The sequence below is a fragment of the Nipponia nippon genome, unplaced genomic scaffold, assembly GCF_047370975.1.
Source record: "Nipponia nippon isolate SJK-2023a ecotype South Korea unplaced genomic scaffold, ASM4737097v1 scaffold_11, whole genome shotgun sequence".
Taxonomy (NCBI): domain Eukaryota; kingdom Metazoa; phylum Chordata; class Aves; order Pelecaniformes; family Threskiornithidae; genus Nipponia; species Nipponia nippon.
In genome coordinates this window covers 5,563,482-5,664,674 of record NW_028262302.1, presented here as the reverse complement: position 1 = coordinate 5,664,674, position 101,193 = coordinate 5,563,482, and the positions used below count along the sequence as shown (strand labels likewise).

Sequence of the window (101,193 nt, the reverse complement as noted above, 5' to 3'; positions counted from 1 at the left end):
TGGGCTGGGGGAGCTGCTGGCAGGGGTACTCGGGGAGGTTAGGGGCAAGCGGGGAGACAGTGCGGGGCTCGGGGAGCTGCTGGAGCACGGGGGAGCTGCATGGGCTCCCCGGGGCATTGCCTGCGTCAGAGGGGGGTGTGGGAAGGCTGGGCTGTGGGGCCTGCGGTGTTGACTCCCACTATGCTGGTGCAAACCTGGATTAACTCCACTAACCAGAGTGATGCCCAGGTGTGTGTGAAGCAAATAAATATCCCATCAGGGTCCTTATGGAGCAGGGCAGAAAAATAGCTGGCTAAGCCAGCATAGGAGCTGCCTGTCCCTGGGGTGCAGCCTCTGGGATGGGCTGCCTGACCCCTCAGCAACAGCTCTGGCAGCGAGAAATCCCATTTATCCTTTTCCTTTCAACTCTGCTTGCTGGCACTGGGTCTTTCCCTTGCTGGGGGAGTGGGAAGGGCTGTGCACTGGGAAGTGCAGCGAGCAGAAGAGAAAAGAGAGAGTTTCTGCCCTGTTATCTAAACCAGCAGGAGAAGAAATCACGTCGGGAGGACGTGATAGAAGAGGAGCGGTGGCGATGCACAGCTCTCATTAGCGAGCCTTAGTAGCTGGTGATACCACAGCCAGCGCGTGAGAGCAAGCGAGCAAGTGAGCGCGGGGTCTCTGGACACGAACGTGAAGTACGGTTTTGCTGCAGCTAGAGGGCTTTGCTGCTGCTGCTGCACAGCCCCGTGCGGTGCCTGGTGCGCTGCCGCACACCCCAGCACGGCTGGGGCTCCGCCGTGCCGCTCCCCTCCGCTCCCCACTGCTCCCCGCCAGCCCACGGCCAGGCCCGCCGCAGGGCCGCCGGACGCCCACCCGGGTACCAGGCCGCCGCGGCGTCCTCGCAGTGGAGCCGCTGCCGGCCGCTGTCATGCCTGCCGCCGCTGCTCCACTTCTGCCGCCGACGCTTCAACTTGGTGGGTGAGCCCTTCCTCGACACGCAGGTAAGGACCCGCGCACCACTCTCGGACGGGTGCATCCCCGCTCGCAGGCGGGTGGGTGGCTTTCCTGGGGGGGTCTGGGCGCTCGTCCCCAGCATACCCAGGTTGTTCCCGTGGGGTGGCAGTGAGTCCCTGGGTAAAGCCAGCCTGGCGCCAAGCTCGGGTCGGCCCCAGAGGGGTCAGAAAATGTATCAGCGGCTGTAAAGCTGAAAGGCTGCAACCTGGAGAAACCAAGACAAAATTACCTGATCAGAGGCTCTGGGGTGAGCAAAACGTAAGGATTTCAGCAAAAGTTTTGGAGGCCAGATATGTCAGAGCAACTGCAATGGCTCCTTGGACCCAGGCAGGCATCGGGGCTCCCTCCCCGGGAGGCGGCTCAGCCACCGGCTGAAGTTTGGGTGTTGTTTTCCTTCTGCTGAGGAGCTTCAGCAGCTGGCGGGAGCCACCCTGCCACCAGCCACCCCGGGACGCACCCGGGCAGGGGAACAGCCCAGGGACCTTGGCTGAGACAGCTACTGCCAGTGCAATTAGTTGTGCCATGGAAATGACTCTCCAGAACAGCACTGTCTCCCTATAGCCCTGCAGATGCCCTCCCAGCTTGTGTCTGGGAGAAAAGCCGCACGTTCAGGAGTTTCGAAGGGAAGCGCTTTCCATCTCTCCCCAGCTCCTGCTTATAATTCCTTCTCCAAAGCTGCTGCGGGTTTCACAAAAGCCATGCTGCTCTCCCTAAACCCACCTTTACCAGGCTGCCTGCTTTGCTTCTGAAAAAGATAAATTCCCTTTTCATGAGCTTGGGATCTGCCACCAGTAGAAACCTTTTTCCCAGGAGGAAGGTAGCGCTATGTAAATACCGGGGATAACCAGAGGAGCGGGGTCTGAGCCTGCCTGCAACGCACAAGGAAAAAAAACCCTTGGTCTCTGGGGGATAATAGCTGGTTACTTTGTAGGTTGTCAGGAGAAGGAATTACCCAAGCCAAAATGTAGTGACTGCATTTCTCCAGCAAAAGTTTCTTGTGTCATGAAAATGGCTGGCAGAGCTAAAGCTTTGGGGAGCTGAATCCGCTTCACTTCAGCTCCCTGAACCACCATCAGAGGCAGGTAATAAACACCATTATTAAAGAATGAGTAATTTGCTGCAGCTCCGGCACGATGAATTTGTACAGCAGATCCCCGCTTTTGCGTGGTACCCAACCCCTGCCTGCCCTCAGCCCAGCCTGCAGACGTCACCATCGCTTGCGGAGAGGTGACCAAATGTTTGGCAAAAACTTGCCCATTAAGATCGCCTTCTGCCACCTGCAATCTCAGCATTGCAAGCCTCAAAGGGGCCAGTCCTGCCCAGCCCAGCAGCCTGCGGCAGAGCAGCCTGCGGGCTGTAGGGAACGGCCCCCTGGGGATGGCATGGGCACTTCAGGCCCTTGTGGTTTGGCTGCCCCCTTCACGGCCCCTCTGCGTGGGGTGGGATGGGATGTGCTTGCAGCTTCCCAGGAGCATCCTCGACCTCGACAGGTGGCCCAAAGCTCTGCCCTTCCTGCCCCCCTCTCTCCTCGCTGGGTGCCCCTGGTGCCACCCCGTCCCCATCAGCGTTAGACTCAAGACACTGATACACCGTGCCCCTTCCCCAGGTCTCTCCTACCCCTTCATTGCTTTCCCTCCCATTTAATATGGGTGCTTGGAATTGTTTTCCAGCTTCCTTGCAAGCATGGTCTCTGAATCAGGCAGATTTGAGCTCTTTTCTGCCTGTTTTCTAAAGCCCTGTACCCGAGCCTGGGACTGCCAGGCACCGCTTGCAGGACGCAGCTCTACTGCTGCTTTCAGGGGGTAATTTCAGGCAAGGTCTTCAGCCAGTATTTCTCTATCTATCTGTAAAATTAGAGATGGGCAAATGATTGACTTCTCTGGCTGAAGGGCCAAGCCACAGCATTAGAGAGGAAAAAAAAATCCATTATGGATTGCCTCCAAATTGTCTTTCTGTTGCTGCTTCTCTGTTAAGTGAAAAAGGCAGCAAACCAGCCCAAATGCTTTGCTCAGCCTGGAAGGGAAGGCTCCGCTGATCCCCAGCGTTTTTCAGGTGCTTCACTTAAAGCAGCTTTCTTTTGGAGTGAAACACTTCAGGTATCTTTTGAAAACCAGGGTCAGTCGCAGGATTTGTCCCCAGGCTCTATGTCTGGAAAATCAAATGTTGGTGTGAAAAATTGGCCCAGGGCATGCGTGCACCAGCTTGCAGATGCAATGCCACGTGCAGCAGCCACGCTGGTGCTGCTCCTGAGCGGGGCGGAGGTTTCTCTGCGAATCCTCCTGGCTCCCCAGGGCCTCCAAGGTGGCAGGGCAAGACAGAGGGTGCTGGGGCTCGTCCCCACGCAGCAGGGACACGCTGGGAGGGAAGCACCGTGAGCGGGATGTCCTCACTCAGCCCACGTGGGACCATCGGTGCTGCACCCAGAGCAGAGCCACCTCCTGCGACAAGCTGCAACTCCAGACGGGCGCAAGCAGCAGCCTGAGCCCTGTCCCGGGAAGGGCTGATCTAAGTCCAGCTGTGACATGGGCAGGGAAGAGAAATGGGCCAGGAGGAGAGGGATAGCATCCATGCAGCAAAGGCAGGAGCAGCCCAGAGGGCCCCTCAGCAAGGCATGGTTGGGACTTGACAAGGCCATGGAAAAGAAAATGTGACATCGTTTTGTAGCATCTCTTTCCATACCAGATGGAAGATAATCTAGCATCATCCTCTGCATGCTCCTGGCCCCCCGGGACTGTGGGATGGACAAGAGCCATGGGATGGCTGGGGGCAGCTGTTGCCTTTCCTCTCACCTTATTCCTGAAGACAGAATAAACCTCTCCTATAGCTCCTGCCACTGTAAACTGCCCTTCCTTAAACACAGAGGGCACATCTCCACTTGAGGATTCAATTTCTTTGGCAATAACAAATATGAAAGAGAGGCTCAACATTTGGTTTGGATTGCACCTATTGACCCAGGTAACAATTTAACACCTTGAAGTTTGCCTGAGTCTGCAGATGTTGGCCAGAGTGGGAAGAGAGCTATCCACTTATTTGCTGGACCAGGATATCAGCTTACTGCTGATAAATACAGGCTGTGTTTGGAGAGTTAGGGTTTGGAAAAGTAAGCCAGAACGGTGTCATCTCCACAGCGTAAGTTCATTTTTAAAGAGAGAGCAGATCATTGGCAAATGAATTAAACATCTGAACTGTAGAGGAGCCCTGTGAATCCCCAGGAGAATCAGGCCACAGTAAGCAAAGTGGAAATAGCCCTGAGCTGAAGGCAGGCAGATGATGGATAAAATAAACAGGACGGTGGGGAAAGGAGGGTGCCGGCATGTGCTAGCCTTCAGGGTGGTTATGAATCATTTGAGTAGGGATATGTTTTAAACAGAGACAAATGAGCAGTCCTTAACAGCCGCTTTACGTTGCCAGCTTCAATTGATAGGAGGGGGATTTGCAGAGAGATGCGAGGACGGAGTTAGGTGCTGTGGCTAAGCTGCTCTATCAGCAAGCCCCAGCCGTGAAGGGGAGGACAGCTCTCTGTCCCCCCCGACGCCTGTTGCCAGCCACATGCTACGTCCCCATTCCTGTCTTGGTCTCGGCCGGTGTGAGTCTCTCACCTGGAAGAAAGCCAGGTCCTATCTGCCAGATCAGTTCCGTGCTGGGTGACAGGCCGTGGCAGGGAGAGCATCCCCGGGGTGCGGACCCCGGGAACGGCCCTGGGGCAGGCTGGGCTGGGGGGCTGAGGGGCACAGGTCTGCTTCTGCAGGGGAGCACGAGGCACGGGTCTGCTCCAGCACAGGGTATCGCTGCTCCCTGAGGGCGATGCTCACCCTGTGCCACAGGACCAGGCAGCCCAGAGTGGTCTGTGGGGAGGGAGCAGTGGGGAGGATGGGATGCAGGATCCTGGGGCAGTAGCAGCCATGAAGGGGCAATGGCCCATGGGACTTCATGGGCAGGAGAAGAGCCTTGAAGTGGAGATGATGGGACTGGAGCAAAGGGTATGGGTGAAAAAAGGCAAGCTGGGAGAAGAGCGTGGAGCCATCTCGGATACCCACTGTGTTCAGTTCAATACTGGGTATAAATAGTGACAGAGAAAACCTGATATGAAATTGAGGACTGGAACCATTAGCATAGGAAAATCAGCCATGAGCAAAATTACAATCTGCAAGCACGAGCTTCTGTGCATCTTCCAGCAGCAGCGAGAACATCATGGTAATAAACACATCTTGGGGGACCTCTGTGAGCTCTCCTGTGGGATGCTTGGTGTCCCTTTGGACACCCCAGGAAGGGAGCCTGGTCTCGGTGAGGGATGGGGCTGTCTCTGTGCTGGAAGCATTCGTGCTTCCCAGAGCCCAGGGGTCAGTGAGTTTGGCTCCCAGTAGCTCTACAGGCATGGATGTTTCTAAGTAGGCTTTCTACATTGAGGGTAGGGTGCCAGTGCCCCTCTCTCCAGACAGCAGCCTTAGGGTATTTCCTTAGGGTGCTGAGGAAGAGGAGGTTGAAGTCTGGACCCCTGCCTCCAGTGAGAGCTATCAGTCAGGTTTGGTTGGCATCATGTGCCCCTTTAAAGCCCTTCACTGGGGCTTGTTGTTGAGGGCTGAAGGTTGGTTGGGTGCAAATCCAGCAGGAGTGTCCCGGGGCTGAGAGGACTGTCCCAGCGTGGCTGTTGGCACCTCCAGAACTTGTCCATCCCTGATCCCGTCCTGGCCCACTTCCCTGGCACCACGCTGCCCGCCAGGTCACCTGCTCTGTCCCCCTCAGCTGGCCACCCCGTGGCCACCCTGCTGCCCTCCAGCACCAGGGCAGCCCCCAGGAGCAGCCCCCCTGCGTTGCCCCCCTCCTCCCTGATCCCATGCACCCCGGAGACCCACACCCAGGACAGCCTGCAGAAACTTCTGACAGCCGCCTTATTTACTTGTTTGCATCTCCAGCTAAAAAAAGAATGCTGAGAGAGTCCAAACCTGCTAATTATACACCTAGCCACCCACACAACCATGTGTTTTATTACCATCACCCTCCATGCTTCCTCCTTCCCCCCTTGCCAGCTCGGTGAGCCCTTTCCCGCTCTCCCTTGCATGAGGGGCACGGAGGGGTGCATCCCAGCGGGCCACCTCCCATGGCCGCATCCGTGCCGGTGAGCTCCGACTCGGAGCAGGCGCTGGGCTCGCACCAGCAAGGCCAAGGCCAGCCCTGGGGTCCTGAGGCGGCGTAGCCGTCCCCAACGATTTGGAGAGACAGGCGCTGGGCCCAGGCTTCGCATGCAGGCGCCGTGCCGGCGCCGCGGTGCTGTGGGCTGCCCGGCCGGGAGAGGCGGGCGGCGGCCGGGGGCCGCGGCCGGGTCCCCCGGGGCGGTGCGGCGGCCCGAGCGGCAGCCTGCGCTGCGTGGAGTGCCTGGGACATCTAGCGGCCACCTCTCCAAGTGCCGGGCTCTGCAGGGTGGGGGTGCCAGGCCGGGGTGCCCGGCCGGGGATGGGGAACAGGGTGGCAGCGGGCCACAAGCGCCCTGCCAGCCCCGCAGCCCCGGGTGCCACAGCGGCAGGGCGCAGCCTGTTCGCAGGCGCTCCCGGTGTGAGGTTGAGTGTTAGCAGCGTGTCTTCCCAGTGTTTGGAGGCGATGGAGCTCATGCTGCTCCCCTGCTGATGCTCACGGGCAGCGTGTCCGGCTTGCTGGCACCGGGGCTGGGGACGGGGCGGTGAGGGAGCCCACAGCCCTGCAGAGCCCCTGGCACGGCTCCTCCAGAAGCAGCCCGGCTCTCCCCTGCCAGCCCCGGGGATGGACTTGCTGTTTCTTACCATTAGGAGCGATGCCTTAGCTCTGAGCACAGCTGGGTCGAAACACTGCTGCAGAGAAACATTTTTATCAGGGAGAATAAAGACTCGATTTCCACCTGGAAATTGCCCAATTTGACTTGCGAACCTTGAAAAGCAGCCCATCGCATCCCAATTCTCAGAGCAATTTAGTCTCTGTTGGAGCCAGGAGCCCATTGCTGAGGCACTGGCTCTCTACCTGTCAGGAGATCAGAACAAGCGCTTTATTCACTCCTTTCCAGCTCTATCAAACCGGCTGCATCAAAGTTGTGAATTAGATGCTCTACATCACAGACACCTCAGCTATTCTCCCTCTAATCCATGTCCAAGGGCTCTCTGTCACCTTATTCCTTCCCTCCTGTTCCTCAGCAACACTTTCCCCTCCAGCAGCTCCACAGTCTCTTTCTTCTCCATCTCGGTGGCCAGGGCCCAGCTCTCTGCCTGGCTCAGATGTCACTTTGCTTCCCTTGCCCCATGCCTCTTGCCCACCATTTCCCTTCCCACTGCTGCCCCTACTGTGCCCCTTTGCTTCTCTGGGTACCACCTCTGCCAGCCCCATTGGGGCTGTCATGCCCCACCACCCTCCTCTCCTGCCCCACACCAAGGGCTGCCTCCCCCACACCACCCCCCTGCCCCTTCCACCTCCTCACCTGATGCTCCTGCCACAGCAACCTTTCCCAGGACTGGTGAAGGCTTCGTTACACCCCAGGGATGAACAGCCCCTCGCTCTGCACACTGATGCTGTGCCTGAGGCAGGAGCAGCGGTGTGGAGATAAGCACCTGCAGGAGGGCTTGCGTGTTGGCCGGAGCACGACCGCTTTCCACAGCCATATCTGCAGGGCTGATGAAAGACCTTCCTTCTCCCCTTCAGCTGTGCTTCGCCCTGCAGGGCTCAGGACTGGGACACGGCAGGTATCCACATTGCTGTGCCGGCTCCTAGGACTGAGAGAGGGCTTGGGCCGCCCCTGCCAGACATATTGTCCACTAGCCCTCACAGCCCTTCCTTCATCCCCATATTCCGTCTCCAAAACGCCAGTTTCCCTCCCTGCAATGCTCTGCCTTTGCTTCTCAGCAGCCTTTGTGAGCTGGTTTTTCTCTTGGACAGAATCACAAGCTTGGGTGCCCAGAGGCAGAGGTACTGTGCTCTGGCAGGACTTGGGCCTCTGCCTAGAAGCCCCAAAGCACCTCCTGAGAGCTTCCAGGAGGGCCTGGGCTCTGGGAAAGGTGCTAGCCACATCTTCCGCGCTTTTCTGCTCCACCAGGAGCCCCCCTGTCCTGGGGCTATGGTAGCTGTACCTGGCCATGATGCTGCTTCCCATCAGCTGGGTCAGGAACAGGCGTTCGCGCTGTCCGCTGCCCTCGGACCATCCAGGGCACAGCAGCGCAGTGGGGCACCGCTCCCCCAGGGCAGCAGCCTCCCTGGGCGCTGTCCTGAAGGGGAAAGCCTTTGGCCAGGGTGGGCTAGCCTTAACGCGCGGGAGTCTGGGGACATGCAACGCAGTCGCAACCTGCTAATGAGCCCGGGAAGCAAGGCAGAGTGTTTGCTTGACAGGGCAATTAAATGATGATTGATTCCTGGAACAGCTACTTAATTCATCATTAACTGGGCTTATCATAGCCGGCATCTGTGCCAAGGGTCCCTCTGAGGGCTGCGCCGCTGCCGGTGAAGGGGAGCCAGCAACCTGAGCACCCCTCATGTTGGGGGGAAAACACTCAAGATGGTCCCAAGGGGACCTGGACTGGCCCAGGGAATGTGGTGTGGAGGTGTGATCCATGAAGCGCAAAGCTAAATTTGCTACCTCTTTATTTTCATGCCTTATTTTGGCTCCTTTTATCCAGTACTCGCCTTGAGAAGCTGAGCGTATGCAACGCAGTTGTGCATTTCCCACTCTGCTGGGGACTGCTGCAACCGGCCTGGGGAGCGTGGGGGGCCCTGCCCCGCTGGGTGGTTACGGGGGCAGCTGTGCAGCGGCGGAGGCAGTTTGTTGTGGAGGCAGTTTGTTAGGGAGCCAGCAGCCATTAGCCTCGGCGATAGGGCTGCAGGAAAATAGTCCAGCTCAATCAGGACACTGGAGTCTGCCTCCTCCCAGGTGTGCCCTCCCCCTGTGCTCACGTTGTGTGTGTATGCTTGTATGTGTGCATCCTCCCTGCACACCTAAGAGCATCTCGCTGCCATTACCTGCTGCCAGTGCTTCCCAGACTGGCCCCGTGGGGCTGATGGACATGCACACTGTCCAGTCATGCTGGTAATGAGGACGGAGAGTGGCCGCTCTTCGCTAATGTTATCTTTTACAGCTTCCTTGCTTTCATCCACTGGCTTCATTCCTCTTCCCCCAAGCCTGGTTGTTACCAAGCTTACTTTATTACCAGGCTTACTTTATTACTAGGCTTACTGTATTACCAGGCTTACTTTATTAAGTCCCTGTGTGGCTAAATTCACTGTAGGATCCAGATAATGGGGTTTGGGGATGACAGCAGGGCTGGTTTGGCTCTGTCCTTCCCTGCACACGTGCACGCGGGGCTGGTGCTCACCCTCCCTGCTATTGCCTCTCTAATACCATCTCCAGTGGTTTGATGGCCCTCGTCTCCACCTGCAAACCCAGACCGTTCGGTGCACGCAAGCACGCGTGCTTGCACGCACAGGCGCGGTCTCTATGCGATGCGGTGATCTTGGTGACTAAGGAGTGGGAAGCATCTCTAACCCCTCTGGCACTGGGACTCTTCACATCAGCTATCAGAGAGGGAGGTTTCAGCCTGCCTGCTTTCCAGCAGAGCTGAGCACGCTGCCACAGGCATGCTGTGATGCTGGCCCTCGGCGTCCCCTCCCCACTGCCAACAAATGCCAGGACTGGGTGCTAGGGCTGCACTTTGTGGTCCCTTTGCCTATTTATGAGAAGCACAGTGAGATCTCCTGCACTTTTCCCCTCGCCCCTGCAGCCCTGTTATTGCCCCATCCTGCTCCTAGGGAGAGCATCTTCCCCAACTCCCAAGAGTGGAAGGCAGCAAGGAAAAGGGAGTTTAGTACAGGTAAATCTTTTATAATCCCAGAGGGTACAAGACTAGCATGGACTAAAATCTTCTAGCTGTAGCCCTGCCCTATTCATGCTATGTGCAGTGCAACAGCCTCCGAGGTCCTGGCCCTACTCTAGGGACAGGTCCAGGGCAGTTTGAGGGACCAGAGAGGTTTGAGCTCTCCCTGCTCCCTCAGGGCGAAGCCTTCAGCCCTGCCCAGCCCACATTCGCAGAGGCTTCCCCATGCTTCAGCAGTATTTTCCTGCTCTTTCTTTTGCTACCCACACTCTTACTCTTCCAAGGTGTGTTCACCCTGAGACATTTGCTGCCTGCAAGCCCTCCCTGCCTCCCCAGCCCAGGTCAGCCAGCCATCTCCCACCAGCTGGCCCCTTTAGCATCCTTCGGGATGCCCAAAGTCAACAGAGTCCGTGACCAGCAGCAGTCCAGCTGCATAGACACACTCTTCCCACCCTCGTCTGTGATACCTGCTGCCTCCCAAGCTGCCTTTTAGGTTTCCAATTCCTCCCGACTCCTTCCCCTTCTTTCCCCGCCCATGCTGTGAGTGTTTCCCAGCGCTTGCTGCTGTGAACATATGGCTTTGCTGCACAGCTCTCCCCCTCCTCTAACCTGCTGCTGAAGACCTGAAGGGAGCAGAGCAGCAACCTCCACACAGGCAGCACTCGCTGCCCAGTGGCCGGCAGCCTGCCCGCAGCTCGTCTGCCGGCATTTCTCAGCGCATTTGGAGCCAGCTCCCTCCGGCAGCTCCCAGCAAGATCCCATCCCTCCCTATCCTAGCTTGCTGCCAAAAACATTTCTTGAGATGAGGCGTGGATGCCCTACTGAAACTGTCAACTTTCCCTTGCTAGAGCTGGGCTTCTGCTCCTGCTTGGGTTGCTGCTCTCAAATGACAGTCAGTGACTGGTCTCTCCTTACTGTTTCAATAGAAAGCAAGATATTTTATTGGAAATCTAATTTGCATGTTGAGGTAGGCAAAGAAGAGGTTCGTGCTTTCCTTGCCTGAAAACCAGGATGAAGCTTTGTGCTTCTCTGGGTCTGTGTGGGAAATAAAACCGTCTGTGCTACAAATATGCATCTCCCTTAAATATTTTGAAAATACTTAACGGCCATCTGCCGCACGAGCCATTACAGGCTTTATTAGTAAGGTGGGAGACTGCAGAAAGCAGAGAATGGTTTTGGGGAGGGAGAAGCGGAGGGCATTCACCAAAACGTGAAGAGTTTTAGCAGCGCGGGAGTGCTTTTGAATGGCTCCCTTTTCCTGAGCAGCTTTCCAAAATGTGATGACTGCTGCCAGAACAAAGCCCATCCTCAGGGCCATTTAAAACTGGGTATGGCACTCAAACCTGTGAGCTATGCCAGAGTTTGGCCAAGGGGACGGGACAACTCTGGAGTCTTCAACTCTAACTTCTTTATTTATATTTTCTTCTTGAGGACAGATTTAAACCCAAGGTGATGTGCTTTCTATCAGAAAGCCTAGTGCACCTCGGGGAACCCTATAGCAGGTGGAAGCGTGTCTCTGTTACACAGCATCCTGCAGAGGAGGCAGTGACAGAGGTCTCTGAGGAGGACAGGAACATTTGGGCTTGCAAGGCAATAAGGTGGCACAGTCTTGGAGCTGGGAACGTGCTAGAGAGCAGCTGTAAAACACGGGGCTCGGGTACTGAAGAGTGCAAAGTAATTGTTTCTCTCTCCTGGGGAACGCTGATATTTCACTACACGTTTTCTTTGTGCCAAGGTGGGTTGGGAAGCCAAAATAGCAAATGCTCCTCCGAAGAAAAGGGGTTGGAATATTTCATCTAGGAAATTTTCATGCAAAAAAAAAGCGCCGCACAAGGTTTCAGCACTCTGAAATGGAGGAAGGGGGAGATGGGTGGATTTTCCTGAGGAAGAAACCCATGCTGACATTTGTAGATGAGGATCCCGTTTGGACTCGGCATTTTCTGAAGCCGGTGGCCCCGAGCCAGGGCTGTGCGGCTGCCAGCTGTGCCCAGGGGTGGAGCTGGTTTAAACAGAGGTCTGATGTGATGGGTCGTTTACTTAAATTATCATAATTTAAACGCAGACCAAGGCCCACGGTGTCTCCCCTATAACCTCCACATCCTCTGTTCCTCTGCACAGCCGGCTGAGCATCTGACGCTCCCCACCCCAGCCTAAATGCCACCTCCGTGTCCTCACATCAGCCTCCTGGTTTCCCTCGATGCCTAGCTACTCTCAGCCTTGAAAGAGCCCTAGAAAACCTCCTGGCTACCTGAAAGCCAGTTAGGTGCATGTGTAACACCTGGAGGGCTGTAATTCACCGTGCGACCCTCTGCTTTGGGAAGACAGGGAGGCTTCTCAAGTGGCTGTCAGTATCTTATCTACTTCTGTGCTGTCTGTTAGGCTTTGTCACAGCACACATTATGAACCAGCAGAAAAGATGCAGTTGGTCCTTTCCTGTCAGGCTGCACGTGGCCATCTCAAGATGCATTATAGATACAGCAAATCCTCATCTTAATCCAGCTTGAATCAGATCATCTTGTTGCAGGGCTGCATCCTTATCTTACTACCAGCTGGGGAGAGACGAAGAGATGCTCAGTTTGCCGAGATAGGATTCAAGCTGTGGAGAGGCGGGGAGGGCTCTTGTTTTCTCCAGCATTGCCAAATCTTTCTGTTCCTACTAGCCTTGTCTTGACATCGGCTCTGCATGGGCGAGAGGCTTTTCTGCTCCCTTGCCTTGCTGAAATAACAGCTTCTTCCCTCCCACTCTCTCCGCTCCTGCAGGATTGCTTCCCCCCTGCCGCTGGCAGCATGGAGAGTGTGCGTGAGCTCCAAAACCCGCTCTTGGCCAAGGCCAATGGGCACCTTCGCAGCAGCTATTCTTACCACCAGCATCACAGCCAGGACTACCCCAGTCATCACTGCCAAGGGAAACTGTATTCCTACATCTTCCAAAACACTGGCGGTGCCAGGACTCACCAGCTGCTGGATGCCAGTTCCCTGCAGCTGGCTGTTGAAGCCTTGTACGGCCCCAATTTCATCCTCGTGAAGGATGAGACCACTCTCAAGGCCAAGGACAGCAAGATGGAAAGCTGCGAGACCACTTTTACGGAAAGTAAAGAGGCTCCATCTGAAGGTCCCGATGGGCACGAGGCACAAGGGTCCTGCCTGGTAGAGAGCGACATCCGCATTCAAACTGTGTCCTACGAGGTGGAGGAAGAGGAGCTCCAGGAGTACGAGGTGAGCTTTGCCAGGTGGGATGGCACCAAACTCCTCCTCTGATAACTGGCCATTGGCCCAAATTCTTGGTCATTTATTCTCCCTTCTTTCCCTGGAGCTTCCCCCCAGACCCTACCATCCCCTGCCTCACCAGCCTCTTCCTGTGCACCCAGTATTTCTCCTTCCTCCTTATCATTTCTGCTCCCTTTCCCTCACCGAAGACCTCAGAGAAAGGTCAGCTTCCCTGAGGGCAGCCTGGGTGCGTGCCTGCTGGCAGCGAAGGGGAGGTGGGGCCGTCTCTGCAGGAGTCTTGGGATATGGGGACCCTTTGACAAGGGCAGCCTGCTGCCGCTGTGGCACTTGAGCTAACAGGAAACAGCAATCCTTGCATAACAGCAAAATTCACATGCCTGATGGTGGCAGCAGCCGAGAGAAAGCTTAATATATAAAGACAGGATGAATCTTGCAAAGGAAGAATGAGAGCTGGCAAGGCAGCCTCATGCTGCGCTCTGTGCCCCACCACAGCTCGAGAGGTGGTGCAGAGGTTGGGAACATCATCCAGCACCTTGAGAGGGGGGAGCAGGTCCCTGGAACCTGCTGGAACCTGCATGTCTGATGTCCCAGCACAGCTCTGCTGCTTTCAGTGCCGGTGCTGGGGCCTTTTCAGAGGGCAGCAGGGGTGTCCCCACATCTGTACGCCTTCCCCACCAAGACACATCACTGCCAGGTCAGCCTGAGGCTGGCTGAGCAGTGCCCAAAGGCAGGAGGGCCGACCGCAGCCACTCTGAGCAATGCGCTCGCTAAGGGGACAGGACGTGTCGCCCCTGTGATGGAGGCTCCAATTCAACCACTTTCCCTCACTTGCTAAATTAGTTTAGCGGGGTATCGATCTCCTGGTCCCTAATGGGGATAAGGCACTTTGTTTAAGTTTGTTTAAGCTGACAAACAGCCGGTTCTGCCAAAGCTCAGGATATTTCAGTTTAAGACTATCTATCTCCCAGGGAAATCCCAGACCCCCAGCAAGCGAGCTCAGCATTTGCTCTGGCAGGGAGCCAAGAATCCACTCCGCTCCTGAATTTGCTGAGCTACATTTTTTTCTCTTCAAACTGGGCTGAGGAGGCTAAAATATTTTTGAAACGCACTCCTTAAATTTGCAGGTGGGAAATGCATGAGAATATGTGATGGGGCCAGGAGAGAGCAGGAGGTGGGAGGAGAGGGGCTGAGACGCAGCCTGCAGGGCGGCACGGGGAGGTGGGCATGTGCTGAATCCATCTGGTTTTGCAGAGCGACTCCTCCAGCGACAGCGAAAGTGAGGATCATTTCCTTATGCTTCCCCCCCGGGACCACCTGGGCTTGGCCCTTTTCTCCATGCTGTGCTGCTTCTGGCCCCTGGGGATTGCTGCCTTCTACTTCTCCCAAGGGGTAAGAGATCCCTTTGCTTGCCTGCATGCACTGAGCGCTGGAGCAAGGGCCCTGCAAGCCACAGCAGCCCTCGCAGGAGACCGGGCACCTTTCTGGCTCTAAGGCTCATCTCTGTGCCATGCCCAGACCCCTGAGGGCTCAGGCAAAGGGTGCTCCTGGCTCCTGGATGTCTCCACAACTGCTGTGGGGTTGCAAGCCCTCCAGCTTTTGTGTGGGTTACTGGAGGTCAGGCTTTTCCTTTGGGTCTTTCAGGTCTTATTTAGAGAACTGGGGCTCCCCTTGGCCCCTTGCCCAAGTTCTCACCCTCCACCCAGGCTCAGGAAAATGGCATTTTCCCACCTGCCCTCCCATTCTCCGATAGTGCGGAGGTCCTACACCATGACCCAGTCCGAGGCGGCTCATGTCCCAGGAGTTAGGCTGCTCTGGAAACTCAAAAGGGAGCCTGGTCTCCATATCACACTACAGCTCTGCCATTGCACTCGTTTCTGACACGCATTGGCTTTGCTGTGTGAGCCAACACCAGGCTGGCAGAGGCTGGAGAGGGTGGTGGCCCTCGGGCTGCACCAGCTCAGAGGAGCTGCTGCCTTCTTGAGGGCTTAGCCCAGAGCCTGGGCTCACTTACTTCGCTGTTGACCCAGAATAATTCATGCAGAGCCAGGGGATTTACTCTACATTTGCATAGATGCTGCTGTACCAAGAATAGATGGGGGGGAGGCATTACGAAGTTAAATCAAGATGACAGAAACAGAAATGGAAAAATATATAACATGAGTACCTGGCACAGAGGCGGTGAGAGGCAGGGGAAGCTTTAACTGATTAGGACCTCGAGAAGTGGCTGATTTCACATTTTTCCACGTGGTGCAGGATAGCAGAGTGCACTCTCCACGTGATGATGTACTTGGCGCAATTTAAATTTAGCTCCATTTGCTATAACTACCACTTTCGTTCACTCGCTGAGGCAAGGACCATCTCTTTCTTTGGTGTCTGTGCACAGCAGGTGCCCTGATCTCCACATGGCAATTCGAACACAAATAGTAGGTAATACGGAGAGTAGCTCTGAACGTGCCCTGAGCACTCAGGGAAGCTGGAAGTTGCCCGCCCAGAGAGCCAGCACCCATATTTGCCTCCATCGCTGGCTCCATCAGCCCTTCTGTGGCAAATAGGCTTCAACTGAAAACCCCATGCAGGCAAAATCAAGTGGCAGCACAGCCAAACCAAGGGGCTGTGTTGTCTGGAGTCAGCTCCCTGAGACTAGTCAGTACTCATTATATATATGTATAGGGTATATTCGTACCTAGTTGGCACCACGCAGCCATCACCCCTGTGCACCGACAGTTTGCCCGGGCTTACGAGGGTCCAGGCACCCACTCGCAGCTCTGGCTGAGCACCCGGGTGGCTGGGGCTTTCAGACAAACAGCCAAAGCCCATGCTTCCCTTGGAGGCAAAATCCATGGGGAAACGTGTGTAGGTGGCACTGCTGTGCTGAGTCCTCTCGGACTGACGGACGCCTTGCTGTCCCCAACCTTCATGGGATGCAGTGGCTGGGGAAGGGGGGCTGACTCAGTAGTGAAACAACTGCATGTAGGCTAAAAGGCCAGGTTGGTACAGCTGTGAGCAATGAGTGTTTCTTCTCCTTCCAGACCAGCAAGGCTGTCTCCAAAGGAGATTTCCATCTGGCCAGTTCAGCTTCCCGCCGAGCTCTCTTCCTCGCCGCACTCTCCATAACCATCGGCACAGGAGTGTATGTCGGGGTGGTGGTAGCACTGATCGCTTATCTCTCCAAAGCGGGCCACGTATAGCTGCCACCTGCATGTCAGCGTTGTCCCCGGCTGCCGGCCCTCCAGGGACCGAGCTCTCCTGCGGAGCACAGGGCGCCAGTGCCTGCAAGGGCTGCTTGCACGGCAGGACCCTGGGTTGGATGCCCTGTGCAGGCTCTGCCCCCTTTCAGATGAACAGTAGACCCCTGTTCTCCCCGAGGCTGTGGGGTGCCACCATCCAACAGCAGGGAATCAGGCACCGGCCTGGCTGCTGGCACCAGGAGGAGCACGTTTGTCTGGTGGAAGACGTGCAGGAGAGACGCTGTGTGCTGCTGCTGGGCTGGTGCCACCACCCCTGCTCCGGGGCCACGGCTTCCCCTCCCAGCCCCGCAGCTGTGAGATCCACCACTGGTGCCCAGGCTTGGCCCATGAAGGGGGCACGCAGGATGGAGAGGGGATATGGTGCTGGAGAATGACCGCTTTTTCTTCTGGGAGGCCAGGGTCCTGGTGGGGTGTCTAGACTCCCATGATGGGGACAACATTCTCATTTCAGTGCCACAGGGCGGCACCAGGCCCCTCAGCTGCAGTGAAGTAGGAGGACACAGCATGGACACGACCAAAGGGCATGCTCTCCACATCCCTCTGCAGACAGACCCCTGATCCACAGGAGATCATCCCAGTTGCTGGCCCGTCCCAGACCAGAAACACGGAGGAAGGCAGGCTGGTGGTTGCACACCATCACTCCCATCGTTGGAGCAAGCTGGCAAAGACAGCAAGGTTTTCTCTGTGTTAATAATGACTGTCATTATTGCAAGTCAGAGCCACTGTAAGGTTGGCGTCCCACAGTGCTGGGCCCTGAAAAGACTTATAATGGCAATTTCTACCCAAGAAGTGACCTGGGAGGGGTGGGGGCCTGAAGGACTCCACTCTCAGCACTATGTCAGGGCCCTGCACACAAAGAGGGATGGAAAGAAAAGGCTGGCATGACACACAGAGCCTGCGGTGGGAGTGCTGTTTGTGAGTGGATGAGATCCAGAGAAGGGGAAGAGTTGGAGGGAGCCCGAGACACAGAGGGTGACCCCAACACACTTCTTCCCGTGCTTCGGAGCGGGGTATCTCCGTCCATCCAAAAGCCTCTGCTGACAAGGAAATCCCACACATCCCTGCTTACATCTTCCTTTTGCTAATTCGTATATTGTCAGTGACACGTCAAGTGCTTCAGAGGTGGGTGTGAAGCCAATGACTGCCTCAAAGGGCTGGCACTAAAAGGGCCTCCCTCACCCCCACTCCCCAGCATCCACCTTGACCCTCCCTTGCCCCGGCCGTGGCTGCCCTGCCACCTCCTTCACCTGTGTGCAGGGGGCTGCAGGCAGACTCTGGGCACCCATCACCCCCTTCCTGGGGTTTCTGGGCAGGCTGCAGCTGGCTCTGCAAGAGGCGCAGCATGTTCCTCCAACTGGGTGCCATTCAAATGTACATTTCATCCTGAAGAAGCATGTTAATGTCTGCGATTGCTGTTGTACTCGAGCCATAAAAGAGAGAAGCACATCAGAGACCTGTTCGGAAGCTGGTCTGAAAGTTCCCATTACGTTTTATAATATGGAAGAGCTAATAAAAAAAGCAGGAAAAAAGACTCTGTTTATAAGGACATGGAGCTGGCTAGCGAAGAGGTGGGCTTTGCAGGAGTGCTGAGCTCACTTAAACCTGGAGGTGTTTATGCAGTTCCCGAACAAGTTATAATCCAGCTGGTGTCTGGGCAACTCGGAGGGAGATGTACTGCAATGTAGATCACAGCAAGCAGCTAGCGCTGGGAGCGGGATGGTGATGTAGGCTTTTTGCCATGTGTGGATGGACAAGAATTAGGGAGAGAGAGAGAAACTGGAGCATCGTGTATGTTCAGGCTGCTCTGTGTGTAGTAGAAGCATAAAATAAAATGTGCTCGAAGTGGAGCAGAAGAATACAAATATCAGAAGGGAATAAGCAGGTCTTGCTTCTGATGGTGGACAGAGATGGAATTGGCAGGGAAGGACTGGGGTGTCCAGAAGAGATGAGGAGGCTTGGAGAGGAGAGACGAGGGGCACCCTCACCCAGGAGCCGAGGGATGGTTTCCATTCCCCTCTCCTGCACGTCCTCAGCCTTCCTGGGCATCCGTCTCTCCAAATAACCAAGCAGGAGAGGAGCGCTATTTCAGGAGAGGGGAAGTCCGTGGGTGCCCATGCAGCAGGGGCAACCAGACCCACAGCACCCCAGATCAGTGCCGTCCCAGCTAAAGCCCTCCCCACCTCTCCCCCTCGAGGACCCCCAGATGGGGGGTGGCTGGCTGCCAGGGAGCAGGGACAGGGGAGTCCCTGCCAATTCGGCTCCAGACAAGACTGTCAGGGCTGCTGCACCAGAACCGGCAATGAGAAACTGCGTTTGCTTCTGAATTTATAATTCTGCCGGCTGGCTCCCTCCAGAGGCTGCCATGGGTGGGGGGCCAGCAGCCCCCAGCCCACTCCCCATGAGAACCCCATCCCCCTGCACCCCAACCCACCTCTTAGTCTTTTTTTAATTGGAGACACACGGGGAAGGATTGAGCTAAGGGGCCAACAGAATTAAAGTGTTTTCCGCTAACAGCCTGAATCTCTGATGATCTTGTCAAAGGGGGGGGAAGGGGCTGTGCCAGAGCATCCCTACGGGGGGCATTATGCAAATGGGGAAATTAGTTGGAAAGAGCCTGAAGGGAAACATGTGGAAATTGAAATCTGAGGACCAGCATGGAGACTGCTGCTGAATAACTTATTATAGACTCACAGCGTCTGCTGCAGCTGCCCGAGCAGAAGGGAAGGAAGCAAAAAGGCAACAAGACACAGTAGTCGGGGAAGACGCAAGCTCCAGAAATTTGATTGAGCTTAAAAAAAAAAAAATTAAACTAAACCCTACCAGTGGGTGTGGAAGAAGTGACTCTTCACCCCCTCCATCCTGTCCTCCCAGAGGAGGGGTCCCTCTCCCACCCAGGACCCCCAGTCCCACAGCAGAGCTCTGTAATGGTCCTGATCCCACAGGGGATACTCAGAAATTTGGGGCGAAGGAAGAATAGCTTCAAGTTCTGGCCTGGCAACATGTCTAGCCCAGAAAGGAGAAGGGATTGCAGGGGGCCCAGCAGGTCGCAGCTGTGGGAGGTGATGGGAAGGGCAGGCAGTGCAGAGACGGTCTGTGCCCGTGCAGAGCGGTGGTGGTGGGGCGGGATTCCTGGTGGCTGGCGAGGGAGGATTTGGGGTTCTCTGAGCCAGGGATGGAGGGGGTTGGTTAAATAGTGATGTCCTACAAGGGTGTACACTGCAACCAGCTGTCCTTCCCTGCTTCCCAGAGCTTTCTAAAAAATAATCACAAGAGGTGCTGAAGAGTCCCATGATATATCAGAGCAAGCCCCCCCCTTCTCCATTCATGACTAATTCATTATCCCTAATTAGGACATCTAGTTGCAAGTGAGTTCCTCGCCAGTGGGCTGCAGGTGCCTGTCCCTACAAATGCAGGTGCTGTCTGGCACCCCCAGCACGGACACGCCAACCCCCTGGCCCCAGAAACACCATCCCATCACCCTCCTGCCCACTGCTCCCCAAATGCCCGTACTCTGGCCCCGTGGCCCCACCAGCACCCCTAGCCCTCATCCTAAGCTGGTGACACCAAGAGACACAGAAAGTCCATCCCCTGCCCCTCTCCCTGCATCCATGCCCAAACACCCCTCTCTCATCTCACATGCTGGGCAGCTTTTGGGTTGCAAAAAGTGCCATCACCAGGTGCCCCAGGTGCCCCAGATGCCCTCCCTGCTGTGAGGAGAAGACCCCAGGGGCCAAGCCAGCCCCACTCCCCACAGCTGGCTGAACATCCCCTCCATCCCTCCCCTGCCTTGGAAATGCTCCTCACTCAGCCAGGATCACAGGGCAGCACTGTCTGAGGCGTGCTGGGCTTTGGTTTCTTTTCCCAGTGGTGGAACACATGTCGTCTTCCAGCTTGGCCTCCTTTTATAACCTCCACAATGTCAAGGTGAGCACTTCCCAGCAGGCATTTCTCTTTGGAAGCAGCTAAGAATGGGGCAGATGGAGCCCATGATAAGGGCAAGGCTGGCCTTTGAATCCTGCCTCCTTCTGGGATGCAGTCAGGAAGAAAGCTGCTGAGGAAAAAAGCACCAGCGCCTTGGCTGCAGATCTGAGCAACCAACGCATCTGAGCCACCGCCTGCTTCCCCCAGCTCTGCTTGTGCCACTCGCCCTCGGCAAGCACTGTAGTGTGCCAAAATGGGGCCGCCGGCTGCAGACCAGGGCTGGGAAGCGGTGACAAGGGATACAGGGATGGGGCTGCGCTGGGTCTCGCTCCTTTTCCCACAGGGATGAAGCAAGAGGATGGAGGAGAAGGGAAAAGAAGCTGGTGCAGTTTGTGGGGGACACAAGACCCCTGTGGGACCCTGTCCCTGGCTGAAGGGATCCACTGGAACACTGGTCCTCCCACATTCTCCCAGCCAGCCTGCCTCTCCTCGGGGTCATCCCCAAGGCAGGCGATGTGGAAACCACCAGGGCAGGACGCAGGGTGTCCTTCCTGGCTGCACTCCCGGCACCTTCGTCTACCTGGGAGGATGCAGCCCCTTGCAGAGGCAAAGCCATCACCTGCTCTCCGAGCAGTGCCTGTCAGTGGGGTGGGATTGCAACCCATGCTGGTGGGGCAGAAATGCCTCGATTCTCCCCCCATCTGTCCTCTGGAGGCTGGCAAGAAAAGAGACACAGGGAAATAAAAGCAGAGTAAGTCCTTCGCCTCACTTAATGGCACAGTCGGTGTTTTCCCTTCACAGCAATCCAGTAAGGAAGTAGCTAATTATCTGAGACAGGGGAAATTTTCTTTTCCTGTCCAAAAAAAATGTTAAGAAGCATTTAGCAGTGCATCTCTGCCTAGCTTATCCTCTCCCCTTTGCTCCCCAAAAACAGCCTGCAGCAGAGAGACTGTGGGGAGACACAGCCTGTGGCAATGCCATCTCTCCTGGGGCTGGTGGGAGAGGATTTTTGCAGAGAGAAGCCAATTAAGAGCCATCACTAAGGCATCAGCTGCTGTGAAATCAGGAGGCTCATTACCTCTCCTCTCCCCGCAGATGCAGACACCAACTCCCTCTTCCACAGCCTCCGGTAGCCACACGTGCAGGAACGCACTGGTGGGGCTGAGCTGTCCCCACGGGGCAGGAGGACAAGCGGTGCTAAGAGGGGACAGAGCACTAGGTGGGGACACCTTGCTGGGGACAAGGCAGATGCTGTCCCCATGGCCGGCAGTGATCTTTGGGCCTTGCTGCGATGCCACGGGAGGGGTTGGTTAGTGAAGGTGACACACTGGAGGGTGTTAGCATCACTCTGCACTGCTCATCTGTCCCCCCTGCGGCACAGAGGGGCTGTCCCCCTCCACATCCCCACAGTGCCCAGGCACAGGGATGTTTGGGGACCATGTCTGCAGATGTACTGCTCCTCTCAGATGACCTCAGTTTTGCTGTAGTTGGTGCCCGGGCTGTATCTCAGAGAAGAGGGCTTTGCAAGGGAACTGCAGCTGCCCTTTAGAAGATGTATCTTAAAAATGCAATTTAAATATCCTCACAAGTCATACTTTGGGGGCTTTGGAGACTCAAGACTAATAAGTGCCAGAAGTGCCTGACTTGTGAGCTCCTAGCCCAGACAGGGCCTGTGTCCCCTCACCCCAAATGGGCAAGAGCTCCCCTCGGGCCAAGCTCCCTTGAGCAGAGGAGCTGGTGTTGCCTCTCCAGCTGTGCCAGAGAGTGGGACAGGACTGGGATGTGGGCTCGTGTGTGGCTGGTGGAAAAGCCTTTCTTCTCCCCCCCACCCCGCCACACTCCGCATGGCCAGGATTTTTCTACCTCCTTTTCTCAGCAAGCAAAAGAAGCAGCCACCCGGGCCTTCGGGAAGCGGTTCACACGGCTCATTTCTGCTGATGTTTAAAACGTGCTGCTTAGGTCCCACATGTGCGGGGTTCCTTTCTGCTGCCAGCCCTCAGCCCTGGTGCCACCAAGGTCTGCCCCGCTCCCTTTCCCCGCGCTGTCATCTCTGCTGCCTTGAAGAGGCTGCGCTGCTGGGCTCTCTCCCCATAAGGCACATCTTGCCCACCGCTGCTCCTCTGTGAAGCTCCCCGGTTCATCTGGGCTTTTCCAGATTATTCACTTCCAAAAATGCCGCGATGTCCTGCAACTGCTCTAGTGCTAGACACAGACAACACAACTCTCCTGCCCCCCACATTTCTGCTCAGGAGCTTTTCTGGCTGGAGGGCTGCGCTCAGCTCGCTCCCATCCTTGGGAGCCTTTCGGAGGCTTCCCAGCAGAAATCCCCCAGCTCCGCAGGGGCTCCCTCTTTACTTCTGGAGACATGGCACTTAACTGGTTTTTAATTCATTCAGTGTTTGCCAGCTTCATTTTTAAATAAATCCTGTTACTTAAACAAAATGTCAGGCAGGACCAAACCCAGTGTCTCGCAGAAGTCAGAGTGCAGTCGGAGTGCTGCCTTCTCCTGGCACGGAGAGCTGAGGGACAGCCCCATGGGCAAGGGGTCCTTCCCGCTGCACAGGCAGGCTCTGCGCCTGCCCCCAGCCCAAACTTACGCAGCTGCAGAAGTGCTAGGAAGATACAACTTTATTCTCAAACATCTGAGTTTGGCAGGGGGTGTCCATCCCTCCACAGCTCTTCTACCTTCCCACAGTGCTGTGGTTACTGAAGCGATAGAGGAGAGGTGGGGAGAGAGGCAAAGGAAGAAGCCAGTGAAGGAAAAATGAAATGCAAATAAATGCAATATCTGCCAAAATGCCATCCTCAAAGTAATATATCAAAGTCTAGGTGCAGGCAGTAAACTCTTGACAGTATTAGGCTAGAAAGATGGAAGATTTTTGTTCCTGAAGTGCTTTCATATTTGAGTATTTTCTCCAAAACTCCAGTGTTTTCCAGATGTTGACTGTGCTAAATTAGCATTACACATCAGCTCAGTTGTTTTCCAGAAGAGGAAAGGCAGGGAACGCTGCATCTGGACCTTGGCCAAACCTCTGGGATGGAGCCACACCAACAGTCGTCAAGTGGGGGCTGGTTCAAGAAAGCTAAGATGGGTATTAAGAGGTTATTAGTATTTTAGAGGATCTGTTGGACTGGAGGGCAAAATCCTTGAGGATCCATATGAGTATTGATCTTCCATATTTTCACATGCAAGTCAGCATAGGAAGGAGGGGTGCCTTGGTGCCATTTGCTAATGAGACAAAATCAGGAGGGTTTGGAAATACGGAAGAAGAGTAAAGAAACTGGGCTACCTTGAAGGAAGAAGGGGTGGAGACGAGATGAAATGCAGGGAGATGCGACGAGGGGTTGCCAGCAGGAATTGCTGCAGCAGGCAGGGAGCTCCTTGGCCGGCAGAGACCGGGGAAAGGCCTGAGCCATTGCTCCAGCATGAAAAAGGCAGATCTGATGTGAAGATCTACAGGGCAAACTGGTTCAGCAAAAGTACTCATGAAGGACAATGGCAAGGCAGCAGTGGGCCACAGCTGGATGCTGGGAGACATTTTCAGCCACGGCGCGAGATGGGTTTTATTGCGAAGGAGGCAGAGAGGGCTGTAGGAAAACAGGGACCTGGCCGTGGCTGCTGTAACCTGCCGGACAGAGGTAGATGGTTCCCCACAAACACCCCAGGGGCACCAGGAGGAAAAGGACTCTCGTCTCAACAGCTAGGTTGTAGCCCGGATCTATGGAGGGACGTACTCAGGGGACTGATCCCAAAGATCCCTTTTTTCCTTTTTCTCCTCATCTTCTTTCGTCCCCTCCCCACATAGATATTCTTGACAATGAATTGCTTTTGTCCTTGTCAGCTCAGGAACAGTGTCCTCCTGCCACTGCTACATCACTACTCCTAGCAAAGCACAGGAGCAGTCTTGCAAACCCCAACCCTTTTTCTACCTTGAGATGCTTTTAAGACCAACGCTATTTGCTCTTTGCACCAACAAACCAGCTGTTTGTGCAAAATCTGGAGGCAAAGTGGTGCTTGAGCTAACACATACCAGCTAAGTGCCCCAAAGCTTTGCTTGGGCATACTAAACCATGGCACAGTGTCCAGGCAGGCTCCACTGCGCTGTGTCACCCACCTCCTGCATCTGCAAACCACCTCCCGCATCTGCAAACCACCTCCCGCATCTGCAAACCACCTCCCATGGACAAAAATGGGGTGCATTAGTGGCAGAGCAGATCCCTAAATTGTAGGCTTTGCAGCTCCCCAGCCTCTGCATTTCAATTTCCTTTTCATCTCTGCCTTTGCTGGGGTTGGTGCTTTTAAGCGCCCACCTGAGAGGGAGTTAGTGCGGCACCTAGGCTAAAGCTGACTCCACACATGCAAAGGGAGAGATTTATCTGCTGGTGCCTGGCAGCGCGGTGCGGAGCAGCTGGGGCCACCTCATATTCATCTCCCACCACCAGCTCAATGTAAGAGTAGCATGATGGGTATGAATCGAGTGCTACAGTTTCCCCCCCAGTTAAACTCTGCTCAGCCACAAACTACATCAGTAAATAACAAGCAGCCACCATTTAGGCAGTCCCAGCTAGCAGAGACCTACCATGACCCTGCTGCCATCAAGGCTTGAGGAGGGAGAAACCTAAGGGCACCTGTAAAACCCCTCAGAGGGATGAGTATTATTTTCCCACCATGCCCCACCCAGGCATCCAGCTAAGGGCAGAAAAACCATCACACCTAGATCTCTTCACCAGGGCTCCTCAAAAATGTCTTGCAAGGGGGTGGTGGAGGATGGGGGAAGAGAGCCCAAGGCCAGCACCCGGGAAAGATTCATCCTGCAACCACACCCCGGTGTGAGGCATGCAACGCTCCCAGTTCGGGGAAGAGTCGGGTGATGGGAAGCAGGAGAAGCCATCCCTCCGCCTTGCAGAGCACCGAGTACCTCCCACCACAGAGGCTCCCCCAGGCTTTCCTGATGCCCACCTGCCCCCAGCAGCAGCTGGCAGCCACCCACCATGCTGTGCCATGCCGATGGATGCCCCAGCCACTGCCCTGCTGCCGGGCACGGTCTGCCCCAGCCTCCCAGCCTCAGGGCCACCCAAACGGGGCCTGTGTTAGCACACACAGTCAGAAAACCCACCCTCCCTGCTCCTTCCCTGCTCAGCAGAGAAAGGGCACACTTCAGGGGTGTCACATCCACCTCACAGCCACTGCTGCAGCCACCGCTGCCACTGCAAGCAGCTATCTCCAGCCTCCGGCAGTTTGGAGACACGGGTAATCATTCTGGAGTAATTACCCGCTTATTCCCTTGGAGGAGTTCGCTGGTGAGAAGTCGCTGGCAGCTAATTACTCCAATTACTTCCTGATACACAGAGCCCGGGTGCCCAGGGCTCTCCGCAGCAGCACACAGCGCTGCTCAGCAGCTCCCAGCTCCTCTCATGCCTCCCTCCCCGGGGCACCCGCTGCCCCAGATCCCCTCCTCTGGGACCACACAGGGTACGCTGGGGTGGATGGGTGGTGGTGAGAACCCACCGGTACCAAGGAAACAGAGCTAAGTGGTATCTGAAAAGATGCCCCACTGCCTCAGCACTGCTCCACCACATAGCTCAGGCCCAAGGATGCCACAGGATGACCTTGAGCCCCCCTTTCTCAAGCAGGTTGATACCCAGGAAAGCTTCAGCAGGGCTTTCTAGCACAGGTCCCCCCTCTGCCTAAGAGGTTGGTGGTCAATGAAGCCAGACTGCATCTGGAGCAGGACTGGGCTGCAGTAGGGACTGAGAGTCTCAGACATATTGAGGAAAGAAAAATAAGTTATTTGCAAGCAAGGCTGGAGGGAGGGTGCTATTGCATCTCAACTCCTAACAATGTCACTAAGGTTCCCTATCCCCCTGCAAAGGTCTGAAGGTAAGAAAAACAAGACTCAGCCCCTGCTGTTAGTGTCAGGGGCTGATCTTGTAGGTGCAGGGCTCAAGAGGCTCTCACCTCACATTTGTAGGGTGCTCTGACTCTCAGCAGCTTTGTGGGAAATAGGAGCAGGTACTGCAGTTGTCACCCCCTTCCTCAGCAGTCACAGCCAGCCCCAGACCTGCTACAGCTCAGTCCTGCACAGCCATGCTGGCAGACACCACATCGGAGCTCACATCCTAAAGAGACAAGGCTTTTTAGAGATCCCCAGCAGATCCTGGGCAGGCAGGGACCCCCACAGCCCTGCACCCCCAAGACACTGGCAGGGCAGAGGTGCAAACAGCTGGTTTCAGCACCACCACTTCAGGGCAGGACCACTGGCTGACACCTCAGACATTGCTACCATGTCCCTGCCACCACACAGAGCTGTGCCCACTGTGTCGTCCCCAGTCTTACACCCGATCTGGGAGGCGAGTCCTGGCCTCTGGCCAGGGAGAGCACTGCCCGTGCCAGGCCTCCAGAGCACCACTGTGCAGATGGTCCCCACCAGGCCCCAGGAAGCAGAAGAGGACCTTCACAGGAACAGGGATTGAGGTGTGCACAGGCCCTCCCTGCCCACAAGCCAGTTTTGGAAAGCAGAGAGGGGAAAGCCTTGCCCAGAAATCACACCAGCAAGAGCAAGAAACCGCACAGGACTAGGAGTAGAAGTCTTTATTGCTTTGGTTTCTTACAAGTGAGTTATATGCATCTAGGCTTGCTGCAAGAAGACACTCATGTTGCATTCAGCTTGCAGCACAGCACAGGGGACGCAGGGACAGTGGGCACACAAGGTTCAGTCCCTCTGCCTTCTCCCAAGCACCAGGGAAGACAGAGCCTAGGAAAAGTAAGGCAGCTGCCAGCTCTGAGAGAGTAAAGGATTGTGTGAAAGGTTATTGCTACAAGACCAGAAAGGTCAGGGACAGCTTCTCTGGAGCCCGCAGAGGACACCGGGTCCTAGTTTAGCATTCCCAGCAGACAGACTACAGTGGGGACACAAACAAGTCCCCTCCTCTACCAGCCTCTGCTCCCTCTAGGGAAGATCACGGCAGCCAGAGGCAGGCATTAAGAGCCAGAAAGCCAAGGTGGCATTGGTGCTGACCCCAAGTGAAGTTTTTATTCTCCTCAGCTGGGAAGAATCCAGATCAAAGATGCTCCTCCCATAAAGCTGAGCACTCCCCAAGCCCCTCCTCACCCACAGCAGAGCCAGCACTGCTCTGCTCACCAAGGGGATGCTGGGCACCTCCACACTCATCCTGCACATCCACATTACTCATTCGAGCAAGTGCCTGGGGCAGAGAGACCTTCACATTCTCTGTCTCAAGAGGCCCGGCAGCATCCCATGACACCAGCACAGTACTGCCTCCCTTGCTCACCCTCTGAGCACAAAGAGAGGACAACCCCCAGCTCCTCTCCTTTGGGGCAGCTCAGTGCCTTCTCCTTCCACCCCTCCCGTCTCCGGGAATGGGCACTGGAAGAACACTCCCATACCCGATTGAACCACACAGAAAAGCAAGCCAGAGACTAGGAACAAAACAAAACCAAAACAAATTGGAACAACAGTTAGAGTGGGGTCCCAGCCCTGGCACCCCACCGGAGAGCCAAAGGGCGCATCAGCAGGGGAGTTGTGGCCAAGCCAGCTGGCAACCAGCGCTCAGGCATCCACGAGCGTCAGCCCATCGTGCAGGGCACGCTTCCACATGTAATAGGTGGAACGGGCCGTGAGCGGGAAGCGGGCACTGAACTCCTTGTAGGTGGGGAAGGTCTTCGACTCAAAGCGCTGCTGCAGGAACAGCTTGGCCTGTGCCTTGAACTGGGCAGTGGCAATCACATCCATCACGAACATCCGGCTGTTGGCTCTCTCTGACATGGCATAGCCCGAAATGGTGGTGTTGTATGGCATAGCTGGCACTGGTTTATCTAGGCGCTTGGTGGCTACCTCCATGTGGCACTGGGGCTTGAGGCCTGGCTCCGCTCTCGGAGGTGCCAGGGAAGCCACCCGGTTCAACGGTCGGCTGGAGCCAGTCCAGGGCAGGCGATGCTGCCCGAGGGCCCGGCCACTGCCCTTCCAAAACCAGTAGGCTGTGGAGGAGAGAGATGGGTAGCGCAGGCGGTACTTGCAGAAAGGCAGTTGCCATCGCTGGACTTGCCTCCTGGCCACATCTCGCAGCTGCTTTCTCCAGCACAGAGAGGGCTTGAGCTGCAGGAGACTCCTGGGTGCTGGTCGGTCTCCATTCAGCCTCTTCCTAACAGGCACACTGCTTGGCTTCAACTGCAGGAATGGCTTTCCTATCACTAGAGGTTTCTGGTTACCCAAGGGAGACTGGGGGGGTTTGAAGTTGGGGTTATCCTTGATTGCTTTTCTTCGCCAGTTGTAGTAAGTGGACCTGGAGATGCCAGGGAAGCTGCGCTTGAAGCACCTGTAAGGCACCAGAGTGTTCATGGAAATGCATTTCTCCAGGTAGGATTTGGCTCCTTGCATGAAGATTCCTGCTTGGATGGGGTCTAGGGAAGGACTTGGGGATCTTAAGCTCCCCCCTGAATTTGCTGGCTCATCCACATCAGCCTTTTTCGGGACATCCCTGTGAAGCTCCTGCAACCCATGGGCCTCAGCCAGAGTAGAGGCATCACCATTGACCATGCTCTGCATCTCATGCTTCCAGGCATAGTATGTGGATCGGGAAATTTCTGGAAACATTTGTCGGAAGTGCTGGAGGGGGATTATATTGCCCTCCTGAAAGCAGGACTGGAGGAAGTGTTTAGCTGCAAACCTGGCAGCTGCTTTCTGCCGGTGTTCACGAGACTGGCGCTTCCAGCGGTAGAAGGTGCTCTTGGTAATGCTGTACCGGTCACGCAGGTTGGAGTAGGTCAGCTGCGGGTCACTGTTCAGCAGCTCAAGGGTCTTCATGGGCTGGACAGGAGGCTCTGGTGAAGGCATTGTGGGTTCTAGCTCCTCCAGGCCAACCACGGCCACAAAGTACTGCGCCTTGAAGACTTGCCGGGAAAGCTGCTGCCCTGACCACATGATGTGGAGTGTGGAGGTTCGCGGGCCACACTTCCTAGGCCGGATGAGCCGGTTGAAATAGGGCCGGATCTTCAAGTTGCTCATGGGGTAGATGGAGTAGATGTTACACTGCAGTACTGAGGCAAGAGCATAGACGTGCCACATGTTGGCAAAGGTGCCAGGAAAACAGGTAGCTTTGATATCAGCATCAAAGATGGCCTCCAGGATAGCCATGGGGAGGCTGGTCATCTCCGGGGTCTCCTCAGTGCAGAGGGAGTAGCGGGCAGCCTGCAGCATCACCTTGGAGTCGATCATGCCATTCAAGTAGTATTGCTTGTGCAGCAGCATCTCCACCACCGTACGCACCTGCAGCTCCAGGCTGAGGCTGGGGCTGCCCCAGAGCAGCACACTGGCAGCCTCAAAGAGGCGGTTCCCCTCACCTTTGCAAACCAGAGGCAGCATGTTACTTGGGGCATCCTCAGGATAGAGGCTCCTGGCTACCCGGTCAACCTCCAGCTCCTCTTGGAACTGCCTCCCACAATAGCCAGGCAGGGAGAAAGATGACAGGGTCCTCTCTGCCTCCAGCGCAGCACTGGTGAGGCCCTCCAGACCAAAGCATTCGGTGGCTTCCTGCAGCTCCTGCAGCACAGACTGCACCAGCTGGTGCCGCTGGATCATCCTGAAGGATGGCAAAAAGAAAGAAGTCACCAGAGATGAAAGTAGCACACACTCCAGACTGCCAGGGGCCTGGCCTCCAGGTCCAGCTCTTCCCCGAAGGACAGGACAGGGGAAGAGGGTAGAGGAAAGGCCACTGCTCACCCCTCCACCCACACTCTCAAGGACAAAGGAGGAAGCCTGTGTCCCCACAGGCAGACCTGGGACAGGGACATGGGCTCGGCTTGCTCTCCAGTGACCTCCTGTGGGCAGCACACATGGCACACAGCCTCCAGAAATGCTCGTCTAGGCGAAACTAAGGAGTGCATCCATCCATCGGGGTGGGAAGCCAGGTCACCTCCGACCCCTGCATGCCTGGCTTTGCACCCAGCCTCACCCCTACACCCGTTTTTCCCACCAGCAGCTCCATTCCTTTCATTTTACCACCCCGCTACCAGTGCTTAGAGAGAAGAGAGCATCGAAGGGGAAACGTTTGTCACCTCTGCAGGAAGGGACCTGTGACAGAGCAACACCGCATGGGGGTGTGGAGGGACCCAGCTCAAGGTGTTCAAGTCCAACAGAAGAAGGGACAAGGAGCTTGCCCACTCCTTCAGAGCAGGGCACTGCAGCCGCACCCATTGCATGCACCAAGAACTGCTGTCACAGAACCTGAGATGGGAGGAAGAGCCGGGGCCAGCCCAAGCCACGGTTACTGCTGCCTGAGCTGACGCTAGATGTCACTTGCTGCTCAGCAGATACACACCACCAGCCAGGGACAAGCTGCAAAAGGAGGGCTTCTCCTAGACCAGCTACCAGGCAGGATGCAACCCAAAAGTGCAGACAGAGCATGAGCGCTGGGTGGGTAGTTCAGAGGCTGTATGGAGCACCCTTCCCTGCCTGAGCCCGTCCAGTCCTGTCTGCCCTCCCTCCGCATGCCAGTTCCACTCAGGCAATCCAAAGGGTCAAACTTGCATTCCCCTCTGTCAGCTTTTTGACACCTACGTGGCTCTGCCCCCACCACTCCAGGAACTTTCATGATGACTGCACGGTCCTTAGCCCGTGATCCAACTCCATCAGTGCAATCCTCTTCAACACCTTTTCCCCACCAGCCAGCCCAGTCTCTCCCCCTTGAACCATTTTTTTCCCAGGGACCACAACACTTCACTCAACTAGGGAACCCAATCTCCTCCATTTTCTCCCAAGGCTCATTCACATGCAACCTCCAACATGTAGGGCATCACTCTGCAGTCTGCTTGATTCACATCCCTGCCAGACACCCACCTTCTCACAACACTTCACAAGTATCACTACACGCTTGCAGAGCCAGGCAGGAAAAGCAGCAGCTCTGCCGTAAAGCAGATGTCCTGCCTGACCTCTCCCAATTCTCAGCCCTGCGCCCTGCTGCAGATAAGGTTATTAATGCCGTAGCATCTATGGCCCCTGGCCGTGACCAACCAGCAAACGAAATGAGGTGCCACAGAATCACACGGCCGCATCCTGGCTACTGCACCACAGGGAGCCTCCACGTTGCTGCTGCCCCTTGCCTTTAATCTGGCCACAGCGAGTCAGCAGGCCCTTCCCCTGCTCCAAGCTCCTCCACAGTCTCCTACATGTCGGAGGCCAGGGCCCTCTTACAGCTGTTCCCACAGCTGTGGGGCATCAGGTATCAGAGACAATGCAGGAGAACACTCACAGCTGTGAAGCAGGGGAGATAAACTTGTACTAAAACCCTGGTCTGAACAAGCATGGGGTTGTCACTTCAGGTCAGGCCTGTATTTTTGTTCTCCTGGAGGCTCATAGAAAGTTATTCTGCAGAGCAGTGTTTTGACTAAGCCCGTGGTGAACAATGTGTGCTCAAGGAGCTGAAGCAGAGGTGTCCCTCAGGAGAGTCCCAGGGCTGGCAGAGCCCAAGTTCTCCTTCTCTGTGGCCTGCCAAACCCTTTCAGGGCCTGCCACCTCCCCCTGCAGCAGCCACCGCCTGCCCTCTCAGCCCCTGCAGCCTGGCTGAGCACTCGCCTACCAGCAGAGCCAGGAAAGGCAAGACAAGCTTTTCCCCTGGAGGGGTGAGGAGCTGACACAGGCTAGGGAGCATCAGCAACAACCCTGGTCTTTATGGCCTGGTGGGCATTTCCCACCCCCTTATAGCTTGGAGGGAAGGGGGGATAGAGGGAGAGCTGGAGGCACAGGAGTTAATCCTTTTCTTCAGCGATAACCCCGCAACCTCAATGTCACTGCCAGCTCCTGCTGCCCAGAGCAACAAGGCCTTGAAAGCAATCCTAAAGCAAAACCCGCTGCCGAAACAGCACAGATGAGCTCCTAGGGCAGGGTGGAAAGGGGCCAGGTAAGCCAGAAGTCAGCCATGCTGGGGGCTTGGGTTCATCACTGGATAAAACCCAGCAGCTCTCAATGCAGAGAAGCTGCTGCAAAGGGAACATTTTTCCCCACACAGCCCCAGCAAAGCCAGCTGAACACGACAGACAAGTGCTCCCTAAACCATCTCAGCACCAAGAGGTAACCAAGGGAGCTTTTCGCTGCTGATAAAGGAGGTTTTACCTAACCTGGCCGCTTTTGCATTGTAACAGATAAGCAAGCACTTGCAGATCACGTTCCCTCACCTAAACTGATGGGCTGATGGCATCCAGTAGTGCAAGTTCCCCCAGCCAGCCCCAAAAACGCTCCCGCCAGCAGGAATCCAGGAGACCTCAGCCGCTGCCATCCTGGCTGCCCAGGACCAGCAGTGCCTTGCAGGGGTGTCCATGCACCCCAGCCCCAGCTGCAGGCTCAGGCCACCCCAGCAGTAAAGGCACTCATTTGAGAGGAGGAGGTTTGAACCACCGTAACCACACCACGGAAGCAGTAGTCTCCAGAAGCTGCCTAGGCTAGAAATACCACCATCCCGGGGGGGTTCTGGTGGGCAAGCAGCACTGGCAGCCCAGGCAGCAGGAGAAGCCTGCTCCATCTGCCAACACCCACATCTCCACCGACGTCCCGAAACGGGGCAACACTTGCCCGGAGAGAGAAAAGCCACGGACCCGCCTTAACCTAGGCCAAGCACCGCAGCTGAGCCCGGTTTCAGCCGTCTCTCGGGCGGGGGCACCGACTGCTCGAGTGCAGCTGGCGCCTGACAGCCGCCGCCAGCCCCGGCCCCCGCCAGCGCGCACCCGCGCAGCCCCCGCGGCCGCTCACGCCTCTCCCGAAGGCGGCGGAGGCGGCCCCCTGCGGCCGCCCCCGGGTCGGGGACAGCCCCGCGCCCCCGGTGGGAGCACGGGCGGCCGCCCCCCTCGCCCGGGAGACAAAGGGACGAACAGCCCCGGGGCGGGGGAGAGGCCGCCGGTGCCCGGGCACCCGCCGAGCAGGGACCGAGGGCAGGGCGGGACGGGGCGCCCGCCTGCCGGGGGAAGGTGCCCGCCGTGGCGGGGCAGCCCGCGGGGTCAGGGTGAGGGAGGGACGGCGGGGAGCCGCGGCCCCGACGGCGCCCGGCCCGGCTCCGCACTCACCTGGCTCCACGGGTCAGGTCGCGCCCCGCCCGGCCCCTCGGCCGCCCCGCACCTTTAAGGGCGGCGGCAGGAAGCGGCGCGGACCCGCCGCCGCCGCCGCCCCGGTGCCAGTCCCGCAGGGACCCTCGGGAGCGGGCGGCCGCGTGCGGCGCCGGGCCGAGCCGGGCCGGGCCGGGCCGGGCCGCCCCTCCCCGCCTGCCCCCTCCCTCCCCTCCCCCGCCAGGAAGCGGGCCATCCCCGCGGCCCCGGCCCAGATGAAAGCGGAGCGGGCCGGGGGTCACTTCCAAAGCTGAAGTGATAATGGCCATTGTCCCGCCGCCGCCGCGCTTAAAGGGCCCGCCGCCTCCCGCCGCCCTGCCCCGCTGCGCCCCGGTGCTCGCCGGCATCCCGCCGCCCCACGGCATCCTCCTGCCCCATAGCCCGTCCGGGACTGCAGCCCCGTGACGGGTGTCGGAGCCCGCTGGGGCTGTGGGGTGGGAGCTGGGTGCCAGCATGGGGCACCCCTCTTGTCCCACGGGGCGCACACAGGCCCCGAGTGGGTGTCACTGCAGCCGCGGGATCGTGGGGCTGGCACAGCCCATGTGCGTGGCTGCCCCCTCTTCCCGCTCGCTCCTGCCGAGGCTGTGGTCCTTCCTCCGGGCTGCTAGCTAGGAGGTAGTTACCCTGTCCTCTGCCCTCCCTAGGTGTTGCCTGTCCTCCCCCCGGCAAGGCAACGCTGGTGGGACCCCCGGGCTCGTAGGGCTGATAAAGCTCAGCTGTGCTGCCCTTCAAAACCTTCTCGTGTGTCTGCGGGAGACACTCAATGACAGCAGCCTTTTCCCTGCCCTCGGATCTGGGCAGCCTCCTGGACGGGCTTGTGTCCACTCGCCCGTGCCTGGGCCCTCAGCGGAGCAGCCTTCCTCCCCGCTATCTCTGCCCCGCTGCCTCCCCAGCCTAATCTCGGGGCTGAGGTCCCCCTCCTTAACTCCCGCTCGCACAATGGGTTCATCCCGTCCCTCGGCATCACGTGAGGCTGTGCAAACAGCCCGCGCGCCAGGCACCTCGCTCCGGCATCGCTGAGCCGCCAACGCCAGCTCCACCCCACGTCCTCTGCACAAGCCCAGAACTCCTAGAGCTTCCTCCAGGACCTGCCTCATCCCAAGCTACACCACCCCAGAATGGGTCCACGAGGAGACCGTCTGCTCTTGGGTGTGAGGGCTGGGTGCGTTTTCACGAGAGGGGGCACAGCTTGGACAACAGGGAAGAGTTGGGCTCTTCACCAGCTGGTCTTGGTCCTTCATATCCCCTGGTTTGCGTAGCTCCAGTTGCAGGCAGCATCTGGTTTGCACTCCCCAGCCTACCCCCAGGGATCAGCCTGGGCCCCACCACAACCCCCTCACACAGTGAGGGACACAAAATAACTCCCGATGCCAGACATGGCAAAGGCTTCCTTCCCTGCGTGCCACCACCTGCAGGGAACCTCGTGGTGGTCACTCATTTCTGCTGCAGCGTTTGGCAATGAAAGGGCAGGAGGGCTCATGGAGACAGCACATATGGGATTAGTGTGCAATTTGGGCAGAAAACTAAACATGGACCTTTCCAACAGGGGAAATGTGCCCAGCTCCCTCTCCTGCTGCCCTCCCTTCCGTGGTAGTCCGGGAGCAAGCATCACAGCACGCATCAAAGGCACACCTTCGCTGCCCTGCATCCTACTGCCCCCAGAAGCGCATACCCCAGAGCATTTTTTCCCACTTCTCTTGTCTCACATCTGAGCCCAGGAGCACAGGGGGAGGCTGGGCACGGAGGGTTTGACAGGCGGAACAGGCTCCCTGGAAGCTGTGGACGAGCTGCTTGTGAGTCCTCCCAGCCTCAGCTAGGAGCCACCACCCCAGCTGACACCAGACCCCAGCCTTCAGTGCTTACAGGGGTCACTCTCACTGGACACAGAAGAGCTACAGCACAAGGAAGAGAGACCTAAACCATCCCCTGGTGAACTTTTTTCCCACTCAGGCAATCTTCATATCTCCAAAGCCAGCTCCACTCTCGCTTATCAACCTGGCCAGTCCTGGATCTTTTCCCCCAGCAGACTGGTGTTCATATCCACAGCTGCTGAGCTCCCCTTCTCATCCTTCATCCTTTCAAGTTCTTTGGTTGCAAATGCAAAGCGGTGCTCACAGGGCGGTGAGACACTGGTAAATGCCTGAGTCAGCAGGATCAGTGATTAACATAGGAGCTGGAAAACACACAAAGAGACAGCCTGGGCAGTTCTGTTATGCAGATGACTGCACACACTGGCTTCCAGCATATAAACAAGTAGTTAGCATTTTTCTGTTCCTTGGAGGAGTTCAGTGGGGGACCAGTGTACTCCCTGATTTGGTGCAGGATGCTTCAGCATGACAGTAGGCCGTGGAGACTCTTGCAGTTTAGCTCTGGCTGCCAGAAGCTTTTCTGCCTGTTGTGCTTTAACCTGCCTGCTGCAGCCCATCCTCTCTCAGACAAGTCCCAGAGCAAAGGCGCAGAGATGTCCAGCTGCGTGTGGGTCTCAGGGCACCGTGTTTCCAGCTGCACTGGAAGGCAGGTTTTGCTGCTCCAAGTTTGAGCACGGAGTCTTCTCCCAGGTCAAGAGCAACCTCCATGTTCACTAGATAAAATTCTCATTGGCTTGAACCTGATGAGGAAGGGTGTCCCAATACTGGGTTGGTGCTGCGTTCTTGTGCAAGGTGGGGCTTCCTCTGGCTCTGTCACTGGAATGTGACAATCCCGACATGGGGACAAGATTCAAACACTCAGTTATCCCCCACAGCAGGAAAGCTCCCCAGTCCCACCTCCACTCCCACCTAGGGGACCTCCAGGAGTGGAGGGAGTCAGAGCACCCTACCCACTGCAGTACTGTCCATGGCTGGACCAGAGGAGACCATTCAGGTACGATGGGATATGGCTGAAACAGCTGGGACAGCCCAATGCCATTCAGGGCAAGTTAAACTGTGGACCGGTTGCCAAAACCACCTCTGGAATTGGAAGTGTTTGACCTAAATGGGCTAAATTGACATGTCCATCCCCTCAAAGCCATTGCCGGTGCCCCGGCTTCTGGTTTTTCCATCTTTCTCCCTCCAGAGAACTGCAGAGTCAGAATCTTCCTTCTGGGCAGCTGGGGGAGCTGGGACTGCCGGCAGGACTGAGAGCATGGGGGCTTCCCGGAGGGTCCTAAGTGTCCGCTGTCTTGGCTGGGTTTCTCCCCTGTGCCTGGCATTGCTCCATGAGGAAAGAGCAATGAGCAGAGCTTGCAGCCTGAGATGGCAACAGAAACAGAGTTGTTGCAGCTGCAGTCTGCCCACCAGTTTTAGGGGGAAGGAAGATCAAGTGGTTCTGGTGTAACTATGCCCAACAGGGCCCTGGGAAACGTGGAGTTCGCCCCAATCTTAGTAACTTGTTTGAACCGAATGACAGAAGTCCTGTTTTGGGGTTCACATAGTCTGGTACTTCTCATTCCCAGCCCTGAAACCATCTCTGAACCCACTGCCTCGTGCCTGTGCTGGAGCCCTTAAAGGGATGCTCAGATAGACAGGCTGCTGGGTTCTGCGGAGAGGTCTCGTGAGGCACCTTTGTGTCTGTGCGTGCCCCGGGACGATGCTGCGCACTAGCAGACAGATGATTTTGTTCAGTTCTGCTCACATCACACCGAGAAGGAGAGTGACAAACTACAGGGAGTTCTCAGCCAGGAGCAATGGAGCTGGAGTGATTGAATTACAGGAGACGATGCAAGAAGCAAAATCTATTTAGTGGTGCTGAAGTGAGAACTGGCGGGCAGGGACAGCTGAGTGCATCAACCTTGGCAAGCAAGAGCAGTTAACAGGGGTGACTTTGGCTGTGTGACCGAGGGCAGAGGGATGGCACAGAGGGACAGAATGTGGCCTGAACTTTAGGACAGCTTGACGGCAAGGCCCTGCCAGGAGTTTCAGCACCCCAAGGGAAGCGGGGAGCTGGCCTGGGCGCTAGGTCCCATCTTAGACAAGAGACTGGAGGCCTCTGAGGCTCTCCCACACCCTGTCACACTCTTCCTCTGCAGCGACTCAGAGCTCGGGGTTGTTTCCCTCCCTCTAGCATCCCTCATTGCCGCCTCCTTCCCATCCCGTAGAGAACACCTGGGGCCCCCATTGCTGTTCTCCTCTCTCTGACTTAAGATCCCTGTTTGTGGGACCAGGGGACCTCAGTGCTGTCCCCTGAGAGTCACCCAGAGCACCCTGTCCCTCTGCTAATGGTGGCTGCCTCCCAGTTCATCTTCTGGGTGATGTTCAGGACTGACCAGTCTAACACACCCAGGAGCGTACAGGAGAGCCAGGTCTGCCTGTCCCCTGCCCTGGGGTAGCGGTGCCCTGACAGTAGGTCCCATCTCCTCTGCTTGGCTCAGGGCTGTTTTCCCTTCTGGCTTCTGTCCAGCTGGGCTCCCTCTTCCTTCCCGCTCTGTGAGATGGGAGGGAAGGTTTGAACTTGGTGCCGGTGCGGTGCCCTTGCTCCCCGAGGCTCCTGGACAGACAGGAGGGAATTAAGCGTGAAGCACCAAGCGCAGCACCACAGTGCCGGGCGAGGACTGGGAGCCTTGGCCACATCCTGGGGTCCTGGCCATAGGTGGGAGGGGTGGGGGAGAGCCAGGGAACTGCAGGAGATTCAAAGTCAAGATCAAAGCGTTTCCCTCTGAAGCCCTAACACTCTCCTTCCCTCCCACTTGCACATAAAAGCACTCTGCCCTCAGCAGGCTCTCCACTGGGGAGGGTGGGTGGAGGAGGGGGTCGCTTTCCCCCTTGCTTTTCCTGTGTTACGAATAACTCTTCCCAGAGGTGAAATGGTGAAAATCCTTCCACCCCTCCTCCCCCATGCCTGCTTCTTGCCCAGATCCAAAGGGACTGAAGCCATTTCAATGACCGTGAGTTCATGGCAGACCTGCCCTGCTTTGGGGTGTTACCAGCTGCTGCTGGCACAGGAGAAATGCAGCCAGCAAAGCCTTTGAAGTGTACAGTAGAAAGACACTGTTAGAGGCAAAGCACAAGGAAAGAGGACTGAAAAGAAAGCAGAGCAGTTTGGCCTACAGGAGGGGGAAAGGCTAATTAAGGCTCAGCGCGTGGAGGAGGAAAAGGCAGAATCATTAAGATATCACAGCAGGAGCCGGTGGTGGGGCTCCATGGAGGTTTAAGCCACACCGAGCCTGGCCTCTGCTGTTTGCTGCCCCTCAGTTCTCCATTCCCACCCATTCCGCTTTGGGGTGGCACGGGAGTGTGGGGGACTCTGTCAGTCAGTTCAGGTTGCTGATCCAGCTGAAAATGAGTTGGTTTAGTTCATATCCCAATACAGACAGAGCTGAAATTCAGGATGGGAGTCTCCATTAGTGTTTCCTTACTAATGATCAGAGAGAGGGCTAAAGCTCTGAAAAAGCTGCAAGCTCCAGTGAGGATAGGCACATCCAAAGAGGCTGGAGACTGGAAACATGGGCAGGAAACGGCAGATTCAATTTTGGAAAGTCCGGGAAGGCGATATTCTTCTGGCAGTGCTTCATTACGCAACATCGCACAAACCCGGCAGCATTAAGAAAGACCTGGGAGGGGAAACCCAAAGGAAAGCAAGCTGCAGAGTCAAGGCTGCAGTTTTGCGTTTCTTTCGGTGGTCACGGCAGCTGCTGCTTGCTTCAGAGAGCTCCCAGGGCCTCTTACCCTCCAAAGGCACTGAAAGCTGGGTTTGTCAGGCTGCTCCCTGCATCCCAGCTACAGGCCAGCTGGCAGAGAGGGACCGGAGGGAAGCGGCAGCACAGGGGGCAGCGGGGACCGTGGGGAGGCAGGGGCTGGGAGGCCGGGGGTGCGGGAGGATCTGGATGGGGGCTTCCCCCACCGGTCCCGGGCAGGGGGAAGATGCATCGGGGCACGGGGAAGATGCATCGGACAGCAGGCAGGGGAGGACGGGGGATGGGTTGTTTCACACCTAGCAAGCAGGAGCAGATGGGGCTGGGGTTAAACACCACAAGGACTTAACTTGCACTGCCACAAGGAGCCCGGGACTTAGCAAGCCGTGCCCGGCTCTCCCTTCCCTGGGTCCACGGCAGACTGTTTAGTGATGGGTTAGCAATGCGGAGGGGGTTTCTCTTGGGTCTGTAGCTAGTCAGGGAGCTGAGATATGGCCCTGCAGTGTAAACACAGCCATACAACCCTGCTCAAGTTGTGAGCCCCCAGTCCTTTCCCAAGCCCTGCCCCCAGGCACACTCTGAAATAGCCATGCTGTTTGCTGGGGGAGAAACGTGAGAAGTAGAGCCAGAGTGCTGTAAAAGATGTAAATGTTTCTGTGCTGAGAGCAGCTCTGAGTGTCTAGGGCACAGCCTCGGCGGGGGGGATGGAGAGGCACCGAGAAGGCACTTCTCTGTTCTTGATCTTGGCTGCCTTAGGAGGGGTTCCAGGAAAAATCCTGGAGCTGATTCACTAAAGGGAGCTCACGGCATGTGCTTTATCAGGTGGTGGTCGTGGGGTGACAGGGACAGGACAAAGGGCAGGGAGGAGGAGGAGGCAGGAGGAAGGGTTTGGGATAGACAGCTGTGGCCATCTCGTCTCTGTGTCAGATCCCCTGGCTCCCTTGGTGCTGGGAAGCCATTTCATCAGCAGGGGAGGGAAGGGGAGGAATATCCCCTTGCCATAAGGTGGGCGAGAGAGCAAAGGAGTCAGTTCAGTCCCAGTAACCACTGACATGGTGACACACGCAATTGCCACAGCTGCAATACTGCACCGTGAGAGGATGTGACTGCCTAGGAGCAACCATCAGCCAGGTCTGATGCAACAGCTGAGAAAAAACTCCCGATCCTTTTGACATAAAAATTAGTCACCGCTGAGGTCAGGTTTTCAGAGAACTGATCTCTGCCCTCTGGAGCTTAACCTTTAGGTATGACTGATAGCATTGTGAATTCCAGCAGTAAAAGAGCTGAGAGAAGGGAGATGAGGGCAAGGAGAAAGGGACACCAACTGAGGAAACAGGCTGATGCGCCTTCTTTGCTCCCTGAGTGTGTATACTCCGATTTTGTGTTTTGAAGTGCCTGGACCCATGAGCAGATAGCAGCAGAGCAAAGACGAGGGAGACAAGGCTGAGGGAGAAGAAAGAGAGGGCTGGGAGGTGGGGAACCGCCAGAAGAACGATGCTACTTGGCGTACGGGAAGAGGGACCTAGGGGGTATGTGCAGAAGCCCAAAGCCTCTGCAGAAGCAGCAGCATAAACAGGATGGTAGGTGTGACGGGTTCTTGAGGAAGCAAAGGACACCAGCTCGTAGGATCCCTCATCTCTTATCATCAGACTTGTCCAGAAATTGGCTTGTGCTGAAACATTTCATAACCCAGAGTTCAGGTGACTATCCAAACCTGGAAAAAGAAAATAGTTGGTTTCTGTATTAAACTTGGCGTCGCTGAGAAGCCAGAGAGGGTCAATTCACTGACACAGCCCACTGCTGCTTTCTTGAAGTCCCTCTCCACCCCCGGCCAGGTTTTCGCTCTGCCCTGCTCCCTGGGGGCGCACACACGGCCACCGCCTCATGCTGGGGACCGCTGCCTTACCCCGAGGTCCCCGCGTGAGAAATCCCCCGCAGACAGCGCCCAGCACAAGTTTCCACCTCCTTTCGAAGCCACCCGAAACTTCACCGCCTGCCCCAAAATAACCCGAACGCGCGGGAACCAGCCCCGCTCCTCCCTTCCCGTGTCCCCCGGGGCAAGGGGGCAGTGCCCGCTGCCCACCGGGCCGTCCCTCAGCCTCTGCGGCCCCCGGAGGGAGCAGCTCCCGCTTGCCCGGCTCCGTCCTCAGGAGCCGAGCGGCAGCGCCCTATTTCTCCCGCCCCGCTGCCGGTGGCGGCCAGGACGCGGCTCGACCCCGGAGCCTGTCCGGCAGCCGTGGCCCGGCCGAGCCACGGCCTCCGGGCCTCTGTCCCTGCGCAGGCGGCCGGGACAGCGCAGCTCCGCCAGCGGCCGGCTGTGTGAGCGGGCAGGCGGTGAGGAGGCGACGAGGGACGCGGGCGAACTCCGCGGCCCCGGGGGCGACCGCCGGCTCCGACCGCTGCCCCCTCCCTCCCTGCGCCGCCAGGGGGCGCTGTGTCCCGCGGGCAGCGCGGCGCCGCGCCGCGCCAGGGGGCGCTCCCGCTCGGTCGCCTGCGGGGAGAGGCGGTGCCGGCGGGCGGGGTCTCGATGGTGACGCCGCACCCGGAAGCGCTGGGCGGCGGCGGGCGGCGCGGGGCTCATGCGGGGCGAGGAGCGGTGATGAATATTCATGTCGTGGCGCCCGGGGGGGTGGGGCCTCGCCCGGGCGGGTCCGGCCGCGCGCTGATGGCGGGAGGCAGCGCCGGGGCGGGGGGCGGCGGGGCCGGCGGCCGGTGAGGAGCGGGCGGGCCCGGCCGGGGCTGCGCGAGGGGCGGGCCCGGGGGTGCCCCCGCGGCCGGGGTCCCGGCGGGGCGGGGGGGAGGTGGGCACCCCCGGGAGCTCACTGGCGGCCCCCGCGTCTTCCTCCGTTGCAGGCCTGCCCCCCGGCTGGACGGGCTGTTCCTGCGGCGCTTCCTGCGGCTGCAGGCTGTCCTCTTCCCCGGCTGGCCCTCCCCGGGCGCCCTGATGTTCCTGACGCTGCTCTGCGTCGCCTTGCTGGGTGAGCCTGGGCGGTGGGGATGGGGGGCTGCTCCCCGTTCCCCCGTGCTCCCCCCCGCCCCTCGCCGTGCCGCCGCTGTCCCTCATTGCCTTCCCGTGCTCGCCTCTCCTCCAGAGCAGCTGGTTATCTACCAGGTCGGCGTCATCCCCAGCCAGTACTACGAGGTCCTAGGGAACAAGGACTTCTCCGGGTTCCAAACGCTGACCGCTGTTGCCCTGACTCTGATCGTAGTGAACTCCACGGTAAGACAGGCCCCAGGCTCCCCTGTCTTGGGAGGGGAGGGGAAGGCCACCCATGGCTCCTGGCGTGATCCTGGTGACGAAGGATCTAGGTCTGCCCTTGCCCTGTTCGGTCGCTACGCGTGGGGCGGATCACTGGTACAGACTGTTAGCTTTTATTTCGTTTTGGGAAATGCTTGTTCGTCTCACTCATCTCTTCCTGTCTGTCTCCTTGCCCTCGTTCCAGCTAAAAAGCTTCGACCAGTTTATCTGCAACATGATGTACGTGAGCTGGAGGAAATCCCTCACCGAATACCTCCACAGCTGCTACTTCCAGGGCCAGGTCTACTACAGCCTGCATGTGCTGCGCGAGGACATCGATAACCCGTAGGCTGCCTGTGGCTTCTCTCAGCCTCTTGCTTGGCTTCTCATGGGCTGCTCCGTGCCTTTTCCTGACTTCTCTGTGTCTCTGGGTAGGGACTTGAGCCCTAGAAGCTTTTGCCACCTAGGCACAAATACCCTCGCCTGCCCTGGGTGGGAGGTGGTACCTGTTGCTGGGAACTCCTGTGACTGCTGGTTGTGATGGTTTTAGGGGCAGGATGTTTCTGTTGCGAGGAAAATGGAGGCCTAGTGCTGCTGTAAAACATGCTGTCTGCAAACTCAACCCTTGACACTCAGTGTGATGTTGTAAATGGCCTGGCTGGATTCAGAGAGCACTGCCGCTCCTTGGCCTTCACGCAGCCAGTGCGTTAGGACGGTCCCTGTTGTTCTGTTTGAACTTCAGCCCCCAGAGTCTCCAGCTGAACACAGTTTTGTTTAGTTGGGTTTTTAGTGTTTTTGATAACCCATGGGAGCCATGTCCAGGCAGGGCTTTGTTTTGCACTGTATGAGGGCTGCATTTCCTCTTTCCTGTTCCTAGGAAGGAAATGTCAGGGGTGACTTGAAATATGAGAGCAGGAGGAGCATTATCCCAGCCCTCCTCGAGATCCCCTTCCAGTTTGCTTCGTGCACTGTCCTGTTTACTGCAGAGCTGCTGATCTACCTGGGCTGTGCAGCAAAGGTTGAATGCCTCCCTTCCTCAAAACTGCCTGCTGACCCTGGCCTTCCAGCCTGTCCTTGCACGCAGGACACTGCTGTCATAGTTACGCACTTTGAAGAGCTAAAGATCCTACATTAGATATCATGTGAGAGGTAGAGGCGTTTTTTTCCCTCCAGAGTTTAAAGAAGTTATTAAATACTTGCTGAAAAACTAGACACCATGGGATAACTTTTTCCAAATTTTGTGGCTTTATGCAGTTGTTTTGAGACCACGAGCTCTCCTTCCCTGGAGGGGGGCACCCCTGGTCTAGTCATTGCACTGGTGCCATCTGCCACGTTGGTGGCACCAGAGGAGCCCAAGCCTGGGGTTCCCGTGGGAAGTGGCTGTCTTGCAGGGACTCCTAACTGTTGCTAATAGTGGTGACCTCAAAGAGCTGAAGCAGGCTCTGTGCTTCTGCTGCCCAGTGCTCCTGGCTGCCTGTCCTTGCCTCTTTGTTGCACAGTGCGGTGGTCTGTGTGGCTGCACAGTGAAATTGTGCTGGGTATCTCAGATGTTTTTTTGTCTGTATCGTTTTTCAGCCAGACCTGTTCCCTGGCTGCTAGGAGACAGCTCGAGTAAGAGCAACTGGCTGTGCGCAGGGGGAGCTGCAAGCAAGGAGAGGGCTTAGCTTGGGTCAAACAGCCCTACTGCCACACATGAAATCACAGCTTCATGATGCTGATGTGCTTTCTAGCCGCTGTCGGGTTTACTCCCACCCTTGTTAAATGTTCATTTCTGATAGTGTTTTGCAGTGGTATGGAGTTGCAAGGAGAGGTTAAAAAGCCATGCCTGTCACCAAGGCATGCAGCGCTTCCCAGGCAGTGTAGCACATTGGCCGTGGCCAGAAGCCCCTGCACGCCTGTCTTTTCCTTTGATGGGGGGGGGGGGGAAGCAGAGGACAGAGGCCCCTCATCACATGACTATCCTGCTCAGGTTTATTTTTAACCAGGGAACGTGTTCACATTGTGCAGTGAAATGCAAGAGATAACTGGGTCGATCTGCTCCGCAGCAATACAGCCAGCTCTCCTGACCTTAGGAGACCAAACGTGTGGGATTGCTGCGGAGTATTTTTCATTACCACATTGCTTCTGCTCAAACATCCAACCTTATTGTTTAGTGTCTTTTTTGGTGCTGCTACAAAAATTCTCTTTATCTTGCAATTCCTTGATGAAAATTTTTTCCCTGCACCGGGTACTTAGCGAATGAACTAGAGCGACGACGTGACCTCCTGTTATGCAGTGCAAACCAAACTGAGTGTTAGATGCATGGTGTCATCCATCTAGAAGAAATGAAGAGTGAGTTCTGAGTGGCATACAAACACTTGCGGCTCCTAGCAGGGCATTTGAGTTGATGTTTATGTGTTATCATTACATGTTGCTTAATAGCTCGTAAAAAGCAATATCCTGCCATGAGTCTATAGCACAACTTAAATTATAACTTTATGGGAACAATTACAGTCTGAGGAAAAGGAAAAATGATAACTGTAAGGTCAGTCAGGGTGAGAGCTGCCTCAAAATTAAATCCATTGCTGTTCCAGGACTGCAAAAGAGTCGAGAGATGAATGTCCTTGTGGTTGTGCCTGCACTGATGGCTAAGCCGGAGTCCAGCCTTGCTCTTCATTCTGGACTCCAGCATTTGCAGTCATGGCCTTTCCACCTGTGCTTAGCGCATCAGACTGAAGCTCTCGTCCATGTGCTCTGGACAGATGAGGTGCCGAGGGAGTAAATAGGCTGAAATCCTTTCTAGTTACGCCAAGTGCAGCTCCTGCTCAGCAGTGGGACGGATGGGACTTGAGGGTCTGTCACCCATGTGCCCGCTGCCGATGGAGCGAGGAGACTTGGTGCGCTGCTGCCTGCTCTTTTGGGCTGGGGGTTGGTGGAAGCCCTTTCTTCCTTGCAGCAAAGGGACCAGAGGGCATTCCATGCAGAGCAAAGGGACCGGCTCCTGTGGAAGGGTGGCTTTGATGGAAGCATTTGTGAATATCCAACAGCTGGAAGCTCTGGTGCCTGAGATGCAGCACCAGTACTGAAGGTTTAGGGGAGAGTCAGTAGTTTTTGGTAGTACAGGGGATGGTCCAGGAGAGGAATAAAGGACAAGGATGCAGGGACCTTTAGCACAGAATTGGACAACGTTGTTGAAAGTGGAACAAGGGGTTAATACAAGCAACAGGGTGAAAGTAAGAGCAGGAGCTGTTCTTCTGGGGTGCCAGGAAGGCCCTTGGGTGGGTCCTGCTGGCCATGGAAACTGTCTCCTGTGGGGGAACGGGAGTCACAGCTGCAGGTCCCTCCCACGCAGGGTTGTTCACTTGCGCCCTGTCCTAAGGTCAGGCAATGAAACAGCCTGGCTTGTGCCCTGTTAGGGAGTTAGTACTGGTTCTTGCTCCTGAGCTCTAACAGTGTCAATGGTTCTTTCTTTGTGTTGAACAGGGACCAGCGCATCAGCCAGGATGTGGAGAGGTTCTGCAGGCAGCTCAGCTCCATGGCCAGCAAGCTCATCATCTCGCCCTTCACACTGGCCTACTACACGTACCAGTGCTTCCACAGGTAAGGACCCATCCTGGCCCTGCTTTCACACCTCTTTCCTGTGCTCTTTCTTAGAGCCTGGCACCACATTACAATTCCCCAGACGGATGCTCGTACGTGTGGGTGGGTGGTCTCTGCATTCCAAAGGGAATTCTGCCTTGGGGATGCTGGGGTGTGCAGTGCTGGCCCCCAAACCTCTGTGAAAGCCAAGAGAAGTGACTGTTGAGGGCTCTGACTGCTTGAGCCCGAGGGTGCTAGGGTGTCCTTTTGCTTGGATTATTAGCTGACCTCTCTTTCTCCTCCTCTGTAGCACAGGCTGGCTAGGCCCTGTCGGCATCTTTGGGTATTTCATCATTGGGACGATTGTCAACAAGGTATTGATGAGCCCAATTGTGTCTAAACTTGTGCAGCAGGAAAAACTGGAGGGAGATTTCAGGTGAGTCCCAGCAGAACAGCATTTTTGCTGCCTCTTGGCAGCTCCTGCGAAAGCTGCATTTTTGTCCCCGTTCAGTGCTATGTACGCAGCTACTTCTCTTGTCTGTGACTTTCCCCACACTCAGAGAAAAACTACCTGTGCAATGCTGCCCCAAAGTCCACGTATGGAGCCCCCGCCACCCCTTTCTCTGCTGTTGCTGGTGCCTCTGCTAGGGCATTAGATGTGTGGAAGAAAACTGCACATGGAGCTTCCTTGGGTGCAGATCCAAGTTCAATGAACTGCATCTGCTGACAAATCATGTTTCTGCTTCACCACCAACTTCATGTAGTGCCCAAAACAGCACAGTCTTTCTATATGCTGTGTTACTCATCTCGTCCCCTTCCCCTGCAGGGCTGTCTGGGTGTGTGGCAGGGGCTATGCAGCTTTCCCTGGGGCTCAGGGCATCCAGGGACAGCAGCAGAAGCTGGTGTGGCACAGGGAGCCCAGACCAGGGCAGCTGGTTGTGGTGATTCTGTATGGTGGAGATGCTGGGCTGGCAAACAGGAGGCCTAGGGGCTGAGAAGATGGGCACAGAGAGCGGGATACCAAACAAATGTGCCGCTGAGCTGGCCCAGAATGATGTCACCTTGTGCTAAGCCTTGGTCTCTGGTGCCTTTTTGACCCTATTGAATATTTCTGTCATAAGATGCCTCAGGTCAGTGCTCTGACGAGTTTCCTCTAGCAAGGATGCTAGCTACGTAATTCACTGGGCATTCACTGCACAATCCTGATGATGTTTTTCTTGGGTTGTCCAGGTTCAAGCACATGCAGATTCGTGTCAATGCAGAACCAGCTGCTTTCTACAGGTTAGTAGGGTTCATTTCTTTACGTCCTCGTAAGGATCATCCCAGCTCAGGGCATCCTTGTTGTATTCATGTATCCCAGAGGAGTCCAAGTATCCCAAGCTGGAGCTTTCTGTCCCCTCCATCCCGCTGTAGCATCATACAGCCCTGACGCTCTGTTCTCCTTTGCATTCTGTACATCGTCTGCAGAAATACTCCGCAGCAGCTGGAGACAACTATTTTTTTCTCTGCCTCCCTTCTAACATCCCCAGAGGCCTGATACAGGTTCGGTGCTGGCTTAGATACCATTGCTGATGTTTGCCAGGTCCTTACCTGGAAGATTGCTCAAGGTCTCATTGCATCTTGTCAGGATGTTCCTGTGGGGACTTGTTGCAGGTTGCTTCTGGCCCCATCCTGCTGCTGCTAACCTGTGTGTCTTCTCTGGGTATGCTAGCTGTTGCCTGGCCTCCTTACCTCTGCTTGCTCCTCTGGGTCAGTCTGTGATCTGACCCTCCCAACACCGTACTGTTACTCCAAATTTGATCAGTGCCATTTACCCCAGAGCTGAGCACACAGTCAAGAGCCTGGCAGCTCCTCCCTGCTTAGTGATGCCCTGAAGTCTCTTGAGCAGCAAGCAGCCTTTAAGGTGTTTCACAGAAATGGCTAGAACTCGGGAAAAGGGCTACGATTTTACTGTAGCTTGTGTTGAGGTGCCTGGTTGGTGGCAGGAGGTTGTTGCTCCTCTCGTCAAGTGTTTGCCTTTGCCCTGCGCATTGTGAAATTGCACTTCTTCCGGGAATTTAAGCAAGCAGCAGCTTGCCTCTGTTCTTCCCTGCCTGTGATCTGCATCTGGCTCCTTCATGCTGTAATGACTGAGCATTTCAAGTGGTGTGGTGCTGTCCCCAAAGTGGTTTGATTCAAAATCACCGATTTCATGAAGATTTATATTGACAGGCATGAAACTTTGATTTAAATAACTGAAATCAATCTTGGTTTGCATTGGCAAGTTTGAGTTATTTCTTTGTGGACTGGTTGATTCTTATTGGTTGATGATAATTTTTCTTAATGGAGAAGATACTCTAATTACAGGCCCTTATTTAAGCTGCAGTACTTTTCCTCACAATTTTGAACTTTTTTATTCTATTACTAAGTAGAAAATGGAAAGTGAATTATTATACCAGAAAACAGAATGTCTTAGTTCAGTACAGTTCATTAGTAGAAAAGCTTCACTTGGTGAGAAACTAGAATTTATTGAATTGTACAAAACCAGCCATTTTCATTGTATGAATCTTAATTAAAAATAAAGGAATTTTGTAAAAGGTTGCATTCCTAGAATCCTGCAAGAGGAGGAGCATGTGGCGAGTGGGTGGTTTTGATTGCCGGACTTCTCTAGCTTGTAGAAGCTGTTAGGTCTTGTCCTCTTGCAGCTGCCTAGCCATTGTTTTGGCAAAGGAAGAAACAAAACCTGAGCACTGTCACCTTTTTACTTCTTTGGTTTCTAAGCCTTTGGCAAACTTGTTTTAAAAGCTAACCGAATGGGAGGAAAAGCTGAAACCAATACAGCAATGTCTCCTCATCTGCAAAAGAAATAATAGCTCTGGTCCCCGGTGCCTTCCTCGCCTTTAATTCCTTGTGTCCAAGGCTTTATCCTTTCTGAATACTCAGCAGCAAAGATTGCAGCTCAGTAGTTACCTGCGATGGGTTGTAGGGCAGTAATGCCAAATTGAATTCTAACTGGATGTATTTTTAAGAAAGAAGATGTATTTTTCTAAGAACCAGTGGAGCGCTCTCTGCATTTTGCCACCTGAGGGCAGCCCAGCCCTTGCGAAGGAGCAGAAGGAGCTGCCACACTTGCTGAAGGTGGTGGTTTAGAGCCGAGATGTGCCTCCTTGCTCCTGGCTCAGCCTGGCCGTGGGAGCATTGCTGCCAGCTCGGGTGGTGGGCGGCCCCCTGATGCCAGCAGAGATACCCCTGGGAAAGTGGGGGCTGTGGGGCTGGGGTCACCCGCACTGGCGGCTGCACTGCTCGGGGCTTGTCCGTGTCCCACTCCTCCACGGTGGGGAATGGGAAGAGGTGGAGTGGGGCTACCGGCCGTGCAGGCGGTGTTGGCTTGCTGTCACCTCCTGGGCTCACCTCTGCCCTCTTCTTTCTGGCTCCAGCTGTGTAGTGGTGCTGTCCCTCTCTTCCAACCAGGCTCTGCTTGGAAAGTGTGTGTGGCCTTGGGTGTGCATTGCTCCAGACTGGGGCCTCGCTGATGGTGTCTGGCCTTGCCTCACCTCCTTCTGTATGCAACAGCAGCATGCACAGGCTCTGGGAGAGATTTGCAGGGCTGCTTGTTTCAGCCAGAGTTTCTTGGTGAAGCTCTTCAGGAAGACGCTCTTGGCTGTTCAGTTCCTGCTCAACAAAGAGCTTGTTGCTTGGAGGCTAAGGTGCCAGACCCTTTCCAAGCCTCAGTCCTAAAGCCTGTGCTTTTACCTCATTGCAGTGCTCCCGGGATGTCTGTGACACATTGCAATCGTATTTTACAGGGCTGGGCGAGTGGAGCACATGCGCACAAACCGGAGGCTGCAGAGCCTGCTGCAGACCCAGAGGGAGCTGATAGGCAAGGAGCTGTGGCTATACAGTAAGTGGGGAGTTTGGGGGGGAAGTGGGGCGTGTGGTAGTTCCATTGCAGTGGCCCACAGGCTTGGGAACCGTACTGCTAGAGCAGCAGTGCAGGGTTTTCCTCTCCCACCTCTTGCTGGTGCATGAAAGCCCTGAGGGTGAACAGAGGGTGCCTCCTGCAGTCCTAAATGGGAATCCTGTTGTGAAAAAGCCTCGTGGAGAGGAAAGTTGTGGAGGGCCTAGCTAAGTCAGAGAACGCAAGCCCCAAAAGGGGAATCTGCAGGGGTCTGTGCTTTTTGTGGGGCAGGTGTTCAATGGCCAGGAAGAGGGGGAAGGGCTTGAGCTTTGGGGAAGAAGACTCTGTATATGTGGTTGGGAGCAGTGGAAACTTCTTTCCTGTAGAGCCTGTCCCGTGAGCATAGTTGTCCTCTGAAAATCACCCTTCTCCCATTGTCACTGGGTCCAGGTTTGGATGTTAAATGACCACTATCAAGACAGCTCTTCCTCATCCCACCAGCATAGTGAGCTTCTGAGCAACGTAAGGGAGGGAGAGCCCTGAATGCAGGTGTCTGTGTGGGAGTTTGGGGTCTTAAGTCTTTCTGTCTGTCCTGTGCTCCAAGACAGACTTCACGGCCAACCATCTGGCCGCAGAGCTTCCTTTTGGCCCTCCCTCCTGTTTCTTGAGTCATCCAGGCCCCTGAAGAGTGGAAACAAGCAGGCAAAGTGGCTTTTGCCCCGTGGTGGTTCCTGAGCTGTCTGTCTGGATGATGTTTCTCTGCTCAGGGCCCTGCCCCAAAGTGCTCTTTGCTTGGCAAAAGGATTTTCACCCTGGTGCTTGTGCTGTCCTGTGAAACGGGTTCTTCTGCTCTGGTGCATCGTGAAGGGCTGAGGCAAGACCGTGGGTCTTCCTCTAACTGAGCTCATAGGCTGCACTTGAGCCTGACTGGGACAGAGGTTCCCACCCTAACTCACTGTCTTCTCTCAATGTGCTTCTGCCCAGTTGGGATCAACACTTTTGACTACCTGGGCAGCATCCTGAGCTACGTGGTCATTGCTATTCCCATTTTTTCTGGGGTCTACAGTGACCTGAGTCCAACAGAGCTCAGTGCCCTCGTCAGCAAGGTGAGCTAAGGGTGATCTCCCAGACCCTGTTGTGGAGGGTGAGCGGGCACTGAGGATGGAGGTTTCGTGTGGGGTTGGTGTCACTGGGGCTGGATGACCTGCAGCAATTGACCTTCAGGTTAGACTGTCCCTGCCCATGGTGGCATGGAAATGGGAGCTTGGAGCCAGCTGGTGTATGATTAACCTGGGGGTGAGAGCTGTCAAGGACACATCTACGTAAGTGTTTCCTAGCTCCGACCTCTGTGTCTAAAAAAATTGGGAGGTCAGAAAGCCTCTGGCTTTCAGTGGTATGGGTGGTGATTGGGTCTGCACAGTGCTGCAGGTCCAGGTCATGCCCTGGGCTGCTGCCCGCCATGAGCCTGGCCACCTGTGAGGCTGAGCTGGCTTGCATTCGCCTTCCTGACCTGACTCATTCCCAGATACTCAAAACTGGCTTGTGATAGAGAATGCAGAGCTAAAAATAGCTAAGTGGGCACTGCAGGCTGAGATACCCTGCTTTGAGCCATGTATGGTGCTGGGGCAGGGCTGGCGGCATGGATCTGCACGGCTTAGACGGGGTGAGCATGCTGGGCCCTGGGCTGGCCAGCAGGCGTTCTGTAAACACCATGCCGGGGTGGCAGGAGATGGGTTCACCTGGCAAAAACTGCTGTACTGAGCAGGGGAGCCCTGCTCCATCCAAATATGGTTATCATCTCCTTCACTCCCACTGCCCTGAGTGACTTTTCCACCCCTCCTTCATATTGCTGGGAATGCTGATATGGCCAACTGTCTGGATTCCTTGGCTGCCTCCTTGCAGCCATGGAGGCAGGGGCAGTGCCCCAGCTCAGTGCTGACCCTTGCTCTGGTGTGTGATTTCTCCCCAGAATGCCTTTGTTTCTATCTACCTCATCAGCTGCTTCAGCCAGCTCATAGATCTCTCCAGCACCATGACCGATATAGCTGGCTACACGCATAGGTGAGCTTCTCTGTGGGCAGGCCTCGCAGGAAAGGGAAGTGTGGGACAAGACCCTGCCCAGGTCTGTGCTAAATAAATAAGAAACAGTTGCCTGTGAGCAAGCATGGACAAGTTTGGATATTGTGAGGAGGCTGCTGGAGTTGTCCCTGGCATTCATGCAACCTCTTGTTTGTCTAGGATTGGTGAACTGCAGGAGACCTTGCTGAGCCTTGGCAGAAAAAAAAATGGTAACTACTCAGAAGCCAAAGCCAGCTGGGATTTGGACGGGTGAGTCTTCTCTCAGCGACTGGCTGGCTTGTAGCTTACATGCTAGAGTGTGGGGCTGTCACAGGATGGAGGTGGCCCTTGGTGTCTCAGCCTGTTGTATGCATTTGTTTGGAGCAGGCAGTGCTCACTGTGATTTGTCATTCCTGGAGTGTGTGGGGCAGGGCTCCTGTCACAGAGACACAGGAGGTCTAAGGTGCCTGATCTTTGCCAGTCTCAGCATGATCGCTTACCCCCGATCTCTCCTCCTTTGTCTTGGTGGTGGCCCAGCAGCCATACTGGGGAGGACTCAGTGCCAAGGGACACGGCTTTCCTTATGGAGCGAGTGACACTCTCGGTGCCATCCTCTGGCAAGCTGCTCATCAAGGACTTGAGCCTCAGGATCTCACAAGGAAACAGCGTGATGATTGTGGGGAACACTGGCACAGGGAAGACATCTCTCCTGAGGGTCCTTGGCGGACTCTGGGAGAGCACGCAGGGTAAGGACTGCTGCTCACTGCAGCCTTCTCTTTCTCAACCAGGGCTGCCCTGAGTTTGGAAGGTGGCAGTGTGGGGTTGTGAGGCCAGTGCCACCTTGTGATGGTGGATGTGTCTCTGGTGCATTGGAGCCACCCACTTCTATTGCATACTCTACACTGGCTCTCATTGCTTTGCCCCATGTTGCAAATATACCTTTTCTGGGATTTGTTGGCTACTTCATGGGGCAGGACTGCACAGGGGGCGGTGGGGAGTTGCTGGCTGGCGCTGCAGGCTTGGCATGAGTGTGTCTCTCTGCAGGGAGCATCAAGATGCTGACCTGCTTCGGCCCTCGGGGAGTGGTGTTCCTGCCTCAGCGGCCCTTCTTCACTGACGGAAGCCTGCGCGAGCAGGTGAGCCCAGGGGCTGCCTCTGCTCTGTCCCCAGCTCTGCTCCCAGCTGTGGTCATGCCCTGAGAACCTGTGTGCTGCAGAAAGGCCTGCAAGAGGGAGGATGCCTGTGGCTGCTCCTTCCCTCGTGCCTGAGTTCATGCCGCCGCCATTGCATCTCTGATGGACTGTGTCCAGCTCCCTCTGACGTGGCTTCTTTTGCTCTGTTAAACAGGTGATCTATCCCCTGAAGGACATCTATCCAGTTTCAGGTATGTGGGAATGCATTAGAGCAATTAGCCAACCCTGTAGTGTCTGCTCCCTGTACTGTACCCAGTGCAGCTTCTCCCCTACCATGCCCCATCAGGAGTGCACATCCATTTTGCTTTTGTTGCTCTCTGTTTTTCCCTGGAAGATTTACCTTAGCGTACGTTAAGGTCAGCTCTGTCTTCCCTCCCTGTTGGGAGGGAACATATTCTCTTGATTAGAACATGTTCTCTTGATGCAGTGAGGACAACCTGGCCATGCTCTGCATGTTGTGCTAGACATGGGATATATGTTGAGGCACCTTGCTGTTGGGATACGTCTGTCTGGTACAACCTGCCTTTGGGCAAGCCGTGTTTGCCTTCATCTCATTTTCCATCCAGCTCCGTCTTTCACTGTTCCTCTTTTTCAAATTATGTCCCAGGGCCTTACATGCTGTCGAGGTCAGACTACATGGATCCTTTCTCTCCCCTGCCCTCTTCCCAAACCAGACCACACGCCGTCTGCTGCAGCTTGCAGATGTCCAGGTTTAAGTTTCTGTCTGAGTGAAGCAGTGTACATGCTGCTTTCAAACACCTGGGAGTCACAGTCTTCCAGAGAGTAACTGCAGCCGTCAGCTACTGTTGTGGCTGTTCAGCAGCTTCAGAGAGGTCCATGGCAGATGTACAGCCCTTCTGCTCAGCTTCCATAGCTGCTGACTGTACCAGCTCAAGTGCCTGTTCTGCTCCACAGCTGGTTCACCCTGAGGTTTTTCCCATCCCACATTATCTTTTACTGGCTGTTACCTGAGCCCTGCTCCCATGACTCCACCACCTGCAGCATAGAGTGGGCAGGCAGCCATAAGAGAGCAGCTGGTGGGCAAGGCTTTGGCAATTGAAGCCTGGATCCTTGTGTTCTAGCTGTGTCCATCTGTCACCATGGACTGAGCCAAGTCTCAGGTGTATCTGTGGAGCCCAGCTACCTCCTGGCATGCTGCTCACAGGTGTGGTTAACACTTTTAAGGAAGGTCAGTCTTTGGGAGCTCTCTGTGTCAGAGCTCAGGACCTGATATTGTTAAGTGGTCGAGTCAGCTACATTGGACCTCAGGAGATCTTCCAATCCTTCCCTCCTTCCACTGACTCCTACTTGCAGCTGTGGCCTCAGTACACATTGCCTCTGCTTATGCTTTACTGCTTTCTCCCCTAGGGTCTGCAGATGATGAGAGAATTGTGCGATTCCTGGAGGTGGCTGGGCTGGTGAGTTCCCGGTAGTGCTGCTGCCTTCTTTCCTGGTGCTGCCAGTGAGGGAAGAAGGGTTGAGGTTTTGTGGCAGCACAGTGTGACCATGTGCTGGACATATGTGGGGACACCGTCTGCAGCTGGGACAGGACTGTCCATGGGACAGGCAGAGGAGGAGGGATACAGAGCAACTTCAGCTCAAGTGGGAAAAGAGAGAGTAGCAGGAAGGGGGTGGTTATGCTCAGGGCCGTGGGCTGACAGGGTTGGGGGCTGCGTTCACAAGTCTGCTGTGCTCTCTGCAGACTGATTTGCTGGCGAGGGCTGGAGGACTGGACGAGCAGGTGGACTGGAACTGGTAAGGGAGCTTGCTGTCTGCATGAATTTGGGTGATCCCTCTGGGTGGGGAACACTTCTAAGCAGAAGCATGTTGCTGCTGGACTTGGAACATCTGTGTCCTGTGGGAGGTGGGCAGTATACAGGGGCAAAGCCTTCATGCCCCAAGCATTAATGCCAACAATGACGAGCCATGCTGCTCTGCAGGCAGCTGGCTGTGCACAAGGGTACTGAGCCAGTCCCAGTGTGGAGGGGGGGCACGGGGGACACACAGGGACAGTTGCTTGCTGGGGTCTCTGATATCAGCAAACGAGCTCTTTTTGTTGAAGGAGATTTTGACTCTTGACCCCGCTGCAGGTATGACATCCTGTCCCCAGGGGAGATGCAGAGGCTCTCGTTTGCACGGCTCTTCTACCTCCAGCCAAAATATGCAGGTGAGTTAGTGACTGCAAAAGAAAAGAGGAGGGAAAAAAATAGGCAGGGCCTTTGGTGTGAAGAGAAGCTGGTACAGAGACAGCTTGTGAAATCCCTTCTTTGCTAGGAACATGTTTTTTCTTGGCCATTATTTTAGCAGTGTAGCACACAGAGGATTCAGGAGTGAAAACATTTCATTGTCTGTGTGGAGGGTGGAAAATCAAGAGGCTGTATATAAGACATTCTCTTTTTAGGGAACTAGTGATTAATGTTCTTGGTCCAGGTCCGATGGCACCTGAAGAAGCCCCCTCTCAGCATGCTTACTAGCTGCAACATAAAGAAGTGTGCATGCTAGGGAGCGTGGTATCAGCTGCCATATCTGAAGCTCGTGAATGTCTGTAGGGTTGTGGAAGCAATGTGGGAAATTCAGCTGTAACGCAGCAAAAGACGACAAGGAGCAGCGGGAGAAACGGTCCTGAGAGATCACAGAAGCATCTCCCATGAGCAGATGGGGCTAATTCCTTTGCACACCTAGATTGCTCGTGACTGGGGGGGGCTGTTGGAGGACTTGTCATGAGGGCCAGGGTGGGTGTGGATGAACAGAGCCGATGTCAGTAGCAAGTAGCCACACGTAAGTACCTCTCTTCCCCTGAAGCCTGCAGCATGGCTCAGTGCTGTTTGGGCAGAAGGAACCTGTGGATTGCAAACTAAAAGCTGTAGAGGTGATGTAAAACAAATTGAATTTATCTGCTCCAGATCTGTAGTATTTACCCTTAATTGACAGGAAGGTGCCTCTGGCTATCATGGATGCTCTGGGTGGGGTCTGGGCCAGAGGGGTGCACAGGCTGCTGCTCAGCCCGATGGTCTACCTTGAGAAGGTTGTGTCTTGGCTTTCACAATGGCAGGGATGAGGCAGTGGCTGGCAGCTGTTGAGGGAGGAATGAGGTGAATGGCACTGTTTGAGTGGATTTGAGGGCTTGTGGGGAAGGGCAGCTTTCCCAGGTGACTGACACCAGCTGTGCCAGAGGAAAATCAGAGTCCTTAGGCTGAACCTCACTTGTCTTCTGCAGATGGTCTTAGTAAACTCCGGTTAATATGAAATGTTCTCGGCAGTTGCTGTTCTTTTGCCTAGGGGAGATGATTGGTTGGGAGAGGATTTGTGGAATTTATTACTTTTCTCTCAGTGCTAGATGAAGCCACCAGTGCCCTGACAGAAGAAGTGGAGCAGGAACTGTACCGTGTGTGCCTTCAGCTGGGCATGACGCTGATCAGCGTGGGACACAGGGCCAGCCTGGAAAAGGTGAGATGGGGAGACAGCATTCCACACCTCCCTGGTGGTGGCAAGACAGGGGAGGTAGAGAGGATCCTTGGCGAGCAGAGGGGAGTGACTGAGGCTGGAGAGCCTCACTGTGAGAGGACATGCCCTCATAGAGACATCCCTCAGTCATTGTGTTATTGAATTGCAGTTCCACAGCTGGATTTTGAAACTTCATGGCGAGGGAAGATGGGAGCTCACTCGATGCGAGAAGATGAAGCGGCTCCCAGCTGGGGAAGGATGCTGAAAAACATGCCCTTGTCTGGCCAGCTGCAGAACCTGCACACGTGTGGGAAAGCTCCGAATAGCAGACACAGCTGCCAAGCCAGCAGCTGTCAACAAGGGATTCATCCAGTGCAAGACCAGTTCAGGATTTTGGTGATGGACACAGAGCCAAGTCTGAACTTATGGTGTGGGGTTCTGCCAGGAGCAGCCACATTTATGCCATCCTTGTCCCACCCCCCTTCTCCTGCCTCCCTGCCTCTCATGGGGAAAAGGGCTGATCTGCTAGGCTGCCCAAAGAGAAGATGCTGCCTCATGGGGCTTATAGAAGCCATGGCCAGAGGAACCTCCACTTGTCCAGGATGCAGTGGTGTGAGGCTAGGATACAGCCTCCTGTTCTGCCCTCTCTGGGACCTCTGCCTCTTCGATACACAGCTCTGCAGAACAGACTTCTGTTCCTGTGTCTCTGTTGGGGGTTGTGCTCTCCAGCAGGAGCCAAGAGATGCACTGTTAAGGGGGGGGAGAATGCTGGCACAGAGAAGGGGCATGTCTCTGCTCTCCTTATGACACAGGATTACAGGTCAAAGGAACATTTTTGTATTAAAGTCTGGGGCCTGTTTTCCAATGATGTTTATGGAGAAGAGTCAGTATTTGTTAACCAGACTGCTGCATCTTTTCCTTCTGGGGTTTGCTTTGGAGGAGATGCTTGTATATTGGCAATGGTCCTGGACTAGACTATTGCTGAAGCAGGGGTAGTAGTAATATACCTATCCAGGGCTGGGCATCCTGCCCTGCTGCTACCTCTACAGCTACTGCAAGGCACAAGGAACCCCAAGGAGGGCTTTTGTCCCTCTGCTTTTAGGGGAGGAAATGGAGCTCGCCTCCCCTTACTGTTCTGCCTATGATGAGTCGTTTTCTTTCCCCTGACTCCCATAGGTGTGTGGAGACAGAAGTTTTGAGGGTCTCTGTGTTGCAGAGAAGTCACTCAGACTGCAGTGGAGGTTTGGTCTCTGAGCACTTACGGGTCACCAGTTGCTTAGTGACATTTCTGCATGTGGCCCTGGTTCTGCAGTGGAAGAGCAGGAGGTGTCTGCTGGCAGAGCCAAGCTAGCAGCTCTTCTGCCCCTCCACCAGGCGCTTGCGTCCCTCTATGATCTGCTGCACGGCTTCATGGTCGTCCAGGGTGGTTAGGTCCCCCAGCTCACTGGCCTTGTCCTCCACGATTTTCCTTAGTACCCGACGCATAATCTTCCCCGAGCGTGTCTTGGGCAGCCGGTGTGTGACCTGTGATGGGGAGAGGCAGAGCTAAGGCTGAGGGGAAAGTGGTTGGCCAGGCTGCTGGGGTGGGTGTTGGACCAGCCTGCACGTGTTACCTGAACGTACTCTGGAGCTGCATATTTAGCGATCTTCTTTGATATCAGCTCCCGTAGCTCAGCAGCGAGAGTCTCCTGCGTGTAGCCACTGTCCTTCTTCAGCACAACAAATGCATAGGCTCCTGGCAGAAGGACCACCAGGTTACTGAGCACCGTGCGCAGCATGTTCCTGAGAGCCTGCCTGGACCTAGCACCCGGAGAGGGCCCTCTCTGCTGGTAGCCTCAGGGGATGTGCTGTAGCCTGAGCTTTAAGTGCTTTTGGCCGTGGTGGTGCTGCTGCCACCTTATGCGAAGCCCAGCTGGTCTCATCCCAAGATCCCCACTAACATGCTGTACAGCATTGGCACAGCATTGCTACCAGGGTTGGTGTGACAGTGCCACTTCTCACTGCAGTGCAATAGCCTAGGGAGAGATGTTTCAGGGGCAGGAAAGCAAGCATGTTACCTTCTCCCTTGATCTCATGTGGGTAGCCGATGACAGCAGACTCTGCCACTGCCACGTGGTGATTCTGGAAGAGAACAGGGCAGGGGTTTGGCTCAGTGCTTTCAGCAGGCTGGCTGACACCTGGGAGCCATCCTGGCCTGGCTTGGCTGCTGCAGCCCACGGTAATGCAGAGAGATAAGGGAGGGCCTCAGACGGCCTCTGCCCTTTTTTCTTCTTGCATCAGCAGGTCTGTCTGCAAACACAAGACTTCCCCCCCACCCCTGTCTGCTTTAGGCTTGCAGCTGCTAGACCCTGTTCTATGCCTCCTGGTTGCTCCTCCAGGTTGTTCCACCAGATCCCACAATCTTTACTGGCCCGTGGATGCTCCTCCTTAACATGCCCAGCTGCCTGCTGCTTTAGGATTCACCCATTTACAGCATCAACCTTATCAGGGTTTGTCCCTCCTTTGCTGCAGAGAGCCAGAATGGGAGGGGAGAGGGTGGGAAGCTGTTCCCACAGGCAGGCTGTGGGTCCAACATTGTTCCCTGCTGCTACAGCAGCAGCATGTTTCTGTCCACGTACTTCCAAGAGGCTTCCCAGAGCACCACCAGCGTGCCTTTGCTGTCCCCTTGGATGGATTTACCTCCCACCCACACCTCTTACCACAACATCCTCCACCTCTGCAGTGCCCAGCCGGTGTCCACTGATGTTAATGATGTCATCCAGCCGTCCTGTGAGCTGGTAGTAGCCCTCACTGGTACGATATACACCATCCCCAGTGAAGAAAAACCCTGCAGGGGCCAGAACCGTGCCATGGTCACTTGCTGCAATGAGCATGTGAGCTGCTCACCAGCTGCACTCTCACCTCGCCCCCATCTCCTCTCTGTTGGCGCCAGGGCTCATGTACTCCGCTCTTTCCTCAACTGCTCAGGGTGAAGGTGCCTACCTTCCTTGTTAGTCTTCTGCCTCTTGCTACCTGCTCTATCATCAGGCTCCTTCCCTCATTCTGCAGTGCGCTGGCTGATGCCCAGCCTGCCTCATCACCACAAGCTGGGAGCACTTTGCTCCAGTGCAGGTGCCTGTGGTCCTGCTGCTTCTCCCCTTTGCTTCACGTCAAGATACACACGCGCTGTTGGGCTTGCTCAGTGCCTCTGGATGAGTGACAGAAGCTGGCAGGGTTTGCAAGAGATGCACCAAGATGCCTCTCTGTGCTCAAGGGGACTGGGGGCAGAAGGACAAATCCACTGCCCTAAACCCACATGTGATCCAATGGGGAAGGTTGGTGAGAGAGATGCATTCCCAGGGCAGTGCTGAGGTATCGGGCCTGGGGAGATGAAGGGCCTCAACACTGGGGGGGGGGGGGGGTGTCTGTCAAAGAACAAAGCAGCAGAACCAGCTCTCCTGAGTCCTACCCCCATGCAGAAAACCAGCAGGCAGACCCAACCAAACACCTCTGCAGTGACCCGCCACACGTTGTCCTTACCTGGATAAGGAGTCAGGTAGGTTTCCAGAAATCTCTTGTGGTCGTTGTAAACGGTTCGTGCCATACCTGGCCAGGCTTGCGAGATGCAAAGGGCTCCAGAGATGTTGTTTTCCAGAAGGACATTTCCCTGTAAAACGGTTACCTTTTAGTAACCATGGCGGAGGGTAGTTGGGATGTTTAGTCATTGCCTGTTTATCAACCCTGTAATGGAAATGTCAGGGAAGGCAGTGAGGAGAGTCCTGTGCCACCAACTCCAACGGGACAGGCTCAGTCTCTCCCAGCAGATGTCTGCAACCAGCTGCCTACCATGGTGGGACACAGGGCCCCTCCAGGGAGGCTGCCTGTCCCTGACCAGCTCCCTCACCTTGGGAAGACACATGCCAGGGAGCCCAAGCACAGCCCATCTTGTCAGGGCAGAGCAAACTAGAAACCAACTTCTGCACTAGTTGGAAGAACAGCTTCACTGTTAGTCCCTTTCCAGTAAAGAAGGTTGCTGTCTAGCAGAGGTGAGCAGGAAAGACGTGCTTACAGATCTCCGCTCCTGTCAGCAAGTACACGCTGCAAGCACCTGGGGGAAAGCGGGCTGAGCCAGTGGCTGGGCTGCAGGTTATAAATGTACCTTGTCGTCCAGGAGGGAGGGGCTGATCCCAAAAAAGGGTCTCATAGCCATGCCTGGAAGGATTTCAGCTCCAGGATTAGAAGGACGGGGAGAGATACAGATGCCTCCTGTTTCTGAAGCAAAAGAAACTGTAATGCTCATCAAAGTCAGGGACAAGAGGAAAGCAGGTAGCACTGCTTGGCCAACAGCCTTTGCCCTGCCCTCACTGCACCCTGCTGGACCACAGGCTGGGGCTGGGTTTGCCAGAGAGCTGGCCAGAGAGCTTTGCAGAAGGATGATCCTGCTCATTTAGTTCAGCAGAGATCTGCTCCCTACTGTCAACTGCCCTGTGTTTCTCTGTGTTAGCTTTAAAGGCCATTTCTGTCTTTCATGTTGTGGTGCCTGTGGCCCCTTATGGCATTACTCATACAAGAGCGTCAGTAACAACCGTTCCCACTTGGCCAGCAAAGCAGCAGGTCACTCCTAAAGCCTGGGAGAGCAGAAGCTGGAATGAGGGGTCATACGAATCTCACCAGTTTGCCACCACGTGTCCACTACTGGGCACCGTGTCTCGCCGACCACGCAGAAGTACCACTCCCATGCCTCCTTGTTGATGGGTTCCCCCACTGCAAAGGGAAAGACAAGGGGACGGAGCTGAAAGATCAGGTCAAAGACACAGCTTCCCAGGGCCTGCTTGCAGAGTCACCCCCAAATAGCGCAGTCTCCTGACTTTCTGCTCTCATGTGCTGCTGCTCTTGGCATTTATGGGAAGAGGCACAACCTGATGCCCAAGGATTTGCTGCTCCAGCCCACGCCACCAGCAGTTACCTGAGCCGAGCACTTTGAGAGAAGAGCGGTCATACTTCTTCACCCATTCATCGCCGTATCGCAGGAGCAGGCGGATGGCAGTGGGCGCCCCGTAGAACTGGTTAATTTTTAACCTCTCCACTGTTTCCCAGTAGCGGCCTGGAATGGAAACAGGGCCAGTAACCATCCACACAGGTCCTCCCAGCCCGAGACCACGATAGAGGGAGAGGAGGTGAGAGCAAAGGCTCTCTAGCAGTGCCTGGACCCTCAGCCAAGCTAATCCCACACTGGGAAGGACTAAACCATTCCAGGGACAGCAGTGGCCCCTTTTCCTCTGCATCATGTAGCTCTGCTACTCTCCCTGCTGCAGGGAGGGACAGGGAGAAACAGCAGCGGCTTCCTAACCAGAGGAAAAGACTCTTGCCCTCGCAGCTCTCTGCTGGGCATAGTGGCAGCAGAACCATCATTGCCTGTGTCCTGGCATCAAGCCGCCAGCTCCCTGCCTGCTGCAGGTTTCACAGGGTGGCTGTGGCATCTCCCAGTTCCCCTGAGACACTTTCTCACTCACCAGGGTTAGGATGGACAGGAGTGCTCTCAAAAAGGACTGTGGTGCCACCATTGCAGAGGGGACCGTAGACCACATAGGTGTGCCCTGTGATCCAGCCAATATCTGCCACGCAGCCAAAGATGTCCCTGTCCTGGTAGTCGAACACGTACTGCACAAGAGAGGAGAGGCAGTGAGGGGTACAGCCTGGGCCTGCCCTCCCAGCAAGGGGGGCAACCGGGAGCGGTGTACCCCCTCTCAGCCCTATTGTTATTGCATCCTTCCATCTTCCCACCACCCCTGCAGGGATACCTTCTTCCTGCAGAGAGCTTTTTAAAACATGGTCAGAAAAAAAAAAAAAAAAAAAAAGTCAGGTGCTTTATGTAGGTGCAGGAGGAGAGAGACACTTAAAAACAAACAAACAAAAACCAGACAAATTTGCTGTTTTCCAAAGGAGACAGCTACAGCCTTTCCTGCCTTCTGCTGGTGTCTAGACAAGGCTGATCCAAGTATCCTGTAGCATCAAAATGGGAAAACTTTCAGGGTGAGGATGGTCCCTCCACACCTGCATGACCACATGGAAGGAGAGGAGTTGTAGGCAAGGGCCATGTGGTGGAGGGCTCCATGAGCCACCCCCAGGCACTGCTGGGCTCCAAATGCACAGTAAACCCTCAGGAAAACCCTGAGCTCAGCAAGAAGCCCAGCGTAGGAGCGCTGAGGCAGCAAGCAGAGGGACGGTGAGATGCCTCAGCCCAGAGCTGCCCCAGCTTGCCGCAGTAGTTGACACCTCTCTGCTTCAGCTGGGTGAACACAGCCCTGTGCCTGCAGGCAGGCAGGCAGAAAGCAGGACAAGCTCTTCTACCCACTGCCCCATTTATTTCTCAGGAGACCCTTGGCTGCAAGGCTGGAGTATGAGGGAAAGATGCCTGCCCTGTGCAGGGCAGAACTGAGTGCTGTCAGACTGGCAGCAACACATCCAGCTTCCTCAAGCACCCTCCTTCGTTTCCTTTACTCAGTGCCAGGAAAGCTCCCCAGGGGCTGGTCTCCCACTAGCCCATCACTTCTCACCCTCTGCTCTGGCATCTGCTGTTTCGGTCCTTCCCATCTCTTCCTGCAGCTCCCTGTCTGCAGGCTGCCAGCTGGGGACTCCGGGGCCTCAAGTGCTCCAGGGTGCTTGTAATGGAAACTTCCCCTGCTTGCTCTGTCTCTTTTTAACCGAGTGGTGAATTATGGTAGCAGCAGTCTGCCCCATCCAGCTGAGAGATGTGAGCGTGCCAGCCCTGTGTCATGGTTTCCAGCACTCCTGAGTGCTAACATGGCCACATGCTGCTCGCTCCCTGCATTGCCATTCTGGGATGGCAGCCCTGGCTCTCACAAACCAGCTCTGATGGTCTCCAGAGGGTCACTGTATCATGCTGAGCACAGCTATACAGACAGCTTAGCTCACAGGAAAACCAAGGGCTTCCACACACCCCAGGAGGTCTGGCCTCCAGCACTCACGGCTGACAGAGAAGACCCAGCCAGCCCCAAGCTTGCTGTCTCATAGAGTGCATGGTCTGAGGCACTACTGGAACTTCAGTCACACAAACAGAGAGCCAGACCCAAAGCTAAAGGACTGTTCAGAGAGGAACTCCCTCTTCCAGAGGACTCCATATAATGTCTTACGAAATGTCCCTTGCAACCATTCCTGCAGCCAAGTGCAGCTCCATGCTGTGCTCGGTGCCCTTTTATCCAGCTGTCAGAGTTTGCTTTGGGCATGGTAGGGGTTAAAGGCTTTCTTCTTCCCAAAGATGACCCACGCTCTTCAGGTGTAGACTCTTTGTCTTGAGGGCATTCACCAGCTTTTACAGATATCCTCAAATGTGCCCCTCCCAGAAGCACTGCCTTCAACCTCCTGCCCGAGTTGGGGTAGTTACACTTAGGGAAAGCAAGTTTTAGGAGAAAATTGGCTTCTTCCTCCTTACCCAATAATATAAAATTATACTTGCAAGGCTGCACATCCCACCCAATGATTCAGTCTAGGATAGGGCAGTGAAAGAAAGAAGAATACAAAGAAGGTAGCCTAGAGGAGTATGTGTTTGGGAGGCCCTGCTCCAGAGCATGTGTTGCTCTTCCCCACCACCTGCAGGCAGATGCGCTCTACTGGGCTGATGCCCTAGGAGGGCTTCCCAGAGACTTTGCTCTGGGTAAAGATGAGCTCATGGTACAACAAGGCAGCACATCTATTCCCTGCACTGCCTATGAACTGCTAGCTCATGAGCACTCTGTGCCTGGGATCCACTACCTTGTGCGTGAGAGCAGCAAACAGCAAGTAACCAGCCTGGGAATGAACCAGACCCTTGGGTTTGCCGGTACTGCCTGATGTGTAGAGAAGGAACAACATGTCTTCACTGTCCATGGCAGCAGGCTCACAGCACGCATCCTCCTTCATCATCTCCTGCAGGAGAGAGCACAGCAGTTCTCTCTTGGGGTCTCACAGGCTTCCCTGTCTTGTCCCGACACCCGCTTGCACACCTCTCCCCCAAGCCTCCCTCTGAGCACCTGCACCACCCTCTCCCCCCATACCATCCTCCCCACCTCTGCACCTCCGCTCCCCTTGTTCACCAGCTTGAACTCTCTTTCGCCTTGCTGAGCTGGCAAATGCTCTCCTCAGCCAGAGCAGACCTGCTGAGTAAGAGGCAGCTATTTTTATGCTGCTGCTGCTCTGACCAGCACAGAATTCTTCCAGGAAGCCTTTCTAGCACTAATTGCTTGCAGATGGGATGAGCAGAGGTGGGGAGACCTCTGTGCAGCTCCAGGGAGCTAACAGAAATGCACGGCAGGGGCTCACCTCTTCAGAAACAGTGCTCCATGCTGGCAGCCTGGCCATCCTGTGTGCCACGAATAACGGGGACGTGAGCAACCTCACTGCCTGCTTCCTTGGACACAAGCTGCCAGCAGCGCTCACAGAGGGTGCCAGGTTCGCCAGCAGGGCAGTGTGTGACAGTGCAGTGGCAGTCCAAGGCTGGGCTCACAACGTGTCAGCCTGTGTCTGGGGTGTTTCTGACCCCTGGTCCACCCTGCTATGATCTCTGGTTTGCACTGCCTGCCCCGACAGTACAGGGCTGGTGCTGTGGGAAGACCCACCAGTTACCCATCCTGATGGCTCCTGGGAGTGTCCTGAACTCATGTGCAGCTCCAGCTGCCGCTGCTGCTGCAGGACAGTGTCTGCACATCATGTCAATGCCAGCAAAACTGTTGTGGCCAGCCAGGACCCTCTCTCCACCCCCTGTCCCTGCTCCCAGAGCGGGCACATTGCCCAGGGGAAGCGGCAGTAGCACCAGGCAGCCTCTCACCTCCTCCAGCAGGATGTCCAGGGCTGTCATGGGAACCTTGCTGTCAGTCCTCATGGAAACCAGAACCCGTTTCACTCCTGGGCACTGCTTCACAGCCTGGTCCACTGTCTTCTTAAGCTCAATAACCTTGCCTCCTCTCAGCCCCTGGTTCACTGTGATCACTGTCTCTGACTGGGCTGCAGAAGGCAGAAGAGCCGCATAAGCAGCTCTGCCCCCCTCCGTCAGTCACACAGCTGTTCAGCTCTACCATGATCCTGCACCTCTCCCTCTCTCTCCCAGCCCCTCTTACTCATGTCCTCCATTTAGCAAAAAGAGCAGCTTTGCATCTTTGTTTCCCATTCATTCCTGCCTGTGTTGCATCCCCTCAGAGGAGACGCTGTATCCCAGCCCTTCAGTCCCTCGGATGAAGGAGAGAACCAGTCCATCCCATGGGCTGGAAGATATTTAGTGAGACTGTGCCATTTCCTGCTAATCCCTGCTCCATGGCCATATGTCATGGCAGGACACTCTCAGCTAGCCCAGGGAGTCTTACTCAGAAAACCTTTGCCATCAGCACAACCCTGAGCCCTGCGGCTGCCAAACCAACAAGCTGAGCACTGTTCCTCAAGGGAAACACCTGTCCCTGTTACCCACTGGCTCTTACCGTCCCGGATCCTGTCTGCTAGGGACTCTGCACTGAACCCGGCGAACACCACAGCGTGCACAGCCCCGATGCGGGCACAGGCCAGCATGCTAGCCACCGCCAGCGGGCACGGGGGCATGTAGATTGTCACCCTGTCACCCCGTTTCACCCCTTGCCGTTTCAAGGTGTTTCCCAGGCGGCAGGTCAGCTCCAGCAGTTCCCTGCCCAAAGAAGCAATGGCACAGTTAGACTTCCTTGCAGATCTTACCTGTGCGCATAAAAGATGGGGGGGGCCTCAGAGTCACAGGTACTCAGCTTACATCTTTGTGCACCCTAACCCCCCCATGCTGGAAGTCCATGGAAGAGCTGTAAAATGTCAGTGGGAAGGAAAGGAGAAGACCTGGGCCATTATTTATGGAAAAGAAATAAATCAGAATGGCCTCTGTACAGAGCCTGATACTCTCACTGGCCAGGTTGAGGAGCAAGCCATAGGGCCAGCAATGGCCACTGGCAATTCCTCTGGCTCAGCAAGCCCACAACACCTCCGCTGACTTTCCCAATGGCAGCCTGCACATTTCTTATCAGGCCGTACAACTGGAGCGACACACTACCCTGCAAGGCTGGAGGCTACATGTGAGGAGTTAGATATCTTCCCCCATGAAAACAGGGCCCTGTGCTTTGCTAAAGCTGGGAAGGTCAAGTCCTCCAGAGCCTGTGCCCACCAGTGAGAACAACAGCTGTAGGAAAGCAGTGAGCAAAACGATGCTGCTCTCCCGAGAAGCATCCCTTGCAGAAACCACAGCTTGTTTGTCAGTGACTCATTTCATGGAAGGGCTCTCCATGCAGGGAGATTGGCAGGGGTGGGTGGTCATGTTTGTCGCGTGAGGTCAGAGGGATTTGTTCTGTGTGCAGAGGGATTTAAGTGGATTCTGCAGCAGAGACTCAGAGAGCAGGCAAGTTGAGCTGGAAGGTGGGGGGCCCCAGACCAACCTAGCAGGGCTGGACAGGCAGTCCCCCCCAGAGAGCCAAACCCAGCAGCGCTGCTATCGTTCGGATGAGCATGGGACTTCACAACACCCGTGCAGCTGTGAATCTGGCCTCTCTTCCAGACCATTTACCTGCAAGTTTAGACACCTTGCTGGGAAGGCACACGGGTGACTTTCCCGTGTGGTCTTACACACAGGCATTGCAGTGCTGCTACGAGGGGCTTACATCTGCCTCCGCAGCTGGGTAGGGACCCCTCGGGGCCCCAAGGGTTAATCAGAAGGTAGCCTGAAGTCTCAGATCAGCACAGGCAAGCCAACAGCCACCATACTGTTGATCTATCTATGCGAAGGAATGCTGCATCCCCTCACATGACGCACATCAGCAGATCAGCCCTGTGCAGTGTTCATGCACACTGCAATACGTCTCTTGTATGCTCAGAGGTAAGTACTGACCTGTACGTGACCCGCACCTCCTCTCCTGGTTCATCCTTCTCCCAGATTAAGGCCACTTTGTCTGGGGCTACATGGACATGTCGGTCCAGACAATTCACTGGAAAAGACGACCCAGTCTCATTGCCAGAGCAACCCTCAGTACCTCTTAACTCCCATAAAGCCAGCACTGGCAGTCCCATTTTCAGATCAGAGTCAGAGCTGTGTGTGAGTCTTCTCAGCATTAACCTTCTGCATCCACTGAACCAACCTTTGTGGATACCAGCTGGCAGATCACAAGCACTGTCCCAAGCCCATTACACTCCTCACCACTCCAATACCTACCAATGCCCACTGTCAGCTTCCCCCTTAATTGCAACCTAATGCAGTCCAGAGCAGAAACTGCTGAAGTCCCTTTGGAGGTCACATCCCCAATGCCCTCAGAGGGCCTGGCAAACATTAACTCAGCCATCGCTCCACCCAGCACTGCCTTGCAGCTGCCTCTGGGGTGGACTAGGGCAGTTTTTTAGTGGTGGTGCTCCTAAATAACAAACGTAGGACAAAGCAAAGCTCTGCGCAGGAAGGCTGCAGGATGCATTTCTCCAAGATGGAAGAGAGCCACGGCCAGGAGTGCATAGCCCCTGGCTTTCCAGGGACATGGTAGGCTGAGGCTTTGGCTGTAATTCTTCTGAGAAGTTTCCTGCATGGCTGGCAGCTGCAGTTTCCTCAGAAGCCTTGTTCCACTCTGGGTTTTCCTTAAACCTGCTACTGAGGTCATGGGATGATGCAGCAGCCCCAATTTGGATACAAAAATGCCTTTTTCTCCTGACCATTTGTAGTTTTGCAGGAGAGAAAGAAACACATGCGAAAGGGGGAACAGTAAGATCTCAAATTCCAAAGGCAAATAACTCCTGCTCTCCTACCCAAATGGCCTGTGTAAGACCTGATTTCTGAGAGGTCTGTCTTGTATTTTGAACACTGGGACCGACAGCGCTGTGAGCAGGACACAGTGCCACCAGCCCCTATGTCTTCCCCGGCAGCCCCCCTAAGGCAGTAGCCCCAGCCCACAGAAGAAGAGCTGCCCACAGCTGTGGGGACTTCAGTACGGCTCATTGCTCCTGTATTTTGCTTTCTGCAGATACATACTGCCTTTTCTGGGCACGGATAACCTGGTGCAATGCTGCCTGCTAGAAGGCACAGGGTTCGGTGCTGCTGCCTGTGGTCCTACAGAACAAAGCCGCTGCGCTGCTGTGGGATCCACGGAGGCTGAGGGAGAGCAGCCCAGCTCCCAGCACACCCCGATCCAGCTGCAGCCCCTCCAGTGAGACCCAGTTGCTCCCTTAGGACCAGGCACATCCTTACACTACAGCCACTGCAGGACCAACTGGACCTTCTGGGGATCCCCCTCACTCCAACCCCTTAACTCTGTTCTCCTCCAATCTGTTCCCAGGGCCGAAGCCCTTCACAGAGAGGCAGCTGCAGGCACTTCGTGGGCTCCCATGTCTGTCTCCCTCCTTACCTGCCACGTTCAGCTGCCCGCCCAGGAACCAGCAGACCCTGCCCTGCCGCAGGTCACAGTCCTGGACAGAGTGGAAGGGGGTGATCCAGGTGAGACGACTCCTCCCCAGAGCTCCCCAGAAGGCATCCCCCTGCTCCACTGATACCTTGTACAAGTCTTGGTGGTCCTTGGGTCTGGGGAAGGCAACAGCTTCGGGCATGTAGGCAGTGAGGGGCCCGTGGCTCCAGGCTCGGGCAGCGGCCAACCCAGGCAGGAATCTGGGAGCCTGAGGAAGAGCTTTGGGGCAGCAAGCCCTGGCCAGCAGCCTGGCCATCATCGCAGGGCACCTGCCTCTCACGGAGGAGATGGGTGCCTGGAGCCCTCGTGGCCGCTCAGGACACCCAGCCCTGGCAAGACGGGCCCCTGTGGGAGCTGAGGCTACGTCGCCCTGGGCTGACTGGACACAGAGCAGCTCTCTGCCGCAGGGAGCCTGCGCGCCCCTTCTCCCCTGCCTCGTTCCTCTCCTCCTCTCTTCCAGAGCACTATGGGGAAAAAGAAATTCAATCCCTTTAAGGGAGGGGAAAGGGGTGGGCTGTAGAAACATTTGACTGAAAATAACCTTCATGCTAATCTGAGTCCTGACGGCCGCTCTTGAACAGGAGCCAGGTTCAGCGGGTGCCTGGGCTCCCCACGGGGGCTGAGGTGCCCAGGCCAGGCTCTACCAGCCCGCTCATGCTCCCCCTCTCCCAGGGCTGCGCTGCATCCCCAGACCCCGCTGCTTTGCCCCCACTCGCCTCCCTCTACTTATCCCCATCCCTATCCCCCATCCTTATCTACAGCCCCCCCAGCTGCAGCCCCCCGATCCTCCGCTGGCCACCAGGGCAGGCTGAGGCAGCTTACCTGTAAAAGTTAGGGTCCCCTCCATGCTAGCCGTGGGTGATGGGACCATCCCCTTCTGAGAATTAAGGCCCATCCCCTGCAGAGCATTAGGCTGTGCTGTCTCTGATGGGCCAAGGAAAGTTTTTCTCCTGCAGCTGTCTGCTGCAGGTGGAGGATATTTGTATCCCATCCCACCTCACAGCTGGGCATCCATCAGAGCTGTCCCCTCTGGCAAGCTGGGCTGGGCTCTCTGCCTCCTCCCAAGCACTTCAGACTGGTTTGTACCATACGGTGGACTGGGAGCACTCAACAAGGACATGGTGGAGAGGGTGGTGGTTTGGCACGAAACACTGCAGCCCGTCTCCTCACACGGAGACCTCCCACCACCTGCTGTAGCAGAGCTAAGCTACATCCCTGCCTCCAAACAGATTTTTTTTTTCTGTCTTTAGGCCCTATATAGGTAGTTTTTTTTAAGGCAGAGCTTGGAGGTTTCCTTATTTTCATTGATCAGGTTCCCCCTCTCAGAGGGCACAAGAAAAGAGCAGAAAAAGCTACTCCCGGCAAGCAGGGCTGTTCTCAGCCAGGCACACTAATGGGATCAACAGCAGAGATGAGAGGGTTAGTAGACCTCCTCTGTGCTCTTCATACTACGACACTGCTCATGGTCTGCAGAGCTGGTATGTTTGGTGAACAGGCTGGACACCAATATGGGGGACAGGCGCTATTTGACGGCAGGTGCACTCATCTCAGACCACACACCTGGTTTGTATCAGAGCTGCCCCCAGAGCTAGGTGAGGACCTATGAGGGCTTTGTCCGCCCAAGGAAACGCAGTCTTGCGGCCTTACAGCCCCTCCACAAAGTCAAGCCCAAGCAGCCTTGTCGTTCCACAGGCAAAAAGTCCCTCACTGTCTATGCACATCTGTTCTGCCTCAGCCTTTTTCCCCTGTAAGACATCAGTTTTTTCCATCAGACCATCCCCAGATGCCCTTAGCAGGGTGGGCAAATGTCAGCTCCTTCTCTGATGACTCAGTATGGGCTCCTGCTGCTCTCATATCAGAGCTCGCCTTGCTGGAAATCCCTGTCAGTGCCCTTCCCTCTCAACAAGCTCCCCTGCGCTTGCAGTGTCTGGCTGCTGCCTCCACTCCTCAGGCAAGCTGGGCCCTGCAGCCTGCTCGTGGCAGAGAGGCTGAGCCTGCCCGAAGGTCTGCCCAGCTCTCTAACACCAGGGCGCCTGTGGTACGGGGTGACCCAAAGCACCAGGGCTGTTCTGGATGCTGAAGTGACTTATTCTCTGACCAGTTGTATGCCATGATGCCTAACTTCTGCCCCAGGTACAAGCACACCCCTTTCAGCTTTGTCTTTTGCTGGAAAGGGGGAGCAGCACCCAAGCCCCGTCCTCTCCATGCCTGGGTGGGGAGGAAGGTGCAGACCTCTCTCTGTGCCACTTTGGAGCTCCCACCTCTCTCTGGCTACAGCCTGGCGTCCAACCACCTCTCAGCTTTGGCTGAATTCACCCTCCTTGAACATAGGTGACCAGACTCATACACAGTATTCCTGTTTAGTTTTATTCTTGTTCATATCTTTACAGAAAATGGCACATAAATCACAGATGCTGGATGACTAGAAGTTGTTACAGCTCCATATCTCAAACACCTCAACACTGAATTCTTTTCTCACTGTATATACATTATTTACACACCATGGGCTATCATCTAACACGTCAAACGACTGGGGGACAAAGACAAACAGGGGCTGGATGGAGGGGCTTAACCTTTGACAGAAGAGAAACAGTAGCTCTGGGGAAAGGGTGCTCACAGCTGAAAGCAGAACAGAAAGGGTTGCCTGGAAGTCGCTGTCCTACGGCTTTCGGGGGGGAACAGTGCCTTACTGGGATGGGAAGGTGATGGTACCACAGAGCGGGTTTGGCTGCGTGGGTCTGCATGTGCTTGTGTGGGGCCGGCTGGGAGACATTACGGGGTGTATCGGGGCGGATGTGCATGGCTGTCATTCCCTTTAACACTCAGAGGGCAAGGTGGACAAATTTTATTCAGTAAATACATCGGGCAGATGTTGTCTCGCCTGGAATAATGTATTCAGTAAATAAATTCACCGTTCGGCTCCTCCGCAGGGATGCAGGGCTTTGGCTTTTGGGGCTGAGTCAGACCCAGCTGTGGTGGCCAGCCCTGCGGGAGCCAGCGACATGGGCTGGGGTCACCTTGAGGTGCCAGGTGGGACCAGGGTGTTGTGCCCAAGGGCTAAACCTGCCTCTCCCTGCCAAATGGAAGCAAAACCCAACGGCTCTAAAGCTGGAGCCCCTTTCTGGCAGACCCCAGTGCCAGGTGGGAAGAGATGGGTGGAAGGTGCAAACCATCCTGGACGGAGAGTCGCCATTTCATGCAAACACTGCCATGGGCTTGTCCCACTGCAGCCTGGGCCAGAGGCAGAGGTGACGGCCAGGGGAAGGTGGCGGGTCTGCCTGGGGCACGGCAGGATGGGGCACCAGGGGAACGGGCCCGGGCAGCACTGGGGAGAGACGTGCACCAAGCAGGGGCATGGCGGCAGGGGACAGGCTTGCTCCAAGATGGCAGATAGGGTCTGGGACTGGAGCAGGGGGAGAGAGCCCCAGAGCTGGTCACGAGACCGGAGGGACCCAGAGCCTCGGTGTCCTCTCGGGTGGCGATGATGATGGGACACTTCCCGGTCCCCCAAAAGGAAAGGGGGGAGTTGTGGGGAAGGCCCAGCAGGGCAGAGGAGCGAGGGGCAGGGGTACGCTCGAGGGGAGCAGGCGGGAGGCACCCCTGCCAGGCAGCCCCAAACACAGAGACCGGGGCCCCGCTCCCCGGGCAGGGGCGGCCAAGGGGGCCTGGCAATCCAAGGGGGAACGCGGTCCCCAGAGGACAGTGTCTGTTGGGGCTGGCTTCTGCTGCCTCTTCCCCCCCCTAGATCAGCTTCTCCTCCTTCTGCGACGAGTTCAACTTCTCTGTCTGTCTCTCATCCTCCACCACTGCCGCCTCCTCCCCTGTCTCCGGCTTCCTGCCCGGGGCTGGGGTGTCCCCGGCAATGGTCCCCAGGACTTTGGTGCTGTGCTCCTGAGCTTTGGCCCTGAGGGCGGCAATGCTGTTTTCTCTCAGTTCCTCCTGGGAAATGGTGGGTTTGGGATCCGGGCCCCTCTCTTCCTTGTCACCCTTGTCAAGCTTGGGCAGGGCCTGGCGCTCCACCTCAGTCTTCCTCCCCGCCTCAGCCGCTGCCTCCAGAGACTTTTTGTGCATCCCTAAAAAGAATTGTTGGTATTCGGGTTTAGAAAAGCGCCTGGGCATGGGAAAGCCATCTTGAACTGAAAACAGCAAAGATAAAGAGAGGCCAGAATTAAGGAAAAGCAGAAACCCTCACTTCACGCAGCAGTCACGGCAAGCTGCTCGCTCTGGCCCCCGTGCGAGGGCAGCCCAGGCAAGGCAGCTGCCTGCTGGGGCAGCCCGGCCCCGGCATCCATGGCCTCGGGGCTGCCCCCAAAGGTCTACAATTACTCTCCCCTTCATTTCACTCTGTGAACCTAAAGCTGACTTGTCCCCGCATGGGGACGAGGGTCTCAGACAGCAACACAGTTGCCTGAGTTTCACCGAGGCTGGGAGGGAGCTCCCCCATTGCCTATTCCTGTATCAACCTGCTCTTCACACGACCCACCCCTCTGCCTCTCTCAGTTTCACACAGATAGAAGGACAGGACAGCCTGTCATCAAGATGCTAGACACTGGTTTTGGGGCGGAACCAGCCTGAAAGGTCAGAAAGCGGGAAGCAAACAGCAGGAGCACGGCAGGGTGGCTGCTACCTCCGTGTCTGCACAGAAAACCAAGCAAAACCAGGCAGAAATGCAGCTCCCCTAGATGCCGAGAGCAGGAGGAGGCAGCAGCCTGTTCCCCCTGGGACTTGGGGCAAGGAGAGCACATTTGGGGGTCCCGGCACCCCACACAGCATCATGGGGCTGGGGGAGTCAGACCAGGATGACCTCCTACCTTGGGCACAAGGGATGCTTGTGCCATGGGAATCAAAGGCTAACACCAGCCTGAGCATGGGGGGCAAATTCCTGCCCTGGCCAGATCCTGCAGGTCAGGATCCAAGGACCAGCAGGGATTTGGGATGAGCAGTCAGACCCTATTGACGAGGGCTGTTGGGGGACAGGGGGGTAGAGGGCAGCGGGGCAGGGGGACCTCACCCCGCCACCCTCCAACCGTGCTTTTGACACAGCTCCGGTTTCTTCCTTATATCCTCCCACTTCATCTCAACCCACTTGCCATCCCCCATGAAGGCGGCTGCTCTCTTACCTAGGAGCCAAGGGGCGCAGGACTCCATGATGCCATCCTTGGCAGACTTGAGGATGGATTCAGGCAGCGGGATGGAGTGACGCACCATGGCACCGTACAGCCCGTACTCAGCCATCACGCTGCTCCTGCCCCAGCACTTCTCCCTCTTCCGCCATTTGGCCCGGCGGTTCTGGAACCAAACCTGGGGTGGGCAACAAGGAGGGACATGTTTTTTTTGGGGGGAGAAGGTGTGTCAGTCCCCTTCTTGCATGGGAACACGTGTGCTCGTGCAGTGGGATGAAGGCAGACTCGTGGATGCTCATCCCGAAAGCACTGCCACCTCTTCCCCCATGCAGCAGCCGCCGGGTATCTCTCCCTCCCTCCCTTGCAGGAGCAGCAAGGGCCAAGCATGAGAACAGGTCCCATCCCTCTCTGCAGGATGTAATTAATTTGCCATCGTGGCATCTTTTTCTAGTGGCTTTTGGCTCCCGTGCCTGGGATTTTCCTTCATTATTTACGGGGTGTCTGAGCTGCAGCGCGGGGCTGCGGGCAGCAGTGCCTGCAGGGAGGGCTGGGACGGGGGCGGATGCTCGGGAGAGGCGGGAGAAGGGGGAAGCTGATCTGTGCGCTTCGCCCTGAATTCCCAGTTTGAAAAGCCCCTCATCTTCTCAGAAAATTGGCAGAATAATCTCTGAGCTGTGACCTGGGGGGCAGCCAGCAGAGAGGCGGGTGGCGATGGCGGGGGGGGGGATGCTCACAGAAATCTATTAGCGCTCTCTCCGATTTCCATTCCTCTTGTCTCCCTTGCCCTCCTCCCTCCCTGGCTCCCCTCCCTTCCCTCCGAGCAGAGGCATCAGCTTTAGATGAAAAATTGCTCGAGGTCTATTCAGAAGGAGGCAAAGGAAGAGTCAGCCCCAGGGGCAGCCCAGGCCTGATTGAAAAATAAGTTAATTTCAGTTTGAATCGATGGGCCTCAGGCACTGAAATATCACGGGAAATTAAAGCAGCTGGTCCCCAGGGAACCACGCCATTGACCTGCGCTAATTAATGCCATGGAGTTACCAGGCCCCTCTCCGAGAGACAGCCCCTCCCTCCCCGTGGACACCCCAAACACCTCCTCATTTAACTAATTAGACTCACAGAAAATTGGGTGTTAATTTGTTTAGGATTTTTTTTTCTTTTCTATTTTTTTCCCTCCCTTTTCCGGAAAGTACACGGCAGAATGGAAATGAATGGCGGGGTCTCGCTGGCAGATGGATGCTCGGGGTCACTCCGCAATCTTCTCCGACTTGATTGCTTGATTAGGTCGTTAGCACATTAAAAAAAAAAATTGCTTGCCGTCTGGCGCTGGCCTGATGAGTGGGATGAGGCGGGAATCGCCTGGGTAATTTATCTTTTTATACTGCAAAGAATTTGATTTCAATCTGCAGATATATGGAGGTGCCTTTGACACCTGTTTAACATTACAGAGCTGACAGCTTAACCCTCTCTTGTCCCCACCACCTGCAGCCGTGGGGGAGCTCAGACTGCAGTGGGGAGCACTGGGGGACTGGGGCAGACCCCCAGCTCTGCCGTGGGGACCACGAGACTGATGCTGCAGAGTGATGTCCTGCTCTCAGCTGGCAAGGCAAGCTCACCTCTTCTACCTGTGCAGAGGGGAACTGCCCAGTACCGAAGCCTTGCGGGGACAGAGCTGCAGGGTAGGCGGGTGGCTTGCCAGCGCTGGTGACAGCCAGCCTTGGCCGTTCCTGGGAGTCCGGCCGGCCTGGCCCCCCAGGGAGCTCTGCGGGGTGAGTGGGGTGGTGGTCCCAGCAGCTGTGATCCCAGCTTCTCCCAGCAGAAGACACTCTGTGCATGTCAGAGGGGATTTTACAGCCAGGCTGCTTCACCACACATCACCTCCTCTGCATGACAAACAGTCTGATTTACGCTTTCATACTGCCGATATGTAACCCCTGGGCCATGAATGGCTGCGAATCCATCGGGGCCTGAGCAAGGACCCTTGGGAGTGCACAGCTTCCTCTCTCTGCCCGCTCCTCCATGCCTGCGCGGCACAGGGGTTTGCTCAGCCGTGCAGTCAGCAGGATGCTGGCAGGGTCCCTCTCTCCAGGCCACGCGCTCCTCCCATTCCCAGAGCCCGGAGCGCAGAGCTGGAGGGGACTGGCTCACTCCCTCTCCAACCTCAGCACAAACCCCTGTGGTTCCTTCTCACCCACCAGACCAGGGCAGCAGGGCAGCCACCCCCGACACCTCCATGCTGCGAGGGGGCAGCTCAACCCACCCAAGGCAGGAGAGGGATCCTGCCTGTTCTGCCCTGGATAAACTAGTACAGTTACGTTCCTCACCGCAGAGCTCCTCTCTATCTCCTTTGGCTTCAGGGAGAAATTCCTGCAAAACCCAAGGGCCAGTGCCTGCAAATCTGCCTTGGTTTGGGGCTGTAGTGACACCTTTCCATGTACCCAGAGCGGTTTGCAGGGCTCGGCTCTGCACAGCTATTTTTATCACCCGTTGCCACACCTAGGATCTTAGCCAGGAACAGGTTTTTCCACCAAGTACCAAGTGGGCAAATTTTTAAACTCTCCTCAATCCTCTTCTATCTAGGTGCTTTTTTCCACCTCTCCCTTTTCCCTTCCTCCTGCCTTGATGCCCCAAACATCTTCCCCCATGCCTCAAGCTCCCCTGCCCTTCTCCCTGGCCAGGTCTCAGCCTGCCCCAGCGCTACCCGCTGCCACTAAACCTGCTGCCCTGGAGTATCCCCTTTCTCATGGCAGGGCCATGCAAATGCTGGAGCCAGCAGAAGCTTTGCCAGCTGGCAGCCCAATTTTGACTAGAGCTGGTGGAAAATTTTCAATCAAAAAATGCTGATTCAATCGCACAGGAAAAACTGCGTCCGGCCAGTGGAAGTGTAATCAAAATTATCTATGGCTTTCTTCTGAATGCTGTATTTTAATCTCGGCCACCTAAGACATGCAAAAATCTATGCTTTAAAGCTAAATGGGAAAATCAAAATGACAATAACACCTCAGTAAGATCATTCTGAGATTTCCCAAACCAATTTTTGTCATTTGGTGGTAATTTCCTCTTGGTTTTGACTAGGAAAAAGGAAACTTTGAAATCCCAGAATTTCTAGCAGAACAGAAATCAGGAGCACTGACCATCTTGCTTTAATACCAGGAGACACATCTTCATCTCAGGCATGAAGTCAAGTGAAACCAATGGTGCTCGATGCTGAATTTTGCTGGGATCAAACCCCAGCCCAGCACCTCCGCCACAAGCCCGTCCCGAGGAGCACAGAAGGAAGAGCTCCAGCACGGCACTGGCAGCACCCACGCCATTTCAGATCAGCAGAATTATTGTCCGTGGCCCGTTCTCAGGATTTTGTCCTTGTTCAGATGGCCCCATCAGTGGGACTTTCTTCTGTGAGAAGATCTCATTGCTTTCTTCAAATTTCCTGGTGTGTTATGAAAATTTTCCTGTGCTTTGATTCTGAGCTGAATTACGCACCAGTTTTAGTAATTCTGAGGTATTTTTGGCTGTGTTGGTACATCAGCCATGACTTCCAAATAAGCAGTTACTTATTATTGGCACCTCACTTTTCCTGAAGAGTATTTCACCCTTACACTTTTACACTTACTTGCAGTTTTAGTATTCCATGTCTTCTTTGGCTGCTTGTTGTCTTTGCTTGGAGATATCTACTCTACAATTTCTCCAGCTCTCTAAAATTCAGTCAGCTTCAAGCAATGTTTAGGTTTGTCCACACTTCCCCTTGCCCCTTCCCATCATGTGGATCAGCTCAGCTTTGTGAAATGCCTTATTGACATGGCTGTGTACCACGCACCTTCCTTCTCACTTGCTTTCATCTGGTTCTCCATTGCACAGCCCAGGGTATGGTGAAAAGATTGTGTTTGTGCTCCCACACTTCACAAGAAGTGGTGAAAACCCCTGATTAATTTTAGACTGAAGCACGTCAGATGTTTGTGCGAAACTATCACAATCTGATGTGCAGAGGTGTCTTTTCGACCAATGTGCTACATCTTAAGGTGATTTACAGCTTTTTATTATCACACGAGCACCCTCTGTGAAACACGGGAAGCTTGTTCCAGGAATCCTAGCCTCAAAAAATGGACAAGAGTAGAGAGGACAGGTCTGTCTTGCTATCCCCCAGATGTGTTAGCATCTAAGTTCAGCCCATGCATGCATGTTTGCTGTTTAGCAGCCCAAAGCCCTCTCCTGGGCTGCTCCTGAGGCTCCGCAAGTGCTGCCCTTGACATACCAAGGGCTGGATCTGGGGTGGTCACTGCCATGGCCAAGCTGGGGGCAGCAGCCAAGCATGCTCTGACAAGGCTGCCAGACAGCCTCCGTGCACCAGGCAGCAGGGTAAGATGATGCTCACCACACACTGCATGCTGCAAGCTGGGTTATGCCTGCACACCCTGCAGAAACTGCAGGCTCTTCTCTATCCATGGGTTTTGGTCCTCTAGGCATAGAAAAGCTGCAAGATCAAAACCCATCACCTTGCAAAACCTGGTCTCAATACAAAGCAGGCAAATAGAGGGTGGTAACGTAACACCTCACTCAGAGAGGATCTGCCCATCAACTCAATCCCTATCATTTGGTCAGAGCTGAGCATCACACACTCTCTAACCCCACTGGGCACATCACACTGACACTGTCTCCTCCAAGAGCAGCCACAGCCTATGAACCAAGACAGCAGCAAATGCCAGCACCTTCAGTGTCATCTCCTGGATCCTTGTTCCACCTGCCTGTTCTTCTGAGGCCCCCTTACTGAAATCAGCAGCATTGCAAAGCCTTATAAACAGGGATGTTTCTAACCTTAACCATCATCTAATTCTCACCGTCAGTGCCCACTGCCCAAAGCAGTAAAAGTTGAGGCACTCTGTGCTCGACCGTAGGGTTGCAGCCTTTTGGAATCAAGACTGGCAAGGTTATTCTTGCCAGTTTCCTCCTCTGAATCACAAATGATGACTGATACTTCTTCAGATTATTGATGATGCAGAAGGGCAAATTGTAGTAGGAGGAATCTCTCATTTTGCAAAGGGACGTGAGACTCAATGTGTCCTTGTTATCTGCATTCATCATATTAGTTAGTTTGTTTACCTAATCAGCTCCTGAAACATTGTTTGCTAAAGTGAGAAATCTCCCTGGGGTTGGCCATGAGCCAAGAATCTGAATTAGCAAAGGGATATTTTAAGGGATCCAGGGTGTTACTGTGTTATTATTTCTATTGTTTCTAGTCTATTGTTTCTAACTAGGCTGTTATTGTTTCTGTATTGTTTCAACCTAAAATTTTCACTGGTTACACTCATTTTCTTGGCTGCTACTTTCCAAGCTGGGGCACACAGACAGGAGAATTGGTAGTGGCCTTTTTTGTCTTTCTAATAAAAAAATGTTATTTTCCCTGCCCAAGCATTCCTCATCTCTTCAAGGAAAAGCCCAGGCTAGATCATGGGGAATTTTTGCTTCACCAAATCTCACGTACTGCCTTTGACATAGCATTTCAACAGGGGTCTTTCAAGTAACAAGCTTTATGGAGCACAAGATGGTCCCAGCCCAAAGCAGTGCATGCTGAAATGTCCACTAGATGGCCACAAGCAAATGCACGTCCACACATGCACAGACGCACAAACACACAGCCACAGACACACAGGCACACCAGCACTCACATAGCTTTGCCAGGCTGTGGGCAGCAGCCACACATGGCTGTTGGCAAACCAGCAAGTAAGGCAAGGGACAAAATCCCAAGTCCCCCCAGCAGCAATGCTGAGAGCATCTCCCCTGCCCATGGACTAACAGGCATATCTTCTTTGCTCTCTGACAATTCCCCTGGTATAAACCTTCAGCTTTGGGGGGCTGAACTGTGGCTCTACACAATCCCTGCAAAGAAGCCATTTCTGATACTGAGTTCTTCAAGTGAGGACACAGCAGAGAAACCCTGTCCTGCCCAGCCAGGCAGCCTGGGAGCTTTCTAGACTTCTCCTGTGACATTGGATTGGGTTGTAATCTGCTGTCATGGTCCCACCTGATGTGATGGTGCTGATGGCTTTCTGACCCAACACACTCGTGTCCATCCAGCACCATGCTCTTCTCCCGGGGATCCAGCCATCTCAGGCTGAACCATGCAGAAGCTGAACTTCTCATGTTCACCCACCAGATCTCTTCCCTCTGTGGCACGTACTGCTGTGGGAAACATCCAGACATCTACACCAACACCCTGTAGTTGCTTATGTCACTTTCCCCACCACGCTGCTCTGGACTGATCCTGTCACCTCACTGTAGGCACAGCAAAGCATTGGCACAGAGAAGCTCTGTTTCTCAGTGCAAGCTTTTCACATCTCTGCCTGCATACTGGTTTCCCCTCTTCGGGACTAGAAAAACCTGATCAGGCCCACTATGCCTCTCACAGCAAACCACTGCTCCTAAAATCATGCCCAGCGGCATATATGTCACTTCCCCACTTGAAGCCCTTTGGTGGGTCCAGCTGCAGACCAGAGAACATCTTCAGCTCACCTCCACGGCCAGGGCCCTGCTGCCATCTCAGCACTCAGTTCCTCCCGACAGCTACACATCTCCCTGTCTACCTTCCAACCCAAGACTTTATAGTGAGAGTAGTCAAAATGAAAACCTCCTCTGAAAAAACAGCAATGTCCTCACCCTCGTTATTGGACAGGGCTGGTGGCCCTGGCTGGTTTCAAGCTGAGGATGTGAGCACTGCAAAGAACAGCCTCATATCTTCCTTGGAGCACGTCCCCATCTGCACTCACGGGCACTGGGGCTTTATAATGAATAGCCACAAGAGTGTAAGGTCTGACTGGGTCCTGAGGCTTCCCCAAATCCCTCCCCTGTAGCGATCACCCCAGGAAACCTTCCTGTCCCCAGGCTGCTGGTGGAGGCTGCACCACTTCTGTAAGCCTGGAAATGGTTTATTGCTGTCTTTTCAAATGTAATATCAAAATTATTGGCACTGTTTATGGTGACATCACTTTCTATGGCTGGTGTAAAGTGGGTATGAAGTTAAATGAAAGCAGTAAAGGTGGCACATGGGCTGCATGGCTGATCACAGGACTCATCACCCCTCCTCTTACTAAACACTGGGAAAGAGCTTTCTGAGCTCACGTTAGAAAGAGCAATTCCCGTACACAGCATGGCAAAAGCCCTTCCCGGTAATAGCTGGAGTAGTGTCCAACCCACTTGACTAACAGGTCCAACCAGATGTACTGAGATGAGGTGTGAGATGGTATTCATCCCTCTCGAGCAAAGACATGATGGTTCATCCAAGCTTGGGTCTCCTCTAAGCTAAACTAGCACAGGGCACACATTGAATACGGGCTCAATACAGCAACCAGCAAAAATGTACATGCTATCACCATGCCACCAGTCCTGCAGGCCAGGCCTGCCTCTGAATCCTGCTCTTAAAAGCATTATGTGGGTCAAGTATAGCTACGTGTTCCAATTTATCTGACTTATGCAGCCAAGGCTGTAAAATCCTTCTTGACCAGGGAACATGTCTTAAACTGTGTCCCATTGGCAAATTTGGGGTTTTCACCTGGCCTTGCCATCTCATTTGGCGACACGTTTTCTCACTTGTTGTAATCTTCAAAAAGTGGAGAACTTCATCAGGTGCAGGGCTCCCATCTGCCCCAAAGCAAAACAAGCATACACATGATGTGCATGGTAGGTATAGTGAGATCAGTGGTTCAGCACACACTCGATCTGTGCAACACATCTGCGCAGCAAATGCATCCCTGAGACACTGACTTCATAGAATCATAGGATCATAGAATACCAGGTTGGAAGGGACCTCGAGGATCATCTGGTCCAACCTTTCTAGCACAATCTAGATGAGATGGCCCAGCACATGTCCAGCTGAGTCTTAAATGTGTTCAGCGTAGCTGAGTCAACCATTTCCCTGGGGACATTATTCCAATGATTGACTGTTCTCATTGTGAAAAATTTACCTCTCGTGTCCAATCAGAATTGCCCTGGGAGTAACTTGTACCCGTTACCCCTTGCCCTCACCATGTGACTCCTTGTAAAAAGGGAGTCTCCATCTTCTTTGTAGCTCCCCTTTAAGTACTGGTACATGGTGATGAGATCACCTCTAAGCCTCATTTTCTCAAGGCTGAAGAAGCCCAGCTCTCTCAGCCTGTCCTCAAATGGCAGGCTTCCCAGACCCTTGATCATCTTGGTGGCCCTTCTCTGGACCCCCTCCAGCCTGTCCACATCTTTTTTGTGTCACGGGGACCAGAACTGTACACAATATTCCAGGTGTGGCCTGACAAGCGCTGAGTAGAGAGGGATAATGACTTCTTTACCTCTGCTGGTGATGCCCTTTTTGATGCAGCCCAGCATCCTATCGGCCTTCTTGGCCGCAGCAGCACACTGTTCACTCATGTTGAGCTTCCTGTCCACCAGGACCCCCAGGTCCCTCTCCACGGAGCTGCTCTCCAGCCAGGTGGATCCCAGTCTGAGCTGCACTCCTGGATTATGTTTTCCTAGGTGCAAGACCTTAACACTTGTCCTTGTTAAACTTCCTAAGGTTCTTGTTAGCCCACTCTTTCAGCCTATCCAGATCTTCCTGCAGGATGGCTCTCCCTTCCTGAGTGTCTACTTCCACACTCAGTTTGGTGTCATCAGCAAACTTCATCAGGGTACACTTGATCCCATCATCCAGATCACTTATGAAGATATTGAATAGCGTTGGGCCCAATATCGATCCCTGGGGGACCCCACTTGTGATGGGTTGCCAGTTTGAGACAGAGCTATTTACCACCACCCTTTGGGTGCAGCCTGTCAGCCAATTCCTCACCCACTGCACAGACCACTTGTCCAGGCCATAATGCATCAGTTTCTCCAGGAGGAGGCCGTGAGGAACCATACTGAAAGCCTTGGAGAAGTCCAAGTAGACAACGTAGACCACTCGCCCCATGTCAACCGAGCAGGTCACTTTATCATAGAAGGCGACCAGATTTGTCAGGCACGATCCGCCCGTGGTGAAGCCGTGTTGGCTTTTCCCAATCATGCGCTTCATTTGACTTGTGATGGCCCCCAGGAGGATCTGTTCCATAAATTTCCTGGGGATTGAAGTAAGACTGATGGGCCTACAATTACCCAGATCCTCCCTTGAGCCCTTCTTGTAGATAGGGGTAACATTTGCCTTCCTCCAGTCCTCTGGGACATCCCCCAGAAAGTGGCCCCGCAATGACATCAGCCAGCTCTCTCAACACCCTCGGGTGGATGGCGTCAGGACCCATCGATTTGTAGGGGTCAAGCTCCTGTAATAATTCACATACTAACTCCTTCATCACTGATGGTGGGATGGTCAGCCCATGATGCCAGCTGACCAGGAGCTTAGCTGGAGCTACAGCTCCATATAGGCTGCCAGATGGTGGGACATGGCAGATAAACACCCAAATTCCTCTTTTCCTAACGTGCTGATTGAAAAACATCAGGGTCGTGGATGCATGATAGTCACAGAAAAGCTGGCAATAATGCACCCATCATCCTAGTCCACACAAACCCAGGGAGACATCTGTCATCGTCACAAAGGGTGATACTGCACATCCATCCTTTGGGTGCTCACAGTGCCTGGCTCCGTTAACCAAGTTGCTATCCTACCTGTATAATTTCATTTTGCCTCCTTTTCCCCCACTAACACTGGTCTGCAGGTCCTCTGGCACAGAGGAAACTTAGCACAGGTCTTCATAAACATCCATATGCAATGCAGGGACACACCATAGCATCACCTTCATGTTAGAGCAAGGCGAGCCAGGGCAGTCAGAGGAGAAATGTCACATCCCCTTCATGATGACTTTCAATGGGCACTAAAATCAGAGCTGAGGAAGCCAGCCTTCCTCAGAGGCTGCAGAGCACTGCCTGTGCTCTGGGGCTGCCCCTTGCATGCCAGCAGCTGCTGCATGTTGTCCTTTCCTTTATCAGTACACACAGAGCAAAGAGTAAAGGTGGGCTCTGGCCTTCTCCAGAAAAAAACATAGGAGCCAGAGGCTGTGCAGCAGCAGGAGATGGTGTCTGCAGCACTACCTGGTGCCTGCCGTTTCTCGAGATAAGGCTCAAGCCCATCCCTGCGTGCATGGGGACAGCCCGCAAAGTCCCCCCTGAGGGCTACAGCGTGGGCTCACCAATGCACAGAAACTCTTGGTGCATTGAAGCATTAGCTATGGAAATGTGTTATGTATTGTAAAATGTTGTAACATGTTGTAATAAGTTTCCATGCAGCAACTTGGACTGACAACCAAAAGGAGAAAGTTCACTTAGCCACTGAAGCCTTGATCTCAGTCATGGTCATCATATAAGCTCAACAAGTTGATCCAATCAACTAACAAATGATGGGGTGCTGTAGTGACAGTCATGGAGGACTCTGAGTTGGAAGGGTGGCAGTGAAGCCAAGATACAAAGGGACCTAGAGATGTCAGAAACACCTGATGTACATAAAACAAGTTATCTTGGAACGGACATCACCGGCACGTCTGGCTAAAAGCAGTGACTGGCACAGATACTCATCATGCACATTTACATGGATGGGTTGGCTAGATCCTTCCAAGGAGTTGTTTCCCAACAAGACTCACAGTTCAGCCTCCCTCTGGGTGAGCCAAGCAGTGCCTTTAGAGAGGAAAGGATAGCATGGATGAGAAGGTACTTCCCCCAGTGGCATACCCTGGGGACCCTGCAGCTGGAGGTGAGCCAGAGCTTCCCAGAGGCATGGTTGGGCAGCCTGGCTGCACTGCCCTGGCTGAACAACATGGGTAGGGGCTAACCCAGCCTGGCAAAGTGCTGCTGCTTATCCACACTGCAGCAGGTCAGCTCCAACAGCCAGGCAGGAGTCAGTCAGCAGGCTACTTCGAGACCATGGAGAGGACATAATCCCCGTGTTTACAAATGTGCAACATGCGTGCCATGGGCCTTTATACAAGTCACAGGAAGGTGACCAGGTATAAGCACTGCTTCACTTGCATTTCCTTGCTATGAATTTGGAGAGAAAGCCACAGCTGAAAGCTCAAATAACTACCAACTGAAGTTTCAGCTCTGCCTTTGCTCAGACAGTTGGGAGCCTAACAGAAACCCACTGGAACAGAAAGTAGGGAGCAAACTGCTTCTCACACCAGGCAGGTCCTAAACTGAACACCTCTTGCTGCTCCCAGGGCAATGCCACTGAGTAGACAGAAGAGCACCTAATGCTTTCTTGCAGCTTCTGATGAAGGTGGTCTTGGGAAGCCACCTTTGCTGCAGGGTATTGTAGCAACAGTTTCTTCTCCAACTCAGTTCCTCTTTTCTGCTCCACAGAAGGACCTGCCAGCCTCACACATGTGGAGATGAGGGCCATCTGTATGACTGGTGAGGGCTAGACTTCTCAACAGTGCACAGGCCTGGGCAAAACCTGGCTCGCAGAACACCCTCAAAGAAGGGCAATGAAAAGGCAGAGGAGGTTCATGCTGCCAGAGAAGAATCAGAAGAACTTGTTGAGATCTATCAGGGTAAAAGATAAACACTATAGAGAAAAATAGATCCATTAAGAAATAAAGGGGAGAGTAAATTAACTGTGTCTCTAAAGTGCCTGTGTTATTGAACTGTTAAAAAAATCTCTATTCAAAGTCAGGAAAGGAGGAAAACTTTATAATAAAGGGTCATTAAAGGAAAACCTGAATACACAACCACCAGCTGGTTCCTCTGCCAGGCATCCTAAGGCTGGAGGGGAATTAACTATTGAACTTGCTGGGCTGCCCAATTATTATTTTAAAAATCAGTTGTGAAAAACTGCAGTGGTATCAGAAGAGAGAAAAGGAAGTCCATCATTAAAAGGAGGAGTGAATGCAAATGTTCCCAGCACTGGTATTTAGGGTAGCATTTCCAGAAGAGCTTCAGTGATCAAGGAACCACAGTGCCTAAGCTAACTCGGAGAAGTGCTACCCTTAACCTACTGTTGTTAAGAAAACAGGGGGATAAATGCAGGGAAGAGTTGTCACAGCCTGGCATTAAGCCTGCAGAGCCATTCCTCATTCTCCTGGCCGTGATGGGAAAAGTCTTTGCCAAAGCACTCCACAGCAATGGGCTACAGCATATTTTGTTGCCTGCCTGTCTTTCCTCTCGCAGGGAGCTTAAGTGCCCCAACACTTGAAGGTATCTGACCCTTGCTGATGGTGTCTCCAAACCATGGAGAGAACAAGGAAGGAGCTGTCACTGCAAAGCCCCATTCCCCTCCCGATACTGTGGAGGAGCACACTGAAATCACAGTCCCTTATGCTGTGACAGCCATAAACATCTTGCAAGGAACAGAGCAGAAGGCAAGGACAGGCAAGCTTGGTTTTATTTGTTTTTCTGTCCCATTTAGAAAATTGGCCAGTAGCTGAAGCAGCTCAGGGACTGCACACAGATGGATAAAAAGGCACCCGGTATACCTCTATACCTCCATCTCTGCACTAAAAAACACCTTTTAAACTGCACCTACAGCCCCAGCTGTACCAGGGTAAATCCCACAAGCTGGGCAGGTAATCTGCATGGCCTAGCAACAAGCAGGAGAGTCCCAACTTCACCGTAATCTGAAGAGATCTTCCGGGCCCTCCATTTTCCTTCCTGTCTCCTGCCACATTTTCTTCCTCTGTCCAAAGACATGCGGTGTAAGACTTTTCAGACAGTAATCCCTTTGGGAAGGCTTGCCTGGGCCCCTGCTCTTGCCCATCACCCAGCCCCTCTGTTTGCAGCTCTGGTAATTAACTTGTAAACGAAGTTCTAGCACATGGACTGAAAACAGGCCATAGATAAAGGGTAATGAAAACACTCCATTACAGAAAGGGCCAAATTAAACAACTCTTAATTGAAAAATGGAAATTAATATGAATTTAGATCAACTAAACAAGCATGTTATTGAAGAGGCAGCAAAGTGGATGAACTCCTCACATACCAATTAAAGACAGGGAGGCAGAGATGCACCATACGCCACGAGAAACACTCATAATAATATTCTCACCAAGCCAGTAAGTTTGATTAGTTTTATTACTCTCACTTGTACACTTCCTACATTTCTAAAAGCATAGGGGAAGTTAATGACACTTATCTGGTATCACACTGCTGTGGCTTGCCCCAGTGCTCAGGAATTATTGGCAAAGGTAGCCAGCACTAGCTGCTCAGCTCTATTTCATGATTAACTTCTTGCAGGGCTTGCAGGGTTCTTAAAAAAATTCAGATATTTAAATGGTTGGCTCACACAGCAGCAACACTTTCAGCTTCTCCATCACCTTGGTAATCTACCCCCAACCACCCTAATTGCTCTGGTAATTTCCCTCCGGCTACATTACCTCTGTGAACGTGCTGCATAGAGATATGGGTGGGAACCCACTGGCACTGTGCCTCGTGCTGGCCCTTCCCTCTTCTAAGTGTGTGACTCCCCCAAAGTTATAGCAAGGACAGGTCCTCACTTACTGACAGTAATAGTGACAAGCATAAGCTTAGGAAAAACCACCACCACCACCACTACTTTCTGCAGCACTAAGAAATCCCTTGGCGGCCATTCCAGGCACAGATTCAGGAAAGGTCAGCAACTGCATGGAGCAATCATTCTCCTTCCACACTTACACCGTGGGATTAGGACTACAATTCAATGCTCTGCAGCAAGCAAAAAAAGCTGGCAGGAGGGGGAGAAGCCAGGGCTGCTAAAGCTGCATAAAGCCAATTTTTCCTTCACACTTTCTATCGTGTTTCTTGAGGGGACTCTGTGGATTCACTCCTGAGCTCCCGCTCAGTGCAATACAGGTTCCTCAGGCCTTTCCAAATTACATTCACCTCTAAATACAGAACATTTTTGCAAAACTGAAACAAGGTAAGTCTCTTGTTCTGGAAAAATTCACTTGGTAGGAATGCTTCCCTCCAAATGACCTCCCCCCTCCTGATTCCTCCATCCCCATTCAATTCCTAAAAGGGCTACACAGTGATACTGAAATATGTTAATCTGATAGCAGCTAAAACAATACATTTTCAATTAGAGTTTTAGTTGGCTTTGTTTTGTTTTGTTTTTAGCCAAAATTGACCTCTTAGCTGCCTGACAAAGCTTGCTGGATACACAGACAACCCCCACGCCTCACACACGGCACCAGCGTCTCCTTGGGGTTCCCTTTGCTTACGTGAGCAATTTTATTTGTCCCAAAATTATTCATCCACGTAATTACCATGCAATTATTTAACAACAAGAACTGACAATTTTTAGCACTTTTATTCTCATTTTTAATTGATAAGTTCCCTTAAAAGGTGAATCTAGTGTCTCCACAATGGCAGTCAGGATCTTATTTTTTGGAAATACTGAACTGATTAATCGATTTGTTTGATCAGTAGGAGACATACTGTAATGACAAACACACACAGTCATTTCAATAATCCCAAATCAAACTGTTACTGAACTTTAATATTGTAGATACTGGTGTTTAAAGTTTGGAACTGTCACACATTAATAAATTCAATAGGGATAACTTATCTAAAATCTACACATTACATTTAAGAGTATCTGTTATGAGAAACACGCTGATTTAAGTCAGGTGTCAGAATACTTGTCAGCTTGAGGCCATTTTGAATACTTCAAGTTGTCTATTAAGGATATACTTCCCTGCAGGAATCTACTTACCTCACCTGGATTTTACAGAATGGTCTGCGTTTATTCTAATAGCGGCACTTCAACTCTTCTGAATATTCTTTCAAATACATTGATTAACGTAGTCTTTTTCAAGTATCTTGCAAAATGGCCACAGTGACATCTGGTCTGAGTTGTGCAAAGTGTCTCACCAGGAAAATTAAATTCTTTTCCCACGTTGCCCAACGGGAAGATGCTCATGTTCCTTCCAGGAGCAGCCAGCTCAATATGGGAGGAAGATGCATGCAATGTGAAAGAGTGCTGCCTTGAAAAAAAAATGCACGTTCATCTTCTCTTTAAATGGAGGATTTGAATATTTTTTCCTGAATTCAATGTTCTCTCAAACCAATAACTTTCTTGGCCTCTGATGGCTATTTGTAGTGTTCTGCTGAAGATTTTACATGCAAGCAGTTCCTATATATCATTCCCTCAATTGCACTCTTTGAATTTCACTTTCATATTGAGTTTCATAGGTGATTTACTTTCTCTTTGACTACTACCTCCTGAGAAATAATTCCATGAATGAAAATAAGGGGTAGATATCACTCTTAGGTGTGGATCCAGTGGGAACCCACATAAAATGTTGTGAAAGTCCACAGCACGTGATGCTCACAACAATCTTAGAAAACACTTTCATTAATGACGTACAAGAGGGACAGGGCAATGTTGAAAGATGGGAGGAACTGCAAGCTACAATGAAAATGCAAAAATATAGAGCTCCCTTGAGTAGTTAGAAACTCATGCAAGGCAAAAAAATATGATGACTTGAAATTATAAATATTATGAAGAAGGGAATAAAGATTCATTGTCAGCTGTCTCTTCCAAGGGGCATTAAATGATGCTAATAGATTTACTTCACTCCACTCGTGCAGTTCTACTGCAGAACTTCTTGCTGCGAGATATTAAGATATTTACATGTGTTCAAAATCCCAGGAAGCTGTCAAAGTACTCAGTAAGTATCACTAAACAGCTGCCCTGCTCTCATACTCTTCTCTAACATCCACCTCCTGCCAGTGTCAGAGCTGGTAGGGCTGTTCAAAGTTAATAAAATGCTGTATGAAACCCGGAACACTGAAGGGGAAATCCTGAGGATAAAAAAAATCTGTCTAAAAAAACTTGAAGTGACTGAACTAGATAAATAGAAAGAAATAAATATGGAAGCAAGTAGACCAGTGCTAATCTGAGGCTTTTTCTGTAAGGACTCAGAAGTCCAGCTGGACTGGGGTGAACACAGCCGGTGTGCAGCTGTAGGCACGTGGTCCCCTCTCTCCAGGAAGACTGACAGGCAGGATGGGCTTCACAGAAGAATAAACCATATGATTAAGAGACTAGCATGTGATTTATGAAGAATGATTTAAGAAAAGATCTTCACAGCTTGCTTAAGCGATGATGAAAACTAAAAGCGACCAGGAGAAGAAATAGCTTAGATTTATTTAAAGAGTGTGAACATCATAACAAGGGGGAAAGAAAGGCTCATACAAAAGGGGCTAAAGTTGAAAAGGAACATGAGGTGAAATATCAAGAAGCATGACCAGGGTTGGGAATCATCTTGTCACGGCTTGTGACACACAAAAAAGTATGGACAAGGAAACTTAACAGAATACTTGGTAAGGGACAATTGGGTGCTGATCCATTGGGAAGATCAGCAGTGCTCGGGACTTCTGTGTGACCCTGATGCTCACCCTGGCAGGGTGCTCATGCTCTTACACAACAGATGCCACAGAAATTCTGCTGTTCCTCATGATTTCCCCTTTCATGATGAGCAGAAGTGTTACTCACAAGCACTTCCTCCTGGAATACATGTGCCATTAGCAACACTTGATGTTCAGAACAGCCACACCACAAGGTGCTTCTGCTGTCCAAGTCTAACCCGATCTCTAGGGCAGAGGGGTCACAGTAAGGAGCACTCCTAGGTTTAAAAACTCTGCAGTACAGGAAGAGTAGGCAGTTGTTCATGAGCCAGCTGCAGAATGACATGCTGGCAGCAAGTCAGTCATAGCTAAGATACGTTAGCCACTGTTTCACTTCCCAGTCAGATAAAACACTGAGTCTCAGCACTAGAAGGGTGCTCCAGATGCTGAAGCAGTACCTGCAGTGTCCAGCTCTGCACTGACTGCCATAACACCTCCTTCCACCTCACCCATAGGGAAGGCCCTCAGCTCTGGCCAGAGAAATGGTGCCTTTGCAGTTCAACATATACTGTGCCACTAGATGAACCTCATCTTTGAAAAGGGAAATGAGAAATCAAAGGATCTTCCTTCCAGCCCAGCATCAGATGGTGAGCACAGGCAACACTAAACTCCCAACAGGTCTCTCCCCTCTTGACCTGATGTCCTACAGGGTCACAAGTGGAGAAGTGACCCTCCATCTAGCTCACTCTCTCTACAGGCAAAGCATCAGGGCCTGTTGCTTAGAGCAAAATCCTAATGCGGCAGGTAGGATTTCAGATGATGGGCCGTTATTTCTGAAGACCAGTGGAAATCCTGTCAGCATGCAGGTTATCTACAAGCTGCTATGTCAGCAGGAGTCCTGCCAGCACAACGGGATAAGAAGCACAACTTGCTTTTATAAAAACGTCACTCTTGATTGAGCACAAGAATGAGGGCAGTGAGGGGGGCTCAGGACTGAGGGAAAAAGTGCAGCGCTTTTGTTTGGGAGGATCTCCCTGTCCCTGCACAGGGTCATGCCTCAGCAGCTTCCAGCATCAGTGTTATCTTCCTAAGTGCTCTCTGAGCTACCTTCCAAACCCATGAGGGAGCCGTCTCCTGGGCTGTCTCTTTAGCAAAGAAAGAGCACAGGCTGAAGGAACAGATCGGCGGGTGCTGGGCATGCATGAGGGACCGGGCAGAAGGAAGAACCAGGGAAACCAGACCCTCCCAACACCACATAGCACTCACACCAATGCCTCTTGTAGAAACTGCTATGCACCAGCCACAGCGGCAGCCACTGCCACTGTGCGGGACCAGGCCACTTTAACCCCCAGCCAGCGAAGAAACATCACCTGCGCCAGCAAAAATGGGCTCAAGGCTTGGCCATTACAGCCCTGTGCCTTGTGCAACCTGCTGGGAGTGGGGCATGGGGAGGAGGGAGGCAGCAGAAGCTGCTGGAAGCCACCCTTGCGAATGTCATGTTTGGTCTGTCCAAGCACATTGTGCCTCCCACACCGTACACAGCAGCTCTAAGTCTTCTCCATCTTTTTGGGCTGTAATGTTTGCTTCCATGCTGGCTGCCATGCACGCCAAAGGCTGGTGCTGGCACTGCCCTGTGGCTCAGGCTGCTCCTGACCGCCCGAGGATTCACCACACAGAGGTGATACTCCACACAGCCTCCTTCTACCTCCTCACAGCGGCACGACAGGACTGGCATGCAATTAAACCCCAAACATCAAAAATCATTAACAAAAAATTATCCCCAGACTCTTTCAGGGAAGCTTCACTTGAGGAGGCAAACGCAGTGAAAGTGCAGAGACGGTGCAAACACCTCACTGGGACTCACTCATCATTCCCACACTGTGGTCCTAGCTGCCTGCGCCATCCCTGCGCATCCTCCTGCGCCCGAAGGAGCAGAGATGAGCTCTTTCCCTCCCACGCTGCCCACCCAGACCCCGTCTCCGAGAGGCTCTCTTCTTGCCTGTACCACCGAGACCTCGAAATGCTATGGTCTTTCCTTGCACACCAGTTCCTCTTCAATGATTTAGGATTCCCTCTGTTCTACACACCCCGAATCATCAGTACAACACGCCACATACAGCACATGCTGATATACAAACACCAAACACAAATCTGCCAAGAACAGCTGATCTGGCTACCTGCTCATCAAGAGCAGGGGAGCGGACAGCCCGGGGAGGTTTATTCAGAGCAATGTCAGCCTTCCCATGCTGCTACCTTTTCTTCAGGGAGGGATGAACACGGCTGAGGGGGGCAGGATAAGGGGGTCCGAGAGATATGATTACCTGTATCCTGTCTTCTGGCAACTCTGTTTTCATGGCCAACATCTCTCTAGCATATACGTCAGGATAGTGGGCCTCATTGAAGGCCTTTTCCAGCTCCTCCAGTTGGTAGGATGTGAAGATTGTCCTGAGGGGAGTAAAACTCTTTGATCAAAAAACATAAGAAGAAGAAGCAAAGATCATGAAGAGTCAGAGAAATGGACACAGAAGCTACAGAAACGTGGGTAACCTGATAACGCATAGCTTTGCTCCCCCATCTCCTGTGTTTCTGCGCACGAAAGGTCAAGTGCCAGGGTGAAAGGAGAACCAGAAAATGCCAGAAGACAGCGCTTTAAACAGTTACAAATCACCTTCCCTTTAGGGACTTCCCTCTGGAGACGCTCCCTCCCCAGCAGCGAGCACACAGCCATGGCAGCTGCTCTTACATCTCAGACCCTGCCGCCTGTTGTGAGGATCCTGCGGGTGTCCCTATCCCTCACCCCCTCTCTGACAGGAGAGCGCACCCACCCCTGGCCTGGCTTAAAACCACTCCCCTCCTCCTCTTGCATCCAGAGGTTTTTTAACCCTTTGGTAGTGACGCTGAGATAAAGCGGCATCCCCTCAGCACCCCATCTGGAGAGGTGCTGAGCCCTTCCCCAGCTGCTGGTCCTTAGCCTCTTCAATCTCCATGAGCAAATAATCCTCCCCTGGAGCCCCGGTCCTCAGCTGAATCCTCCAAAGGTTTTATCCACTCTGCTCCCCACTGCTTTTCACCAGTCCTTCCCTACGAGAGCCAGGGCCAGCTCCCTTCCTCTGCCTTTACCCTGCTTGCTTCCACTCCGATATCCCATTAGCTGCTCCCTGCCAGTTTGCATTACCCCATTATCCTCTGGAAATCCTCCTGGACCGCCCTGGGCGGGCAGCAGCCCAACCTGCCTCTGCGCAGCCAGTTCTCAGCTCGGGACAACCAGATTGAAAAATCAGTAGCTGGAAAGCCGAGACGGATGAAAGACCTTCACCAGGGGATGGATGAGAGGTCTTGGACCACTTCCACTCCCCCGAGGGTTAAAACTCCCACCCTCCAACCCCCCTCCGGTACACAAAACACAATTTTCGATAAAAACTAACACTCCAATGGCAAAAAAACCCAAACCAACCAAACAAAAAACCAACGAATTGCAGCCTTTGTTCAAAGTAAATGTATAAATATATTATCAATCTAAGAAACATGTAGCTCCCAGAAGGGGGAAGGAAAGAGGAAAAAAAAAGTCTTTTTCAAAAATACATCCAAATTTCAGAAAAGCCCTACAATTCCAGAGAGCATAAACAGAAAAATCTCAGAAATATCCTCTGCTATTCAGAATGAAAAGGATTCCACCAGATCGATAACATTACTAACAAAAGCAGCATGCAAATGCAAGGGACCTGCCTGCAATCAGATCCTTCTTTAAATTCACTCCTAAATCCATTCTCTTTTCAAACAGTTTTCCTTCAGCTCCGACAAATCTGTGAACTCTAGGGACAGCAGAGGCACATTAACGCGTGTATTTTCTCTCTCTGGGACCACAGGAAAAATTATTCCAATTTTGATCCAGTTTAGATTTCAAGCATTCCGCTCCACCCTCCTCTGACCAGAGCGCCGAAGCCCAGCAAGGCTCACCGGCGGGAGGGTTTTGCCTGACATTCAGCTGAAGTTTTCCCCTTTTAGCTCTCGTGCCTGGGTAGCCCCTGTCTCTTTTGCAATACACAACCCACTCTCCCTTTTGCTATTTCTATCCTACAGATATCTGCAAACTATTGGCCTGTCATCTCCCAGCCCGTTCCTGGTACAACTAGAGGTCTTAACCATTTAGTACAGAATATACAACTACAGCTAAATGCTGCAGGTTTGTTGCTGTTTAGAACTGAAAATAAAACAAATCCGAATTTCGTTTCCTCTCTCCCACCCAGACCCTGACCTGTACACCAGCCCCTACTGTGTTTTCACCCAGCCCTGTCCAGTCCACAAAGAAAACGAACCCGTATTTACTCCAGAGCACCCGAACTGGGAGCATCTGCCTGGGGAGGGACCGTGGGTTTGGGATGAGCCCTCCAGAGCAAGCCTCCTGTTGCACGAATAGCAGGACGTCTCCTGGGCTAGTCCGTCTCCTTCCACCCCGCACCCTGCTAAGCTTTCACTGGGGCATCTTTTAATCCACCCTTCCTGCATCGTGGCAGGATTGATTTAATTATTCCTAAATCACCCTCGGTGGATGGTGTCTGGCCTTCCTTTGTCCTGACTCTCCGGCCACAGCAATGCCAGAACCCAGCACGGGATTTTTCGTTTCTGTCTATAAGGCGCAGACAATCCAACTCCATTTTAACTGTGGGAGAAGTCAGGCAAAGTCTATTCCCCTGACCATTCCCGAGGGGAAACCAAACCCCCTCCGGAGCTCCCAAAGTGGATCTTCGTTTCCTTAGGCAATTCTCCAGCCTTCTTCAGCTTCTCTGCAGGCTGTGTCTGATTCCCAACTATTTAATCTATTGGCAAAGCATTTATTTATAAGTATATAAAATATTTAAATCATTGATAGAAATTGTCCCTTGCTGATAGCCAATATTAAGATTGCTATATGCAGAGCAGGGAACGGGTTTGATTATTTAACTGCTTCAGTTTCGGACAGGTTGATGATTGTTTTCCCCCTGAACACCGGTGATCCGCATCCCGCCCAGATGCTTAGGGGCTGCTCGGGTTTGCGGCTCGGGATACCTAGATCCGCAGCCAGAAAAAATAAATAAAATGACACCCGTGGCCAATCCCCCCGCTCCCTATAGGCACGTCCCCAAATCCGATTTATTTTGGACGGGGAGAAAGAAAAAAGGAAAGGGCCCGGGGCAGAAGCCGCAGGGGCGGCGGGGCTCTCCAGCGGCCAGTGCCGGGGGCCGGAGCGGGGCGGGAGCGGCTCGGGGCCGCCGGGGCGGCGGGGCTCGGCGCTGCCGGTGCCCGGTGCCCTGGGGAGGGGGGCGGCGGGAGCCGGCGGGGTGGCGGCCGCTCGCTTACCTGTGCCGCCTCTTCTTTCGTTTCTTGCTCTGGTTTAGGGAGGATTTGGACATTTTCCGGTCGCTGGAGGAGACATCCTCGGAATCTGCGGAGAGACAGGCAGCGGCCGTGGGCTGGGGCTCCCTCCCGGCCGGGGACCCCCGGGCAGGGCCGGGCCCGGCGGCTCCGCTCCCTCCGGCGGCTCCGGCCGAAGGTTTCGTTGCGATCGCGCCGCGGACGGGGCCCGCCGCTGGCCGCTCCCTCCAGCCCGGCGCGGCCCCAGCGCTGCTCCCGGTCCTGGCCCCGGCCCCGGGCCCGGCCCGAGCGGCTCGGGGCGATCCACCCCCGCCAGGGAAGGCTCCGGGCCGGGACCGGGCTCTCGCTCTCCCCTCTCGCCCCCGGAATCGTTTCCTGGGGCTGCTGTTGTCGCGCTGCTAAAATGCGGAGCCCGGCAGGCTCAACAAAACCGTAGGAAAACGGGGGAGCTGCAGCCCCCTCCCCGCGGCCGGGCACCTGCGGCCGCCTGCCCCAGACCGGGGATCCCGGGCTTCCCCGCAGAAACACCGGAGCGGGGAGGAAAAAAATAGAGGTTTATGGAGCTACCAGGGGAAAAAAAAAAAAAATCCCGGGAAGAGCTGGTGCCTGCCCGCGGCCCCCCGCTCCCCAGGGGTGCCCGGGCCGGGGGGTGCTAAGGGCGGGGCGGCGCCGCCTTCGCCCCGCAGGAGCAGCCCGGAGACGGAACCGGGACCCGCATTTCGATGCGCGCCGCTGTGCCCCGCGGCGGCGGGGGCTGGCCCCGCCACCCGGCCGCGCTCCGGCCCCGCTCCTGCCCGCGTCGCCTCGCCACCCGCCCGGCCCCGGCGCCGCGCTGCCCGGCGGGCCGTGCTGCGGGCACCGCCCGGGCCGGGCACCGCGCCGCTCCGGCCGGCTCCGGCCGCTCCCGGGAGGAGGGTGGGGGTTACCCCCGGGGCCGGGACCGGGCGCTGCTGCCTGCAGTCCCGCGGGGACCCGAGGCGGCCTGGGAGCGGGGTTGCGGGTGGCTGCTGCCGTCTAGGACAGGGATGCCGAGCGGCCCCTAATTCCCCGGCAACGAGTTGGGGCCGCCCGGGCGGCGGGGGGGCCGCTCCGCCGGGGCTCCGCGCAGCCCCGGACCAGGCGACCCCGGCCGCGCCACCGCACCGCGGCCGCAGCCCCGGACGGGGGGGAGATGCGGTGCTGCCCGCCCGTCCTTCTCCTCCTCCTCCTCCTCGGGACCGAAACGAAATCGCCTTCCCGCCGCCCGGCACGGGGCCTCCCGCCGGGGCGCGGGGTGCCGGCGGCTGCCGGGGGCGGGCGGCGGCGCTGGCGGGGCGCGGCGGGGTCCCCGGGGGCCGGGGACGTGCCTACCTGAGCTGGCCGTCTGGCTGCTGTCCAGCTGCCCGGGGGCCCGGGCCAGGGGCTGCAGGTGGACGCTCTGGGGGTCGGAGAGCACCTCCAGGAAGGTGGGCTGGGTGTAGAAGCCGGGGATGCCGCCGGCCCCCAGCAGCCCCATGCCCACGCCGCCCACCCCGGCGGGGCTGAGCACGGAGCGGGCCGCCAGCAGGTGCCCGGCGGGCAGCGAGTCCAGGGCGGCCCGAGGGTGCGACGGCGGCTCCTTGTTCAAGCCCAGGATCTCCTGGATGCCGAAGCCGGTGCAGCGGGGAGGGGTGGGCCCGGAGCTGGGCTTGGCCCCCGCCGCGGGGGGCGGCGGAGGCGGCGGCGGCGCGGCGGCGGGGGCGGCGGCCGCGCCGTCGGGCTTGGGCTTACCGGGCAGGCTGGGGGCCAGCGCCGCGCCCGCTTTGCCCGTCATGCTGCGGCCAGCGGTCCCTGGTGCCCGCTCCGGGAATGCCTGGGAGCCCCCGGCTCAGGCCCCTTTTATCCGCCCAGCCGGGAGCCCGAGCGGGGTCAGAGCCGCGCAGCCAATCACAGGGGCCAGCCGCGATTAGGGATGCCAAAAAGCCGGCACCGGCGGCGGCGGGGCCGCTGCTCGGCGGGCTGGGGCCGGTGCCCGCCGGCGGGCTGGGGCCGCCGCCCGCCCCCGAGCCGAGAAGGGCCGCCCCGGCGGGGCAGGCCCCGGCCCCGCTTCGCCTCCGGCCCTGCTGGGGGAGGTGGGGTTAGGGGGGATGGAGGCACCCGTGCCCGCGTAAACACGGCTCCAGCCTGGCCCTGCCCGGCGCCGGGCACTGGCCCCGAGGAGAGATGCGCAAACAGCCGCGCAGGAAAACGCCGGCGTCCCCGGCTTTCTTGCTCGTCCGGTATTCTGAGATAAATAGGGGTCAGCAGGGAAAGAAGGGTGCACGGAGGAAACCTAAGGATTAAAGCCGAGCTGTGTTCCCTGAAAGCGTCAAGCTGGAAGCGTTGTATTTTGGAGAAACGTCCAGCTTCATGCCATCAGAGGTGGTGAAACAGCTGCTTGGGCTCTCTGGACACCCCTGCCCATGAGCACAGTTTCTGAGCCACACGGTTCTACAGGGACTGAGAGCACCTTTCACCACCCATGGGCAAGATACCACACACCTCGTCCCTGCCAGCCCTACCCCAGCCAAAGACATTAAATTAAGAGAAAGCCTAAGGCATCCCCTGTTTCACTCTAGCTGAGGCAACAGCTCCACCACGACATGTACCTTGATAGTTGTAAATAGTGCACAGCAACTTTAGGTCTGTTCATGGTGGCCAGTTAATCAGTGGGACACCAAGCTGGGGCTGGGACTGCAGGTCCAGATGAGCACAAAAAGCCCATCTTCCACCTGAGCTCCGAGGGGAAGCATTTCCCTGGTCCTCCTCTTCTCAGCTTTGCAGGCCGGTGAGGTGGTCCATCAGGCCCCACGGCTCCTGCCTTCCTCTGAAGGGGAGGCTCTCCTGGTCTCTGGAGGAGGCTCTGCAGTGCCCGGTGCGTGATGGCAGAGTGAGGGCTGGGAACTGTCTCTGAAATCGGGGGGATCTGTCCAGGATGGCCACAGGTTTCTTGGACTGCCCACGGGCCGTGTCCTGCATACTCTGGAAATCCAGATTTAGAGTCTTGGCCTGCCAAAGGATTGGGGCTGCTGCAGCTGCTGGATATCACAGCTTTCCTGAGCAAACCAAGGGCACCGCCACCCCAGTGGCAGTATTGCTGAGGCCATCTCCTGTCAGAGCTGCGAGGGAGTCATGTACCAACTTGGCGTTTCAGATATTCCCAGCCGTGACTGTAAAGCGACTCGTGTCTCCACAGTGATGGCAATGGTTCAAAAGAGGTGAATGAAGGCTGCCAGGACACTGCGGGGGCCAGCTGCTCTGTAAGGGACAGAGAGCCAGGAGCCAAGGGTGATAACACAGCCATCGGGGCAGGAAGCCACCAGTCCAGATCACCAGACAAGTTGATGGAGATGAGGCAGATCCCAGTTCAAGCCAGGAAGCCAAGTGGGGGTCCAGATGAGTGGGGTACCTGGCCAGGTACAGGCATGGCTGAGGTGTAGCTCAGGCAGGAGCCAGGAATGAGCCTCAGCTTAAAAGCAGCTGCCAAGCAAAGGAGGGGGGAACCCCTGCTGAGGCTCCCTCCAGGTCTTTCCTAACAACAGCCTCTATCAGTGAGTGACCTTGAGCAGCAGCTTCACTCCTAGAAGGTGGGGAGGCTGCGCTACAGGCCCTGACAGCGTCACCACAAGCCATCCCACCACCTCAAACCTTGGTTGTGTCTTGTCTGTGTTAGCTAATGCATGGCTTGCCCTCTGCCCCAACCCGCTGGGGCTCCCCGGGTATGGTACGCGGTTTCCTTCCCCAGTGTTCAGCCTGGAGTTATACAAACCCTGCCTCAGCATGACTGGGTCTGTTGGGTAAAAAGTGAAGCTATCAGGTTGCCAATAAATTATTCAGAACTTTATTCTGATTATTCCTTTAATTTTCAAGTTCTCCAGGAACTGATTCAAATTTCTCCAGAAACAGCTCCTCCCCACACGTCTCTGATTCAGCTCTGCACTATCTGGGTTACATGGCCCCAAGCTGCAGCCTGCTGCAGAACCCAGACCGCCAGGTCTGAAGCCCTCTGAAATTTTGCAGCTACCTCTGGTACCAGCATGGGTGTGAGGAGGTGCACGCTGTGGCTCTGCCTGAAGAACTGCCCAGGGCTCACACAGGGTGTAGCAATGCACAGGGGCTGCTTCTCAACTTGAGCCCATGTTCTCATTGCTCTTTGTGCACCACCCTCCCTCCCCTTTTTCCTTCAGACCTAGCTCTGCATCCCTACCCAAGGACAGGTACAGGGGTGTGGGTTATTTGAGTACGACAACATTTTCTAGCTCAAGCAGTACTGCCACAGAGCCCAACTTGACAAGCCCATCAGCCTGAGGTCCGCTCCACAGCATGTGTCACCTCTATCATTTTGTGCCCCCTTGACTGGTGATTTGAAGCAAACACTGTAGCTCATACGAAGTTAATGCTCTGAGCACTGCCAGGCTATAGAGGTATAGACATAGGGTCTTGCTGATACATACTGGAGTTTCTTGGTGTTTTCATTGCTTTGCTCCAAACACTTCATCACCTGCCCACTGGGTTGTCTTGCTGGCTTTGCAGTGGAATGTCACCCAATAGTACCCTGCATATCCTCACCTCCGTTTCTCCTGGGGGTGCTGGAGGGCCCTCCGTTCTCCTCACCGTGCCTCCAAAGCTGTAAGGACAGCTCTGTCCCCCTCTGCCAGGTTCATTGTGAGTCTCTGGTCGCTGAGCTGCAAAACTCAGTGCTTGGCTGTCTACTTTTCAGTATGCCTTCTCTCATTCCCCTTTGCCTCTCTGCAAGCTTTTGTGATTAGGAAACTGAACTTTTATTTCAATACTTCCTTATATTTTGATACCTCTGTGACTAACCTCTGGCAACATTTTCAACCTGTCTTGACCAGAAGAAATTCTGGCTTTATTTGAGCTTTCCTCAGCTAAATGGCTCAGATGGTCTCCTGGGGAGAGAAACCTCAGCAACCTCAGATCCTCTCACATTTTCCTGATCCGGCTCATCCTTTGCCTTCTTCCATCATTCTGCTGCATTATCCTTGATGCTGAACTTTCCCACTTCTCCCATTTCTGTTTGCAAATCTGTCCTTCAGCCGGGGCACACATGTTGGGCTGACTTGGTTCTTCATCCAGTCTTGACTTTCTCCCAGCCTCCTTCTGTGTCCATGGACATCCTGAATCCCAGTAGAAGCAATATTTATCATCACTCCCTCACTCTGCAAAGAAGTGTCACTTCTCCTCCATTTCTATCACATAAGTGTGTTGTGTGTCATTTTTTTCAGCACCTGGTTCAGAGCTGCCTTGCCCTTCGTCTAGACAAACTTCAGTGGGTTCACACCAACAGGTCACAGCGCTGATCTCCCTGTGCTCTTCAATCTCCTCCACAATGGCTTTTGGGTCCTTCCAGCACAGCCTCACTTGTCTTGGTCTCCTCTGCATGTTCTCCCAGTGGAAGTGGCCACACAGCTCCTGCCTATGTCCATGCAGCTCCTGCCTATCTCCTTTCAAATCCTGTATGGGGAAAAATACTTTGAATAAAAGTATGTTTTTATTTTAGCTGTGTTGTTTAACTTTGGGGAGCACTGGTGGTCTACTGAAGTCACAGGCACTGGGCATTTTCACATTATCCTTCCACCATATGTTGCACCGTAGATGGATATAGGACATGATAATGCTAATATGACAAGAACATACACTTGCAGTATTAATAAAAACTGCTGAGACACGAGGAGTGACTAGAGCTACCTAACCACAGATGTTGTAGATTCTCTCTGTCACATCAAGTCTT

General features: G+C 54.7%; 5 protein-coding genes across 13 annotated transcripts; 2 read left to right on the top strand and 3 right to left on the bottom strand.

The window, feature by feature from the left end:
* The first annotated feature begins 432 nt into the window (after positions 1–432).
* On the top strand, positions 433–18,758 carry SYNDIG1L (synapse differentiation inducing 1 like). Its single transcript, XM_009474473.2, has 4 exons — positions 433–980; positions 12,573–13,028; positions 14,292–14,429; positions 16,070–18,758. Exons 2-4 carry the CDS (start codon positions 12,600–12,602, stop codon positions 16,226–16,228), a joined length of 726 nt encoding a protein of 241 aa, XP_009472748.1. The 5' UTR covers positions 433–980; positions 12,573–12,599; the 3' UTR covers positions 16,229–18,758.
* A 7,856-nt stretch (positions 18,759–26,614) lies between these two features.
* On the bottom strand, positions 26,615–33,389 carry VRTN (vertebrae development associated). The gene is made up of 2 exons (XM_087746973.1): positions 33,282–33,389; positions 26,615–29,809 (listed from the first exon to the last, which is right to left on the bottom strand). Exon 2 carries the CDS (start codon positions 29,806–29,808, stop codon positions 27,781–27,783), a length of 2,028 nt encoding a protein of 675 aa, XP_087603099.1. The 5' UTR covers position 29,809; positions 33,282–33,389; the 3' UTR covers positions 26,615–27,780.
* Positions 33,390–41,466: 8,077 nt separating this feature from the next.
* ABCD4 (ATP binding cassette subfamily D member 4) lies at positions 41,467–57,164 on the top strand. 6 transcript variants are annotated; one of them, XM_087747300.1, is made up of 19 exons: positions 41,467–41,524; positions 41,782–41,906; positions 42,021–42,148; positions 42,372–42,511; positions 45,629–45,745; positions 46,035–46,160; positions 46,955–47,005; positions 49,510–49,604; positions 50,586–50,707; positions 51,571–51,662; positions 51,840–51,929; positions 52,200–52,405; positions 52,704–52,795; positions 53,007–53,043; positions 54,221–54,270; positions 54,555–54,607; positions 54,943–55,019; positions 56,184–56,299; positions 56,466–57,164. In XM_087747300.1, exons 1-19 carry the CDS (start codon positions 41,508–41,510, stop codon positions 56,559–56,561), a joined length of 1,830 nt encoding a protein of 609 aa, XP_087603426.1. In that variant the 5' UTR covers positions 41,467–41,507; the 3' UTR covers positions 56,562–57,164. The 6 variants fall into 6 exon arrangements, with proteins under 6 accessions (XP_087603426.1, XP_087603423.1, XP_087603421.1 ...); XM_087747297.1 differs by having other exon boundaries at positions 52,197–52,405; XM_087747295.1 differs by lacking the exon at positions 41,467–41,524 and adding an exon at positions 41,546–41,640.
* On the bottom strand, positions 57,111–69,147 carry LOC104021025 (acetyl-coenzyme A synthetase 2-like, mitochondrial). 3 transcript variants are annotated; one of them, XM_087747292.1, is made up of 15 exons: positions 68,801–69,147; positions 68,656–68,716; positions 67,161–67,257; positions 65,743–65,942; positions 65,100–65,275; positions 64,049–64,201; positions 61,789–61,936; positions 61,242–61,379; positions 60,947–61,039; positions 60,435–60,547; positions 59,816–59,942; positions 58,996–59,123; positions 58,354–58,417; positions 57,910–58,031; positions 57,111–57,820 (listed from the first exon to the last, which is right to left on the bottom strand). In XM_087747292.1, the coding sequence occupies exons 1-15, from the start codon at positions 68,969–68,971 to the stop codon at positions 57,644–57,646; spliced, it is 1,968 nt and encodes a 655-aa protein (XP_087603418.1). In that variant the 5' UTR covers positions 68,972–69,147; the 3' UTR covers positions 57,111–57,643. The 3 variants fall into 3 exon arrangements, with proteins under 3 accessions (XP_087603418.1, XP_087603417.1, XP_087603419.1); XM_087747291.1 differs by having other exon boundaries at positions 68,656–69,147; XM_087747293.1 differs by having other exon boundaries at positions 57,631–57,847; positions 57,920–58,031; positions 68,656–69,147.
* A 3,306-nt stretch (positions 69,148–72,453) lies between these two features.
* Positions 72,454–97,236, bottom strand: VSX2 (visual system homeobox 2). 2 transcript variants are annotated; one of them, XM_087747161.1, is made up of 5 exons: positions 96,795–97,236; positions 95,430–95,514; positions 92,414–92,537; positions 73,833–74,013; positions 72,454–72,848 (listed from the first exon to the last, which is right to left on the bottom strand). In XM_087747161.1, exons 1-5 carry the CDS (start codon positions 97,234–97,236, stop codon positions 72,454–72,456), a joined length of 1,227 nt encoding a protein of 408 aa, XP_087603287.1. The 2 variants fall into 2 exon arrangements, with proteins under 2 accessions (XP_087603287.1, XP_087603289.1); XM_087747163.1 differs by having other exon boundaries at positions 72,454–72,785.
* Between the last annotated feature and the right edge of the window lie 3,957 nt (positions 97,237–101,193).

Excerpts from the sequence above, each read along its gene's own strand:
- SYNDIG1L (XM_009474473.2), top strand. The coding sequence starts at position 12,600 with ATGGAGAGTGTGCGTGAGCTCCAAAACCCGCTCTTGGCCAAGGCCAAT. Across the intron at positions 13,029-14,291 it reads AGGAGCTCCAGGAGTACGAG|AGCGACTCCTCCAGCGACAG; the intron begins GTGAGCTTTGCC and ends CTGGTTTTGCAG. Across the intron at positions 14,430-16,069 it reads CCTTCTACTTCTCCCAAGGG|ACCAGCAAGGCTGTCTCCAA; the intron begins GTAAGAGATCCC and ends TTCTCCTTCCAG.
- VRTN (XM_087746973.1), bottom strand. The coding sequence starts at position 29,808 with ATGATCCAGCGGCACCAGCTGGTGCAGTCTGTGCTGCAGGAGCTGCAG.
- ABCD4 (XM_087747294.1), top strand. The coding sequence starts at position 41,594 with ATGGCGGGAGGCAGCGCCGGGGCGGGGGGCGGCGGGGCCGGCGGCCG. Across the intron at positions 47,006-49,509 it reads GAACCAGCTGCTTTCTACAG|GGCTGGGCGAGTGGAGCACA; the intron begins GTTAGTAGGGTT and ends CGTATTTTACAG. Across the intron at positions 53,044-54,220 it reads GGACATCTATCCAGTTTCAG|GGTCTGCAGATGATGAGAGA; the intron begins GTATGTGGGAAT and ends TTTCTCCCCTAG.
- LOC104021025 (XM_087747291.1), bottom strand. The coding sequence starts at position 68,971 with ATGATGGCCAGGCTGCTGGCCAGGGCTTGCTGCCCCAAAGCTCTTCCT. Across the intron at positions 61,937-64,048 it reads TTGCTGCTCTCACGCACAAG|TACGTGTTCGACTACCAGGA; the intron begins GTAGTGGATCCC and ends TCTCTTGTGCAG. Across the intron at positions 61,040-61,241 it reads TCTCAAAGTGCTCGGCTCAG|TGGGGGAACCCATCAACAAG; the intron begins GTAACTGCTGGT and ends TTCCCTTTGCAG.
- VSX2 (XM_087747161.1), bottom strand. The coding sequence starts at position 97,236 with ATGACGGGCAAAGCGGGCGCGGCGCTGGCCCCCAGCCTGCCCGGTAAG. Across the intron at positions 95,515-96,794 it reads CAGCCAGACGGCCAGCTCAG|ATTCCGAGGATGTCTCCTCC; the intron begins GTAGGCACGTCC and ends GTCTCTCCGCAG. Across the intron at positions 74,014-92,413 it reads TGCCAGAAGACAGGATACAG|GTTTGGTTCCAGAACCGCCG; the intron begins GTAATCATATCT and ends TGCCCACCCCAG.